Source organism: Electrona antarctica, assembly GCF_951216825.1.
Source record: "Electrona antarctica genome assembly, chromosome: 5".
Lineage (NCBI taxonomy): Eukaryota > Metazoa > Chordata > Actinopteri > Myctophiformes > Myctophidae > Electrona > Electrona antarctica.
Window position 1 is genome coordinate 6,176,341 of NC_136810.1, and position 126,121 is coordinate 6,302,461.

At 43.6% G+C, this 126,121-nt stretch overlaps 8 protein-coding genes across 12 annotated transcripts; 6 read left to right on the forward strand and 2 right to left on the reverse strand.

Moving 5' to 3' along the window:
• The first annotated feature begins 2,454 nt into the window (after positions 1-2,454).
• tmpob (thymopoietin b) lies at positions 2,455-10,055 on the forward strand. 2 transcript variants are annotated; one of them, XM_079500680.1, is made up of 6 exons: positions 2,455-3,131; positions 3,967-4,084; positions 4,200-4,355; positions 6,944-7,053; positions 7,493-7,569; positions 7,682-10,055. In XM_079500680.1, exons 1-6 carry the CDS (start codon positions 2,880-2,882, stop codon positions 8,109-8,111), a joined length of 1,143 nt encoding a protein of 380 aa, XP_079356806.1. In that variant the 5' UTR covers positions 2,455-2,879; the 3' UTR covers positions 8,112-10,055. The 2 variants fall into 2 exon arrangements, with proteins under 2 accessions (XP_079356806.1, XP_079356807.1); XM_079500681.1 differs by having other exon boundaries at positions 2,457-3,131; positions 7,724-10,055.
• Positions 10,056-10,575: 520 nt separating this feature from the next.
• On the forward strand, positions 10,576-19,596 carry slc25a3b (solute carrier family 25 member 3b). Of its 2 annotated transcripts, none has more exons than XM_079501081.1 (8): positions 10,576-10,786; positions 13,508-13,664; positions 15,414-15,541; positions 15,796-15,975; positions 16,484-16,665; positions 17,251-17,423; positions 18,555-18,665; positions 19,274-19,596. In XM_079501081.1, exons 2-8 carry the CDS (start codon positions 13,520-13,522, stop codon positions 19,432-19,434), a joined length of 1,080 nt encoding a protein of 359 aa, XP_079357207.1. In that variant the 5' UTR covers positions 10,576-10,786; positions 13,508-13,519; the 3' UTR covers positions 19,435-19,596. The 2 variants fall into 2 exon arrangements, with proteins under 2 accessions (XP_079357207.1, XP_079357206.1); XM_079501080.1 differs by having other exon boundaries at positions 10,576-10,778; positions 13,499-13,664.
• A 2,817-nt stretch (positions 19,597-22,413) lies between these two features.
• ldhbb (lactate dehydrogenase Bb) lies at positions 22,414-29,086 on the forward strand. Its single transcript, XM_079501360.1, has 7 exons — positions 22,414-22,545; positions 23,278-23,395; positions 23,782-23,955; positions 24,471-24,644; positions 25,198-25,315; positions 26,274-26,397; positions 28,483-29,086. Exons 1-7 carry the CDS (start codon positions 22,417-22,419, stop codon positions 28,648-28,650), a joined length of 1,005 nt encoding a protein of 334 aa, XP_079357486.1. The 5' UTR covers positions 22,414-22,416; the 3' UTR covers positions 28,651-29,086.
• A 1,487-nt stretch (positions 29,087-30,573) lies between these two features.
• Positions 30,574-33,618, reverse strand: golt1bb (golgi transport 1Bb). The gene is made up of 5 exons (XM_079501372.1): positions 33,423-33,618; positions 33,151-33,242; positions 32,432-32,610; positions 32,205-32,286; positions 30,574-31,226 (listed from the first exon to the last, which is right to left on the reverse strand). Exons 1-5 carry the CDS (start codon positions 33,445-33,447, stop codon positions 31,188-31,190), a joined length of 417 nt encoding a protein of 138 aa, XP_079357498.1. The 5' UTR covers positions 33,448-33,618; the 3' UTR covers positions 30,574-31,187.
• A 264-nt stretch (positions 33,619-33,882) lies between these two features.
• slc35b4 (solute carrier family 35 member B4) lies at positions 33,883-41,886 on the forward strand. Its single transcript, XM_079501435.1, has 10 exons — positions 33,883-34,157; positions 34,507-34,620; positions 34,721-34,823; positions 35,241-35,290; positions 36,137-36,218; positions 36,369-36,429; positions 36,552-36,661; positions 36,881-36,956; positions 39,346-39,421; positions 40,171-41,886. The coding sequence occupies exons 1-10, from the start codon at positions 34,081-34,083 to the stop codon at positions 40,418-40,420; spliced, it is 999 nt and encodes a 332-aa protein (XP_079357561.1). The 5' UTR covers positions 33,883-34,080; the 3' UTR covers positions 40,421-41,886.
• A 1,013-nt stretch (positions 41,887-42,899) lies between these two features.
• On the forward strand, positions 42,900-54,630 carry chchd3b (coiled-coil-helix-coiled-coil-helix domain containing 3b). Of its 3 annotated transcripts, none has more exons than XM_079501077.1 (9): positions 42,900-43,162; positions 45,792-49,218; positions 49,438-49,767; positions 50,718-50,811; positions 50,898-51,078; positions 52,611-52,694; positions 52,834-52,904; positions 53,239-53,374; positions 54,490-54,630. In XM_079501077.1, exons 1-9 carry the CDS (start codon positions 43,085-43,087, stop codon positions 54,508-54,510), a joined length of 4,422 nt encoding a protein of 1,473 aa, XP_079357203.1. In that variant the 5' UTR covers positions 42,900-43,084; the 3' UTR covers positions 54,511-54,630. The 3 variants fall into 3 exon arrangements, with proteins under 3 accessions (XP_079357203.1, XP_079357205.1, XP_079357204.1); XM_079501079.1 differs by having other exon boundaries at positions 45,792-47,715; XM_079501078.1 differs by having other exon boundaries at positions 54,493-54,629.
• Positions 54,631-73,804: 19,174 nt separating this feature from the next.
• Positions 73,805-91,787, forward strand: LOC306923576 (neuroepithelial cell-transforming gene 1 protein-like). Its single transcript, XM_079501758.1, has 12 exons — positions 73,805-74,157; positions 76,429-76,495; positions 77,141-77,200; positions 77,852-77,962; positions 78,799-78,966; positions 79,427-79,489; positions 79,590-79,686; positions 82,405-82,481; positions 84,759-85,016; positions 86,410-86,580; positions 88,920-89,106; positions 90,897-91,787. Exons 1-12 carry the CDS (start codon positions 73,991-73,993, stop codon positions 91,202-91,204), a joined length of 1,734 nt encoding a protein of 577 aa, XP_079357884.1. The 5' UTR covers positions 73,805-73,990; the 3' UTR covers positions 91,205-91,787.
• Positions 91,788-93,999: 2,212 nt separating this feature from the next.
• Positions 94,000-105,561, reverse strand: asb13b (ankyrin repeat and SOCS box containing 13b). The gene is made up of 6 exons (XM_079500612.1): positions 105,344-105,561; positions 99,892-100,091; positions 99,301-99,451; positions 98,530-98,664; positions 98,250-98,441; positions 94,000-95,710 (listed from the first exon to the last, which is right to left on the reverse strand). The coding sequence occupies exons 1-6, from the start codon at positions 105,399-105,401 to the stop codon at positions 95,505-95,507; spliced, it is 942 nt and encodes a 313-aa protein (XP_079356738.1). The 5' UTR covers positions 105,402-105,561; the 3' UTR covers positions 94,000-95,504.
• Positions 105,562-126,121: the final 20,560 nt, after the last annotated feature.

Sequence of the window (126,121 nt, forward strand, 5' to 3'; positions counted from 1 at the left end):
TCTCTTGTTATTTGTTACTCTGTTTGTCTCTCAATTTATATCTGAATGTGTTAAGCCTGACTCACACCTTCACAACAGATTGATGTATAGCTGATGCATGAGACTTATTGACTGATGCAAGCTCACAATGCATTTCCAATGGGAGTCACATGGTTTGACAACATTTGTGTTGTATGGGGGGGTGGGGGGCAGTCGAAACACAGCCGAAAGCCGTACAACACAAATGTTGTGTCAAACCATGTGACTTCCATTGGAAATGCATTGGGGCAAGATGTAAACAAACCCTTTCATACATCTAGCATGCATCAATGTTGTATGCTAGATGCGAAGGTGTGAGTCAGGCCCTAAAAACATTCAATAAACAGAATGTTCAATAAACACTGGCTGAAGGAAGTGAAGCAGACACGCCCCAGTACATTCCCGCCAAAACAGGTGGACAGGCAGGCAACAATAGCAGATACAAGACTACAAAGCATTGCATCATTATGACACGCTTTTAGATTGTCTATTTTCGCTATTCGTCGTACAACGAAGAGTATAGGGCTTAAGTGGTTAAATGAACTAATTCTGAAAATGTGAATGTTGACGATTAAAGAGTGAGCTTTGATCATTTTTCAGAGGGCATGACTGTTATGCTTAAAGAGGCACTTTCTATGATTCTTGGCCTGTGCCTTATTTTCTGTATAAATTACATACAAAGAAAGCTTAAGAGGTGTTTCTCAAGGGCTCAACATTTTTACGCTTACACTCCACTGGCAAGTCCAGTATGGAAAACCTGAACTATACTTTGAGTCCTGTAGCCTATTTAGTGTGGTTTGGACTTGAGGTGGGGATCAATTGCTTGGTTTCTGCAGCAGCATCGCAGAAACCCCAAGAGGGAGTTCTGAAGGACAGGTGGGGTGGCATGGCATGCACAGCCACCTCAATCCACTGTCCCCAAGGCATGGTCCCTCGCCATAGAGTGAAGCCTAATTTAAAAGGCTATAGTTCTGTATTTATTATACTTATAAATCAGCTGTTTTTGTCAAACTACGCAGATAGAACAATTTGATGAATTAGGCTTTAAATACATGTCCTAACTAAGGGCTGAGAACAACACAGGTAGACAGCCTATAGTATAGGGAGAGACTGGCATCTCTCTATCTGTCTTTGTCCTGCTTCGCTTAACTGTGGCTAGCTAGGCAATTTTGACCAGCTATGATCCTTCTCCCAGTTGTCAAAAGAGATGACTGCCAGTGCCAGACCTCTAATAAAACTACCTATGGTTTCACCACAAAGGTTGATAAGGTAGCTGATACTGCCCCCTTCTGCCGCAAAAGCATAATATTTACAGCCTACATTTTGATCTTTGATTGATTGACTGCTTGAATTATGTATTAACAGTTTGCCAGAAGTACATTTCAAGTACAACTCAATACAAAACTGTGAGTGGACGACACCTTAAAGCATTACTCTTGTTTACAATAGGGCCCACCGTTTTCAATTCATCAAAACATTTAGAGACGTACGAATATACACTTCTATATAGCCAAAAACAGGACATCATATAGAGGTAAAAAACATACATAGGCCTATAGTGAGGGAGAAAAGGGGTGGGTGGGTGATTCAGATCTTACGGGGCCAGTTTCGAATTGCAGCCGTCCGTAGGTGCCCTTTGAGAGCAGTTTTGAAGGAGTCAAGTGATTTGCATGTCTTAATGACTGTTGGTAGGGCGTTCCACATTTTGGTGGCATAGGAGCTAAATTAATTTAGTCCCTTGTTCGTGCCGAATCTGGATTGCACATGGTTTGTTGAACTCCCTCTGGTGTTGTGGGTGTTGACATTAAGGAAGTATTTAGACAGGTACTTAGGTATCTTGGTGGTGTATCGAATGTCGTCAACTCTAAGCCATTCCAGCCTGTCAAAGTGGGCAGGGGTGAGGTGGGTTTGGGGAGTGAGGCCAAGTAGTAGCCTGACCAGTTTGTTTTGGGAAGTCTGGAGCCTTCTGCACTTGACAGTGTTCCGTTCACCTCCACCATCTGTTCTCTACACTCCAGGTAGGATTGCATCCAGCTCTTCGACTTCAATATTAAATTATGCTATTAAATATATTATTATATAATGCAAAATACACAAGGATTTTCTTCTTTTTTTATTAGCCTTTTTTTCCAATTACAAAATAAAAATCCATGTAAGCCTATTTATCAAGTGAGACCAGTGCCTGGCTAGGGGCAGGAATGGATTAGTGTTAAGTCTGTGGTTACTGGTTTCTTTGTGGCTCGCTGGTTTCTGATGCCTAATTTATGCTTCGTCGTACGGCGGTGCGGCGCGCGAAAAACAGCCGATCTGCAAGCTCATCACGCGTCGCGGGCACGACCCGCGGTGAGCTTGTAGCTCGGCTGTTTCCGGCGCGCCCCACCATCGCACGACGGCGCATAGCTCTGGCTTGCGTACATTCATAGCAAACCAATCAGACCCGAGTTTATTGGCGTCGCGCGTCCAATAGAAATCCTGATTCTTGTTGTGGCCTGATGCGACCGCAGAAAGAGTAGCAAGTGGGCCGGTTTGTAGCTAAGCTAATTCAACCGTGATTTTTTTATATATCGATTTGGTTTTAAAACCGTACACATTTTCACTTGCAGCATACACGTGTGTCTTATTGATTTTCCCCGTTCACCCGGAGTCAAATTAGAACGCGAACTGGGCTTTATTTTATTTTTTAATTAAATGTTAGCTGTTTTTGCTAGCTACATCGCACGAGCGCGCGCCAGTTCCGTTTGACAACAGCGGTCACGTTCCTCTGTGTTGTTGTTTGTAAGGGAGAGAGTTGCAGCTCGTTTTCAGCGGAACCGTTAAAAACACACACAAAACAACCAGACAGACAGAAAGGAAACAACAACATGTCCGTGTTTCTCGAAGATCCGTCGGTCCTCACGAAAGAAAAGCTCAAGAACGAGCTCACGGCGAACAATGTGCCGCTTCCCACCGGTGAACACAAGAAGGAAGTGTACGTTCAGCTCTACCTGAAGAAGCTGACCGTGTTGAACATTGACAACAAGAAGAGCATCAGCCCTGCATTAGACACCTTCTCCAGTGATGATGACGAACTGCCCGCCCCTGTTGTCTCCAACAGAAGCCGTGCTTCAGGCAGAGTACGTTTCTGTTTTCATGTCTAAATATCTGCGTGGATCTATATGGGTTTATATGCGTTAATAACACAAGCACAACAAAGACACACGGGAAAACCATAGAGCCGGTGTGCTCACTGTGATCATGCAGTTAAGCTTGATTGCTCATCATCATTGACCTTGACCGATAGAATAGAAATCATATTTATTATGAATGAACCCAAGTTCGATTTATTGTCACGGATATACAGGTGTAAACGTGTGTACATTTTTATTTTGTGCAAGCTAGTAGAAGATACCCACAAATTGCAGTTACATAATAAGTACATAAGAAATGTCAAATACATTATATATCTAAACAAATAATAATAGCAGAGAGGTTATCTTCTGTCTTCTCTGGACAATAAAGTTGTATTCTACTCCACTCTATCCATGTTGTGATTTGATTGTGAGTAGAGTCATGATAGCAGACATTGACATGCATTACAGTAGTTTAGCAAAGGTTCAAGGTTCAAGGTTTTTATTAGTGTCCCAGAAGTGAAATTGTGTTTACAGTAACTGTGGTGGTTTCCGACCATTGTTTTGTGGCACACAACTATCAACTAATATATTAAAATGCTCTACTGCAAAAGCAAACAACATGGTGATTCATAATTGGCTATAGTTAGTTAACCATTTCAACGGTCCCTATTTTGGGCATGTCCTTAATATGTTGTCAAGATAGCCGATCCTGATTGTAGATCAGCTATTTTCGGTATTCGTCGCGGGGTGAAATGTATCTATAGGGCTTAATTATTTTTTTGTGATATAAATACTTAAGAAGCAGTCTCAATAACTAATAATAAAAATGACTCTACAGAAAGCTACTAGAAAGACAGACAAGCCACGCACAGAAGAAATAGAAGTGGCCGGGCTCACTGATGAAGGCTTAAAAGAACAGCTGGAAAAGCATGGTGTGGAGGCTGGACCCATCGTGGGTAAGATCATTGGAGCAGGCTCCCTGTGGTTGATAAAACCTTCAAAAATATTTGAAATGTGTTCTTTTTACCACTACTTGGCCACCATATGCGATCATATATGCCCTCCTTTCAGCCTCCACACGTAAGGTGTATGAGAAGAAGCTGCAGAAGCTTTTGGATCAACCTCCGTCAGAAGCCCCCAGTGCACCTGAGACCACCACAGAGCTCACCGCAGACAGCAACCAGAACGGCAACACCAATTCTGACCAGTACAGTGACAAGGAAGACGGTAAGCTCACATTCTGACCAGTACAGTGACGAGGAAGAAGGTGAGCTCACGTTCTGACCAGTACAGTGACAAGGAAGAAGGTGAGCTCACATTCTGACCAGTACAGTGACGAGGAAGAAGGTGAGCTCACGTTCTGACCAGTACAGTGACAAGGAAGAAGGTGAGCTCACATTCTGACCAGTACAGTGACAAGGAAGAAGGTAAGCTCACATTCTGACCAGTACAGTGACAAGGAAGAAGGTAAGCTCACATTCTGACCAGTACAGTGACAAGGAAGAAGGTAAGCTCACATTCTGACCAGTACAGTGACAAGGAAGAAGGTAAGCTCACATTCTGACCAGTACAGTGACAAGGAAGAAGGTAAACTCACATTCTGAACATTCATTCAGGCTGCTGGGTCCGAAATGGAAATTAAATACTGCATGGTGCACTTAAATAGTTAGGTAAAGTTACCTTAAGTTGTGGCAAATCTGGGAAAAAAATGCTTACCGCTAGCTTTCTTCACAGATGTGTTCATAAAGGTGTCTACCATCACAGAAAGAATTGTTCCAACCCAACTCCCTTGGGAAATTTTGTGACAGCTGCTGAAAGTTGGGGTACCATTATCAACCAATATAAGGCAAAACATTCCAAATGTCATTATACTTTAAGTAGCATGTGACATGTCAAACTAGGGGGGTTTCATGATGCTGAATCCATTGCAAGCATTAGTTTTGCACAAAAAACACTCACTCTTTGCCTAAAAATGCCCATAGCCGTCATCACAAATGTGATGAGGTCAGCACATTTGGCTATGGCCAAATTTAGCCCAAGGAGTATTTTCGTGCAAAACTAATGCTTGGAATGGATTCAGCATCATGAAAACCCCCTAGTTTGACATGTCACATGCTACTTAAAGTATAATGAAATTTGGAATTTTTTGCCTTATATTGGTTGATAATGGTACCCCAACTTTCAGCAGCTGTCACAAAGTTTCCCAAGGGAGTTGGGTTGGAACAAATCTTTCTGTGATAGTAGACACCTTTATGAACACATCTGTGAAGAAAGCTAGTGGTAAGCATTTTTTTCCCAAATTTGCCACAACTTAAGGTAACTTTACCTAACTAAAAGGGACACTTTAATTTAAAACCCATTGTTCTGATGTGAAGACATTTTGTGTGCCAATATATATGACTTATGTCTACGTGTATTTCTATGAAAAATGTTGACGCCACAAAACACTGATCATTATTGCCGTACGGATGACGTGAAACGATGCGTTTGACATTAGTATTTTTTGGCCACACTGAATTATTGATCTCCTCATCAGAACAGTCGGATTTGGTTTGAACAGAACTTTTCACACAAGGTAAACTAGAGAGGTTCTTGAGAACACCTCAGATTAAATCCCCTGTGAGCCAGAATGTCTGTCACTGACTAAGGTGGCTTTTAGATGAGGATGGTGTTCATAAGAAACGGGAAAATAAAGTATCGTTTGCTGGGGTCCTTTTAGACGAGAAGGGTGTTCTCAGGAGGTGAAAACGCATCAAAGTGAAACCACCTCCCAGAGTGGAAATCTTTGAGAACGCCGTTTTATCCCTTCTCCGTGTAAACAGGCAAAACGGTGAATCCGCAAAACTTATGACATCATGGCTCGTGTTGGCTCACAGCGCATATATTATTACATTGATGCAGAGCCATATAATTATGATATAATGGAGTTCCTGAACAAGCCTCCCTCCTCGCCTACAAAGCGCTGCTCATCAGCGATGGTGAATGTAAAACCATGATGTAAATAAAATGCCTTAATTGTGATAGGTGGCAGCCGCGGCAGCAGCGTTTATGTAGCCTAATGTATTATAAAATGTATAACCAATTCCCGTGGCGCACTCTGCCTGCATGCTCTGGGCTGTCTGTCACCACCATCACCCTCCCTGTGAATGAAAATAAAAATCCTCCCCAGGTGATTAAACAAAAAGGAATCACCCTCCCCTATTAACCTATTGTTTAACATTACATTTACCTCAGTATTATTTATTCCTAACTTTAAGCTGGTAGCGTTTTTAATATGTGAGAAAATAAAGTGACCGCAAAAATCGCGAAAAACTGTCCGCTCTGAGGCTTGAACTCACGGCTAATGCAGACAATGGTCTCGTAGTCTAACACCTAACACAGCAAGCTATGTAAGTCATTGAAAAGTGGGGGTTGGAGTGTGTACTTGTAGTGTGTGTTGTAGTGTGATTGACAGGGGGAACAATGAAACTGTTGCGTGAAGGTGGAGCTGGCTCTTCTTCTTGTGCATAACGTGGGTGACTGGTCTATTTGGCAGCCCGTTACCGCCACCTAGCGATATTATAGCGTTTTCATAAAGTGTGCGTTCTCGTGTAAAGGGTCAATAAAAACTGAGAACGCAACGGGACTTTGCCGTTTTATCTGGAGACCATCGTCGTCTGAAAGGGGCCTAAGTGTCAATGACACAAGGCTTAACTTTGACATTAGTGTACTGTAATGGGAGTCTATGGCTGGCACAGCTTGGTTGTGCTTATGCTACCACCTAGAGGGCAATAAAGGAGTTTATTTCTCACTTCTTGGTTTTCTTTTTTTTCCAGATGAGACTCCTGCACCTGAACCAGAGCATGTTCCTGTTGTGGAGAGGCCTGTACAAAGCAGAGGGAAAACTCCTGTCACCCTCAGGACCAGTAGTAGACGTCAAAATAAGGTTAGATACATTCTGACAATACTAAACGTAGCTTAAATCTTGTTTAAGGCCCATTTCGACTGCTTACTTAGTTTTTTTTATTAAAGAATGTTTTGCATCGCATCGTATAGCACCGAATCGCATCGCATCGCATCACATCACATCGGGAACAGCGGCGAATTGTATCGGGCAGTGATTCAATGTATCGTATCCCAGGCAATGAGTATCGAATCGGCCTCAGTGGTGGAGATTCACATGCTTAACTAGGAACTGAATATGGTCTTGCACGTTACACAAAGGAGCTTACTTCGTCTTCCCAATCAATGTGATTACGCCACATTTTATAAAACGTCTGCAACTGCGACGTCCGGCGATTCATGCAAAGAATAAATTAGCCTTTAGGTACATATGTTTTATTATAGGAAGGCACTCTCTTACATTTTTCCTAAAATATTGACAGGAGACCCCAAAGAAGGCTGGGGAGAGTGTTGTTGAAGATATCCTTGCCAACGAAATTAGCACACCAACAGGCATCAGGTAACTTTTGAAACGGGACTCAATGATGATAGTTATGATTATAGTAATTATTTTAATGTGACTAAAGTATGATTCAATTTTGTACTGCGTGATACTTCTTGCATTGATTTAGCTGTGACATCTTCCCATGTGTGTCATCTTCTTCCGTGAGCAGTGCCAGCTGCAGGAGGCCAATACGAGGGGCAGCCGGGCGACCACTGAAACCAAGCGAGTATTGGCTGGACGAGTCCCTCCTGAAGCGCAGCGTCTGCACAGAGAGAAGCTCCTTTTCGGAGTCTGTCTCCCGTGTCTACAGCAGTACAGCCCCTCCCAGCAAGGCACCAGTTCGACAGGGCGTTCTGTCTATGCTCCTCAGGCTGCTGCTCACGGTTGTAGTCGCAGGTTCACTCTTCTACGCCTACCAAAATGTGAGTGCTGAGCACGTTGATGCTCTCAAGAGCCTCCTGGAGAATGTGCTCACCCCCCTCCAGGGAGTGGTTGACAGTACAGCCACCTACCTTGGCATCAGTGGCAACGGTGTCGCACAGGGCACTGACAAGTAAGGACCCCCCGTCTACCCAGCCTGCGCCACACCCTGCCATCTGCCACAATAGACCTTAACCTAAACAGCAACGTGCGATCGCCTATTCTTTTTATACATTGGTTGAATCAAGGACACAATTTCAGTTGGGTCACATTGTAGACCCCCAACACCCACTTGCTCCACTTTTCTTCCCACAACAAGAGGGAGGTCTGTTCTAATAGCAGCTTCTGTCCTGTGGCAGTCCAAGACTAAGACTAAGTCATTTATCAATCTGTGTGAAGTCCTTTTTTGTGAATTTGTATTCTTCTATGTAGATGTCAGTGCAGAATGGAGAGGACAGTTATCCATGCATGGTTCTAGTTATTGGTGGATATAGTTTTTTAAAGGTGCCAGGCGTTTTCTGACAGTGAAGTGCCTGGACACTGTCAGCACTTAGTGCCCTCCCATTCCGAAGCACAATGAAATGCTACTACTAAACGACGTCTTTAAGTCTACACTGTAGTCGTATAGAGCTAGATAGTGTCTCATTTATTTTTTATGGTGCTCAGGTCAATTCCCCCTCTAAACTAATGTTATCCGTGCTGGGAGGAGACACCTGGCGAAATAAGGTTGCATCACTGTATGAGGAAAATCAGCCAAGCTTGTTGCCGAGGTAAAAATAATACATTAAAAAAGATTTTTGCTCAGTTGCTACAACTTGCTGTTGTGCTCAATAAAATAAATGAAGTAATTGCCTGCTGGGATAAGCATACGCTATAACGGCTGGCTTGCATCTAATAAACTGCTGCCCAATTTATATATTATTTTTTGCTGTGTTTAAGATTTGTGATCCTTCAGTCTCCTCTATAGGACTGGCTGTTAAAGAGCACCCACATAGCCCTGCACACTTACTGCGTTTATGTTGAATCATGATTTATAATGGAGACCCATGGAGGACATGGAGTGTAAAATCCTTGTGTTCATTTAATTCAGTGTACAAATGTAACCAAATGGACTATTTTTCAGGTCAATTTGGTTAAACTTTTGAGTTACAAATGGCTAAATTAACACATGATTTTACTGTGTGACTGAAACGCCACTGATCTATTCTAATGATTTTTTATTTTTAATTATTGATTAGTATTTCTGCCTGTGTAAATTACAGTGTTTAAATCCTAGGCTACTGTGAATGGGGCAGTGGCATTGAAATGTGATGGAACATTTTTGTTTCTGACCATTTGGTATTTTTCTAATGTGACCTTTGTTGAACTTTTTATAGCACATCTTAAAGCTGCAATCCATAATGTTATTTGTGACTACATTATTTTGGCCAAAATGCATGGCAGAGTATGCTAATACTCAAATCACACCTGTGTGAACTGAGTGGTGTAAGGTATTATATTGCCTGATCAGCTGTAGTCTGACGTAATGTCTGACGTAATGAAATAAGCATCAACCATGCTCATTTTTTGAGCACAGACAGACAGACAGACAGACACGTAAACTAACAAAGCCAGTTGTAGGAGTGGTTTACACCACTCAATAACTAGCACATGATCTGCAGTAGTTATAGTCGATCTACATGCTCTTTTATTGCCACAAGTTTATCCTGTGGTCAAGTAGGGCCACTACTGGTTGGTGAGATGTTCATTATTACATCTTATGGGTAGGCCTAGAGTAAAATATGTTTGTTACAGTTCCTCAGACAAGAGGTATAAAAAGTCAAATTGCAGTTTGTTTAACCTCTGCTCAAACGAGCTTGGTGGTCGCAGACCTCACCTGGGATTGAATCCCAGGGAGTTTATGACAGTTATCGATTGCAGCTTTATGTATAATGTAAAAGCAATACGTAAAGTGTATTGTAATTAAAAAAACGTTGTTTACTTAAGACAATTGGTTTTTATCAGGCAGCTCTCTAAATATGGACTGAAATGGTGGATTATGTGGGTAAGGATTTTGAATCTGTTTTTATTTATAATGTATATGTGATGTATCATGAAATAAATTTGTTTTTTTGCCAAATGTATTGCTACTGTGTCTTAAATCTAACATACTCTTGAAGCTTTGTAAAAAAATAAAAAAATAAACCCAAATAATAAAGTGAAGATTGCAATATCAGTTCACCGGATCCAGACTGGTAAAAGTTCGGTCCTGACTTAAATAATTTGAGAGCGATTTAAAGGAAATATTGGCTCCTACATTAAGATTATGTGATATGAAATATCAAATATGTAATGCATCTGACAATGACCAGCAGGACATGGAAATGTATACAGGAAGGAATAATGTTTACCCAGGGCATTGCTGAAAATATCCTGGCATTCATATTTTACTATATTTTATATACTTAATTGACACGTGCATTTTGAAGATTTCCCAAAAGAAAATTACTTTTAAGCTTGAAATTTGAAATCACGCCTTTCTCTATTTTTTGTGTGTGTGTGTGACGTATTTGATTAGTTTTCGACAGTGTTTTAGGCGTGTAACTCCGCGGTAGTTCTGACGGGCGGAGTTTAGGCACTGGAGGCGTGTTGGCGGAAAAGTGGAGAAAGGCAGCGTGCGAAGCAATAACGCGAAACGAGACAACTGTCGTAGGTTCGTCTAGACCTGATCCTTGCAGTCGGACGTCACTGAACTCACTCTTTTTTTAGCCAGGCGGAGGCCCACACTAGCGGCAGCGCCATATTGTTACAGCAAAGTCTTAAGAGTAAGTATGTATATCTACCAATCTAAGTACAGATAGTGGTATTATTTATGCTAGACCGAAATAAAAGCGTGGTTTCTGTTGAATAAGTTACTCGACTGATTTTAAACATTTGAGAATAGTGTAGCCTACTAGTATAGTGTTCGGGTTAGTAACTCTACGCAGGCTTCCAGAGAAACGTGCTTGGCCAGCAGTGCTGGCGGTTAAAGCTGCAATGCACAACTTTTGACTGCATGGCCTACTCGGGATTCGAACCCAAGTCTCTCCCGCATTACCGGGTCATGCAAGATGCATTATTACTATTAGCACTTAGGTAGCACTTCTTAACAACCAGTAGTTGTCCTACCCGACACGGCACAAATATTATGTACATACTACCGTATATATTGGACGCAATATTTTCTTGGTAGAAGTTTTGCAACTATTAGCTTAACTACATTTCCCAGTAGCTTGTGGGTAGACTCACGAATGAGTAAAAAAGCTCGAAATGTGGGTTATTTCTCACTCACTCGTACAGGTAGGCTACAATTAGCCTAACATTTAGACTCGTAGATGTATTTATCGATTCTGTCAGAATCGTTAAATACATCTACGAGAGTCAACATTTTAGGCTAGGCTAAAATGAGCAGCGAAATGTTGGTGGTACATATTGCTAACATAACTACCGGTAGCTATAAGTCAAAATTCTAGGCTAGGCTAAAATGAGCAGCGACAAGGATTCAAATTATGCAGGATGTGCTGTAATAAAATCCTGTAAGTATAAGAAAAGATGGAAGATAAAGTTAAAAGGCATAGCCTATGTATTGAAATAACATAGCTTTTTGTAGATTTGGGAGTAGTTTGACAAAATAAATCTGCTACATTTTCAGTGGCACATAGGCCTACAGTCCTACATATAAAACAGATGAGTTTGAGTGCATTTTGCTCATTGATTGTGAAGTATTTATTAACAGTTTGCAGAATTAGAGTAAATGTCAAGCACAACTCAATACAAAAACTGTTAACTGTGGACGATACCATAAAGCATTACACTTGTTTACAATAGGGTCCACCATTTTCAATTCATCAGAACATTTAATAGAGACGTACAAATATACACTATTATATAGTCAAAAACAGGAAATCATAAAAGGATGTAAAAAGGGAAAAACATGCATGCAGTGAGGGGAAAAAGGGGGGGGGGGGATTCAGATTTTGGCCAGTTTCGAATTGCAGCCGTCTGTAGGTGCCCTTTGAGAGCGGTTTTGAAGGAGTCAATGGGTTCACATGTCTTAATGACTGTTGGTAGGGCATTCCACATTTTGGTGGCATAGGAACGAAATTGATTTACCGGTAGTCCTTTTGTGCCGAGTCTGGGTTGCACAACATGGTTTGTTGAACTCCCTCTGTTGTTGTGGGTGTGGACTTCATTGACATTAAGGAAGTATTTAGACATGGGTAATATCTTGGTGGTGTAGCAAATCTTGTGGACCATTGCAAGATGCTGTACTCTGTCGTCAACCACAAGCCATTCCAGCCTGTCAAAGTTGGCAGGGATGAGGTGCATTTGGGGAGTGAGGCCAAGTAGTAGCCCGACCAGTTTGTTTTGGGAAGTCTGGGGCCTGTTTTTAAGGGCCTTTTGAGGTGTTGTAACTTGTGGTACCAAGAGGTGCATGCATAATCGAAGAAGGATCTTTCCTTCTAGGATGGAACCTAGGTAGGTCATTTCATCTTTTCGTGTGATAATATTATACTCTAACCAAGAAGCCACCTGACTTGCTGAGTGTACTATTTGATCCAAAAAGAATCAATGGATTCAGTTTTTCCTAGGTGTAAAGATATATATTTTTTTAAATCCGTGAGCCAGGTGCAGATTCTACCTGAAAACTCTGAAATTATGCACACCTTAATTGAAACTATTTCAGAGAAAACATGCTCCTTAGATCCACCTCTGGGGGGACATCCTGTGCTGCTGCTGTTGCAGCAGCAGCGCGGAGACCCCCAGCAGCTTTCTAGGCTGTACAGTTGGAGGTGCTTGAGTCATTGGCATGTGAGAACAGTCCACCTGCTCCTCAGACCACAGAGCTGCACTGGCCCTTCACTGGACCACAACCAGTGTAGACAGTCTGGGGAGCGGACAATCATCATTTAAACTTTATAACTGTCTATTTCAAGTGAAATTGTAATTTTTTAATTCAAATCATTCTGTTCAGTTTTATCCACTTGAACTCTAGTGTCGCTGGGATCTACTTTTCCCAGGTGTAAAGATAGTTTTTTTTTTTAAATCCGCGAGCCAGGTGCAGATTCTACCTAGTTCAGAGCTGAGGGCCTTTTCAACCTGCAGTTTGTTCCTGTTCGAGACCAGCAGTGCTGAGTCATCTGCAAGCGGGAACAAGTTGCAGTCACGCCAAAGGAGATGGAATCTTCCCTAAATTTCAGTTTTTACACATGTACATTTTATTCAATCACTCAATGTCCTCAGCTACACCAACACCACTAGGTACAAAATACCTAAGCTACAAGAGTAACTATGCTAGTAGCTTAGCTAGTTCCTTTTTTCTTTTTTAAATAAAGAGAATGGTGGCTTAGCAAGCCCATTGCCCAACACTAGGTAGGTTAGGTTATTATTAGCATTGCTTCAACAAGCCAGTCGATGTGCTGTTGTAGATGCTGGAGGGAACCTTTAGTCGAGGTCCGGTTGATCTTCTTAACACTTTCTCACAAAATCTCCTTTTGTACTACAGCTTATCCAGCCCCAGGACACCATGTATCCGACTGCGCTGTTGCACCGTGCCCGGGCCAACCCATTCAGTGCCCCACAGTTCACACTACAAAAAGTCCATGAGCCAGAAGAACCCAGCCACACTTCACCTGGCGGAGGACGGAGGCTGGCAGCTGCTGCAGTGGCCGGTAATAATTATCTCCTTATCCTGTCAAAAGTGGACGGCGTCAGCAGCAGAGTGGTGTCATGTGAAGCTGGTGTCGATGTTCTTTTAACCTTTGATTTAGCATTTCAGCAGGAAGAGATTGGTGTCCTGCAGCCTAATCTGACAGATTGATTCCCCCCATCCCACACTATTTTTCAGTTAGAAAGAGATGGTTGTGACTTTGTATCCGGTATGTGTGCCACAAACTGCAGTACCTGGGATTCAGGTGACAGGTCTGTGACCTACAGCCGAGGTGGCATGGATATCTTTGTTTTTGATTGCAATTTGACCTTTGCCATACTAGTGACTTGGATTACATTTAAAAGCTACTGATATTCTTAACCCATTACGTTGATACCGCTAACATCATGGGTGGATAATAAAACGTAATATGTGAGTTAACCTTATGTTTTTCTTTTGAGAGAGAGAGGTATGCCTAACACAACAACCCCATCCATTAGCCTCTATTCCATTCATTATAGGGATGCACCGAAAGGGAAATTCTTGGCCGAAACCGAATATAGGAAACTGTTGGGCGAAAACCGAATACCCGAATATGATTAATATTATATATCATTTTTCCTACCATTGCTATCATGGCCGTACCTTAAAGCTACCTGATTTATGGCAAAAGAAATGGTTATGGCAAAACCTAACTTAAATAATAATCACTATTATGGGTCCATAAAGCATTTATTCAGCTCTTTCGAATGCATTAATTGCATACACTATTCGGCGATATATTTTCTGCCTATTCGGGCCGAAACCGAATAGGCTGAAAATGCATTTTTAGCCATTTTCTGCCGAATATTTTCTCTTGGCCGAATATTCGGTGCATCACTAATTAATTACCATTAATTTCTACACCTGATCAGTGGTATACTTTGCATGAACTGGGTATTTAATCTGATAAAATTAAACTTCAGGTTTCATGCTTAACAACATTGTGATGAATAATGCAGGTTAACGGATTCAATATTGTATTTTTGGATGTTGGTTACATAATACATCCCAGGTATACATGTGTAAAGTCATTGATATAGTTTAACCTCTGCAAAATGGGGGTGATAAAAGTGGAAAACTCTGAAATTATGCACACCTTAATTGAAACTATTTCAGAGAAAACATGCTCCTTAGATCCACCTCTAGGGGAACATCCTGTGCTGCTGCAGCGCGGAGACCCCCAGCAGCTTTCTAGGCTGTACAGTTGGAGGTGCTTGAGTCATTGGCATGTGAGAACAGTCCACCTGCTCCTCAGACCACAGAGCTGCACTGGCCCTTCACTGGACCACAACCAGTGTAGACAGTCTGGGGAGCGGACATCATTTAAACTTTATTTTAAATTATGGTGATACCGCTAACATCATGGATGGAATAATAAAACGTAATATGCGAGTTAACCGTGTGTTTTTCTTTTGAGAGAGAGGTATGCCTAACACAACAACCCCATCAATTACCATTCCATATTCATTTCTACACCTGATCAGTGGTATACTTTACATGAACTGGGTATTTAATCTGATAAAAATTAAACTTCAGGTTTCATGCTTAACAACATTGTGATGAATAATGCAGGCTAGCGGATTCAATATCGTATTGTTGGTTACATAATACATCCCAGGTGTACAAGTGTATGTACATTTATAATCTGTACGTACATTTATCTGTACTGTATGTATAGTACATGTATCTGTACTGTAAAATGACAGCATGGTGTTTGTGTTCACTACAGACTCTGAAGTGAGCTGTGATTTTGGTTCTGCCAAATACTATGCCTTTTGCGGCTTCGGGGGCATTCTCAGCTGCGGAATCACACATACAGCAGTTGTACCCCTTGATCTGGTCAAGTGCCGACTGCAGGTCTGTATTTTAGCTCTCCGTTGCATGTTTTGTTTGAAGATGATATATTAAGTGTGTGTGTGTCTGTGTGTCTGTGTCTGTCTGTCTGTCTGTCTGTCTCTCGTGGTGTCTTGTTAGCCCACATATTACTGAAATGAACACCATCACTAATTTGCATGAAGTGCTGGATCAAATGGATGTATTTTGTCTTTGTGGAATTTTCACCTCGATCATAAGCACTCGTGTCACATCATCCTATATTTATTTTGTCTTAGGTTGACCCTGAGAAGTATCAGAACATCTTCAAAGGGTTCAGAATTACAGTGGCAGAGGATGGTGTTCGTGGGCTGGCAAAGGGCTGGGCTCCCACCTTCATTGGATACTCCATGCAGGGTCTCTGCAAGTTCGGCTTTTATGAGGTCTTTAAGCAAGTCTACAGTGACCTTCTGGGAGAGGTAAGCACTGCTCATTGTTGATTTGAACCTAAATAATAATCGTACAACGGTAATACTCACTGAAAATAGTGAGTGATGCTCGCGATCATACAACTGTCAAGTTATTTAGGCTTCAGGGCAGGATTTGTGTAGATGATTAACTCATTGAGTTGCTAAATATTTTGCTCCTATCTCTTGCTGAAGATATGGAATGTTGAAATATTTTAGACTGTAGGACAATATTGTGCTTATTTAGAGCCTTTTCCTTTCAAAAACATTTTTTATTGATTAAAGGACCTATCCAGTAGGATCTACTGAATGTGAAGGAGGCCTACTGGGGGGCTTCCATACTGTGGCATAGGCTCAATATGTCAGTTTGACACATTCAGTAGATCTCGTGATCTTTTGTGCCCAGATGTAATTTCTTGGGGTCTAGTAGGACTATTAGAAAAATAATAAAAAAATAAATCGCTGTAAAACTTTGTAAAAAAATACATATTTAACCCCAATGCCTCCTGTAACTAAACAGGAAAACTCCTACCTGTGGAGGACATCCGTCTACCTGGCTGCGTCTGCCAGTGCAGAGTTCTTTGCGGACATCGCCCTGGCCCCCATGGAGGCGTGTAAGGTGCGCATCCAGACCAAGCCTGGCTACGCCAACACCCTGCGAGAGTGTGCACCCAAGATGCATGCCGAGGAGGGGCTCTGGGCGTGAGTATTGTGTTGAATTTGCTTGCTGCGATTTCACGTCATTGATATAGTTTAACCTCTGCAAAATGGGGGTGATAAAAGCGGAAAACTCTGAAATTATGCACACCTTAATTGAAACGATTTCAGAGAAAACATGCTCCTTAGATCCACCTCTGGGGGGACATCCTGTGCTGCTGCTGTTGCAGCAGCGCGGAGACCCCCAGCAGCTTTCTAGGCTGTACAGTTGGAGGTGCTTGAGTCATTGGCATGTGAGAACAGTCCACCTGCTCCTCAGACCACAGAGCTGCACTGGCCCTTCACTGGACCACAACCAGTGTAGACAGTCTGGGGAGCGGACATCATTTAAACTTTAGAACTGTCGATTCAAGTGAAATTGTATTTTTTCATTCTGTTCAGTTTTATCCACTTGAACTAGTGTCGCTGGGCATGTCGTAATAGGTGAACATTCTGCATAAATGGCAGTAGCCGGGATCTACTATTTCCGGTGCAGATATTTTGTGTCGTGGGGGGAAAGGAGGGCCATGGGGAGAGACCCGGTCAACAAAGTATACAGGATTCAAGTGGCTACGTTTCATCTTGCTGCAGGTTCTACAAAGGTGTGGTCCCGTTGTGGTGTAGGCAGATTCCATACACAATGATGAAGTTTGCCTGCTTTGAGAGGACTGTGGAGGTGCTCTATAAATACGCTGTGCCCAAGCCTCGCAGCGAGTGCACCAAGTCGGAGCAGCTAGTGGTGACCTTCGTGGCTGGTTACATCGGTGAGTTAGATATCGACACGACAGTACCGCAGCTTGTTAAAGCTACAGTTCAGTCCATACGTCACCCTCTCGATGGAGAGGGGTAATTGCAACGATGTCCGAACTGCTATCAATTTGGCTCTAGTGTCCACTGTCCAATCAAGTGCGGTGATAAAAGTGTAAAACTCTGTGAAATTATGCACACCTTAATTGAAACTATTTCAGAGAAAACATGCTCCTTAGATCCACCTCTGAGGGGACAGCCTGTGCTGCTGCTGTTGCAGCAGCGCGGAGACCCCCAGCAGCTTTCTAGGCTGTACAGTTGGAGGTGCTTGAGTCATTGGCATGTGAGAACAGTCCACCTGCTCCTCAGACCACAGAGCTGCACTGGCCCTTCACTGGACCACAACCAGTGTAGACAGTCTGGGGAGCGGACATCATTGAAACTTTATTTTAAATTACGGTGATACCCCTAACATCATGGATGGATAATAAAACGTAATATGTGAGTTAACCTTATGTTTTTCTTTTGAGAGAGAGGTATGCCTAACAACAACCCCATCAATTACCCTCTATTCCATTAATTACCATTCCATATTCATTTCTACACCTGATCAGTGGTATACTTTACTTGAACTGGGTATTTAATCTGATCAAATGAAACTTCAGGTTTCATGCTTAACAACATTGTGATGAATAATGCAGGCTAACGGATTCAATATTGTATTGGTGCGCTATCTGCTTCAAATAACTATTGACATTGTCAACCAGTAAGTTTCCTGCTCGACACCAGGGTCTACAATTGTAAATGGAGGGAGACCACCTCCAACCACTGCAGATTTCTAGTTTTATTCAATTGTTTAAACATACTCGACCATACATATTAGATAAAATCATTTTGTATTCATTAAAATAAGTCCTGGGTTGTAGTATGGAAAATACAGCTGTAATGTGATCTCTTTTTATAGAACCAGAAATATGAAAGCATTGTTTATTTAGTCAGAAAAAAACTATCTCGCATTTTTTTTGGGCTAGCTGCTAGCATACCAGGTTCTGTTCAGAAACGTTCTATGTCATCCTGAAGCTTGATCAGGATTGTATGCTAGGCTTATTCCTGACTGACCCGTGTTTCCTCTCTCCACCACAACGCAGCCGGCGTGTTCTGTGCCATCGTGTCGCATCCCGCTGACTCTGTGGTGTCTGTGCTCAACAAGGAGAGTGGCAGCACAGCTGTCCAGGTGCTCAAGAAGCTGGGACCCATGGGTGAGTAAGAGTGGTCCTCTGTGAGCTTGACATCACACAAGCAAAAAAACACCAGAATGAAACACGTTCCTTAGATCCACCTCTGGGGGGCGCTCCTGGGCTGCTGCTGATCTCTGTCCAGAGTGTTGCAGCAGCGCGGAGACCCCCAGCAGCTTTCTAGGCTGTACAGTTGGAGGTGCTTGAGTCATTGGCGTGTGAGAACAGTCCACCTGCTCCTCAGACCACAGAGCTGCACTGGCCCTTCACTGGACCACAACCAGTGTAGACAGTCTGGGGAGCGGACAGATATTAGCAGCTCAGCCAAAAATCATTGCATGATGTTTGTGCATGTCTGGAAATCAATATAATATCATTCCTTAGTTATTAGAAGAACTTATGGATGGATGTATGGCTAAGTATGAAGAAATACAAATGTCAAAGTTTCAAATGTTATACAGTATGTGATATTAGTTGCATGAATGATCCTCATCTACAGTATATGACTTAGCTTGCAGTTTTACATGATTCATCATCTCAGACCCCATTCTCAATAGTGTCCTTTTCTGTTTTACTGTATTTGTATCACCTGGCTGAATGTAAACCCTTGTCCGTTATGTCCCCCGTCCCAGGTGTGTGGAAGGGTCTGGTGGCTCGTATCATAATGATCGGCACCCTGACCGCCCTGCAGTGGTTCATCTACGATTCTGTTAAAGTGTACTTCCGTCTGCCTCGCCCGCCTCCCCCGGAGATGCCAGAATCCCTGAAGAAGAAGCTGGGACTGACGGAATAACACGAGCACTCAGCCTTACAACCCCTGCACAAAATTAAGCCTTAATAACACCCCAGCCTTGTACCCAGCACTGCAGTTACACAAGTCTTCTGCCTGTTACAGCCTCAAGCTGTCCGGACGCCCACCTGCACTGGGCTTCTTGTCAGACTTGTGAAAACATTTGCGGTTTCCCCTCTTTGGAGGTATATAAAAGTGAACTGTAGACCAGCAGGTGTTGCCACCGGATTGTTTGTAGGTCAATGTTGAAATAAAAGAGAATTTAGAAACAATTGTGTGGTCTTTTGCAATGACATTAAAGTTTTCTCTTTCTCCACAAGGGAAGGAGTGAGCATTGTGCTACCTGAGGTGTCATGAGTGCCAGATTTGAGTCCTTGTAGGGGATGAAATGGCTTAGTCAATTAAATCCAGTCGTCAGTAGCAGCCAGACAAGCATAGCCGGCTAAGAGGACTTGATACGAACAGCACACCAAGGGTAAGATTCACCATACCGTTAGTGAAAGGGAAGGGACAATATTTAGAACAGAAATGTGACGGTGTTATATTTGTATTGGAAATTCTTAGACCCTCGCAAGAGAACTTCAGTGTGATGCGATCTATAGATATGTTATCGTTGTTGGGCAGAAACCTTCTATAGCCATATTTCAAAATCTTTTTTTTTCCAGTTATGCCTTACTAAGACATGTTGGGATGTTTTTTTTCTTTCTTTAATTTATCACCGTTCCGTATATACAAGAAATGATTCAATAGCACTGCGGTCTTGTCTATTGATAACAGTCCAAACGGGTGGATTGTCTACCCGTGCCATCTTTAGTCGCATTATCCATGCAGGGATAATCAGACCATAGCCTCTTATCTGCCATACTTCCTGTATGGTGTGAGTACCAAGTCTGCCACCAGCTGGTACTAAGAAGAAACTGATACAAAGGATAATTTATCCCCAGCTCTATTAGAGCACTAAACAAGTGGCTAGGGTTCCACCAGCTGTTCCTACTTGAGTTGAAGTGTAAAGTTTATACTGAGGGCTTGGTAACTGCTAGTTAATTTGTGAGTATATAGCTACTGCATTAGGTTTGACCATAATGTATGTTCTTACACAAGACTGAGTTACTACTAGGTAGCCTAAGATGTAGAAGGCAGAATGTCTGCCTTGATTGGTCCAATGAGGCATAAGCATCCTTTAAATTGTGTCTGCTATTCGTAGTAAAGTGTTTGCATTAATACATACATGGGGTCGACTCGTGTTTTAACCATGATATTTAGTAGGGATGCACGATTATGAAATTATGACCGATCTCCGATTTATTTGCAGGGTCATATCTGCCAATACCGATTCTGACTGATTCCGATATTATACAGAGGACCACAATTGAAACAAGCCTAGGGGCTTGGCCCAAAGCCTGTTAATAAAGTAATCAATCAATCAATAAATAGCAATAGCCTATACTCTCTTCAAAGTGTCTGTTTTCACAACTGAATGCCTACTGAATGAGATGAGTACACAAATTAAATTTATATATTTTTTTAATTTAATATTTTCTTTGCTGGTAAAAAATGATTAAATCTATTATTTTGAGACCATACCGATATGGCCAATTCCGATTATGCTACAGATTAATCGTGCATCATCATTAGTAGTGCACAAGTTGTAACTAAGTACCCACTACGTTACAATAGCCTAGGCTTAATTCTAATGTACCCTTGTGCACCAAACACTAGTCACTATTGTCTACTGCGCTGTCCCGTATTGAGTAACGCATGATATTGAATGGTTCTGTGTATTATGTGATATTGTTTATGTACTGTTTACTGTAAAGTTTGGCGCTGTGAAACTAACAGGCTTGATTGCAGGACAGACAGATTGCAGGATAACAGCCAAAGGTTTTCGGGCCAAAAGATCTATTTTATTTCCTGATGCGTCTACCGGCTGCCATGCCTTTGGTGTATAACACCCACAAGGAAATGTGTAAAACAAAACACTCTGTTTTGTTTTACGTCATCGCAGAGGCTGTCCTTGTCTGAATGCTTGTGTGGATGACTGATTTATCCTATGTGCATCGATTAATGCAGGTGTGTAGTCACACCGAGCTCTATTTAAGTTAGACTCAGACAAAGTGTGAGTCTAACAGCCAAGTCGGCCATGATCCTACTCCTTTGAGACATTTATCTTGTTTCATAAATCCCTTCACCTACATACTGTACATATACTGTAGTGTCACAAGATAGACTGATTAGAACTAGCAGATGGCGGCTGGGTTAAGGGATTACTGTTAACTCCCAACGTGCCCTCCATTTGGGCAGGAAGGGTAACGGAGAAGATGAGCGTAACCCTGTGTGCATCACGCAACACACACTCACTCTGGGCTGAGTCACATGCGCTCTGTCTGCACAGCAGCTGACGGACTGGATTGCACTGCTAACAGTGAGCCTGTGAGGCTTTGCGGATGCTGGGTTTACTGACCTCTGCCAACGCACCTTAGGTCTCCTTTTAGCTTACCATGCTGGTTATATTTTGGTATATATACCTTGCAGCTCGGAGCTTCACTGAACAAGCAAGCAAGTATACCATGTTTGTTGTTTGTTTTTTTGGGGTGAAGTCTGGGTGAAGTCTGCAGGAGGGTGATGTCTGAGACGAGCCTGTTTTCTTGTATAAATAATGGATTCCTGTGTCAGAAAGGAGTCACTCACAGCCTCCATTAGTGTTAAATGAATCAAATGTCAACTTTAATCTCTAATCCCTAGAAATGCGTCTGTCCTCCAAAGAGCTACAGGAGAACGCTATAGGCCTATGATGTCCTGAATGCAGTATTTATGAAGTTTTATAAAGTAGAGAGAGAGTAGCACATCTTGTCCCGGCTGTGTTTGTGTGACATCCAACACTTGTCTGAGGACATGTCTGGCACCGACATTTTGTCTTTTATCTCTCCCTCTGTGGCTGCCCCCCCCCCTTTGCTCACTCACTGTCCTCTCACTCTAGCACTGAAAATGGCCTCAATTCTGCAGCAGCTGCTCACCCCACTGTTCAGTGGTGAGGTTGAACCCCCCAGGAACAAGGTGACAGTGGTGGGGGTTGGCCAGGTGGGCATGGCCTGTGCTGTCAGCATCCTGCTCAGGGTAAGAGTCCCCCCTATTAGCCTCCCTAGTGTCACAGGAAGGGCACCAGGTAAAATCTGGTGTGTCTAACTCTCAAATTGTAGTCAGTTTTTATATGCCGGATTTCACTGTGTAATTTCCAGGCTGACAACAGATTACCTTGTCTGAGGGTCTGTCTGGGTATTATGCTGCCACTCTCTCCTTGTTGGTGTGGTTAGAATGGCAGGTAACACACTCACCTCGTTCTGTTGTAGTTCAACACAATTTAATTTAGATTAATGTGGTAGTATCAGTAGTAAGTTGTAATAGTACTGCTCTGTGAAATGTGCAGTAATAACCATGAATATAGAGGGTATGGGCGTGACATCATCATACCCAGATGTAATGCGGGAACGCCTACTGAGTGGCAAAAACGACTTTCTGGCCTTGACAGCCCATAAACAGGAAAGTCCTATCTAATTGCATTAAATGTTAGACAACATTAAACTCACTTTGCCACTCGGTTTTCCACTCACTTTATGCAAGCGCATACCCTCTATAGAGGTTAGGTCAGGTGCAGCTTTGTTCATTTATCCATTTACTGCAAAAAACAATAATGAGTTGTGTAGGTATTCTGGTATGAGGACATCAGTGAGCTGTGAAGTGGACTTTGTCTGTCCTTTTTACCTCTATAATTGTGTCCATAGGGAGATTATAATGTGATGTGATTGAGCCCAGTGTTTACATTTAAGACGTCCTGTGGTGTGTATGCAGGAACTGGCTGATGAGCTGGCCCTGGTAGACGTGATGGAAGACAAGCTGAAAGGAGAGATGATGGACCTGCAGCATGGAAGCCTCTTCTTGAAGACCCCCACGATCAGGGCAGACAAAGGCACGTTTATAACTGTTGAAGAAATGAAAAGATCCGCACACCAATTCATGCTCCCAAAATATCTTTACCATTCAGTAAAGACATTTTGGGAGCATTAATTGGTGTGCAACATCCACAAGATACTTCATCTTGTGGCCATTTCGCTTGGTCTTCTACTGAAAACTGAAACTTGTATTGGTGCTTGAATCCTGTCAGTAAAATAGCTGCATGGTTCAGCTAAATTCCTGCACAATAGACTTGAACAAAAGTCTGGCATTTAACCTACTGTATGATCAGTGGACAACTGTATACCCTCCTTGTGTATTCCTTCATCTCCATACATCTGTCACCTCCTCCTAGATAACCTTGCAGCACCAGTTCAACTCCACTTTCTCTCCTCTCTTCAGACTACTCTGTCACAGCTAACTCCCGCATCGTGGTGGTGACAGCTGGAGCCCGTCAGCAGGAGGGAGAGAGCCGACTCAACCTGGTCCAGAGGAACGTTAACATCTTTAAACACATCATCCCCCAAATAGTCAAACACAGCCCTAACTGCATCATCATTGTGGTGTCCAACCCAGGTACCGTTGATGTATCATGTAACCTTAGCTTTATTTAACCAGGGAAAAGCCATTTGAGCCCTTTCTCAAGGCAGACCTGGCCAAGAAAGGTAGCAAAACATAATTTAAAAGTTACATTGACACAAATTATGACAAAACTTTGTAATTAACCCATTCTGGAAGGGAACCCCTTTTGGTGTTTTAACTAAGCATTATGTAATACTTTAGCTATTTAAAAATATCAGATCTACAAGCTCATAGCGCGCCACCGAGTGGCACGCTACGAGCTTGTAGGTCTGATATTTTGTTTTAATTGTGAAAATGCGGCGCAAATCTTTGAATATATACTTTACTACTTTCTACTTTCAGAAGACTTTTTTATTTTATTTCGACGTCAGGCCTAAATGGGTTAATATTATAAAATATCTTAAAATGAAACAGCCTATTGGAAACATCTACACTCCCAATCAGGGTCTTGAAATCCTAAGGAATGCAGATAGACTATAATACAGCTCACGTTGCTTTCCCACCCGCAGTTGATATTCTCACCTATGTCGCCTGGAAGCTGAGTGGTCTGCCAAAGCACCGCATCATTGGCAGCGGCACCAACCTGGACTCAGCCCGCTTCCGCTTCCTGATGGCTGACAAACTGGGCCTCCACCCCAGTAGCTTCAACGGCTGGATCCTGGGAGAGCACGGAGACACCAGCGGTAAGACCTCACTAGACTAACATTATCCTAACAAAAGATTCAACTTGATGTTTTCTATCTGTGGACAGTGGACTGGAGAATGAACTACATTGAATGCCTCAACTCCTACGTTCCAAGTGCTTGTCAGGGTGGTCCTCAGTTCAAATATGATTATTTTGGGGGGTTGTGGCCTGAAAATGTTGAGAACCACTGGTTCTCAACTGGTGTTAGATAGATAGATAGATTACATACAGACGTACATACATTAAAAATCCACTAATAACTAGTGGTACCGAAAAGGTGAAGGCAGAAGCCGAGGCTTATTGCGCCTACCCTTTTTGAATAACTCAAGTTACACAAAGCAGAGAATATTGTCAGACATAGATTTCATTTTTTTTAAACTATAAAGTTCTGGCCATTGATTGTGAGAAATCTAAGAAATCTAAGCCGGGCTTAGATTTGGCCTATATTATGAAAAAGAAGAAAAAACCCAAAAAACAGACAAAAACAAACAAATGTTTTTAAAGAAGAAAAAATAAAGTGTTGATGAGGTAGAGGTTCCTGTGTGTTTCAGTGCCTGTGTGGAGCGGAACCAATGTAGCCGGAGTCAACCTGCAGACATTGAACCCTGACATCGGCACTGACCTCGACACTGAGAACTGGAAGGAGACACACAAAATGGTGGTGGACAGGTTGGGAAATATTCACTAAAGCATAATTTTATACTCACTATAATTCAATCGATTAATCAATAGTCAAGGGGGGGCGACGTTTTTTCTTTCTTAAAAATAACAAAAAAGCATTATTGTGGATTTAAAAAAAAATCTGTCATGTCGGATACAGCAAAATGTACACATATGTTTATTCATTGCTGCATCAATACAAAATAAAAAGAATCTGTCATCATCCACAGAAATCTTGCCTCAATCAGGCTAATGATAAGCGATACCATTACCATCAATACCAATAATGCAGGCACACGTTGGTAGGCCTGTAGCCCTCAGTAGGCCTGTAGCCCTCAGTAGGCCTGTAGCCCTCAGTAGGCCTGTAGCCCTGTACTCAACACTGCACCATAGCATTCAAGTCACCTGCACAAAATAAATGGTAGTTAATTATGTGCAGGGTTTGGATGACAATATAGCCTTTGCAACAGATTTTCTTTTTATTAAAAGAATATATACAAAGTTTTGAATCGATTTTGATCCTATTAATGAATAGGACCCACCCCTAATCACACGATAGATAGTGTCACTTGCCGAAAAGAACAGCTCTTCTAAGTTGAACACTCCGGCAAACGGCTGTATGCTGCTATATTCAGTACAAACTCTCAGGTTCCATCAGGTAGGTCCAATGCATAGATTTGGGGGGTTTCTCAGTGTAGGAACATTATTTGCTTTTTTTTCAGCCATTATTGAGGTAGTTCCAGTGGGTCTCCAAGTGATAGTTAGGATCCAAATGGACCCTTATAGCCTGGTCTGTAGGCGTAACTCTGACGATGTACAAATGGAACCAAGATTGGCTCAATTTTTACAGTTATGGTATGGGGTCCTTGGCACAATCAATGCATACCAAACTTGGAATCCATGAAGTTAAAATGATTGAGATGGTGTATACTAGTCAAGACTTAGGTTTGCAATGTGTTTACTTCAGTGCATATGAGGTCATCAAACTGAAAGGCTATACCAACTGGGCCATTGGACTGAGTGTGGCTGACCTGACAGAGAGCCTGATGAGGAACATGAACCGGATCCATCCAGTCTCCTGCATGGTCCAGGTGAACACACACACACACACACACACACACACACACACACAAACACAAACACACACACACACACACACACACACACACACACACACACACACACACACACACACACACACACACACACACACACACACACACAGGGTCTGTGAGACTGTGTGTTTCTGGAGTAACTTATGCAAACTATGTGTGACGCTGATCAGTCGCAAACCACCAGATGTCTTGCGCACACTGCCAGTAGGCCACATTATAATTGTTATATTGTAAGTCTATAGGGCTCTGTTTTGTCTGAAGCCTTACCCACATTTGGAGTCATATGTCATAGATACGTCATCATAGCTGACTGGTGTCATAGATGGCTCGTCATAGGCTGGACACATGAGAAACAAGCCTTTTGCACAGGGAGGACCAAACTATGGCCAAACGTGTAGCAGAAAAAACACTGTCTTAACCCATTTAGGCCTGACATCGAAATAAAAAAAAATGTATTCTAAATCCTGACAGTTTTCTGAAATACCTACAGTATGTTTCCATAGTGGTGCTCAATATTTCATGTCAAGGACCCCAAACATTGGCCACCGACCCCCATCTGAAAATATGTTGTTCCAGGGACCCCCCCACGGAAGCAAAGATTTGAGTTAAAAAACGTTCGCTCTGAAAGAATATATATTCAAAGATGTGCGCAACATTTTTACGATTTTTCAAAAATAGCAGACCTACAAGTTCATATATAGCGTGCGCTATGAACTTGTAGGTCTGCTATTTTTGAAAAATCGTAATCTGCTATTTTTCAATAGCTAAAGTATAACATAATGCTTAAAACACCAACAGGGGTTCCCGTCCAGAATGGATTAAAAATAATCACACTTGTGTGAAGTGAGGGGCGCATCACTTCTTTATACAAACATTGTAATATGTTTGTTTAGTGCTCTAAATACTAGTAATGGTCAAGAGGTACACGCGTCGCACATCCACACATTTCAACGGGTGCAGGATCCAAAAATGTAACTAAGAGGAGGTACGCACACCGTTTTGGGAGCTTTGAAAACGGTGTGCGGATCTCCTCTCTCCTTTCTCAGTGCCCTAAATAAACATTAAAAGTCCATAGACTTGGTTGTACTCTGTTTAAAGTGCTCTAAACAAACAACAATGTCCATAGACTTGGCTGCCAGATGTTGGAGGGGCTAGTAGCACCCTCAAAGATCTGAGATTCTTTATTGGGAATAGCCTGGACACATCATGACGTGTGAGATCTACATTGGAGCCATTCTGTGTTCCCATGTGGATCCCGCGATCCACATGATTCAATGTTTGGTAATCATCAGTAATGCCTCCATTACTGGGTAAAGGCAAATAATAGAACGGCTAGAACAGCGTAAGGTGAGTCAGAAAATGTCATCACTTTACTAAAAGGCAGCCTTTAAAACCTGGAAAAGACCACAGTCTCATGATGTTTAAAAAATCCCAAGTAATCTAATATTGAAATATTTGCCCAGCGTACGGGTAGCCATAGTCAGTGGGTCAAAAACGTCTGGGTTTCCGCGGCTAGTGGGTCTCAAGCAGTGTTGTTTTTGGCAGCAAATTTTGATTTTAGTTTTAGTCATAGTCTCTTGAATAGCTTTCATTTAGTTATAGTCACATTTTAGTCACCTGGAATGTTTTAGTGTTTAGTCTAGTTTTAGTCGACTAAATATCATAAGATTTTAGTCTATAATCTACAGTTAATTTAGTCGACTAAAATGTATTTTGGTGGGCCTTGATGCCGTCGTAATGACTGATTTTACACTTGCTGAAAATAGCCGATCTACAAGCTCACAACGCGTCGCAGCGCCACGCGTTGTGAGCTTGTAGATCGGCTATTTTCAGCATGCAACCAAGTGTAAAAGGACTTGTACTGTATCTCTCCCTTCCTAACATTTTAGTCTAGTTTTTATTTGTTGACGAAATTGTCACTATATTTAGTCATCATAGCTTAGTTTTCATTCGGTTTCCGTAGTTTTCGTCAGTGAAAAAAGTTAGTCGACGAACATTTTTCGTCTTAGTTTTAGTCGACGAAAACAACACTGGTCTCAAGCTGTTTATTTTCACCAACAGGGAATGCATGGGATTGAAGATGAGGTTTATCTGAGTCTGCCCTGCGTGCTGAACAGCAACGGTGTGGCCAGCGTTGTCAACATGACTCTGAACGAGGACGAGGTGTCCCAACTGCAGGAGAGCGCCGCCACATTGTGGGGCATCCAAAAGGAACTGAAGGATGTTTAACTGAACACTAGGGGGAAACATACCTACTAGGCCAGTCAATCTAGGATTTGACCCAAAATAAATTGCAATAGTAATCGTTCAAGGTTTTTTTAATGATCCTCAGGGTCATCCAAATAACATTAAAATGTGATTATTATATACATTTTGGATCATGGTAAATTCATGGCATGAATTATGCTTTAAGTAGCATCTGACATGTCAAACTAGGGGTTATTCATGATTCTGAATTAAACTAATTGCAAGCATTAGTTTTTCACGAAAAACACTCCTTGGGCTAAAAACGACCATAGCGGTCTTCACAAATGTGATGAGGTGGCTATAGCCTGACATTTTTGCCTTATATAGGTTTTCAATGGTACCCCAACATTCAACCCCTGAATTTACCATGATTACAATGTATATACGTAATAATCCAATTTTAATGTTATTTGGATGACCCTAAATCTTGAACAACTATATATACAAATATTGCAATTTCTTTTGGGTCACGTCCCTTTTTAGCTTCTATTGACTGGCCTAGCTATACTGTATACCTAACCCTACTTTGCAGAAGGCACTAAATAGCATACAGCTTGCACCGTGTCTGTCTGTCTATCCACCACCCTAGATTCCTATTTATGTGGGTTGTTAATCCAATAAATCTTGTAGGTTTCAAAATGTGAAATAAATGTATTTGATAAATAAATGTGTTAATAAACCAGTGTTGGCACTTGAATAGGTTACATGCTGTTTAATTGTTCATTGCTATTAAATGAATGTGAAGTCCAGCCATGTTTCGAATGAAAGGGTTTTGGTGCTCCACAGTTTGATTCTGAGGAAGACCTTTGTCGAAACATCAGTAACTTCTGCAATAAGTGAGTAAGTAGCAATAAACGTGCAAAACCAAGGGCTCTGGTGTCTTACTTTGGATAGTCTACCGGTATTATAAGTTGAAAGTTCCCAGTTAAGGTTTTTGATCACAACTTGTCTGTTTGTATCTTCAGTGGTTGAAGTGAACTTACATTACATTACATACATTATGATTCTGAACTTGGTATAGTCCTTCCTGGTGACCTTAGTTTGACTCGAATAAAGCTGGAGGCAGCCATTCCAAATTGAATTTTTTGTGCATGGATAGTATCTAGTATCTACTGTCACGGATCCCATTCACATGATTGATGGCTCATTGGACTCAGGAGACATCTTTGAAGAATACGGATATGATATGCTATGCCCTGCCCATGTATCAGATTTTTCTGATTGGTTGTCTGGTTTAGTGCAATCTCGGAACTCATTAGCGATGTGTGAGTCAACAGTCTGTCTCGAGAGTAGGTTTGTTATAATCTGTGCATGTTACATACCCAGGAATTAAAGCAGTTAAAAAATAAAAGACAAGTTTGCACTACTAAAGAAAGGAGCCCCACCACGCTAGTGTACCGGTATTGTATCATTCTAAACCAGGGGTGGACAACTTTCATGGAAAGGGCCACTATATTTCCAAACTTATTCCAGAGGGCCACACTAACCCTTATTCCAGAGGGCCACATTGCATATTGTTGCTGTCAGGCAGAAACTTGTCTCCATATTTGAATCTTTTTCGTAAATAATGCCCAACTTTGTCATTCTGTCACACAAAAGAAGCAATCTTGAATTATTTTTTAAATTGGAATTGTGAAAAGTAACATTTAATTTCAATGTAGTTATACTTAAGTTAACTTTATGAACTTAAATACAAATACATGGGACATATTTGATGGCCTTCCTTGCCATTTGGCCTTTGTGCCCTCTATACTACCAAACAAACGCTATGTGACCCTAAGAATTGCACTATTTTGTTTGAAATGACATGCCCAAAATAGGACCACCAAGGTCAATGCCCAAAATATAAGCACACCAGGGTTAATGTGGTTAAGAAAAGTATGAAATGCTCGACTGAGGCAGAAATTAAAAATCAAACTTTATTTCAAGTATGTATTTACAAAAGTTACATCCACTAAAAATGTCTCTCTGACAAAGTTCATGTTTAAATAGAAAGCGATTCATAAAGTAGAGTTGTAGCGAGACCAATCAGAGAGGTCTGCTGTGTATCTCCACAGCAGCTCATTTTGATCTTGATCACTTGGAGCAGAAACTGGTTCATGTAACAGCTGTACAACATTTCAGTAACACTCCATTTCCAGTTGAGGAAACAAAAACGGAAAACGTTTCTCAAAAAGAAACAACGTTCAGGCTCCCGGTTGCTTTCATCGAGTCGTCCAAGTATCCAGTGGTTGGTCCCAACATGTCCGTTTTTAAATCAGTGGATAAACGAGTAGGGGATGATGAAAGAAAATGGAAGCGGACTTTGGGCCTAAAAAAAAAATCGCAGTGATAATGATAAACAATTTCCTTTTAACAAAGGAAACTTCATGTCAGTCAAATGTCCAAAGGAATACTTTTCACCCATGATGTAAGAAAAGGGCCTGGATTCACAGTCTTGACCTATACTACTGGCTTTGGAGGGTAAGGGCCAAAGTCAGTTGTAGGCGAGTTGTGCCTCCTGCAGCTACAGCTCATTGTTATACCATGTTGTTGCTCTCGCCAACTTTGTCTACCAACTGAAAGGTAATAAGAATGAGACAAACACAATTAAACAAACTGCAATCTCCACAATATATACAGTAAGTATAGTGCTTCTGTCAACCACTTTGACTGTTCTTAAAAAGTGCTACACAAATAAAGAATATTATATTTTAGCATTAGCTTGTCACATGCACTGATGAGAACCATGATGGATGCCGTTTTAATGCAATACAATGATATGCATTCATCCTTATTTTGTTTGACTCTTCAAGAATCAAGAGGGGTGTACAGGTACAAGTAGCGACATGTTGGAGTAACAAGGTCTAAAAGCATAACAATGTCCAACTGAGATAATACTGGACCTGTAATGAAAATGTATAAAATAAAGAAACAATATTAAAATAATTAAAAAGTTTAAGAATAGGTTAAGTCACACCAACTCTTAAAATCCTCTTAACAGCAATGTGGATGTGCAATGGGGAATGCACAGAATTGGGGGAGTTATAATAGAATTGACAATGAAGATATGCACACACACACACACACACACACACACACACACACACACACACACACACACACACACACACACACACACACACACACACACACACACACACACACACACACACACACACACACACACACACACACACACACACACACATTGATGGACTTGGTATATGAATCGGCGGCAGTGTCTCAAGAGAGATACATATGTGAAATTCAGAACGGCATGCGTTTCCAGTTCAAATACATATGTGAAATTCAGAACGGCATGCGTTTCCAGTTCAAATACATATGTGAAATTCAGAACGGCATGCGTTTCCGGTTCAAATTCGCTGTCAAACCAATAAAACAGGGCTATGGGAAAATGAACAGGAAATGTTTATGCCCTCTAACCTTTGGGGAACCTTGGGACTACAGTTATGCAACATAATCAAGTCACCACAGGCACCACCTTTAAGCTTTTAGGATCGCAAGTACAGTGGATTCTAAATCATAATACTTACACTGCTGATCCCTGGTAAGTTGAGCAAGGACCCCAGTACAGGCACCCGCCTGATGAAACCGATAGCCACTGGGAAGAATCCCCTGTTGAGGGGAAAAAAGGTGAGGTCAAAATCTCAAATGTCACAGGATGTACTAGGCTAGCTCTGGTCCATAGCCTTCTACTGCTTCGGACCAGAGCTAGTACTAGGCTAATACTGAAACAGCACTCATTTGCAACTGAGCTGACCTAAATAAGAGGAAGAACCCATAGATTTCCAGGACCACTCCAACGATGGGCCAGCCGATGAGAACCACGATCACTCCTCCCAGGAAGAAGCCTGTGGCTTTAGCTTTGTGTCTCTGGAAGAAGAATCTAAAGGTCCGCTCCAGTCCAATGACAAACGACAGGCCTGCGACAAAGAGGATCTACATACATACGGTATACACAAAATAAGTTGTGTGAAACATCTAGCCCCCAATACGTTCCCCCAGTCCCTACGCTCATTCTGTAGCTCGGCCTCGGAGCTCCCACTCCTCCCACTGGGAGGAGACCCTGGGGCAGACCAAGGCGCAGTTGGAGGAAATACATCGACTCACTGGCCTTGGAACGTCTCGGAATCCCCCAGGAGGAAGTCACTAATGTTGCTTTGGAGAGGGAAGTCTGGAGCACTCTGGTGGAGCTATTGCCCCCGCGACCCGACTACGGATAAGCGGTTGAAGAGGGATGGATGGATGGCCTCGGAGCTACTGAATGTGCGTAGGGACTGAAGGAACGTATTGGGGGCTATGAAACATCATGATATGCGTTTCCAAATTGGCACTGGATACAACAAATACAAAATAGGAGATGGGCATACAGTACAGTGATCTGTTCAAAGAAATTGATACGAAGATAAGAAGATGCACACGAACAATCAGATAATCATATTTACGCGGTCGTAATAATCAGATCATGAACAGACTTACATTTCCAATGGCCAGGAGAGCTGTGTCAAAAAACAGCATCATCCCAAAGAAGAGGAAAAACACCCCGAAACCCGTCAATCCCATACCGATTTCTGTAGATTGAAATAAGTTTTAGAACCAACAAAGTCACAACACAAAGCTTAGCTACAACAAGTGCATTAACCCTACACAGTGACCCAGACCCACCACCAGAACACTGTACTAATTCATTCATTCATGCTAAAGTTAGCACGCCTAATAGCAAATCAGAACTTCCATAAAATGCGTCTTACTTTGTGAATCCGTAAGAGAAATCATCTTGACCGCGGGCAATTGGCAAATCACCAGAAGACTGTTTAAAATAAAAAATAAATATTTGTTGAACTAGCACACAACACAGTCTCTAAAAACTACTATCTGCCGATGATGTGATGATCGCAGCCAGAAACTGGGCTGGCGCCACGTCTTCCGGAACCACGCACGCACGTCGCATTCACGCATTTGAACATCTTCGTGAATCGCAACTGCGCAGATTTTTCGCAGATATAGTGTTTATCTCAGGTTTTGTAGCCTACTGGATATGTATTATTGTTGTTGTTGTTGTTCTTGCAAGTTTTCTCATCCAAAATGCAGCTCAATTAATGGTTTCGTGATGTGTTGAAAAATAACAAGCTATTTCAGATGTCAAAACAAACCGGAGTTGGGGTGATGTATGGACTACAACTCCCATGTTCCTCCAACGAGGAAGAAGAACTGACTGTCTGCCTCTCGTCGCCGCATAACAAGATCCATATACCATAACTCTATGAACAAGATAGGTACACACGAAAAGCAGAGTTTGTTGAGACTAGAGGAGCTTTTGTGGAAACGCTCGGGGTTCTGTTCGCCAGAATGTAATTGATCAGGGATCCACTTCAAGGCGTAAAACATATTCATTTAGAATTTCAAATCATGTCTCCTTTTTTTGCAATTATTCTGGTCTTTGTTGGATGTTGTAGCAACGTGGTGTTTCTGGAGCTACTTGTAAGGTCAGTGATGTTTTTTTTAACTATATTTGACCACTTAAGCTAAATATTTGTGTCTGTTGCATTTGCTGAATACGAAATCTGATGACAACGTTTTTTGACGAGGCAAGAATTTGTCATTAACTTGCTCACTTGCTTACTTTTTAACCCACACCTTTTTTCTTTCCTAGTATACATTTTGTTATAACATTAACAACTACACTAGCTTCTACATTTGACAAATTTTAATATTATTTTGTGCATAATTTATTTTGAATTTTTGACTTAAAAATAATTTTATATATACACACACACACACACACACACACACACACACCCACCCCGTATTCATTTACATGACATTCTCCTGCAGAGAACATCCAGGATGTGGGAACATTGTGACATTCGCTCAGTTTGCATTCATCGCATTGGAGGGGTTCATCTTTGAGACAAACTTTGGGAGGAAGAAACCATTTATCCCTATAAGGTATGACTGTGACATCTCACCGATTCCGTTTGAGAATCCTGTCATCATGGAGAAGATTGAACATGGACACTAAATGCTTCTTGAATCTCTTATTTTCCAGGAACTATGTGATTATGGTGACCATGTTCTTCACGGTCAGCGTGGTCAATAACTATGCGCTCAATTTCAACATATCTATGCCACTGCACATGATCTTCAGATCTGTAAGTACTGTTCTTGTGATTTCAAATCATCTGTTGTCATTCTGACAGCTCTCCGCTACTAGACAGAAATAGACAGACCTTTATTGTGCCAACTTGGAGAACACGATGACATGTGAGTGATGAGATAGGTAGTAGAGTAGGTGAGATAGGATATATAAAACATGATGTGGTACAAACTCTGCCTAGGCATAGCATACCGTTTCCAGTCCTGATAAGTAGAAGAGCACGACAAAAACACATCAATTTGATGACACCGTTTAGTGAGTAAGAACAATGTATTTACTGATACTGGTCTGGGATGTGTTTCAAGCCTCATGCATTTTCCAACTGTATATTTGATTTTCATCTCAAATATCTACCACCAATAGGTGGGCCTAATCTCTCTTCGACTAATGTCTTGTGTTCCTGTCTTCATAGGGGTCATTAATAGCTAACATGGTCATGAGTATAATCATTCTGAAGAAAAGGTACCCCTCTACATATAACTTAACTTGTCAAGCTGGTCATAACTTGCCTTAAAGCTACAATCCTGAAGTTGCATGTCACTCCCGACGTAGTGAGGTATTTTGCTACTACAGTATGTCCAAAGTACAATAAAGTTAGTGTTGCATCTAGTGTCCAATCCAGTGTGCCATCTACTACTGCTTCAAATACCTTTTTTGACATTGTCAAACCAGCAGGTATCATACTTAACCCATTCAGGCCTGACGTCGAAATTTAAAAAAAAAAAGTTTTCTAAATCATGACAATTTTCGGAAAGATTTGAGGCACATTTTAACGATTTTAAAAAAATAGCAGACCTACAAGTTCATAGCGCGCCACTCGGTGGCGCGCTATGAGCTTGTAGATCTGCTATTTTTCAATAGCTAAATTATAACAATGTTTAAAACACCAAAAGGGGTTCCCGCCCAAAATGGGTTAATGGTTAATGTGGTTAAACGCTAACGTGACATGGATGCGTTCCAGGTCTCAATGGATTAACACCAGAGTCCAAATGTCTACCCCCCAGTCTGTCTGTCTCAAACAGGTGCTTAATGCTATTAAGATGCAAGGCTGCAATAAACTTGTTACAGAATTCCTGAAGAGAACAATGTCCTGAATTTCAATGTTCATGAAAGGGTGACTAAAGTGCAATATCGGCACCATATAGGTGAAAATAACATTTTAGTTATAAAGACAAAACTTCAGGATTGTAGCTTCATATTTACTTACTTACTGCATTTGTTTTCCTGTAGTAGTAACACTATCATAGTGCCAGACTGCCAGTAGATCCTATTTCCTAAGCTCATCATTGCTCTTTTTTTATCTTGCAGTTATTCAGCGAGTAAATACTTGTCCATAGTTCTCATTTCTATTGGAATCTTCATATGCACCATTATGTCTGCTAAACAAGTGGTAAGTCACTCACTGATTGTGTGCCATTTTCATGTAATGCAAATTATGCAATAACACAACATACATTGTAACATACACCATACATACAACAAAAGTGATATGCTGATGCTCTATTCCATGTTTTAGTGATTTGTCATTTTGTTTCTGTAGAATGTGGCAAATGAAGCTTCAGAGGAGGAAGGTGTCTATGTGTTCATGCACTGGCTGTTAGGTAAGTTATGGGCTCAATAAGTCTATGAGCAGACGACGTTTCACGTGGATACACTGCTTAGGATGTACTTTAACATCACTTTATAATTCATATTACTCAATGTATTCCATATTCCCCCCTAGGTATAGCCATGCTGACCTTTGCTCTGCTCATGTCTGCAAGAATGGGAATTTTCCAGGAGACATTATACAAGCAATATGGCAAATACCCCAAGGAGGCCCTCTTCTACAATGTGAGTCACCTTTTCAAACATGCAGTTTGACGCTAATTCAGCCTCAATCAGGGCTATTTTTATGTGATAAGGTTTCCCCCCCCCAATCTACTAAGTATCTTGTTGCTTAACCAAGTATGTAGAGATTTCTTAGTGAACAAAGTAATGTGAAAGGTTATGTATCACGTAGTTTTCATACTGAGTTGAGCTATCCTATTCCTATTCCACTTCTCTTCACAGCACTTCATGCCACTGCCTGGGTTCCTGCTTTTGGCCACAGACATTTACAACCACGGCGTGTACTTCAGCCAGAGCAGTAAGATATAAGAGTCAATGTATTGTGTGTGTGTGTGTGTGTGTGTGTGTGTGTGTGTGTGTGTGTGTGTGTGTGTGTGTGTGTGTGTGTGTGTGTGTGTGTGTGTGTGTGTGTGTGTGTGTGTGTGTGTGTGTGTGTGTGTGTGTGTGTGTGTGTGTGTGTGTGTGTGTGTGACAGCTCCTGACTCTGCATGCAGAAGTGGGTGGCAACCTAAACTAACTTGTTTTAGATGTATTAACATCTAAAACACACACGCGTGGTAACGTGCCATCATTAATCTAGAGGATGAGGGCAATGCTTGGAAAGCTGCTCCTAATAATGTGTTATTGCCAGTGTTTACTTATTTATTTATTTGACAGGGACAAAGCTCATTAATCAACATGTCAGTTTTCACCTCAATGTAAATGGGCCGGAGTTAGCCAAAGCTAAATTTCATCTGTAGTCCCTGGGCAGGCTCTTAAAAAATTAATGATAAAAAGAAAGACAGACTGTATAGTGTGCCAGCACACAACACCATGCGTTGATGCCATGTGTGCATATGTGCCAGCAGCACCCAACCCTATGTCCATACAAAAACACAATACAATACAGATAAAAGAAAGACAGAGTGTGTAGTGTGCCAGCACACAACACCATGCATTGATGCCATGTGTGCATATGTGCCAGCAGCACCCAACCCTATGTCCATACAAAAACACAATACAATACAGATAAAAGAAAGACAGAGTGTATAGTGTGCCAGCACACAACACCATGCGTTGATGCCATGTGTGCACATGTGCCAGCAGCACCCAACACTATGTCCATACAAAAACACAATACAATACAGTACAATACAGGAACAGATCAACATGGTACAGGGGACAGAACAACTGCAAAGTGGAGTGAGAAATGACACTGGTTGATGTTTATAATGTACATATATACAGTACAGTGCACAAACGGGAAAGACAGGGGAGAGCTAGGGAGGATGATATACAAAGCAGTGATGCACAGTTTACCATGGTTGTTTGGGATGACTATAAAAGGCTCATCAATATACAGATTATCTGAGGTGTCATAATCTTCCTATGGGGATTTAAGCAGTCATGAGTACATGAAATGACCTTCATCCCCGATTCATAGAGCCCAGTGAGTAAATCCTGTTGGCACCTCGTTAAATTGGTAGTTTTTTACAAAATGTCGAAAAATAAAGAATAACTGTATCACCTTGGAAAATGGTCCGAAATATGATTTTAACATCCACAGTACATCATTATCAATGTTATAAATATACTCTCCAACTTATTGTTTATCTCCAAATGACTCGCCATCACTGGTTTTGTAGCATTTGTAGAAATATTGTGCCTTCACTGTAATTTAAGTTGTAAAAAAGGTCCATATAGCCCAGGCGGTGGCGTAACCGTCTGGGCACCCGACTGGTAATCCAGTCGCAGTGTGCCGCGGGTTCGACTCCCGAGCCCGACACGGCCTTTACTGCATGTCTTCCCCCATCTCTCTCCCGTTTCCTGTCAGCCTACTGTCTGTCCCTTAAAAAACCAATAAAAGGCGTAAGCCGCAAAAAATATCTTTAAAAAAAAAAGTCCATATATGGGCATTCCCAGACCTGTTGTTTCAGCGCGAGGTCTACTACTGGTAGTACCAGTATTTCTGGTAGAGTATGAAGGTTACATTTTTTTACTCTGTCTCTAGCCAGAGATGCTTGGTTTGCTGAGTCAGTATTCATACTTGTAAATGCATGTTTTCTCTCACAGCTCACAGCTCCTGTGCAGGTTCCTGTGATAGGCCTGACCATGTTTTCTCTCACAGCTCCTGTGCAGGTTCCTGTGATAGGCCTGACCATGTTTTCTCTCACAGCTCCTGTGCAGGTTCCTGTGATAGGCCTGACCATGTTTTCTCTCACAGCTCCTGTGCAGGTTCCTGTGATAGGCCTGACCATGTTTTCTCTCACAGCTCCTGTGCAGGTTCCTGTGATAGGCCTGACCATGTTTTCTCTCACAGCTCCTGTGCAGGTTCCTGTGATAGGCCTGACCATGTTTTCTCTCACAGCTCCCGTGCAGGTTCCTGTGATAGGCCTGACCATGTTTTCTCTCACAGCTCCCGTGCAGGTTCCTGTGATAGGCCTGACCATGTTTTCTCTCACAGCTCCCGTGCAGGTTCCTGTGATAGGCCTGACCATGTTTTCTCTCACAGCTCCTGTGCAGGTTCCTGTGATAGGCCTGACCATGCATGTTTTCTCTCACAGCTCCTGTGCAGGTTCCTGTGATAGGCCTGACCATGTTTTCTCTCACAGCTCCCGTGCAGGTTCCTGTGATAGGCCTGACCATGTTTTCTCTCACAGCTCCTGTGCAGGTTCCTGTGATAGGCCTGACCATGTTTTCTCTCACAGCTCCTGTGCAGGTTCCTGTGATAGGCCTGACCATGCCGGTACTGTGGCTGTACCTACTGATGAACATCATTACACAGTATCCTTAAACAAACAAAAACAGTTTTTCCCCTGGCTGTAGTTTCATCTTTAACACTTAATCTTTACTCACTCTACTATATAGTATATGGTTTGTTTTTCATTCTTTTTTTTCCATTTCAATTTTTGTTTTACTTCTATCTAGGTGCTGTCTTTGTCAAATTGTTAGCTAAATGCCTGGTATAGAGCAGTAGTAGTCTGTATTTTCGGTGGTTAGGTGACCACCGAACTACAACATGATGTCACGAGCCGCGGTGAAGAGCAAACCACCGCCACCGCTCCAGCCCTTCTCTCTGTATTTACTCGCCACCGCTCAACGTTATTTCAGCTCCGGTGGTCAGCTCACCACCGGAGCGGTGGTCACCTCACCACCGAAAATCCAGACTATGTATAGGCCTTAAGTGTTTGAAAACAAAAAGAACGTCCTTGGCTGCAGATCGGGCATATTGGTGTGGGACAGCTAGCAGTAACACTCCAGCTTAGACTAAAGTGATATTGGTATCGGTAAATTCCAAATATTATCAAAGTATTTCACAGCACCCCTGGACTTTGACAAACCCTGGCCCTAGAGTGTTATATGTAATATAAAAGCAACACTCTAATTGTCATCGTGTGTGTGTGTGTGTGTGTGTGTGTGCGTGTGTGCGTGCGTGCGTGCGTGCGTGCACGCACTTGGAAGTATTTCTCAAGATGTACTTTTTTTTAAATTCCAGTTGTCTTACTGTAGCAGACCTTAACCCATGTCCTCAGGTATGTGTGCATTCGTAGCGTGTTCGTCCTGACAACAGAGTGTACCTCACTAACGGTAACCCTGGTGGTGACCCTAAGGAAGTTCCTCAGCCTCATCATCTCCATCCTGTACTTCCAAAACGCCTTCACTACCTGGCACTGGGTGGGCACAGCTGTGGTCTTCCTGGGCACGTTGGTCTACACAGAGGTCTGGACCAATGTCCAAAAGGCCCTGCGTGGACCAGACATAAAAGAGAAAAAGGGACAGTGACCTGCAGAATGTGCATTGCATCGTGGATAGTGCCTCTGCACCGACGTGTTCGCCATGGACTGTGATGTTGCGCACAGTAAAACCCCAAGGATCTTACACTTTGTATTACCGGTACTCTATAATTACATTACGCACAGTTTTATTTGGGGTATTGATGTTGTTTTGTATGAGTGATGTTTACGGTGTTGCTCCCATGCATTATGAAGTGTGTGCCATAGTAATGGATGTAAGAAAAACCTACTGTTTAATATTCAGTAGAGATGTCCCGATACTGTATCGGGATCGGCCCTTATTTGTCATATCGGGTCATATCGGTATCGGCGAATATGCCAGTCTAACCACCGATCCGACACAGGGGTAAGGGGTTGATACTATGGCAGGTAAATAAAATGTTGGGACGTGTGGAGTTTGCTTTGGAGTTGCCCAAACTGCAAGTGCACATTTGAGTGATGAGTCTGCTATAAACACAACACGATATATAGCTATAAACACAACATGAGATCACGACACTGGTATCGGTATCGGCTAACACAGAAATTGAGGTATCGGGATCGGATCGGAAGCGAAAAAAGTGTATCGGGACATCCCTAATATTCAGTAATTTCTGTTATTAGCTTACCTCATCAGAACCTCCAACTGCACACTGTGAGAAAGCTGTTGTCTTGTCAGTTTTATGTTTGGTTGGTTATTTATTTAAATCTTTTTTTTTTCTTTCTAATGTGAAAGGAGATTGTGACATGTTCGATGTAATACAAGTTTGGGAATAGGCTTGACACAGTATACTATATGGCAGGGGTGCCCACGCTTTTTGGACTTGAGAGCAACTTTAAAAAATTAATGACCAGCTCAACAAGATCTACCCACTGAATACCATTGCTGAAAATAGTCTATGTCATGGAATAGGTAGTGTTTTTTGTATTTAATTTGTAATGCTACTGATGTTTGTGCACAGCAACACTCTTGAAACTATAAGATTGCATTGTGGGTTTGAGCTGAAAGGCCCTTTTTTTCAATCAATCAAGTAATTTTAATTCAAGTGGCAGATGCAAAAAATATATATTTTTATATTTAAATTAAATATTCTTTAGGGGCATGTCATGCGATCTACCTGCACAGCCTTTGTGATCTACTGGTACATCGCGATCTACCTTTTGGGCACCCCTGCTATATGGGGTTATTGACAAGGCCATGCATATTGTAAACACTTAGCATTTAATATCAGTGTTATATTATCATTGATATTATTACAGACTGGCTTGACATACAGAGGGATAATTATTTAGATTGAAGTCTTGATTTGCTTGTATTAGTTTAGTGTACTGGTAGTTATGTTTAGTTGCTTATAAATTATCGTTGTACTGTCTCAGGATTTTGGACCAATTTGTATCATCAGGAGGAGCCTAGTAAATACTGTAAATGACTAAACAATTTCAATCAACCCTGAATAAAATGAATTAGTAGGCCTACTGTAGTGTAAATTACATGTGCATGCTGAACCAGCAGGAATATAAGGTGTTCAAAAGGCAATAAACTAAATAATAATATAGCTGCACACACATAAAAACTCTAGGATTACAGCCAGGTCATGCCCAGTCTCTTTCTCCCACTGACTAAAACGTGTTCAATAGATTCATCAATTAAGGAGAAAGGTTTCTATTGCGTATCCATTCTGCCTATAGCTTTCTTTTTGTTTATCCACACTGGTCCACATAAACTAGTATCTCTACTCTGCCCTTTTAGGTTTTAGCTTATTTCACATACACACTTAACTAATCTACTGTTAACCCAAATAATGATAAGAAACACGAGCAAAGCAAATGCTTTTTGACTTAGAACCTTCGCTTTAGAATAATGGCAATGGAAATTCAACAGCAGCTTAAAACATACTTTATGCAAAATGTATTTTTTTCTATTTTCACCATTAGCCTTTACTACTTGATTTATCTCTTTTAGCTATTTTCAAATTTGACCAAGGGCTGTCTGAGCCTAATCATGGTGGTCTTTTGAAGATGCTCTAACGTCTGTTAAAAAATAATTATCAAAAAATAGGAATTTAAAAATTCCAAAAAGGTAGCACATCCAAAAATGTAAGTACTCACATTTCCATTTCTTTATTGGCACACGCCAAAAAGGAACGTACAAAATAATTATATTTTACTTATAACTTAAGAAATACTGACAAAATACAGTAGCGCCACCTATGGGCTAAATTGCACCATGTGTCCGCGAACAGAAGTGCTTCCTTACAGTTACAAAAGACACACACCGACTTTTAATGGCCCAAATACGACCGAAAAAGAATGATAACAATAGGAATGTATTTGATTTTGAGCAATAACAATGGAACTACTGAACATTATTACACCACTATTACCTAAAGGAACACAATGTTCATTACGTCACGACTTTCTTAATGCGACCAATTAAGAGAGGTCTTGTTCAGTCCCTTCTTTCTCTCACCCAATGAAGGTGATTCTTATTGGTTTCTGGAGTGGGAAGGGCACTTGGCACTTTCTGCATGCAGGCAGCAGCAGGCAGGCATTTGGGACTGGCTGGCGTGTTACTTTGCCTGGCTGTGGACGTTAGTGTGTAAAACGAATCAAATCGACATAAGGACAACAATATATATTTGCTTACATACAGTTGTGACATTTGGGGTTTGAAATGGGGGGTAACAGCCCAAGCCACATGTCTTACCCAGACGATGGTGAAGGCGGAGTTACTTTTGTGAAGGGCATTAAGGTGAGTGCACTGAGAAACTTGGATCTATAAAATATTATAATTCATACACATCCTAATGGCTGCAAAATAGGCTAATCGATTCGTTTATTATTATACAAATATTACTGTATATTTTGATATAATTGTGTCTTTGCTGAACAGTACAAGCAATTGTAGCCTATTCAGCCTCGTTTCAGATAAATAAGGCAAATCTTAATTAAGTCCAGGGTGATCTGCCCAATTTCTTCTTGAATGTGGCAGTTTCTGCCAACGGCATAACGTGAAGAACTGTATGAGATTGAGTACTGCACATGGGAGGCTCTCTTTATAGCTAAATATAGAGACCAAAGTGCATGTGGGCAGGGGGTGGTCTTGTGTTGACACAAGAATGAAAACTTCTATTACATGTTACACCTAATTTTAAAGGTGCAGTAATTTATATAGGCTATATAAAATAATTCTTAATGCAGCTCTATTCCATAGAGCCATTTATGACTTATTTCTCTTGGATGGAGTTGGTATCCTGATAACTGACTGACCTGAAAATGTATTTTCTCGTTTCTCTGTTTACTAAAGAGCTGGGAAAATGTGGAGGCCACAAGGGGGCGTGGTCTCCACATCTCTCCAGCTCTTTAGTAAACAGAAAATCCACTTCCAGGTTGGGATACCAATTTAACTGCAATGAGGAGAGATACCTCATTAGAGAATACAGGGATAAACACATGAAAATGGATGCCAAGGGATGAAAAAACGGAACTGGAAGCTGATAAATGATCTTTGACATTATTTAACATCTGAAAATGTATTTTCTGTTTGCTAAAGAGCTGGAGAGATTGGGGAGACCATAGCCCAGTCTGTGACCTCTGCTGCTAGCTCCGGGACTTGGTCACCTATCGTTAAGTTCTGGTTGAGGCGAAACCGTCAAACCTGGAGGCACGTTCCTGATTGGAAACGCAACTCTATATTAAAGGAGCATGCACTTTCCCAATCAGGAACGTGCCAACATTACTAATTAACCTCAAGTTGGCAAAAAGAAAAGAATAAGTAAGACATTAAAAGGAAAAAGGTTGTTTTAACCATGGATTCCTTTTTTCAGACCATCGGAACTACAGACATCTGTACGATGATGCTGGTGAAAGTTGCAATCTTTACATTTTTGATAAGATACTTGCCAGCAAGGTGCTACCTAGGTGATACTTCCCATAGACAGCCCATTCATCCAAACAGAAAAGTCCTATCTAATTATATTAAACAACGTCCACTCACAGTTAACAGTCTTTGTATTGAGTTGTGCTTGAAATGTACTGTAATTCTGCAAAGTTGTGCAAACTGTTAATAAATATTTCAATCAATCAGTCAAAATCACCAACATTGCAGCTGTAGGGAAAGCTTGAATTATCCTCTTTCAATCTGTAAAGTGTTTGTTTCATAAAAATCCACCGTAGACATTTTATGAGCTACTTCCTGTCAAGAAATTCTTTGCATGTGATTTGTGAAGTGTTGGAGTTTAGAAGCGCTCGTTGAATATCACTCAACGGCCCATGCGTACCACCTGTTTTGAATGTGCACATAGTGCAGCAGGCAGCAGGAGGTTGCTTTACTGATAACGAGCGCTTCCATACTCTGATACTTAGAAAATAATCATCTGCAAGGAATTTCTTGACAGGAAGTAGCTCATAACATGTCTACGGTGGATTTTTATTTAACAAAGATAATTCAAGCTTTCCCTACAGCTGCAATGTTGGTGATTTTGATGTTGTTTAATATAATTAGAGAGGACTTTTCTGTTTGGATGAATGGGCTGTCTTTGGGAAGGTGGAGAGCAGAGGTGGAGGTCACAGATGAGGCAAGAGAGACCCCTCAATGCTTCAACTGTTTAATAATACACTTTTTTGAGGGGTGCATGGCTTTTGAAGATTACATAATGGCAGCCACGTCTATGGTATTTTTGAGGGGCGCTAGACGCTAGTCCCTCCTATATCCAGCTTTTGGTGTCTGTTCACAAACTTTGTCCTACACAAACATTAAATTCCAATGAATGGAGAATTTTACGTCATGGTGTCTGAGCAAATAGACATAGTGTCTATTTTACGCCATGATTAGAGATGTCCCGATACTGTATCGGTATCGGAAAAGTATCTATATCGACCCTTTTTGGTCATATCGGGTCATATCGGTATCGGCACAGGGGTAAGGGGTTGACACTATGGCAGGTAAATAAAATGTTGGGGCATGTGGAGTTTGCTTTCGAGTTGCCCAAACAGCAAGTGCACCTTTTGAGTGAGGAGTCTGCTATTAACAACAACAGATAAAATAAGTAATTTTCTTTTTTTTATTATTATAAATATTATTCTCTGGTATCGGCTAACACAGAAATTGTGGTATCTGGATCGGATCGGGAACTAAAAAAGTGTATCAGGACATCCCTAGTCATGATGATGTACGATGATAAGAGCGCCCCTCACTTCACACGGGTATGAAAGCCTTTGTGAGCATCGTTTGCCAGGGCACTAAATGATGACGTAAGACGTCATATTGTTTTTTTACCAGAAAAGATCATTTACTCAGCGGCTTTTAATGCTTTGAATAAATATGCCCTGTTTGAATAAATATGCCCTGATACTGATCTAAAGACCTTTCATTTCCACAGCTGTCGGATAGAGTCGTCAACCGCATGAAACAGCCTTCAACTGTTGGGAAACCTCAACCATCTGCAACTTGTCCTGCTCCTGAACCAGAACCACTCATCATTACTCCCCCCGATGCCCCCAATGTTGAACACTCACTGCCACTTCTGGAACACCCTCCTGCTTTCTTCACCCCACCTTCCTCTACACCTGTACCTTCTCAACCTCTAAAACTTGCTCCCCCTGTTAAGTTTCATTCCCTTCCACCTTCTTCGGTGGAATCCACAGTTCTCCCTTCACCCGTAGAGCCATGTTCACCACCTCTCACAGAACCAGTTGTCACAGCCACACCCCCTCCTCCATCTGTTGAGCCTGAAGCTCCATCCAAACCTCCTGAAGTTGAAACGATTGTCCCACTTCTGGACTCTGTCTATATGGCTCCACCTGTGCCTGTTGAAAGAAAGGAGGAGCCCACAGCTCCTCCTGCCCCTGTAGAGGAGCCCATTGTCTGCCTGCCTTCTCTGACTCAGCAACCCACACCTGTTCAACCAATACTACAACCGCATGTAGAGCCAGAAGTCCTGCTGGCTGTTCCCCCAATGGCAGAACCTGAAGCTCTCCCCCTCGCTGCTGAGCCAGTAGCCCTGCCTTCTTCTCCATCATCAGAGCCTGAAGTTGTACCCACTGTGGTTGGGCCTGCGGTCCTCTCTCCAGCCAATGAGCCAGCTATTAAACCAATTATCTTTAGTAGTCTCTCAACAGTGGAGCCTGTAGTTACTTCATGCCCTGTTGAACCCATTGTGTTGCCCCCACCTGCTGAGTCAATAGTCATGGCTCCACCTTCAGAGCCTGAAGTTGTACCCCCTGTGATCGAGCCTGTTGTTCTCTCCCCAGCCACTGAGCCAGCTATTAAACCAATTACCATTGATTTAACCTCAACCGGGGAGTCCGAAGTTAAATCGGCACCAGTTGAACCCATTGTGTTTCCCTGGCTGGCTCCACTACATTCAGAGCCTGAAGTTGTACCCACAGTGGTTGATCCTGTGGTCATCTCTCCAGCCACTGAGTCAGCTATTGAACCAATTATCTTTGGTAGTCTCTCAACAGTGGCGCCTGTAGTTACGTCATGCCCTGTTGAACCCATTGTGTTGCCCCCACCTGCTGAGTCAATAGTCATGGCTCCACCTTCAGAGCCTGAAGTTGTACACACAGTGGTTGATCCTGTTGTTCTCTCCCCAGCCACTGAGCCACCTATTGAACCAATTACCATTGGTTTAACCTCAACCGGGGAGTCTGAAGTTAAATCAGCACCAGTTGAACCCATTGTGTTGCCCCCACCGGCTGAGTCAATAGTCCTGGTTCCTCCTCCACCTTCAGAGCCTGAAGTTGTACCCACAGTGGATGAGCCTATGGTTCTCTCCCCAGCCACTGAGTCTGCTATTGAAGCAATTATCTATGGTAGTCCCTCAACAAAGGAGCCTGTAGTTACATTAGCACCTGTTGAACCCATTGTGTTGCCCCCACCGGCTGAGTCAATAGTCATGGCTCCACCTTCAGAGCCTGAAGTTGTACACACAGTGGTTTATCCTGTTCTCTCCCCAGCCACTGAGCCAGCTATTGAACCAATTACCATTGGTTTAACCTCAATCGGGGAGTCTGAAGTTAAATCAGCACCAGTTGAACCCATTGTGTTGCCCCCACCGGCTGAGTCAATAGTCCTGGCTCCACCTTCAGAGCCTGAATTGTTGCCCACATCTCCAGAGCCTGTCGTTTCAGCTACACCTGTAGATCCTATAGTTCTAGCCGTTCCTGTTGAAATTGATCAAACTGCTTCCACTGCACCTGCTGTCACAGCTCCCTCCGTTGAATGTGCTGAAATGGTTGCACCAGTTGAAGCTAAAATCCTTCCAACCCGTTCACCTGTGCAAACGGTTCTATCTACCCCTGGTGAGTCTGTTACACTTCCCACCACATCACCTGAGCTTAGAAGCGAAATACCTCAAATTACTCCAGTTGAGTTAGCTACCATTGAGCCTGTAGCTCTACCTACACCAGTCGTCGAGACTGTTTCTGCTAAGCCTGTAGCTCTACCTACACCAGTCGTTGAGACTGTTTCTGCTAAGCCTGTAGCTCTACCTACACCAGTCCTCGATACTGTTTCTGCTAAGCCTGTAGCTCTACCTACACCAGTCCTCGATACTGTTTCTGCTAAGCCTGTAGCTCTACCTACACCAGTCGATGAGACTGTTTCTGCTAAGCCTGTAGCTCTATCTACACCAGTCGATGAGACTGTTTCTGCTAAGCCTGTAGCTCTACCTACACCAGTCGTTGAGACTGTTTCTGCTAAGCCTGTAGCTCTACCTACACCAGTCCTCGATACTGTTTCTGCTAAGCCTGTAGCTCTACCTACACCAGTCGATGAGACTGTTTCTGCTAAGCCTGTAGCTCTATCTACACCAGTCGATGAGACTGTTTCTGCTAAGCCTGTAGCTCTACCTACACCAGTCGATGAGACTGTTTCTGCTAAGCCTGTAGCTCTACCTACACCAGTCCTAGATACTGTTTCTGCTAAGCCTGTAGCTCTACCTACACCAGTCGTTGAAACTGTTTCTGCTAAGCCTGTAGCTCTACCTACACCAGTCCTAGATACTGTTTCTGCTAAGCCAGTCGCTCTACCTACACCAGTCCTAGATACTGTTTCTGCTAAGCCTGTAGCTCTACCTACACCTGTCCTAGATACTGTTTCTGCTAAGCCAATCGCTCTACCTACACCAGTCGTTGAGACTGTTTCTGCTAAGCCTGTAGCTCTACCTACACCAGTCCTAGAGACTGTCTCTGCTAAGCCAGTCGCTCTACCCACACCAGTCCTAGAGACTGTCTCTGCTAAGCCAGTCGCTCTACCTACACCAGTCCTAGAGACTGTCTCTGCTAAGCCAGTCGCTCTACCTACACCAGTCCTAGAGACTGTCTCTGCTAAGCCAGTCGCTCTACCCACACCAGTCCTAGAGACTGTCTCTGCTAAGCCAGTCGCTCTACCCACACCAGTCGTTGAAACTGTCTCTGCTAAGCCAGTCGCTCTACCCACACCAGTCCTAGAGACTGTCTCTGCTAAACCAATCGCTCTACCTACACCTGTCGTTGAGACTGTTTCTGCTAAGCCAGTCGCTCTACCCACACCAGTCCTAGAGACTGTCTCTGCTAAGCCAGTCGCTCTACCCACACCAGTCGTTGAAACTGTCTCTGCTAAGCCAGTCGTTCTACCCACACCAGTCGTTGAAACTGTTTCTGCTAAACCAGTCGCTCTACCTACACCAGTCGTTGAGACTGTTTCTGCTAAGCCAGTCGCTCTACCCACACCAGTCGTTGAAACTGTTTCTGCTAAACCAGTCGCTCTACCTACACCAGTCGTTGAGACTGTTTCTGCTAAACCAGTCGCTCTACGTTCTCCAGGTGAGACTATTTATGCTGAGCTATTAGCTTTACTTTCTGCAGTTAAGACTATGTCTGTTGAGCCTGTAGCACCTACACCAGTTGAGACTATTTCTATTGAGCCTGTAGCTGTCCCTATATCAGTTGAGAGTACTCCAGTTGAGCGTACTACTCCATTTCACACCATAGATCCATTTTGTCCTGCTGAATCATTGTCCTGCCCCTCTCCTCCACTCACAGAGCCCGTGTCTGTCGTACCTTCATCTCCACCCGATGCTCTTCCTGTTCTTCCACCTCCTGTAGAGCATGCATCACCACCATCACCTCCCCTTGCTTCCACACCTGCACGAGAGCACATTACCGAAGAGCCCATGGAGCTGCTGCCTCCGCCCTGTCACTCCATGGAAGTGGCCATTCTATCCACGTATCCACCTTTTACGGAGCCCTCTGAGGAGCCAATATTCACCCCTCCAAGTCCGCCAGCTTTGGAGCCTATTGTGATGCTCCCTCCCCCTGTCTTTGACGAGGAAGTTCCTGTCATGATGAGCCCACCACCCCCACCTGCACCAGGTAAGAACACATTTATTCTTCTTTTCAAAATCTTTTTAATGAAACATTTTCAATGACGGAAATCTCAGAGGCAGGTAAATAATTAAAATACCATGTTGTTGAGCAACCCATACCCTCCCAGACAAAAACAACCAAAACATTTTCTCCCCTTCCCAATTTGATAAGTAAGGCAATCCCTTCTTACTTTCCCCAGCCTCTCTACGAGTAGGCCTACTCAATCTCTGCTAACCCCCACAATAAGTCATTGGGAGGGTGAAGATAGCCTCGAGTCTCCTCCGATACCCAGGCCGTCAAGCCACCATCTTCTTTTCACGTGACAGTGAAGGGTCTCACTAGGGGGCGTTAACGCATGTGGAGGTACCCGCTATCGCTACCCAGTCCCAGTCCCAGTCCCCCACCCCCCCCCACCCCCCGAACAGGTGGCCTAAGAACACATTTCTTTCATTTCCAAGATCTGCATGCCAGGTAACGATAAGTTGAATATTCAGACATGCAGAATAGATGAACCACTTAGTTGACTGTTTTATTTTTGGTCCCCTCTTTTTTTCCCCTGCACCAAATCTCGTCTTCGAAAATAGATCTATAGCTCACACCGCGTTGTGGGCCATGTATTGAGCTATAGATCTATAGCTCACAGCGCGTTGTGGCATGTATTGAGCTCACACTGCGTTGTGGCAGATATTGAGCTTGTAAAACAGATATTCTTAGTGAATGTTGGCCTATTATGACATGCCTAAAATAGGGAAGCTAGAGTTCATGTGAACACCTTGAGGGCCCGGACCTATTTAATCCATTAATAAAATGTATAATCTCCGTCCCGTTTATCAATCTCCGTCTCGGGCAACTGACCGTGAACTTGAACTTGACGGTGATCTTAAGAGGCTATGAGAAGATTGTTTACACAAAAAGATCTTTATTGACATGATGTGTGGTACCATTTTCTGCTGCAGTGGATGAAGCCACGCTGAGGAGGAATATCGAAGAGGAGCTGCAGAATGCTCTGGGGCTGGAGATCAGCCAAAAGAAGCAGGAGCTTATGAAAGAGTAAGCAATCTTATTATTCTAATTAGAAGGACGCAACATGTCATATCTGTGTCTTTATGTGTGATGTGTTTGCATTTTGTGTGCAGGTTAGAGGAGATGAAGGCCCTGGCCATAGCTCATGCGAAAGCAGAAGCCAAGGCCATGGTTGAGAAGCAGGTAAAGAAGATGGTGGCTGAGGAGAAGGCAGTATACATGGAGAACCTGAAAGAATCCCTCATGACAGAGCGCATGAAAACAGAGGACGAGAGACTCATGGCCCAGCTATATGTAAGAACAACAACAAGCATGGCAATGATGGTGGTTAGGAGGACATGTTATTTATCAATTCACTACTATTACTATACTCTAGTCTATAGTATTGTTACTATAGTATTATGCTGTTACTGTTATTACCCTGTAATAGTGAAAATAATTTAATTTATAATTAAAATCATGCGTATGGCTGTATTTTATATTATTTGGTTTTACTTTAGACTGGTAGGTCCAAAGGCTATCTCATTGTAGAGTGGAATGGTTCATGTAGGCTGCTAGCTCTGGTCCATAGCTCTAATGCGTTGCATTTAGAGCTATGTTACTCTCAACTTCCGCCGCTTGCATGAATGCAGACCAGCCTCTCCTCTTTAGCGTAAATAAAAAGAACGTTTTTGCTACTCACCAAAACAAAAGCGGGTTGTGTCATTAGAAAGCTTACTTTCCTTAGTGGAAGCACTCTGAGCCCCCCACCACACGTATAAACTGTACTTTTTGTCCAGAAAGGGATTTTTTCCACCGGAGGAAAAATATTGTCTATGAGGCAATTCTCTGGGCAATATCGGTAGAAGGCGCAGTGGAGTAACTAAAAGTATTTTTTTTCCCGGTGGAAACAAAATCCCGTTTTGGCCAAAAAGTACAGTTTATACGTAAACGTAAACGTTCTTTTTATTTACGCTAAAGAGGAGAGGCTGGTCTGCATTCATGCGAGCGGCGGAAGTTGAGAGTAACATAGCTCTAAATGAAACGCATTAGAGCTATGGACCAGAGCTAGTAGGCTGCATAGCTATAATTACCAGAGTGGCAAAAGACTGTTGCTGATGTATTTTATGTTTCTGATGTTGTTTCTTGCATGTTAAATCGGCTTGAGTTTCTTCTTTGAGTTTGGCTCTGTATGTTTGACTGTTACTTCTAATCAGCTTGGCTTCTCTACGCAGCTTATACTGAACTGACCGGATATTGGTCAGTTAAGGGCTGCTTTCTGACCTCGGCACACAAGTGCCCCAGTGCTTGCACGTTTTCTGACAGAATTGTATGTGTTTGGTGGTTTAGAATGTCTCATAATCCAACTGTAAACACAGAATTCTCTCCATTTCTTACTGCACCTCCCCTGTCTTGTCTTCTGGCCATGTTTCAGTGGTTGGAGCTGAAGGTAAGATACGAGATAACTCCTAGATGCATGGCTTTAGTTTTCACTTTGTTTCATCTTTCCTGGCAATTACACGGTACACTAAAAAAAGAACGCAGTAAAGGTCTCCACACACCGGGCGCGAATCGGATGCGAATTCGGATTTTTAGCAGCGTTTCTCCATCGGTTTTCCGAAAAACGCGGCCGGTGTGCAACCACCTTTACCCACCTGTTTTTTCTTGCCGCATGTTATCTCATCTTGGCAGTCATTACTATGTATTGGTTGTTAGAGCTACATTGTGCAGATGTCATCATCAGCATGGCTGTCATTGTCCTGAATTTCCCCATGGGGATCAATAAAGGTGTCTCATTGACATTTACAGATGTAGGTAACAGTGTGGTGTTGTATTTCCTCCTTCAGGAACATAAGCTGGATGAGAAAGAGAAAGAATTGGCAAAACAGACTGCCTTCTTTAAGGAACACGTGGCTAAACTTGAAGCAAAGGTATCCCAATTGCATCATGGTGTATATATTGACACGTCACTTTCCTGTACAGTATATTCCTTGAATCACTCGAACCGTCAGACTTCACTATTCTATTTGTTTTGTTGTTGATATTCCGATATGCTTTTGTTTGACACAGAGTTCTCAGTTTTACAAAGTTACAGCTGAGAGCTTCCAGAAGGGCAAAGAGGACGCACATGGCCGTTTTGCGTGAGTTTGAACCCCATTTTGGGCGGGAACCCCTTTTGGTGTTAGCATTATGTTATGCTTTAGCTATTGAAAAATAGCAGATCTACAAGCTCATAGCGCGCCACCGAGTGGCACGCTACGAGCTTGTAGGTCTGCTATTTTTGAAAAATCGAAGAACGACTGACAAACAGCTTTTTCAGAAAACTGTCAGGATGTAGAAGACATTTTTAGAATCTGATATCAGGTCAAAATGGGTTAATGCCATTCCCAACGTACACTCTTCAGAATAGTCTGATTGCAGCATGGTATGTTCCAGCATTAACACCACCATTATGTGTAATGTTTCTCCTCCCAGGCGGTTCAATAGAACTCCAGTATGTGGTGACCTGCAGAGTCAGATCTTGAAATGCTTTAAGGAGAATGCAGGCAACACCCTGTCCTGCTCCGGGATCGCCGCTGCCTACATGAAGTGTGTGGACAACGCCAAAAAAGTAGGACTAAATCCCATTATGCCTAATCTAGTGGCTGTGTCACTGTCCACAGAAAGTGTCTTATGGGTGGAGAAGTGCTTGCATCTATCTATTGTGTTTGTCAATCAGTGGACCATGACACAGTTTAAACACAACTCTCCTTTACTTTCAAACTCAGAGTAAAACATAACAACAGCAAAGCAGCAACATCACACACCATGTTGTGTATCAAGACTGAAGTAGTCGATCCCTGATAATCCCCCCAATCATCACACAGGCAACACAGGAATATGCAACGAGTGCAGCACAATCAAACAGCTGTCAGTGAGACATAACACTATCATTTATTGACGCTGACAACATTCAAATTTGTCAACCGTTGTCTGTCAATGTCTCATCATCTGCGTTATTTGCACAGATAACCTTACTATAGCTGAAACGACGGGAAACATGGACTTAGTTGTCATAGTTGTGTTAACTATTCAATGTAATGTCCCAAATAACCGGGTTGTCAGACACCTCCAGAAGTATCCAGCGTGACATTGTTGATGAGTGGTACTCCCAGAGCTCTGAAACACGATGCTGTGCACTGGGAAGAGGAGCGCTCCGGAACGTCTTTACCTAGTCATTTCTTCTACTACGGCATTTCCGGGTTTTGCCTGCGCCGATCTGGTTGGATTCATTTTATTTAATGATTAAAATAGTGCATTTTAGAGAGAAGCTGGGGACCTGAGACGCTTCCCAGCTACGAGAATAGACTTTTACCAAGGTCTAGCAGGCTTTGTTTCGGTGAGTAGTTATAGCGTTTTGTTTATTTGCTGGGATTTGAAAACCCGCACACGGGAGTGAGAATATCACTAGAGGGCTGCGGAAGGGACTTCCACAGGGCGTCAGAGAGAGACTCGCTGTAAGCACTGGACCAGGGCTAGTCTTTACTATTGAAAATGCATGACAGAAAGGCGCTAGCAGGTAGCAGCTCCAATAACACTTTCTGTGGACAGAGCCCCTTATACTCTGCACACCGAAAATAACAGATCTTTTATGAATCAGGCATGCCACATTATGCTTTCTGTACTATTTACTACAATACATCTACTGTTTTAACATCTTTTAATCCTGCCCTTTCCTCCTCCCAGAAGACGAGCACTGGAGGCTAATATGATCATCTGTGGACACCTGCCTTAATACCTCGCTGATGCCATTACTGCAGTCCAACACCAAAGGAACGGAGACGGGCGGCATTCACCAAACACACTTAAAGATTAACTAACAGTCCAAACCAGAGACTAAAGCCCACAGGTACCAGAGAGGGAATTGCAACAGCATCTACCTCGTAATTTTACAGACATCTGGACGACCGGCATTAGAAGTGAGCCTGATTTATGCTTCAGGGTCGTGCCGTCACTCGCCAAATTACATTTTGTCAACAAACCATATCCATATAGCATAATTTATACTCCATCACATGACCGTGTCGCTTGCCAGAAATAACTGAATCTTCAGTGGTAATTATACCACGTCTTTTCGGCAAGCGACAATGTTATACAAAATAGGCTTAACTTGGGCTTTAGACTGGCGTGTTTGATATAGTGACCATGTTTTGTTCTTGGGACTGGTTCATAATAGACACATTGACACTATGCTACAGCTATAATGAAAGATGGATCATTCCTTTTTGCTCACGTACATCTGTTTTCCAACAATGCAAAACAAGACATTTACAGAAGTATTTCATTTCCATGTTCAACTGTAGGGTTTCAGCTGGGGTAGTAGTGTGACATTTGTATGTACTGAGATGTGGTGTAATAGATTGATATCCACCATTGCCTTAATGCTATTGACATATCTTGACAAATCAGAAAATAAGAAAAGAAATCCACTGCATAAAGAATTGTGGCTTTAAACCCATTTAAGCCTGACGTCGAAATAAAAAAAACGTTTGCTCTGAAAGAATATATATATTCAAAGATTTGTGCCGCATTTTTACGATTTAAAAAAAATAGCAGACCTACAAGCTCGTAGCACGCCACTCGGTGGCGTGCTATGAGCTTGTAGATCTGCTATTTTTCAATAGCTAAAGTATAACATAATGCTTAGTTAAAACACCAAAAGGGGTTCCCGTCCAGAATGGGTTAAAGCTTGTGCATAATGCTGGTGTATTCTGAATAAGTAAAGTGAGGCACTTTAATGTAACTTTTTAAAGTAAAAAATGATGATGTTCTCAATAAATGTTGCAAAAACATGACATTTCACTGCTTTGTGGATACTGCCCTCTTGTGGATTTTGAGCAAATGATGATTTATAAGAAATATTGTTTGTGTGACTTGTGTCATCAAACAATTATGCTGCTAGGAAATAAAGAGCAATGACTGCAAAGAACGCATTATGTAGCCAGCCAGCTTAGCAAAATTGGTAATTTATTAGTTGGTTCTGGTTCCTAGGACAAAGAGTAGCCTATGGCCCCGTTGTTGAAATTCTACCAAGACCGTATTTTACCAGGCATTCACTATTTGGACGTAAATGGACTTTCCAATGTTTCCATGGAGGTCGACACCATGTAAGTAGACTTGTAGTGTTGTAGATGGATGGTAGACAAGTTTCACATTCTGCTACCATGTAAGTAGACTTGTAGTGTTGTAGATGGATGGTAGACAAGTTTCACATTCTGCTACCATGTAAGTAGACTTGTAGTGTTGTAGATGGATGGTAGACAAGTTTCATGTAAGTTTCATGTAAGTAGACTTGTAGTGTTGTAGATGGATGGTAGACAAGTTTCATGTAAGTTTCATGTAAGTAGACTTGTAGTGTTGTAAATGGATGGTAGACAAGTTTCCGAACCCCCCCCAAAAACGGGCATCTCAATGTGCTACTGTACTGATGGATCTGGTGAATATTCACTGTCATTGTGAAGCGCGACACCTGTGGAGCTTTGCTCGTAAATGGCACGTTTATTTTTTCCCCACATATGTGTCGGTCATAAAGATTTCAATCAAACGGCAGGTCGGCAACTGATGCCGATATATTCAGAATGGTAACCGGAAAGTCACCCCTTTTCCGACTTGCCGCAACATTTGCGGACATCTCGCCGGACATGTCGCTGTGAAGGTCCCTGAAAGTCCGGACATGTCGCCCACCAAATAAACGGTGTGTGACAGAGGCAGCTTAGGCAGGGCGGGAAAGCAAAACAAAGTAAAGTTGCTGTTTGAAGACCATGGTACGTGACATCTAGTCTGCAGACTTGATGTCACGTTCCTGCGTTAGCCATAAAGGAAACTGGCCAACATACCAATGGTGTTCTGTTACGTATTGTAGGCTACTGTTTATGCATAAGTGTACTTATTTGGTATGTTTTTTTACTTAACTGTGTTGGAATCCACCATTACTCTTTGAAAATAGCACTAGCCTATTTCTTATTGTAATGTGGTATTGAGATATTGTCTGTGATGATTTTCATTTCTTATGGGATCTAAACGTCCCCCAAACAACTGGCAGACACGAAGAACGGGAGAAGTACTCAACGAGTTCATGGGAAAAAAATATAATATTGTGTTGTGGATATAAAACAGCAAGGGAACGGAACAAAATTGATCTTTCAAACTCTGCACCATCACTTGCACCATAAGGAGCTTTTCTTTGAAGCACAGTGTATACTCTACTCAGAGGCCTTGGCCTTCCCCACAGGGCATCCATTTTAACGCTGGAGCTAGCGATTATTAGCTCCGCCAGGCTGTACGACCAATGCCCGGAGACGATGTTTTTGCTCCTGTCCATCCATCTGTGCATGTCTTTGAGCGGCTAATCTCCAGCACAGCTGGACCGATCGGCATACAACTTTGTATGCACACTCGCAGTAGGTCAAGGAAGGATCTTTTCACCAAATGCATTCTCACCTTCATAACAGGTCACAGACAGGATCGCATCATGATTAACTTATAGGTCATAGTCGGTCTCTTCTGTCAGGTGTTCCCTCAGTGGAGGTGACCCAAGAAGCTGCTTCCCCTCAAACTCTGAGGTTGAAATGGTTTTATGATTTGAGCAAGGCATGAACTAACAGGGTGAATGGTGAAGTTAATGTAATGTAAAGACAATTAGTTTTTAGTACACCTACTGTAGTTGACATGGCTATACTGGCCTGAAGGGGAGATATTGTACTTATGAGCTTCAGGCTTTGGATGAGTGGTAAAAATGTGGTCTCTCATGCAGGAGCCCCATGCTTCAAATCCTGCATCAGACATAAAAGTTATGGATTGTAGGATACCAGATAAACATCAAAGCTAGCATCTACATACACTAGTATGTATGGCCATAGACATCATGACAAATGTGATGAGGTCAGCACATTTTGGGCACATTTGGGCAAGTGGCTATGGCTGCTTTTAGCCCAAGGAGTGTATTTTGTGCAAAATGAATGCTTGGAATGGATTCAGAATCATGAATGTCACATGCTACTTAAAGCAAAAGGAAAATTTGACAGTTTTACCTGCCATAGGATGTTAATGGTAGGGTCACAAGAAACCCCTATAAAAAGAATGCCCAATACTAACAGCCGGTCAGCAAGTATGAGAACTTTAAGATCGGCACTGTCTGTTACTGGCTTTTAATCACTGACTCCTGCATGGACTCTGGTTCACTTGTAATCTTAGAATGTTGAAAGATTGTCTGTATTCATCCAGATAGTGTTGAAGGTCTGTTGACAGACCATATATGGTATATATGAATTTCACTGTTGAGTGACACACAGATACACATATCCATTCTTAAATTCATTGTTGATGGATGAATAATATTAACTTTGGATGTATACATTTAATGATAGACTGTTACTGTACATATGTTCAAAAGTAGTGCCGATATCTAGGCCATATTTTGGCCATATTTTATTTTTTGCACACTCCCTAGAGGCCAAGAACAAACCTTTGATCTGCATTTTTCACATCTGCCTTTTATAGTGCCACCAGGAGACCGACTTTTGTAAAACAATTTTTTTTTACATTACTCCTCCAGATTCTGTCAAGACGGATCTGTCCGATATTTCATATTCCATCCTAATTGGCTAAGAGGACAGATCAAGTACGTATGTTGTTTCCCAAGGAATTATCAACCATGTGAACTTCTTTGTAGACATTCTAGTGGAGAGTGTTAGGTCTGTCTGTGTTCTTTTCACCAACCGCTGAGACCAGCACCTCTAGGCCTTCTAGATTAGAATCTCTGTTTCACTCATGGTTTTATGCTGAATGCTGTAAATTATTGATTAAAACAGTTGCTAATTGAAACTGTCGAGCAGGCAGGGTCATGTCAGTGAGACAACTCTGTCATGAAACACATGACTGTCTAGGCAACCAATGGGGGGGAGGGGGGGGGGGGGGGTAGAGAGAGAGAGAGAGAGAGAGAGAGAGAGAGAGAGAGCGAGAGATGGAAGGAGAATGAAGAGGGAAAGAGAAGGGAAAGTATTCTCCCTGTCTGATGCCAGATAGAGCAGCTGGTGTGGATTATGGGATGGCAGAGTGGTAAGGATGTGGGCTGGCGGGCAGGGGCAAGCTGTGGAACTGAGGGTGTCCAGAGAGGCATTCCATGCAATGCTGTGGCTGCAGACAGCTGGACATGGAGGTTGAGGGAAGGGACAGAGGCAGCGAGGAGAAGGGAGAGAGAACCTGTATGGATGCTGTGTGTGGATGGATGCTGCGTTGTCTCGCTGGATAACTGTTGTGGGCTCCTCTTACTGTAGGTACTGTGAAGAACGTGAATAAAGCGTGGCTGGCACGTTGGTGTGGGGGCAAGGCACTGATCTGGGTAAAGGGTTATGAGGTGAGGGGTTGATGTGACTCAGCCCACGGAGCCAAAAGTGACGGACAGATGAAAGAAGGGGAAGGAGGGACTCATCATGTGGTCAGCTGACTCATCATGTAGGAACGGAGTTACTCGGACTGAAGCACGTGCTGAGCTGCGGGGGCGCCGGGGGCTAGGATTAATTTGTGTATATTTGTGTGCATGTGCATGTTTTACTGGTGAACATCCCTTGGTGTTTGACAGAGGCAACAATTATTCCATTTCCTGTCACACAAATGGAATGCAGGAGTGGAATTCCTGTTTTGTGAGTCGTGCCCTCTCACCTGCTGTTGACACACAGTCACACACTGATCCTATTTCATCCTTTCACTCCTACCAGGGAATTTCCCAGTTCCTGTGGTCCGAAATGATGGTGGAACTCACCATGCGAGTGTGACTGTGGATAATTAGCCTACTGTTTGACAATTCTCTCAGTTCCTGGCTAGCTCAGAAGGAACTTGAATCACTTGTTGTTTAGTTTAGTTATGGAAACTCAAAGAAGGGAAACCATGGAATCATCCTATCCACTGATAATGAATGGAGCATTTGAGAGTCAGTCAAGTACAAGAATGGTGGAACTAATTCTAAAAGATTGAGTGGAAAAGTTGTGTTTGAAATTTTTGCCAGGGTGGGGTGTGTACTTGCACTGTGCATATTTGTAAATTGTGAGAGACAGAAAAAGAAAGGTTAAGCACTGAGTGTACAGTACAGTACATTTAGATGCTTTTCTGTGTGAGTGAGTGAGTGAGTGCGTGCGTGCGTGCGTGCGTGCGTGCGTGCGTGCGTGCGTGCGTGCGTGTGTGTGTGTGTGTGTAATAATGACTGGAAAGTGGCAGACAGTGGACAAACGACTCACACTTACGGAGAGAGTGAGAGTGCGCGTGACACACACACACACACACACACACACACACACACACAGTCACACACACATAGAGAGAGAGGGAGGCAGCAGGCGGTGCTCTCATTGGCCAGCTCCATCTCATAACTCCTGTGTGTTTCTCATGCACAGAGATGGACTGAGGAGTGAGGAGTGAGGACCACACACTGACATACAGTAGAGAGATGGACTGAGGACCACACACTGACATACAGTAGAGAGATGGACACATGGGCAGAGCACCTTGCTACTGAATCAGTAATCATGCAGACATCTTGGTTGGAGAAGGTGGAAGGTGAGTGAAAAGAGAGATACGGGCGTGTGTATGTTTGTTACTTACTGTGTATGTGTGTGTGTCAGTGTGTGTGTGTGTGTGTGTGTGTGTGTGTGTGTGTGTGTTATATGCATATATAATTAATTATTGTTGTATACCTGACACCAACGTAGCATTGCATTTCCTCATTTCATCCAAACAGCTATCATTGTTCTGCTCATTGTGTCAACATGAAGACCATGTCATCTGTAGCCATGCTGAATCTCTCTTGTTTCATCACACGGTCATTGAAATAAACCTGACCAAGAAAAGAGCATCAACAAGCTCCTATTACTCTTGGTTCTGTGGGAATAGGAGGCAGTACTCTGCTCTCAGCACACAGGTTGGTTCTGTGGGGATAGGAGGCAGTACTCTGCTCTCAGCACACAGGTTGGTTCTGTGGGGATAGGAGGCAGTACTCTGCTCTCAGCACACAGGTTGGTTCTGTGGGGATAGGAGGCAGTACTCTGCTCTCAGCACACAGGTTGGTTCTGTGGGGATAGGAGGCAGTACTCTGCTCTCAGCACACAGGTTGGTTCTGTGGGGGTAGGAGGCAGTACTCTGCTCTCAGCACACAGGTTGGTTCTGTGGGGATAGGAGGCAGTACTCTGCTCTCAGCACACAGGTTGGTTCTGTGGGGATAGGAGGCAGTACTCTGCTCTCAGCACACAGGTTGGTTCTGTGGGGATAGGAGGCAGTACTCTGCTCTCAGCACACAGGTTGGTTCTGTGGGGGTAGGAGGCAGTACTCTGCTCTCAGCACACAGGTTGGTTCTGTGGGGATAGGAGGCAGTACTCTGCTCTCAGCACACAGGTTGGTTCTGTGGGGATAGGAGGCAGTGCTCTGCTGCTCTCAGCACACAGGTTGGTTCTGTGGGGATAGGAGGCAGTACTCTGCTCTCAGCCCACAGGTTGGTTCTGTGGGGATAGGAGGCAGTACTCTGCTCTCAGCACACAGGTTGGTTCTGTGGGGATAGGAGGCAGTACTCTGCTCTCAGCACACAGGTTGGTTCTGTGGGGATAGGAGGCAGTACTCTGCTCTCAGCACACAGGTTGGTTCTGTGGGGATAGGAGGCAGTACTCTGCTCTCAGCACACAGGTTGGTTCTGTGGGGATAGGAGGCAGTACTCTGCTCTCAGCAACACAGGTTGGTTCTGTGGGGATAGGAGGCAGTACTCTGCTCTCAGCACACAGGTTCCCCGTCATCAGGACCTCATTAGCGGGTTGCGAGCATGCTTTCTCCTGCTCCGCCTTGGAGAGAAAAATACTTTCTCTATTACACACAGTTTACTGTTGGTAAATAGTAGACAGATTTCCTCTCCTCATGTCATCCACTCCAGATGCACTCGAGCCTCCCATTGTATTAGTTTCAGAATGGACATACTGTACTACAGTGGTTCTCAAACATTTTCATGTCAAATACCCCAAATTGTATTTGGCCACAGAACAACTTCTGAAAAGATTTTTTTTTTCAAGATTTTATTTACAAATGTTTTGAAAATAGCAGATCTACAGGGTATTTGTTTCACATAGCTGAAGTATAAAATAGAGTTAAAGGGTTTAAACTGGGGGCCCTGGGACTGGGAGTCACCAGATTCTACTTTGAGAACCACTGCTCTACTGCATGTACATTTGCTTGAATTGGCTTCATTTCAGTTTCCCTTCCCTCATCCAGGCTTTTTGATTATGTGATGGTATAGCGTACTCACTATGTGAGTGTCAGGTGACCACTGGTTGTCATCCTGCATCAGCATGTGTGGGATATATAGCATCAGCCATGGAACGAGAAAACCTCATTCTGTCATTTAAATCCTGTGTGCGATGATTTGTCAGTACAGTCCCTGATCAAAAGGAGGGTGGTAAAGTGGCATACTACTAATTAATGTCATATGGACTTTGCTCCCTAAAAGTGCATTTACATCTGTGGCTGATAGTCATTGTGTGTTCCAAAAGTTACAGACTGTAGAAAAGAATACCAGCTGGTATGAGGAACTGGATGGAACAGAGGCTATGTTTCAATGTCCTACTTTAAGAGGACTGCATGGGGATGAGTTTCTCTCGTCTGGCCCAGTGCCCAGAGCCTTACTGTGTTTCTGAAATCCACAGGATCCTTTAGAATGTGTCCTAAGAACACAGAGCACACCCTCTTAAGCATCTGACCTCACTGACGGAGCCCAAACATCCTTAACAAGCGTTCTGACAACATGCACCACCTCCATGTCACACAAGGGGGTAAAGGTTGGGTCTTTAATATGTAAATTGTCGAGACAACTTGTGATTTGGCACTGGAATAGAATAGAATAGAATTCAGTAGAACTGAATTGAATTAAAAATACCTTCCTTTTGTTTCATTAGATTGTAATTCCTGTGTGAGAGATGGCCCCACCCCCATCAAGTGGGGGCGGGGCTTGGTGCACGTGTCCCCCCACTGTAGAGCATGTGCATGTGCACATCTTGTCGTTTTCCAAATCACCCAAATCACTGAATGCTCCTTTAATGCAGGTTTTGAGTCTGGGTGGGTAGCCTAAATGTCACAATAAGTATTACTGACTGAATATTGATACTGAATAAATAACCTTCTAGCGAAACATGTGAAGGAGCCAGCGTGCAGGAGTTCTGTTTCTTCATCATCATCAGCAATATAGTCATTTCACTCTCAACCCTATGGAAAATCACATCAAGTCTTTATTTAGGGCCATTATTTTGTTTAAATAGGAACATGATACAGTGCTACATAATGTATCTCTGTTTGTGTACTATAGTTTGTGTTTCTGTTTATGTGCGTGTTGAGAGGAGGGTGTCATAATTTAACCTGCTGAAGACACGATTAAAGGACCACTTCACCACTTTTCAACCCATCATCATATAATAGGTCCTCTCACTAATAATCATGAAAAAAATGGCGCAATTCTTTTCTACTCTGTCTGTGTCTCATAGGAGGGCTGTTCAGAAACCGTCCTCCAGTGACATCATCGATGGGGAATCCAAGCTAATAGAAACTGCAGGCTTTCTAGTCCTGAAAAGTTGCAATGCGAAAATGGAAGCCATCGTTCTCACGATAATGAAAATCTAAAAAAATTTGTAAAAAAAAAAGAAATCTGCTTAATGATGATGTCACTGGAGGACGGTTTCTAAACTGCCCACAGCCCTCCTATGAGACACAGACTGAGTAGGAACAAATCGTGCCATTTTATCATGATTATTAGTGAGGACCTATTATATGAAGATCATAGGTTGAAAAGTGGTCCTTTAATGCCACTCCACTCTTCTAGAATGCGCCTCCATCAGCACATTCACCCTCTGTCTCCCGTCCCATACATTGCCCACATGCATCTTTCTCCATCTGTCATCCGTCTGAACTTACTGCAGCATACTATAGGAGCATTAACTCGACGATGAACCTGGAGAGTCATATTAACGTCCAAATGAGATATGGTAAAACATACCCAGACGGTGCACTATCCTCTGAAGCTCAAGGGAACAACAAGAGATTGCTGTCATCATATCACCATCCATAGCATGGATGGAGAGACTGCTATTCTTCATGGCCTGATGATGAACTGTGTTGACTGACTGACTCACTCCCGGCATTGATCAGAATAAACTCTGAGCTTCCTTGAAGCCAGAGGACAAAGAGTCACTAGAATGATGAGACAAATTGATGACTACGCTTTGCGTAACACATCACAGTTTCTCTGGATACTCTCTTCATTTGGCAGCTGCCATGCCCCAGTCATCATCATGATGACTGTTTCTTTCAGACCGGCAGGCATGAGGACAGAATTAAGGGGGCCTTCTAGCTCTTTGAATCAATGAAAATCAATGAGTCAATCATTTACAGCATAGCAAAGAACAACTGCCCATCATGGTATCATTCAAATGTAATCCATAACATTTGAATGATCATGACGTTTCCTCTAGCACCACCCTGAGGCAGAAATGTGAACTTTGCACAAAAAACATCTTGTAATCTAGTAGGAACTAAGATTGCAGGACTTTAATAATTCCAGTTTCAATTCCAGTTTCAAGATGAATAATTCAATTGTAGGGCAGATTTGGCACATGAACCTGGTCACCAGTGGGATGATGAACTGAACATGAACCTGGTCACCAGTGGGATGATGAACTGTGTGCAACTTGATCAACCGACCTCTCCACAGATCCTGTGCCAAACAAGCCAAGGATGAAGAACCATGTGAAGCCAGCACAACAAACAAACAAACAAACAAACAGTATTACTACTACTAAGTATTCATATCGAAAGTACCAAAAGTGGAAACTACTAGCAGGGGTGCCCTCACATTTTTGACTCGAGATCGACCAGCTAAACAAGATCTACCCACCCCAAAAATGATTGTCGAACTGCTGAGCTGCACGGTGCTGTTGTTACATATAAGACAAACATACTTGGAATAGGAAATAGATGGGGGAAATTTGAATTGTATTTTCAGATAAATTATAACTTTGTAATGCTAATGATGTTTGTGTGCAACACTTAGGGTTCGAGCTGTTGTCAATCAATCAAGTCACCTTAATTCAAGTGGCATTTTATCTATCTGCACAGCCTTTGTGATCTACTGGTAATAATAATCAAAATCTACAAAGTAACTAATAACTAAAGTTTTCAAATAATTATAGTGGAGTAAACAAGTACAATATTTGCCTTTGAGGTGTAGTAGGGTAGAAGTAAAAGTACTGAAAATTGGAAATACTCTAGTAAAGTAAAACAATTACCTCAAAATTGTACTTAAGTACAGTACAGTACAGTACAGTACACCACTGAGAAATATTAGTAATTGTAAGTAATAGCAAGTGATATTAGCATCTAATTTGTTAGAAGTGTTTTTACATTCATACTTTGTGTTTTCTGTCTGTTTTCTATTAAGCTGTTTATTTTCTAGTGAGTAATAATGTCACCCCCCCCCCCCCCTCTCTCTCTCTCTCTCTCTAGGTCTGTCCTTTTAAGATAGTGTGTAATGCTGCCCTGTCATTGGTGGAGCCTTCAGTTGGCCTTGTTCTGCCTATACCCTACTACAGTAACTTTCCTTTCCTCCCAAACACACTTGCCAGCACATCACACCCTAACATAACTGTTAATCCCATATTCTTCCAGAATTTTGTCATACTTGATATGGTGCTTGGTTAGCTTTGGATCAAGACTACCGGTATGAGGTATCATAAATGCATTTTTATCATAGATATGAGACTCGATAGTCTTGATCCAAGGCCAGTGCTTGGTTAAAAATAATTTTGGCCCGTACGAGGGTGGGATGGCTGACGTCCTTGCAGATACCCAGGTTTCCTGCAAGCCTTTAACTGTAGAATTCTTCCACATCTGGATCATGTTTTGTGTCTGATTTGTAATGTAACCATGCCCCCTGCTGTTCAATGTTAGCTCTTTTTTCCATTTAAAATCATGGTATCCTTTGACCTGTCTCTTTCCTCTAGTCTACAGATGGGAAAGTGCGGAACGCCTACTGACTGGCAAAAAACAGAAAAGTAACTGTACTTTACTGTAGTCTGTACTCTACTGTACTGTACTCTGGAAGGTACTGTACTCTGTACTGTACTACTCTGTACTGTACTGTACTGTACTGTACTGTACTGTACTGTACTGTACTGTACTGTACTCTGGAAGGTACTGTACTCTGTAGTCTGTACTGTACTACTCTGTACTGTACACTGGACTGGACTGTACTCTGTGCTGTAACACTCTCTACTGTACTGTACTGTACTGTACTGTACTGTACTGTACTCTGGAAGGTACTGTACTCTGTAGTCTGTACTGTACTACTCTGTACTGTACACTGGACTGGACTGTACTCTGTGCTGTAACACTCTGTAATCTGTACTGTACTGTACTGTACTCTGGAAGGCACTGTACTCTGTAGTCTGTACTGTACTACTCTGTACTGTACACTGGACTGGACTGTACTCTGTGCTGTAACACTCTGTAATGTACTGTACTGTACTGTACTGTACTGTACTGTACTGTACTGTACTGTACTGTACTGTACTGTACTGTACTGTACTGTACTGTACTGTGGAAGGTACTGTACTACTCTGTACTGTACTCTGGACTGAGGTGCAGCCACTAAATGCTGTTATTGGGCATGGGGAAGATGGGCATGGGGCACATGAACTCTTCAGCCGCACTGATATGAAATTACACCTGTGGGAGAGTTTGTGAGGACAGCCATCTCTTGAAATAGTAGTTAGTTAGATATTTAACATCAAAAACCTGTAATTTATTGCATTGTCAAGTCAAGGCAGGAAGGCCTGACCATAAAGACACTCAACTTGTAGAGCAAATGACCGCTCTCAGAAACTGATTGAATCTGGTGGAATAGATGTGTGTATCCATTGTCTAGCACCATATGAAATCAGAGTTTTGGGAGATGGAATATCTGCATACAGATGCTGTAAAAAAAAACATGTTTAGTACACAGAACATGTGTGTATTCATGAGACTTGTAGTATATTCTGGTTATTCTAAAATGTCGACTGTGTTTGGATAAATTACTGTGCTACTGCTGTCTTTTTTTGTGCCTCATTTACTACAATTTACAATTTAGGCATTTAGTTGACTCTTATCCAGAGAGTAAATATATTATCAGAGTAAATTGCATGAACCCTAGTCAACAAATGACAGGAGAAATACATAATTTTATATTGCAAAGAAAACAAATTGAAATTGTAAAACAACAAAGTGCTACTTAAGAAACTATGATGATACGTGGGTAAACATCAAATATGTCTAAACAACATTCTATCTAAATGGTATTCTTTGCGTTTGTGGTCAAGCAAACAGTAGGCCTATATTATATTATTATATCACTTAGAACTATGTCCAACCTTCTGTACATCAGTATAATATAACTTGCCTCTACCAAAAATAGGCAGTAAGAAGTGATATAAGGAATGAGGGTGCTGTGGGTGATGTAGAGCCGGCAGGGGTGAGTTTTTCAGACTCCAGCAGAAAATGGAGAGTCAGTTTGCAGTCCTGACAGGGTGGGTGGGGGCATCTTGAAAAGGTGGCTAAAAACAATTCAAATCTGTAATCATGAGTAACTATCAGCACTATTTAGTATTTATCACCGGTGTCATTTCTCACTTCACTTTGCAGTTGTTCTGTCCCCTGTACCATGTTGATCTGTTCCTGTATTGTACAGTATTGTATTGTGTTTTTGTATGGATAGTGTTGGGTGCAGGCACATTTGCACACATGGCATCAACGCATGGTGTTGTGTGCTGGCACACTACACACTCTGTCTTTCTTTTATCTGTATTGTATTGTGTTTTTGTATGGACATAGTGTTGTGTGCTGGCACATTTGCACACATGGCATCAACGCATGGTGTTGTGTGCTGGCACACTATACACTCTGTCTTTCTTTTATCTGTATTGTATTGTGTTTTTGTATGGACATAGTGTTGGGTGCTGGCACATATGCACACATGGCATCAACGCATGGTGTTGTGTGCTGGCACACTATACACTCTGTCTTTCTTTTATCATTCATTTTTTAAGAGCCTGCCCAGGGACTACAGGTGCAATTTAGCTTTGGCTAACTCTGGCCCATTTACATTGAGGTGAAAACTGACATGTTGATTAATGAGCTTTGTCCCTGTCAAATAAATAAACAAATAAATCAATCAATCAATCTTATTCCACAGCTTGGGAGACAGTGTCTAGGACACAGGATAAGAGCATCCCCTAGCTCCCTAGGACACAGGATAAGAGCATCCCCTAGCTCCCTAGGACACAGGATAAGAGCATCCCCTAGCTCCCTACAACACAACGTGAAGGGAGACAGTGTCTAGGACACAGGATAAGAGCATCCCCTAGCTCCCTACAACACAACGTGAAGGGAGACAGTGTCTAGTACACAGGATAAGAACATCCCCTAGCTCCCTACAACACGGCGTGAAGGGAGACAGTGTCTAGGACACAGGATAAGAGCATCCCCTAGCTCCCTACAACACGACGTGAAGGGAGACAGTGTCTAGGACACAGGATAAGAGCATCCCCTAGCTCCCTACAACACGACGTGAAGGAGACAGTGTCTAGGACACAGGATAAGAGCATCCCCTAGCTCCCTACAACACGACGTGAAGGGAGGGACACGACAAACTGGACTAAACTTGCCACTGTTTTCTGCTTAGTGCTTACTGGAGCATTACAGTTTTTCTGATTTTCTCTGTATTCTATTTCAAAAGCAAAATGCCTGATCCAGCAGCACTACAAAAGTTTGCCCTGTTATAGCCTACAGTCTATGGTTATAGCACTATTTACCAGATGTGTTAACATACAGATTTATTGTCTCCACCAGGCCGAAGGCATGGGGAGAGAGTATGTTTTGCACTCCGTCCGTGTGTGTGTGTGTGTCCGTGTGTGTGTCCGTCCTTCCGTCCGTCTGTTACCAGCTAATCTCCGGCACCGTTAACCCGGTCGATGCCAAACTTTGCACACACACTCCCTGGATGCCAACGATGAACCTCTGCCCCACATTTTCCAGAACGGCCTGTTATAGCGCCACCATGAGGCAGCTTTTCACATTTTTTACCTAAAACTGCACCGATCTGCGTGAAACGTTGCATGCACACTCCCTAGAGGCCAAGGACAAACCTTTGACCTGCATTTTCCGCATCTGCCTTTTATAGCGCCACCAGGAGGCCGACAAATCGTTACACACTATCTCTATGGTCATGTGCTCAAGTCGGATCTGTCCGATATTTCATATTCCATCCTAATTGCCCCCGTTTTGAACAAAAGCCTCAAATCATGAACGCAGCATGCAATTTACGTGAAATCTTTCACACATTTTCTTACTAGGCTGAGGAATATATCCCACCCTTTCCACATTGGCCTGTTATAGCGCCACCAACAGGTTGATTTTTGCAAAACACATTTTTGGAACAAAATGCCTAAAAAACTTGTTTATATTAATCCTAAACATTTTGCCAAACATCTCACACAGTCCTCTCCTCCTGGTGGAGACCTGTGCCCAGAAGGGCACTTTTTCTAGTTGGATTTGTTTTGTGCATAGGCTATGTTTCATTCTGAAATGTATGTATCGATTGAATTAGCCCTTCACTAAATCCCACCCCAAAAAGTGATTGTCCAATGCCAATCCAAATAGTTTAGCAACGGTTGCTATGCAGGTCAAGCTTTCTTCGCTGCTAACGTGCCTATTGGACAAGGATGGGTTGGGGAGGGACTTAGTGAAGGGCTAATTGCCTTAATCTATAGTCACTTTTTGAGTGGTGTAAACCACTCCTACAACTGGCTTTGTTAGTTTACGTGTCTGTCTGTCTGTCCGTACGTCTGTCTGTTCGTACCAAAAAATGAGCATGGTTGCTATGGTCACCCAGTTCACACGGGTGTGATTTCATTACGTCAGACATTACGTCAGACCACAGTTGATCAGTCTATATAAGACCTTACACCACTCAGTTCACACGGGTGTGATTTTTATTATTATGTGCTAACTAAATATATGGATTTAACCTGCATTTTGAGGTTGTACACTGGAGGACAAGAGATTTGTATTTTGACCTGTGAGTTTTAATTAGACAAACCTTGTATTCCAACTACAAGTTTGAACGTTTACATTTAAAATTTTGATGATCACATTAATTAAGTCTAAGTCTTAGAAATCACAGATGTTTCCTGACACGGAGCAGGAACTAAATTCAACAAATCAAAAGGATGAATCCATTTAATGTTCTACTACCAACGGCAGATAAGTTTGGCCTTGGGCCAATTCTTTTCAAAGCTATTCAATGGTAGATGGAATACTTTATGGCAACCGTGATTAAAAGCACATATCACCAATTAAAATGGCCAAAATGGATAAAACATTTAAAACAAAGCTGAAGCTTGTTTCCATTGTGGTCCACAACATAATCAAGGGTTAATTTATGAACTGGAACATACAGTATGACCTTATAAAGTATACAATAATGGCTAGATTGCTACAACAGTAAATAAATAAAATATGTATGGTATAACTACTGACAAAAATATATGTGTAATCAAATGTTCCAGTTGCAGCTAGAAACACTTTTGTGCAGGCCCGGATAACGTCCTTGAATGTGGCACTTTGAAGATTGTATCTGGAGACAGTCAGTCCTTTTCGAACAAGAGCTATTTCATGCTTCAAGGTCTCTCAGAATAGGAAAAAAAAGTTATTGTTTAAGGCATGAGAAATACAGTTCTGGACAGTTTTTCATCCAAAAATCGAAAGATTTGTTTTTGGCTTTTGTGCCTTTGTGAAGACGGACAGGAAAGAGGGAGGGAGATTGATTGATTGATTGATTGATTGAAGTATTTATTAACAGTATGCAGAATTACAGTACATTTCAAGCACAACTCAATACAAAAACTGTTAACTGAGTGGACGACACCATGCATTACACTTGTTTACAAGAGGGTCCACCGTTTTCAATTCATCATAACATTTAGAGATGTACAAATATACACTTCTATATGTGAATAGAGAGAGGGGAGAGACATGCAGCAAAGGTCGTCATGAACGGGACTCGAACATGCAATGCGCTGTCAGGCCAGAGCCTATATGTGGCATGCACCTGGACCACTAGGCCAGCAGGCTTCAAGTTTAAGTTTAAGTTAATGGTATAAAAGTGGAATTCTCATGCCTGGACTACATAGTAAAACAGTGCGTGTGCGTGCGTGCGTGCGTGCGTGCGACCCGTGCGTGTGTGCGACCCGTGCGTGCGTGCGACCTGTGCGTGCGTGCGTGCGACCCGTGCGTGCGTGCGACCTGTGCGTGCGTGCGTGCGACCTGTGCGTGCGTGCGTGCGTGCGTGCGTGCGACCTGTGCGTGCGTGCGTGTCTTAATGAAGACAAACTTGTGATATCAGGTGTCATTCATATTTCATGTGTCACTGACAGTTCTCTTGATTAAAAGAGGAATGGTTGGCCTCACTGAGGTGATGGTCTGCTCATGAAGGGCAGAAGGTCAAAGGAACTCATGATGTCCTCCTTGATTTACGGAAATCTATGCTCACAGTGTTGTGGAAGACTCGCTACGCAGGTTCCCTTCAGAAACTCAGCCAATGACTGTTTGCCTCTCTTATTTAATTCAGTCAGGTCCAGGAGTTCGTGTTTCATTCTGGCCTCCTTGCACTGGCTCCCAGTCATTTTAAGATTCTTGTTATCACACACAGCCGCCCTCCATGGCCAGGCACCTCCATATCTATTAAGACTATCAATCTATTAAGCCAGTGGCTTATTTTGCCTATCCTATTTACACCAACAGAAATATATTATTATTTCTGTTGGTGTAAATAGGATAGGCAAAATAAGCCACTGGCTTCAGCCTATACCTTTTTGGTCTAAATACTAATTCATAATGAAATGTAATCAATGCATTCAATGTTCAATTCTTTGACCAAAATAAACTAAACTGAACTGAACTTAATAATTAAGTGACCTGCCCACAGCACTATACTAAAGGTGATCAAGCCTTTGTGAGTTTCGCCCCTCATGTGCCCTCAGGCTATGGAATGATCTCCCATTCCACCTAATAACAGGCTTAGCCCTTTATGATTACAGAGTTTGTGTTGTCACATTTCACTGGCTGATTGGTTAAATACTGATTGTTTTATTTTTGTCTTCTTATTTTATTATTCACATGTTTTACTTGTATTGTTGAGAATCACTTTGTGACTGAAAGGTGCTCTACAAATACATTACTTACTTACTTACTATGGCAGTATACTAAATACACAGAAATTACTCAGAGGTTTACTTTTACACACTCTGGGTTCAGTTTTTAAACACTGAGTTCCATTTTCCTGTGGAACTCAGTGCCTGTCCTTTCAAACTCTTAATAAAGTATTCAAGCAAGCCTACTATATATTGTGCATTTGTTCTATGGAAACAGACATTCTGGGTTGCAAGTTGCAATGTGGCCCATAGATCAGGAGCTATATCTCCTATACATTAAAGAACATGAAGCTAGTAGTATGACTCGGCCAGTGATTAGGGGCGGCGGTGGCTCAGGGGTAGAGTGCCTGGATGGTAACCGTAAGGTTGCCAGTTCGAACCCGGGCTCCCGCAGAGTTACTGTCGAAGTGTCCTTGAGCAAGACACTGAACCCCTAATTGCTCCCGATGTGCTAATTGGTGCCTTGCATGGTTTCCGCTGCCATCGGTGTGTGTGTGAATGGGTGAATGTAATGCACAATCTCTGTAAAGTGCCTTGGATAAAGGCGCTATATAAATGCACCATTTACCATTGACCCTAACCTCCCAATCTCCAGGCCACTAAAGCTGCTATGATCTGGGCTTATGTTATGAGAAAGGAGATTACATTTTAAAAGAAAATGTAATCTCAGCAATTAGGTTATTTAATTTTATTCAGGAAAATACAAAAACAACAGCCTTTGGGATATGTAGGCCTACTAATAAATGGCAAAGACCTTTCCATGACCATGATGACCCTACATCACTCTGCATCAGTCAAACATGGGATGGGGAGAAGACGACAGGCGACAAAACTATGGAATGCACTTCCCATTGCAATCAGAACTGCAGATTCACTCCCAATCTTCTGCCGCAGTCGCATCTCTTCAGACTCCATCTTAGCCCATAGCTGGCATAGCACTTGCCGTAGGCTAGTACTTTCTCTAGCCTCGACCTCCTACAGGCGTATGCATAGGCTCGCCTTATGTAACTTAAATAGCACTTTATGTAGACATAACACACAACAGATAGTTTCCTTAGATAGATATTCGACTGTTCTTAAGCTTACGTATGATTCATGACGACTATTTGTATGCATTTACATTAACATTTACCATGTTTTTGTTCTTGCTTACTGTAAATCGCTCTGGATTAAGATGCTAAATGCCTAAATTATAAATTGTGAATTGTGCAAGACCAACTTGTGAAACTAATGTCGCCAACCAAAGCCGAGCCAGACATGGGATCATTTCATATTTGCACAAAAATATAAAAGAATATTAAAGTACAGCTTTCAACAGATTTGTGCTGCATGGTCTACAGTGTGGTGAAAACATGTCATTTATTAACAAAGTAGCCGCCCTAAAACATTCACAAGTTTTATCTCGGTTTACAAGTTACAACCCCACCCACCAGTGACCAGAATGTGACCTTTTTAGAGTATGCTGTGACCCACATCTATGGTGACCCAGGCCAGAGCTGCTTGATCGGCTGGGGGGAGAGAAGAAGTAGAAAGAAGTAGAAAGAAGTAGAAAAAAAACAAAAACAAAAAAAACCAAACAAAAAAAACAGATCTACAATCTAATAAGGCGTCGCATCGGGCGACTTGTTATCTTGTAGATCTGTTGTTTTTGGACCAGCTCCATCCTCGCTCCTCCCACCGTATGGTATCCAAGCAACGCGTGCCCAGAGCCTCGTCCTGATTGGCCCCTTTTCAAGAATCCGCCATATTCAAACTTCCGCCGTCACCGTCATTGTGTGTATCTGTTGCTGTTGTTGTCATCGGTTCTCTCACACCGTAGTATTCGCCATAAATCAAATATCCGACCGGTTTCATGTACGTTTCTACTACTTTTACTTCGCTACTATCGCTGCTTGTCATCACGTCTAGTAGGAAGCGTCGTTAAGATGGACGGGACGGAGGAGGACGGTGCACAACACACTGCTAGTAACAACAAAAGGCAGAGCCTCCGCAGAATGTCCTCGAGGACGGCGTCCATTAGCAGTGTTATCAGTGCGGCGGTGCAGCCTCCGTCATCACCCCCACAGACAACAAGACGAAAGAGCTCCAAAAAGTAAATTATCATCACACTGAATTCCGAAGTTGCTCCTTGTTTTTGATGGTCCGTCGTAAAGTTGTATTGCGTTGTTACTTTGTTGCTTCCGCGGTATTGAAATAAATACAATAAATACTTCCATGCAGCCAGGCCAGCGCTAGCTAGGCTATGATGCCCCCTGCTAGCAATGATGCTACATTACATTAGCTGTCCAGCCAGTTGTTAGACTAGATGGATATTAATTGTTATAAATTCGGGTATGTTATAAGTCGGGTACAGGGCATGGCTGGGTTTCATGCTTATTCTGCGTACTCTTCAATTTCAACCTTGGACCTTTTAAATGCCCTGTGTGCTTTTTAACCTTTTAGCTTAGGTGAATGTATTAATTGTTTTTATTCTTAATCTTTTATTTTTATTTTCTGCTTTGTAGCACTTTGTAGAGCTTTGTTTCATATGTAAAGTGCGTTATAAATTCTTTAAACATTTTTTTTTATTATTCAACTTTGTTGTCATATCACAAGTTGTCAGGTGCTCCCAATACATGTTTTGCACTGATAAGAAGAATAGAGGGAGAAGCAAAGGAAACTGGTCAGATGACAGGAGTCACAGGACTACAATTGTTCCATTGTTACACAATGGCAAATATTCATAAGCTGCATGGCAAAATAAGAATAAGAAATTGGAAGAATATGATATTTCTTTACTTTACTTTATTCGTTTATTTAGTTGGGACAATGTATATTAATTAACATTACATTAAAAATGCAGTGTAATTATACCAGATTTAGCAAAACATGCTAATTTCCATCTGCAGTCCCCAGACATCAAACAATACAAACAGGGCTGACATACAGGACATAGCATACAAATATTACCTAGTACATTTCAAACGTATTAAGACTAGTAAGAATACAAAATAAGAAGATTAAACTATTATTAGGGTAGGTTTACTCTAATAAGCTCTCTAATACAGCATAAAAAAGAGATACACCTAAAATAATCATGAATGGTTGCAGCTTTGATTTTCAAGCAACCATTTTTTCACAGTCTTGAGTACATATTGGACAGTGAGTGAACACAATGATGTACCTTGTGCTGGAGTCGCCCAAGACAAACAAACCACTAAGGTTTGTCGTGTTGCTCACCTAATGGGAAACTTTCAACATAAACCATTTTATTGAAATGCATTTTAAAAACATACTGTGGGAAAGTGAATATTTTGAAAATGTTTGCAATTGCAATTTAATAATGATTTACGTTGAAGACATGGAGGCTGCAGAGGATTGGAGCTACTTTTGCAAGTTTTTGCACAGTGGGAGTACAGTGTAACGCCCTGACCAGGCAGGTCGAGACAGTTTTTTTAGTTGTTTGTTGTTTTTTTTGTGGCTTTCGCCTTTATTTTATATATTTTATGGAGGGACAGACAGTAGGCTGACAGGAAATGGGGAGAGAGATGGGGGGAAGACATGCAGTAAAGGCCGTCGGGATCGGGAGTCGAACCTGCGGCACACTGCCAGACTGGATTACCAGCCAAGGTGCCTGGACCACTGAGCCATGGCCCAGGCCAGGTCGAGACAGTTTTAGCGTTGTCCCTGCGCCTGCGGTGTGATATCATATGTCCTGTTGCACGATGACGCGCGTCGTCCCTAGTGATTCAACGCATGGAATTCAATGACCCAAACCACACCAAAGGTTCGAGACGGTTTTGCGTTAACTCCTTGCAACCGTTTGGACCCAAGGAGTTGCATGGTGACCCTTTGGTGTGGTTATAGGGCTTAAAAGTGCCTGACTTAGTTGAGCACTGGTGTCTGTTGCACACCGAAAAGAGCAGATCTACAAGCTGCATGCGACGTGACCTGCTGAGACACAGTGGGCAACCAAGTATAATTAGCCTTTAGTGGAAGTGTCCATAGCTGATAATATCAGCCTGCCCTCCATGAACTGACTTTCCTAAACAGACTACCCTGTTACTATGTGCAACCGCTTTGTTTTGCCACTGTAACGTTTTGTTTACCCATTCTACATGCATGCATCACTCAGATCATACGTTCATCAGCCATAACAACCTCTTTCCGTTTCTCTCATTTTAAATGTTATGATCTGAAGGTTAATAATTACGTCATCGTCATTACAACCACACCCTTTAGGGTGGAAATGTTTCCTTGCTTCTGTGTTCCCTGCTATTAAAAATGAGGGAAAAGGGAGGCTGTTTGATGTATGAAAACACAGAATTCATAATCTGCAACAATTGATTGATTATTTTTCCTCGACTTCCGTCCTTTCCTGTAGGCCCCCACTGCAGAGAGGAAGCTCCTTCACCTTCCTGACTCCAGGAACACCATGGGACTTCAGTCTAGTGAGTTAACCCATTTAGGCCTCTGAAATACCTACGTTTCTAGGCCTATATCACTCAATATTTCATGTCAAGGACCCCAAAAATGATCTGTAATTGGCCTCCGACCCCCATCTGAAAATATGTTGTTCCAGGGACCCTCCAGAAGCAAAGATTTGAGTTAAAAACGTTCGTTCTGAAAAAATATATTCCAAATTTGAGGGACATTTTCACGATTTTTCAAAAATAGCAGACCTACAAGCTCGTAGCGCGCCACTCGGTGGCGCGCTATGAGCTTGTAGATCTGCTATTTTTCAATAGCTAAATTATAACAATGTTTAAAAAAAACAAAAGGGGTTCCCGCCCAAAATGGGTTAACATTAATTGCCACTGTGTAAGACTTATATGATCCACTTCTTGACTTTCATACTAACCAATTTCTGTATTGCTTGACAATTAGATTGTGGTTGTGATAATAAGGCTGAACGGGCCATGATTCATGTCTCACTGACTAGAAATATTTAATTTAATTCTTTTATTTGCATTTCATTATTATCGCTTTGGGTCTTTGAGACATAATGATATTGATAGCGATCATTAATTTTAGACAACATCTGTTGTCGACTTATTGGACTTGTGAAAGTAATGTGCATCTTCACTTCTCTGCAGAAAAGAAAACGGAAGGAGAAGGATGACGACACAGTCAGTCTGTCCAGCTTTGACCTCAAGGTGAGTGTCAATCCAACTGTCTCAGGGACAGATTCATTTGAAGTGTTCAAATGAGAGAGAGAGAGAGACTGCGACTCGCCTACTATTTTGTCTAAATAAGAGACTAAAAGTAATGGGGGGGAATGAAAACTAGGCATGTAACGATTCACTCAACTCATGATACGATTCGTATCACGATATGAGGTTCACGATACGATTTAAAAAAAAATATATATTTTAAAGAAATTACCGTTTTTTAAATTTTATATAATTTATCTTCCCCCCTGAGATTTTTTATTTAACTACATTGCAAAAAAAGTCGCATTACTTTTGACAGTGCAGAAACATAATTGCCTTCCTTGATGAGTATCAACGACCATCATCACCTGGGCACAGACACACACAGCTCCCCTCTACAGTGCTCTACTACTGAAAGTGACTATCATTTCTCTCCAAAAACACTTGAATATGATGGAATATGACTAAAGCTCACATTTCACAAGTTTTTTCTTTTTGAAAATCGATTTTCTAATTTCAATGAATCGATTCATATCGTCAGGATTAATATCGATATATATCGATATACGATATATCGTTACATGCCTAATGAATGGGTCTGAACTAAGTCTGTGTCCTCAGTACAATGAGTGGGTTTGTTTTCTGTACTTCCAGGAACCGAACCATAAGCGTGGACGACCTGCTCTGTCCAGAGTGTCTTCATTGGCCAACCTGATCTCCCCCTCAAAGAATGGGGCAGTTCGGCGCTTTGGACAGACCATTCAGGTACATGGCTTTTCACCCAAAATGGACTCTATAGTGTCTTGTTAGGCCAGTGTTTTGCAGGATGCGCTGTGGTGCCCTGCCATTTTTTTGTGCACACGTCCCAAACTCTTCTCCCTTCTGGCTCCAAAACTATGGAATGCACTTCCCATCACAGTCAGAACTGCAGCCTCACTCCCAATCTTCCGCCGTAGTCTGAAAACCCACCTCTTCAGACTCCACCATGGCCCGTAGCACTTGCCCTAGCCTAGCCCCTTAGATAGCACATTATGTAGACTTAGATAGTATTTTAAACAGACTTATAGCTTGTTATGTAGACAGCTCTAGAATTGCACTTTATGTAGTCATAGCACTTTATAGTACACATGTATAATATATTATATAGTATAGTATGTATAGTTTACATAGATACTCCACTGTTACGTTCTTAGTTTACGCATGATTCATGATAACTACTTTTTATATATGTGATGTATGCCATGCTTTTGTTATTGCTTAATGTAAGTCGCTCTGAAATAAGAGCGTCTGCTAAATGCCTAAATTGTAAATTGTACAAAACATAACAGCTTGCAGCACCTATTTCGCTTTGAGTTTTAATTTCTTTTAACTTCGTTTTAGGACGGTAATTTTGTTCTCTAGGCTTGCCGTAGGCATAGACAGAATGCCTGTTCCAACCCTTAAATGGACATTGGTGTGAACAGAAAGAGGACTGTGAAAACAAAACGCATCCTGTCTGATCCGACCCTTAATAATGCCCATAATGCCGGCATAAACTAATGCAATATCTTCCCTTTGTGTGATCATAATGGCACCTTTTAATTATGTCCCGACTCCCTTAGTCAATGGCGCAGCGCGGTGATAACAAGTCACCAGGACTGTGTCTCAAAGCAAGCAGCAAGGCAGCGGGCCCCACCCCCACCAAACGAAGAAATAGCACGCTGTGGTCTGAGTCGATGGACATCCATCAGAAGAACACGTTCTCCCTAAAAGAGATCAAGAGACAAGAGGTAATGAGCACTCACTGGGTTTAAAAATACAGAGCGCATTCAGGGCTTAAAGTTCTCAGTCCTGGGGACTGATTTTAGTCCTGAGGATTTCATAGGGGTCATTTAATGAGATCAGATCAGTGCAGATTTGCAAAAAAATATTTTCAGTCTTGGGATGTTTTGGGGCTTTAACCCATTTTGGGTGGGAACCCCTTTTGGTGTTAGCATTATGTTATGCTTTAGCTATTGAAAAATAGCAGATCTACAAGCTCATAGCGCGCCACCAAGTGGCGCGCTACGAGCTTGTAGGTCTGCTATTTTTGAAAAATCAAAGAACCACTGACAGAAACATAGCTTTTTCAGAAAACTGTCAGGATGTAGAAGACATTTTTAGAATCTGATCTCAGGTCAAAATGGGTTAATAATACAGAGCACATTCCTGGTTCATGCTGTGATTGACGCTTTGGTGCATTCTCTCCAGGCCATTCATGAGCTTTACAGAGGAGAGCAGGATCTCATTGAAGACCTCCAGCTCGCACGAAAGGTGCTTAATATTATTTTAATGATCATACAGAATTTATTTTTTTTACTTGTCTTGGTGCTTTAATAACTAACTCTCTCACTGGTGTTTTGTGTGAATTTAGGCATATCATGATCCCATGTTGAAGCTTTCTATTTTGACTGAGGAGGAACTGACTCATATCTTCGGGGACCTGGATGCGTACATCCCTTTGCACGAGGGTAAGCCATTACCACTCACACTTGGGAGTCACTGTTAAACCAGTTTGCTGTTCGTTTAATTTCTAGGTCTTATGTAGGGAGGGCATCCAGTCATTTAACCAATTTAAACTGGCTAAAGGTCCTTTTCAAATGGGGAGCGAGTGACGCAGGTGTTGTCGCCTCGATCAGCATCAGGTCTGCTCCAGTTCTGCTCATGAGGGGAGCGGAAAATAAAAAAAACTATCCAGGTCTAGTCACGGTCCCAAAGTTCATGGGACCATGCCCGTGAAAATACGCTTGTGTAGTAGAGGCAAAATAGCATTCTGTATCTACAAGGTCACAACCCGTTGCATCATGTCATTCACGGCGTAGAGGCAAAATAGCATTCTGTATCTACAAGGTCACAACCCGTTGCATCATGTCATTCACGGCGTAGAGGCAAAATAGCATTCTGTATCTACAAGGTCACAACCCGTTGCATCATGTCATTCACGGTTTGCCGTATGACAAAGTCTATAGGACTTAAGTGGTTAAATGTTGATGGTACGATCCCTAGCATAAACAGGAGGGTGCATTCCAGCTGTTGATTTGTCACTGGTGGGTGGCTGGTTGCGAACGAAGTGAGCACTAACTATAGAAGCTGGCCAAAACTGTCTGTGTGTGTCATGCTGTAACACCACCCGCCCGCCACCAGAGGGCAACCTCTGTGATGAAGTAAATATAGAATAGAGACACGAAAGCCTTTATTGTCAAAATTAGAAACACTGCTCAAACCAACCACTAAAAACAAAACAAAAACCAACTAGAAAAAGTGCCCCTCGGGGCACAGGTCTCCACCAGGGCAGGTCAGGTTGTGGCCTCCTGGTGGCCAATGTGAAAAGGGTGACATTTCTTCTTATGCCTTGGATGACAATTGGATGATTTGAGGCATTTTGTTCCAAAAAAGTGTTTTGCAAAAATCCACCTGTTGGTGGCGCTATAACCGGCCAATGTGAAAAGAGTGGGATATATTCCTCAGCCTAGTAGGAAAGTCTGTGAAAGATTTACAGAATTGCACGCTCCGTTCATGATTTGAGCCTTTTTGTGGGGGCAGAGGTTCATCGTTGGCATCCAGGGAGTGTGTGTGTGTGCAAAATTTGGCATCGACTGGGTTAACGGTGCCGGAGATTAGCTGGTAACAGACGAATGGACGGACACGCGCATGGACGGACGGAGTGCAAAACATACTCTCTCCCCATGCCTTCGGCCTGGTGGAGACAATGAAAGTTACTTGAGTACGTTTGTTCTTGACAGCAGATACGGTATTTTTAAGCAGAGAATTCAAGAGTGCTATTCACCTAAAAATGTGTTATTGGAGCTGAGGATACTGACCAGAGGAGGCTCTTCTAGTCAATGTCTGTGCACTAGGAGCTGAGGATACTGACCAGAGGAGGCTCTTCTAGTCAATGTCTGTGCACTAGGAGCTGAGGATACTGACCAGAGGAGGCTCTTCTAGTCAATGTCTGTGCACTAGGAGCTGAGGATACTGACCAGAGGAGGCTCTTCTAGTCAATGTCTGTGCACTAGGAGCTGAGGATACTGACCAGAGGAGGCTCTTCTAGTCAATGTCTGTGCACTAGGAGCTGAGGATACTGACCAGAGGAGGCTCTTCTAGTCAATGTCTGTGCACTAGGAGCTGAGGATACTGACCAGAGGAGGCTCTTCTAGTCAATGTCTGTGCACTAGGAGCTGAGGATACTGACCAGAGGAGGCTCTTCTAGTCAATGTCTGTGCACTAGAATCTTCTCAGCCATGCCAGGTGTTCATGCATATATCAGGTTCAGGTTTATTTGTCATATGTATAGATACAAAGTATAAATACAATGAAAATGATTTTTCTCAGAGCACTCTCAGTCTTAAATACACAGGACATAAACAAACATCTATAGTGCAAAGAAAAAGACAAAAACACAAAAGTGAAGTGACAATACAGTGCAATACAGTTCAAGGTCAGCTGTTCAGCCTGACTGCCTGGGGGAAGAAACTGTTACTGAGACGGGTGGTGCGAGATTTGATGCTCTGGTAACGTTTTTTGGAAGGGAGTGGTTTGAACATAATAAATCTAAGGACAAATATAATTTTGGACCAGTATAAAAGTTATGTATTGCACTGGAATACATGTGTATCTGACTGTGTATGATGGAGGTACAGCCAGCACCTTTCCAAAAAATATGAATATCATGGAAAAGTTTTCTGATTGCCTCAATGCCACGGCGTATCGAGGCAGTGATGAAGGCAAAGGGATTCCCAACCAAGTATTGAAGATTGACATTTCTGTTAAGTATCATATTTTGATTGATTTGATGTGATCCTAATTTCTTAACCAATTTTGGGCGGGAACCCCTTTTGGTGTTAGCATTATGTTATGCTTTAGCTATTGAAAAATAGCAGATCTACAAGCTCATAGCGCGCCACCGAGTGGCGCGCTACGAGCTTGTAGGTCTGCTATTTTTGAAAAATCGAAGAACGACTGACATAGAAACATAGCTTTTTGTCAGGATGTAGAAGACATTTTTAGAATCTGATCTCAGGTCAAAATGTGGCAATCTGATTTAATGTGGCATTCAGATTAAAACATTCATGCTCTGCAAAAACTGAGGAGTAAATGGTGATTTCTTCACAGTATTCCATTTTTTTAAACCTGTGTTCAGTGACAAATACAATGTCTGTTCTTCTAATGAGATGGTTTTGTCTCTGCAGAACTATTGATGAAGCTCACCAAAGGCACTGGCCTGGATGGAACAGTAGGTCTGGTCGGACAGATTGTTATAGACTGGGTAAGTAGGACAACAGCACACAAACGCATGCTTTACTGTTTATGATAGAATGTCTTTATTGGGATGACAAAACTATTAGAACTGATGCTACACAGTGCAGTTTACTGGACCCATCGCACCATATGAAATGTCATGGTTGTAATTGGTACTTGGGCTATGATCAGACTGGCAGCCCAAATCACACTTTTGGCCCATCCAGATTGGAATCAGATTGTTTTTTATCAAGTCTGACCCCCCCCCCCCCCCTTTAAAGCCCTTAACGGCCTGGCACCTGAATATATATATATATATATATATATATATATATATATATATATATATATATATATCTATATCAGATCTCCTGGAACCACATGTGCCGGTCCGCTGCTTGAGGTCCTCCAACTTAGCCCTTCTAGTGGTCCCTAAAACTAATCTGGTGACCAAGGGCGAACAGGGCCTTTGCAGCCAGGGCCCCTAGACTCTGGAACAGGGCCTTTGCAGCCAGGGCCCCTAGACTCTGGAACAGGGCCTTTGCAGCCAGGGCCCCTAGACTCTGGAACAGGGCCTTTGCAGCCAGGGCCCCTAGACTCTGGAACAGGGCCTTTGCAGCCAGGGCCCCTAGACTCTGGAACAGGGCCTTTGCAGCCAGGGCCCCTAGACTCTGGAACAGGGCCTTTGCAGCCAGGGCCCCTAGACTCTGGAACAGGGCCTTTGCAGCCAGGGCCCCTAGACTCTGGAACAGGGCCTTTGCAGCCAGGGCCCCTAGACTCTGGAACAGGGCCTTTGCAGCCAGGGCCCCTAGACTCTGGAACAGGGCCTTTGCAGCCAGGGCCCCTAGACTCTGGAACAGGGCCTTTGCAGCCAGGGCCCCTAGACTCTGGAACAGGGCCTTTGCAGCCAGGGCCCCTAGACTCTGGAACAGGGCCTTTGCAGCCAGGGCCCCTAGACTCTGGAACAGGGCCTTTGCAGCCAGGGCCCCTAGACTCTGGAACAGGGCCTTTGCAGCCAGGGCCCCTAGACTCTGGAACAGGGCCTTTGCAGCCAGGGCCCCTAGACTCTTGAACAGGGCCTTTGCAGCCAGGGCCCCTAGACTCTGGAACAGGGCCTTTGCAGCCAGGGCCCCTAGACTCTGGAACAGGGCCTTTGCAGCCAGGGCCCCTAGACTCTGGAACAGGGCCTTTGCAGCCAGGGCCCCTAGACTCTGGAACAGGGCCTTTGCAGCCAGGGCCCCTAGACTCTGGAACAGGGCCTTTGCAGCCAGGGCCCCTAGACTCTGGAACAGGGCCTTTGCAGCCAGGGCCCCTAGACTCTGGAACAGGGCCTTTGCAGCCAGGGCCCCTAGACTCTGGAACAGGGCCTTTGCAGCCAGGGCCCCTAGACTCTGGAACAGACTCCCACTTGACCACAGGGTTGCCAGTTCCCTCACAATTTTTAAAACAAAATTAAAGACATTTATACAGAGGCCTTTTTAACCTAGCCTGGTGCAACCACTCCCCCTGCTGGACAACATTTGCATTCTGCCAGAGGGCGAGTCTGGGCTCTCTCAGGCAGAGACGATGTACTCCGGTCGAATTCTGTCCGGAGCGATATGCGGCCGCTAGAGGCGGGATCAACGCGAGACTTATGACATATTGAAGCTGTGCCACAGCGCAAATGTATACACAACCTAACAAGACTACAACTCGAAATTATTATGGAGATTTTTGTCCTGCTGCTTCCGGGTTCATCGTTTCTGCCTGAGAGATCCCAGATGCAGGCAGGAGGAGGGAATTTGATCCCAGATGCAGGAGGAGGGAACTGGTGAACTCGGTACTGCCGCAATCTGGCGGAGTCAGGTTATTTTGAACCCCCAGCACTTGATACCTTTTTTCCCCTCTGATAATGTTGTTTATTTTTGGCTGTGATCATGTTTGTGATTGATTGATTGTTTTATTTTCTGTTGTTAAGCACTTTGGAACATTGTTTAAAAAAAGTGCTATATAAATAAAGTTTATTATAACACAGCAACAAATGCAGATAGGTCGACAAAGACTGAATACAAATCTGATTTGATCAAGTTGCATTTAACTCAATTTGGGGCGGGAACCCCTTTTGGTGTTTTAAACATTGTTATAATTTAGCTTTTGAAAAATGGCAGATCTACAAGCTCATAGTGCGCCACCGAGTGGCGCGCTACGAGCTTGTAGGTCTGCTATTTTTGAAAAATCGTGAAAATATTTATTTCAGAAAACTGGAGGATTGATAATCAAATGAGGGTTTTCCTGCTGTCTGAACAAAACATTGTGTCTTTTTCAGTTGCCTGGCTTGAATGCTTACAAAGGCTACTGCAGCAATCAGCTGGCCGCCAAGGCCCTGTTGGACCAGAAGAAGCAGGACAGACGGGTCCAGGACTTCCTGCAGCGTTGTCTGGAGTCGCCCTTCAGCAGGAAGCTGGACCTCTGGAGCTTCCTGGACATCCCCCGCTCACGTCTGGTCAAATACCCGCTGCTACTCCGAGAGATCCTCAGACACACGCCGCCCGACCACCCGGATGTACCCCATCTGGAAAGAGCTGTATGTTAACTTATTGCATATTATTGTGATGTTCAATGGCAATGGATAACAGAATGAATACTGCTTTGTTTTTGTAATGTACAGTATAGTGTCATTATATAGATATGTTCTAGTTACGTTCTTAGTAAGGCTGTCAAAGTTAACGCGTTAATCGTGCGTTAACTCAACGTCCTTTTAACGGCGTTAATTTAATTAACGCGCGATTAACGCACGGTGAAGTTTGACAGAACGGTTGAGAGACGCATGCATCTGAATGCAGGCAGGCAGATTCCAATAGCCCCGCCTCTCTCTCATCCCCCCCCCCCCCCCCCCACTCTCTCTCTACCATTCCCACACTCAGTCCGGACTCCGGACCGTCAGTACTATAGGGCTGCGCACAGTTGAGCTGTGAGCAGAGGCTGAATGCCTCCGTTCGGCTCGTTATTAATTAATTTGCTTCACAATGTGTTAGATCAGAAGCTCTTTGAAGTGGGCATTGGGCAAAAGCAAAACTCTGGCAGTTTTGGTTGACAAACATAGTTAGTTAGTTGTGGAAGCTTGATGCTAATCATGCTACACAGACCATGCTAATGAGTGCTAAAGCTAATGTTGACTTGCAGGAGAGAGGGTCAGGGGCTCTCGTGTGTGTGTGTGTGTGTGTGTGTGTGTGTGTGTGTGTGTGTGTGTGTTGAGTTTATGATTTTGTTTCCCCCTTCCATGGCATTTGCAATAAAGCAAGCATTCTCCCATGTTGAGTATTTAAAACTTGAAAAGACCACCAGTGGTCCCTGAGGGGATTCCAGGTGGCCCACAGCTAAATGATGGAGGGTTGGTAACCAAATGAACCCTTATAGATCTTTAACTCTCAAGAGTTGAATAATTGTTAAACAAATGCATTACTTAAAGTTAATTTACAAGAAGTCTACACAATTAGAGAACTTAGAAAAAATGTTATTTTGATCAACATACAGCCTGTTATCTCTCTCATCAATACAGTTCTTTAGTTTGGGTCTGGAAGGCTAAATGTCATCAAATGGTGGTCCGTGGCTCAAATGCAGAATAAATAATGGACCTTGATATGAAAAATCTTAAAAACCACTGATTTAAGGTATATTTAGAACGGATAAAAAATATGCGATTAATTTGCGATTAATCGGCGATTAACTATGGGCAATCATGCGATTAATCGCGATTAAATATTTTAATCGACTGACAGGCCTAGTTCTTAGCTTACGCATGTTCTTGATAAATGCATTTTATATATGTGATGTATTCCCATGCTTTTTGTTCTTGCTTAATGTAAATCGCTCTGGATTAAGAGCGTCTGCTAAATGCCTAAATTGTAAATTGTAATTGTGATACATTCTTTTGTCATTTTTTTTATAAAATAACCAAATATAATGTGGCCATGCAGATTACCATAATCCAGGGCATTCTGAGTGACATCAACTTGAGGAAAGGGGAGTCGGAGTGCCAGTACTATATCGACAAGTTGGAGTACCTAGACGATAAGCAGAGAGACCCACTCATAGACGACTGCAAGAGTCTTCTATGTCACGGAGAGCTGCGGAACAAGAGTGGCTCAGTAAGAATCTCACTCTTAAGCCCTTTTGGTGTTAGCATTATGTTATGCTTTAGCTATTAAAAAATAGCAGATCTACAAGCTCATAGCGCGCCACCGAGTGGCGCGCTACGAGCTTGTAGGTCTGCTATTTTTGAAAAATCGAAGAATGACTGACATAGAAACATAGCTTTTCAGAAAACTGTCAGGATGTAGAAGACAACACCGCCCCAGCTAGAAGCAGCTTCTTCCTTCTAGCTTCCATGTTATCTCTATGCATACTAGTGTCTTCATTTTGAAGCTAGCTTTTTTTCTAGTTTGCTTTTTTTTCTACCAGCTTCTAAAAGCTGGGTTCTAGGTTCCTGCTTTTAGAAGCTGCTTCTAGCCAATCGAAGCACAGCGTGGTCTGAGGCGCTGGCCGTGGACGGTGCCGGTGGACTGAACACACACCCACTAGGCATGTAACGATATATCGTATATCGATATATATCGATATTATATCCCGACGATATGTATCGATTTATTAAAAATTAATATCGAGGGGGGCTAGTGTGTCATATGAAATGTGAGCTGTAATCATATTCCATCATATTCACATGCTTTTGGAGAGAAATGAGACGGACTCCATGCAGTCACTTTCAGCTCCCCTCTGTAGAGGCCTGCAGAGGGGAGCTGTATGTGTCTGACACAGGTGATGGTCGTTATTGATGCTCATTAATACATCAAGGAAGGCAATTATGTTTCTGCACTGTCAAATAGGTCTACATCTATCCTAACGGCCGGGCTCCACCAGGCGCGTCAGCGTCGCGTCTCCGTCACCGTCAGGGAATGTTCCCTTTTTAATCAATGAAGGGTGGCTACACAGCCCGCGTTGACGGAGACGCGACGCGTGCATTAAAATTGAACCGGTGCGTTTTTTGACGCGACGCGACGGAGACGCAACGCGTCCGGTGGAGCCCTGGCGTTAGATGCCATCAAAGAAAAGAAGAAATGTTAACTCGAGCTAGGTTTAAACATGAAAGCATGTTTACAGTTGTTGCACAGAAATTAAGTAATTTTACATGAAAAGTAATACTACTTTTGCAATGTAGTTAAATAAAAAATGTGAAAAAAGCTTGGGGGGGGGAAGATAAATCATTAAAAAATATAAAATGCCTGTGGGGTCGTGGGCGGTAGCTGCAGTGTTACGGCCGGGCTCCACCGGGCGCGTCAGCGTCGCGTCTCCGTCACCGTCGGGGAATGTTCCCTTTTTAATCAATGAAGGGTGGCTCCACTGCCCGCGTTGCGTTGACGGAGACGCGACGCGTGCATTAAAATTGAACCGGTGCGTTTTTTGACTCACGCGACGGAGACGCAACGCGTCCGGTGGAGCCCTGGCGTTAGCCTTCGTGGCAGTATGTATGCTGCAGCTGGCCTGGACGGACCTAGACTATAACAGAGGCGGCTCACAGAGGCCTGCAGTCTGGCAGTTACAGGTGTGAGCATGCATCCAGCTGATTGACGCTCATGTATAATACTGCGCACACACAAAAATACCAGTGTTACTTTTGCAATGTAGTTAAATAAAAATTGTGAAAAATGCTTGGGGGGAAGATAAATCATATTTTTTTAATTTGTCTGGAAAATAATTGTGTTGAAAATATCGTGAAAAATCGTATCGTGAACCTAATATCGTGATACGTATCGTATCGTGAGTTGAGTGTATCGTTACATGCCTAACACCCACCCATAAAAACGAATATTAAGGCTTTTAAATTAGCAGATGTAGATTGACAGACGTGAAAAAAACGATGTACTTTCATTAACATTTCGTTTAATTAATAACCTTTTATCACCAAACCCGACACCACACAGGTTTCTGAGACTGCAGAGAGGCTCTCTCTGCTCTGAGCCATCGAACTGTGTGTGTGAGTGAGAGAGAGCCGTTTACAATCATCGGGCAACAACATACTTTTATAAATGAAATAACCTTTAAATGGGTTGCAATGCACATTGTGTGACCAAGTTGACCAACCCACCTCTCGCTCTCCCACCCCGAGCACAGCGGTAGAACAGGCGCGCACTTTAAAATGCTGACTATTTTCTGTCTCGTACAAATTAAAAGCACTACAGCTGCAAGTTGTGTGACAGATACCTTGGGCTTGCCCACTTTCTGAAAGAAAAGCTGCTTCAAAATCATTGTAGCGTGCTTTATTTTTCCAGCTTCTGCCAGTGTGAACGAAGCTTTGTCTTATTTATGCTTGGTACATGCAGCATTACTTAAACGCACACAATAAAACTTAGCTGAAAAGCGTGTTCTACAAGTAAACATTTTCCTCTCTGTTAATGTGAAATTCACGCTTGGTTTTCATGTTGTATTTTAGAAACTGCACGTGTTCCTGTTCTCCGAACTTTTGGTTCTGTCACGACCAGTGACTCGCAATGAGAGGAGTTGTTTCCAGGTCTATCGGCAACCCATTCCAATTCGGGACTTGGCACTGGAAGAACTTCAGGACGGGGAAGTACGCATGGGTGGTTCCTTCAGAGGAGCGTTCACCAATGGGGAGAAAGGTATGTTGAATCTATGTACCTTAGAGCCGTGATTCGTTACAACAGAAATTTGCATGCATAGTGTGAGGGCTGCCAAGTGTTGCTTTGTTTTGTTTTTCGCCCACGTCTTTGAGAAGCTTGACTGGGCAAGAACTCAATTGACTGGGCCTGTGCCCGAGTGGCACAATGCATGCTACGCTTCTGCCGGTGACTACACACCTACTGTCTATGTATGCACACAGGATAAATCGGTTATCCCCACACACATTCAGGGAGAGACAGCCTCTGTCATGTCATGCTCGTGGGCGGCTGTGGCTCAGGAGGTAGAGCAGGTCGTCCAATGATCCGTGGGTCGGCGGTTCGAATCCCGGCTCCTCCTGTCCACATGTCGAAGTGTCCTTGGGCAAGACACTGAACCCTACATTGCCTCCAATGAGTCGGTCGGTGTGAGCTCGCCACCATTGGTGTGGGAAGTGAGGACGCTGGTGTCGACTGTTTGCCGCTTCACCTCCCAATGTATGAATGAATGAACCATTGTAAAGCGCTTTGAGCACTTGAGGAAAAGCGCTATAAAAATGCAATTCATTATGCTTTTATCTGACTTTGATATTTGTTTCCTTGTGGCTGTAGTGTCAAACTGTCAACCACAACATTACAACTAAGGCATGGCAAACAGAGTGGTCATGGAAAATAAAGAGAACTTTGCATTAGAACATTTGGCTGTATAATCAGTCCTCAAGTGTCTTGCTCAGGGACCAGGCGACACAAAGCTAGAAGGACAGGATGTCCAAATTAGTCCATAATGTTGGTCTGGTCAGGTTTTCAGTTGCAGAGTCGGATGGTCAGCTCTGATTATCGTGTAATTTAAATGGACATCAGACTCAAAACAAGACGTTTTAGTTGATAAATGAAGCACAGCGTTAGTTTATACACGTGAGTCGCATGCCTAAGCTGTAATCAACTGTCAGTCAGTTCCTATTCTCATTCTCATCTCAGCTGATCATTACGTCACACATTCATACTCCAATCAGAGCTCACGCTCTTAACAGAGCATTCCTTTAAATATGGCTCTCTGCTTCACTACTACAGCTGCTTCATCCATCACAGCTGCTACTGCGGCGGCTGTTGACAAAGCTTGCCTCCGGAGTCCACAACAGCCGCCACCTTTTGATCACAGTCTGGCATAGGCTCAAATACTTGGGGAAATATGTCTGCTGATTCAAGCTAAATATTAATGTCAATGATGTATTGCTTACGTATTGCTCAAACGTGTAACTGAATGTTGCACTGGAATTCGTGTGTGCATGGCTCTAAGTAAACTAGAATTCAATGTTGATATAGCTTTAATCCGATTCATGGCTTTAACGTTAAAATGCATTCAAGTTCATCTCATTAACCCATTAGGCCTGAAAAAACGTTCGCTCTGAAAGAATATATATTCAAAGATTTGTGCTGCATTTTTACGATTTTTCAAAAATAGCAGACCTACAAGCTCTGAGCTTTTTCAATAGCTAAAGTATAACATAATGCTTAGTTAAAACACAAAGGGGTTCCCGCCCAAAATGGGTTAACCGTCTTGATACGTGCTGTTCTTGTATACCCACGGGGGGTTTTGATAATGCTCTCTGATTCTGCTTAGCATGCTGCTTCAACAAAACTCAGAATATCTCCCAGAGGGCGGTGGCTTTAACACTAAGTTTAACTGTATACCATTTGTTGTAATAAATGGTCAATCTACTTTGACGTGAGCGTGTCTTGATATTATGACCAGTCTGGGCTTTTCAACATTCACCATGTCCCTCTTCTTGCAGCTAAGAACATATTCCGTGTGAGCTCTGTGGATCCGTCCCACGGCCAGTCCCACACCCTGCAGGTCAACGATGTCTATCACAGACAGCAGTGGCTCAACTGCCTGCGCAGCGCCATGGCCCAGCACCAGGGAGTCATCAGAGATCAACGCCGCTCCTCCACAGCCTCAGACATCAGCGTCTGTGATGAAGAAACCGACGAGAACTGCCCTCATGTCTCCAGCTCGAAACTAGGCCCCCGGACGCACTCCGGCACTGGGCTGGAGAAGAAGTTCTGCAGCTCGCTAGAGAGGAAGGAAACTGGGGTCTAGACCTCTAGAAGATCCTCTTGAGCAGAGTCTGGATCTTTAGCATATGGACTGTGTATTAAAAAAAAATCTCTTGGAATCCTTCATGTGAATGAATGAATGGTCATGCCACCTCTGTTTTAGCTATACCGTAGAAATAAAACATAGAATGGGCATTTACATTTATAGCAATGTTGAAGACATAATATTTCAGCTCTGTGAAACGTTTGTTTGATGCAGAATTGTTTTGCATTTCATGCAGTTCCGCAGCAAAGTAGATGGTTGTGAACACACAGTAGGGTGTTTATGACCTATCTATACACACTATATTGTTTCCTTGCTTGCTTAGTAAAAAGCTCTTGTGGTAGTAACTGTTTAGCAGCTATGAAAGAAATCCGTCCAATATTCTTGAGTGTTCATTTAAAAAAAAAGTGTATTGGTTTACAAATGAATCATGTGCCAGTGTGACTGAAATGTATTTAGTTTACAGCTATGAAATCTGTAATTGTTTTGCATTGTTTTGTATGTTAAAAAAAAAGAAACCATTGTTATATACCACTACTATAGCTCTTAAGAAGGATTCTTTACTAAATTTGGCGAACATGTATCCTATTGGTCTCACTTGTTAAACTGAAGGGTAAACTTTTTGTCTTTTTTTGGAGAAGGCTGTTTGGTAAGGTGACCTATATGGGCAGACTGAAGTTACAGCATTGGTTGACAAGTTGGCCTAACAACTTGTCAACCAAACAGCTTGTCTGGAAACAATCTGTTTAGTCCAGCTGTACAGTCCCAACTGAAACTTTCTGATTATTGTAGGTGAGGAATAGCCCACGTGGTTGCTCAGTCTTGATAAATTTCACTTTTACAATATTATGGAAATTATACTCAATCTTGCATCTCTGCATCAATTTCATGCCTAGTTTACAGGTTTATAAGTGTTTGTTTACAAACAGCTGCAGCTACTTCACTAGTGCAGAGCAAGATTGAAGAATGACAGCCAAGATCTACAATAAAATGGAGAGATGTTAGTACATCTTGTTACTTAAATTAGCCACAGCCCACAGGCATAGCTCTGTGACAAGTGTGTATGTGTAGGATCCAGCAGGGAAGCGCGCACATCTCAAAACATTCTACAGGTGTGAAACCAAAATACTTACAGGTGAGAGGAGATGAAGTTCGCACACCAGGTCTTGAGCTCCAAACTTTATTTCATATAGATATTACATAATTATATATGAAATAAAGTTTGGAGCTCAAGACCTGGTGTGCGAACTTCATCTCTCACGAGCTGTGTAAACATGATGGTCAACATTTCTTAACTGGACTGACAAACTACATGTACAGTATGTGGTGAAATAAAGATGTATTTGTACACTATCATGGTTGATTTCCTGAGTATGAGGCTATGACAATAACCAACAATCTACAAGACTCATGCAACCAAACATCCCCTCTAAACCTGATTGTTCAAATATCACTGTCTAGACATAACTTAAAACAATTGGCTCAGTTTACACCTTTTCCACATTATGATCTGGACTAGTTTTACCAGTTAATGTATTCCAGATAACAGAAACCCAATATCAACAGATCCAGTAGGCCTATTTGATAATTCCTTTAAGTTTGAAGCATCATTGAAACCTATGTAATTGCAATCTAAATTTCCCCATCACTTTATTTAGAATGTAATAATTCTAGCAAATCCCTTAAGTTGTATAGCCTATAACATACAATAAATGCACAGAATCTCTACATGCATGCACGTGACTAGTTCACATGTATGAAATTCCCCACACCAGCCATTTGATTACTTAGTCCACTGTTGGACTAAGTAACTCAGTTTGCAGACGTTTACCATGGTTTGCCACTGCACAAGGACTTTCCAGAACCACCGATATGCCCATAATAAATGGCCATACATAGTCTGATAATTTAACTCATAAACCAACTAAATGGGGGGGAAAAGCGGCAAAATGCAAGACTGGCTCAGCTGCAATTTCTCGTTTATTTGAGATCGCTGACGTGTTTCGGCAGTAACCTTCAGAGCAGACTTTTTGATGAATTGAACATGGTGGACCCTCTTGTAAACAAGTGTAATGCTTAATTGGGTCGTCCACTTACAGTTAACAGTCTTTGTATTGAGTTTGTGCTTGAAATGTACTGTAATTCTGCAAACTGTTAATACATATTTCAATCAATCAATCAATCAAAAAAGACTAAAAAGTGTTCTGAAGGAGGCTACTGCTGAAACACGTCAGCGTTCTTAAATAAACATAGATCATACACCTCATTTGATTATTGTAATCCCAGGAGGCATGCTTTTATTCAACTCATATTTAAATGGCACCTCCACAAATTAGAAACATATGCCTACAACTAACAATAGTGATAAGATTGGCCTGAGGTCATTTCAAACACTGTAATGTCACCTCTAGAACTGCCAATATACAGTAGCTGGGACATGGCACCAATCTCAATTAGAGGACCACTTATGCAGTTGAAATGTTGGTCAATACAGAGGACAAACAGCAATGTCCGTGTTAACCTATGTTTGTGTAACCTGGCCATGTTTGTGTGTGACTCATGTGTGACTATGAGTACCACCAGTAGGGGCGCTGTTGTGCCAGAAACAAAGAGAGAGAGAGTTAGTGCTGCACTGTTGCCTGCTAATGAGAGAGAGAGAGAGGGGGGGGGGGGGGGGGGGGGGGATGGGGGAGGGGAGTTTGCTAATGAGAGAGAGAGGGGGGGGGGGGGGGGGGGAGTTGCACCACTCAGTTCACACGGGTGTGATTTTTATGTTTACAAGTTAACATCTCAAATGTTACATATGTAATGCATTATTGTAAAGAGTGTTTTACACACTATTTTAATAAAGTACAAGTGTGGAATCACTGTTCTATTCAGGTCTATTCTTACCATGAAACAAAAAACAAGTCTTTCAACAGTACACAACTACACATACAGTACATTATTACAAATAATACTGCATTTTATTAGATTCACCTTTCATTGTTAAAAAGAAAGAAACAATCTTAAAGTGCTATATGACTAGAACACAGAACAGGTATGTTTTTTAAAAGAAATGTACTAGTCTACATATTTACACTTTAAATTTAGACAAAAGTGTGTCTATGTGTTATTTACATATAAACATTCAAATAAGTGTTCATCAAATATTTACAAATTACAATTTTTAATTACAATTAACAAATATATACATATATATATATATAATAAAGTACTGGTATATATTTTGCAAACTGTTAATAAAGTATTCAACCAATAAATATGACAGTAACAGCATTAATATCACCGCTTAATGATATAGATATAGTCAAGTCTACAATACATTGCTCAAGCTTGCTTGCTATTTACTTATGAGCTCAAACCTAATTGAGCAACAATAGTTCATATAATAACCTCCACATGAACAAAACATCTCTGCACGTCGGTCTTCATGATTCATTCTGTTGCATCAACCGCTATGTCGAAAACATGGGTTCCCAAAGTGGGGTCCGGGGACCCCTAGGGGTACTTGAGGGAGTTCCAGGGGGGACCCAGCTAAATGATAATTTGGAACCAAATGGACTCTTATGGGTCTGTAACTCAGAGAGTACAACTCTCAGAGTTAAATTAGCATTGATTTTACAATATAAATTGGGGTTCCCAGAGATAGAAATTCTATTAAATGGGGGTCTGTAGAATAATGCATGTCAAACTGGGGGTCCTTGAAATTAAACGGGTTGAAAATCACTGCTAGAGCCATACAAATCTTCTCTTATGGGGGTCCCTGGCATATCTTTTCAAATGGGGGTCTGCAGGCTATTTAGTGTCAATTTGGGGGTCCTTGACATTAAAAAGTTTGGGAACCCCATGGTCTAAAACACATGATAAAAGCAGTACATATTGGGTGAAAATAACAAATACATGGGCCGGTGCATAACCCTTGAATGTAAGAGACCATGAACTGAACCCCCTGTAAGCACGCTCTTCAAGTTCTTTGCCACAATTCAACGGCAGCAACATGTGAGAATGAATCAACCACTTCCTTAGTTACAAACGTTACGTTTCAGGAAGTTTCAACTTTCACATCCTGTTCTATTACTTCCTGGCCAGTTAATAGCAGAAGCTAGAGCAATGAAAACATGATGTGCCCACTGCAGTGACAATTCATTTTTGTTAACATTACTCTTCAGTAGTGAGTAATGTTACTTCTGATTAAGCCTTAATTATGTTGTTGCTCCCTGCCTCCCTTCTCCAAAAGGACCACAATGGAAACAAGCCTTCAGGCATTCTTGTGTTTTTATCCTTTTCAATAAAGTGCTCAATCACTCAGATCACTCTCACTATGGGATGTGAGATATGAGTTGTCAGAGAGGTCATAAAGGTCAATAACTGGAGGTGGAATGTAAGAGAGAAAGTTTACGATGCGATTGGGCAAACCCAGTTTGGAAATGACTTCACGTGTTCTTGCTCCATGAGCCCTTCTCAGGCTCAGTCTGCTCAGCTGCTGCAGAGTGAGGGGTGTATCTGAGAAAGAAAAGAAGATTGGACATGAGATCTTAACCCATTTAGGCCTGACCTCGAAATTTAAAAGAATTCTACTAAATCCTCCAGTTTTCTGAAATAAATATTTTCACAATTTTTCAAAAAATAGCAGACCTACAAGCTCGTAGCGCGCCACTCGGTGGCGCGCTATGAGCTTGTAGATCTGCTATTTTTCAATAGCTAAATTATAACATAATGTTTAAAACACCAAAAGGGGTTAAGTGGTTAATTCATAATGTACTAGAAAAGCTAGAAAAGCACATTATTTGTCTTGGAGTGGAGTGCATAAGTATCCAAAAATACAAATACTCAAGTACTACAGATACTACAAAAATGTACTATAAGGCACTGTTTCCCAAACAATGGACCCATTTGTGGGTCACGGAACCATTTTTATGGGTCACGAGTAAATATCACTTTTTTCCGTTTCCTACAAATTTCTAATTATATTTAAGATGGAAAAAAAACGATGCCCAGACAAAATAAATGTAAAAAAAAGGAAATTCATAAAATCAATGAAATTGCATATTTTCTTTGACTACTAGAAAAAATTGCAGATCTACAAGCTCACAACATGCCACGATGCGACACGTTGCGAGCTTGTAGATCTGCTTTTTCACTTGTTTGGGTCCTGAGAAGAAATGTAATTTCTCTTTTGCGTCTCAAGCTAAAACAGATTGAGAACCACTGCTATTGGCCATATTCAGACCGCAGCCATCTTGCCAGCAAGGTGATACCTAGGTGCTACTTCCCATAGACATGATACCTATGTGCTACTTCCCATAGACAGCCCATTCAAGGTGATACCTAGGTGCTACTTCCCATAGACAGCCCATTCAAGGTGATACCTAGGTGCTACTTCCCATAGACAGCACATTCATCCAAGGTGATACCTAGGTGCTACTTCCCATAGACAGACCATTCATCCAAGGTGATACCTAGGTGCTGCTTCCCATAGACAGCCCATTCATCCAAGGTGATACCTAGGTGCTACTTCCCATAGACAGCCCATTCATCCAAGGTGATACCTAGGTGCTGCTTCCCATAGACAGCCCATTCATCCAAGGTGATACCTAGGTGCTACTTCCCATAGACAGCCCATTCATCCAAGGTGATACCTAGGTGCTGCTTCCCATAGACAGCCCATTCATCCAAGGTGATACCTAGGTGCTACTTCCCATAGACAGCCCATTCAAGGTGATACCTAGGTGCTACTTCCCATAGACAGCCCATTCAAGGTGATACCTAGGTGCTGCTTCCCATAGACAGCACATTCATCCAACAAGGTGATACCTAGGTGCTACTTCCCATAGACAGCACATTCATCCAACAAGGTGATACCTAGGTGCTACTTCCCATAGACAGCCCATTCATCCAAGGTGATACCTAGGTGCTGCTTCCCATAGACAGCCCATTCATCCAAGGTGATACCTAGGTGCTGCTTCCCATAGACAGCCCATTCAAGGTGATACCTAGGTGCTACTTCCCATAGACAGCCCATTCATCCAAGGTGATACCTAGGTGCTGCTTCCCATAGACAGCCCATTCATCCAACAGAAAAGTCCTCTCTAATTATATTAAACCACGTCAAAATCACCAACATTGCAGCTTTAGGGAAAGCTTGAATTATCCTCTTTCTATACACTGACACCAAGCTAGACAGGAACGCCCAAAAACGTCACATCCGGTTTTAGCCTGGGGTAAGAATTTTCTATGGCTGCCAATGCAACTTGGTCCAATCCTTAATCACATACGGACAAACATCTATGCCGATGCTATCTAACTTGCGGAGGTAGCGTGCCTTGTCCACGGGCAACAGATCTTTCAACGTATGGCATTGCAAATACGTTTGATAATCGCTACTCTGCTCAATATTGTTTTGAAAATGCCGCAAATTGCATTGCAGTGAACGAGCGCAAATCACAACTTCCCCAGGGGGTGGGCGGAGTCACAGTTTGAGGCACTGATTACGCGCCGTGGTGTCAGTGTATCTGCAAAGTGTTAGTTTCATAAAAATCCACCGTAGACATTTTATGAGCTAATTCCTTGCATGTGATTGGAGTTTGGAAGCGCTCGTTGAATTTCACTCAACGGCCCATGCGTACCACCTGTTTTGAATGTGCACATAGTGCAGCAGGCAGCAGGAGGTTGCTTTACTGATAACGAGCACTTCCATACTCTGATACTTAGAAAATAATCATCTGCAAGGAATTTCTTGACAGGAAGTAGCTCATATCAGTGGATTTTTATGAAACAAACACTTTACAGATTGAAAGAGGATAATTCAAGCTTTCCCTACAGCTGCAATGTTGGTGAGTTTGACGGTGTTTAATATAATTAGAGAGGACTTTTCTGTTTGGATGAATGGACTGTCTATTGGAAGTAGCACCTAGGTATCACCTTGCTGGCAAGATGGCTGCGGTCTGAATATGGCCAATAAAGTACAGTACTTAGTAGAGTAATAATGTGCTTAGTTATTTTCCACCACTGCTGAAACCATACTGTAGAAGAAACAACTCACTCTCATAGAAGTCAAAGCAGAGATAACAGGGAGACCCATGCCTGGTGTAGTTGACAGGCTTTCTTCCAAGGTTATCCCTTGCATACACATCACCCCCAAACTCTACAAGTAGGTCTATCAAGCTGAGGTTCTGTACTTTAGCTGCATGATGAAGGGCTGTCTCGTGTAGTTTGGCAGCATTCACATTTGCACCTTGAGGGGGGAAAAAGCGATTATTGTTTTTCCACCATTCTTGTTGTTTATAAAATATGAACGTATAAATGATACTGTTGAGTTTCACCTGAGTTAAGGAGCACTTTAACACAGTCATTATGTTGCCTGGCACAGGCTACATGAAGTGGGGTACCAAAATGGCAGTCATGGGCCTCCATGTAAGCCCCTTCATCAATCAAAAGTTGAACGCAATCTGAGTTACCTATTGCAAACACATTAAAAGTTGGACAATATATTACAGTTTAGGACAATAATAATAATAAGGGGCCCGGACAGGAGTCAACCCACAGAGCCTAGTCCTTCCACGTGCCAGATTGATGCGATCCTCCCGCATACCCAGTCCCAGAGTAGTTCCAGAGGAACGGATTGTGTGGCCCTGGTTTTTCCCTAATGGGACTGATCGAGGGTAGCTACTGGGACGTAAGTCGGGACTTGATCACCCCGGCTGGGTCACCTGAGTGAGGGGTATGATGTTGCCAGACCCGAAACCCAGATGACCTTGGGATACAGTACATCACTGAGGATACGTCCCAGGTGCATCCATTCGATGTATTTTTTTTATTTTTATAATAACAATAATAATAATAAAAAACAATAAAAAATAAAAATATATTATCTCATATATACACACACACACACACACACACACACACACACACACACACACACACACACACACACACACACACACACACACACACACACACACACACACACACACACACACACACACACACACACACACACACACACACACACACACACACACACACACACACAGAGCAGCATTGAGCATAGCACATATCTGAGTACATGAGCCATAACTAGATTTGTGTACCTCCCATGCAAGCTTCGTGCAGGGGTGAGAAGGTGAATAATGGAGGGTTGACTGTTGCACCATATTCCAACAGCAGCTTGACACACTCCAGGCTCCCGGCGGAGCAGGCGTCACAGAGTGGCGTGCTGCCATCGATATTACGTGCATCCACCTGTGTGACATGAGAATAGACATTCTGGAGATGGTTGCAGAGGAGAGGATGAAGGAAAAGCTGGATTCTATACTGATTAAATTTATATTGATTCATTCTTGATAGACAGAGACGTACTCATATATTCACTCATATCTTAATTGTTGATGGATTATACAGTACATAATGTTAACCCATTCTGAATGGGAACCCCTTTTGGTGTTTTAACTAAGCATTATGTTATACTTTAGCTATTGAAAAATAGCAGATCTACAAGCTCATAGCGCGAAAATGCGGCACAAATCTTTGAATATATATTCTTTCAGAAGACTTTTTTTTTATTTCGACCTCAGGCCTAAATGGATTCCCTCAGTCAGAAGAACCAGTGCAGATGTCTGGCGGTATACTGAAAATATAAACAGTATAAAACTTCTTGTAAAATTGTTAGATGAGGACCTCACCTGTGCGCCAGCGGCCAGCAGCAGCCTGACACACTGGGCCTGTCCCTGTATACATGCTTCATGTAGAGGGGTGATGGAGTCAGCAGCCACGATGTTAACTGCTGCCCCTCCCTGGATGAGCTGCTGCAGTTGTTGGGACCTGCCCTGTGCAGCAGCCTCGTGAACAGCAGACCGGTCTGACCAGAATCCTAGGCCATGAGCTGGAAACACAATACACAAAACAAGTAGGGCATGATGATTATGTCATTTTACTTTTATGTTTTTTGCATACTACAGGAAGTATAGTGGGACATTTTTGAGTGGTGCAACCACTCCCTTACGGAGTTATGTGTGTGGGTAGCTGGCTGGGTATGTATGAGCACGAAACACTGTGTGTGGGTAGCTGGCTGGCTGGCTGGCTGGGTATACATGAGTACGAAAACAGCATGGTTGTTTAACTCTATCATTTCTCAACCGTTTCGGACGCGGGGCGGCACGCCGGAACCGGCCCGGCCCCCTGGGCGCGTTCCTGGGGGTCTGGACCCCCCCCACACACACACACACACACCCAAGGGACCCCCACATGGTAACAAAACAAATCACAAAAACAAATCACAACTTTTCAACAATTAAAAACAATTTCAATATTTAATAAAATGTAATATGTAATAATAATAATAAAGTTTTAGTAGTGAAAATAGCAGCTCTACAATATCGCAACCCGGTGCAAAGCATTGTGAGCTTGTAGATCTGCTATTTTCACTAGTTTGGGTCCCTGGCAAACGTAATTTCTCTCTTTTGGGTTTTGAGCTAAAAGGTCTGGGAACCACTGTTCTAGAGTAGCTAGAATTCAATTCACATACAGCATTATTATAGAGCTAAAATAGAGCCATAATGCTGTCCACCAGGCCAGAGACTTTGTTTTCACCTGTTTTGTGTGTTTGTTTGTCCACGGCTATTAATCTATCAAACTAATAGTTAATAACAGTCAATAACAAAAAAGAAAGAAAATCAAATCAAAATGTTGTCCAATGGGGTTCATGTGTTTGGTCCGACGGAGCATTGGTCCGAACGACATAAATCTAAATATAAGATTGAGAAACTTTTGGTAGTTCTAGTAAGACTAAACCTTAATTGCCCAGACTCTTCTTCAACAAAGATGGCGAAAGCAAACATTCTTTGTTCTGTATACTCATACAATAGTATGGTACAAAACACTGAAGTCCTTAAACCAGAAACCTAACCCTAACCTCCCCCGGGGCAGCACACCTAAACCTAACCCTAACCTCCCCCGGGGCAGCACACCTAAACCTAACCCCAACCCTCTCCCGACCCCCAGCGCACCTCGGACCAATGCTCCTTCGGACCAATGCTCCTTCCAACCACACCTAAACCTAACCCCAACCCTCTCCCGACCCCCAGCGCACCTCGGACCAATGCTCCTTCCAACCACACCTAAACCTAACCCCAACCCTCTCCCGCCCCCCAGCTCACCTCGGACGGACCAATGCTCCTTCCAACCAATGCTCCGTCGGATCATAGTATGCCTCCCGTCCAGAGTCTACGTTTAGATCACGTTGCAGTGTTGTAAAAAAATATGAAACTTGTAAACCTTGACCCAAGCCGTTACTGGACTCATACGTGTACTAAACTAGTCCAAAGGGCGTGTATCTCTCCAGCAGCACATGGTCAGTTGAGTTCCATGCATGCACATACTGCATGCATACTTACAACACTTTGAAACACACCATACCTTAGGTAAAATCCTCCATATAATTATACCAGGTAAACAATGATGACTACAAGATACTACCTAAATAACAATCTGTAGATTGAAACAATTTGATGCCAATCATGCCAGGTAAACAATGATGAACTTATCTGTAAACAAGATACTACCTAAATAACAATCTGTACATTGAAACAATTTGATGCCAATCATGCCAGGTAAACAATGATGAACTTATCTGTAAACAAGATACTACCTAAATAACAATCTGTACATTGAAACAATTTGATGCCAATCATCATGCCAGGTAAACAACAATGAACCTGGCATCAGTCTATAAATAGTATGCTATTACATTCATTACACACATACCGGTACATCAATCAGCAGAACCATGAGTACAAAAACATCAAGACATGTACACATACTGTACTTGTCACACCAGTCATTTATGACTTCTGCTAACAGAAACTACTGAGTATACAAAATGTATGGTTCCATTTTGGAGTCTCACAGTTATGGTTCCTCACTATGGCCAAGGACTGTCTAAAGTGGACGAGAAAGAAACATGCGCAGTTGAGACCAGGGAGTTGTACATGCCCAAATTTGTGCATGTCCAACTTCCTGGTCTCAACTGCACATGTTTCTTTCCTTCCATGGAGCACCATGGAGCAACATGGCGTCGCCCGTACGGTCTTCGCGTCTCGTCCTCTTTAGACAGTCCTTGACTATGGCAAGTGCTGTATCCACTGATGATCGGATTGATTGATTGATTGATTAATTGATGGAAAGTTTTATTCACAGTATGCAGAATGGGTACATTTAAAACAAAAGCACAACTCAATACAAAAACTGTTACCGTGGACAACACCATGATAAAGCATTACACTTGTTTACAACACGGTCCACCATTTTCACTTCACCACTTTTCAACCTATCTTCATATAATAGGTCCTCACTAATAATCATGATCAAATGGCACAATTTTTTTCTACTCAGTCTGTGTCTCATAGTTGGGCTGTGGGCAGTTCAGAAACCGTCCTCCAGTGACATCCTTAGGCAGAATGTTTTTTAAACAAGATTTTTTTTACAAAAATGTTTAGATTTTCATTATCGTGAGAACGATTTTGCATTGCAACTTTTCAGGACTAGAAAGCCTGCAGTTTCTATTAGCTTGTATTCCCCATTGATGATGTCACTGGAGGATGGTTTCTGAACTGCCCACAGCCCTCCTATGAGAGTAGAAAAAAATTGCGCCATTTTATTGATTGATTATTGATTGATTATTAGTGAGGACCTATTATATGAAGATAGGTTGAAAAGTGGTGAAGTGGTCCTATAATCATTTCCATTATTACCACTTTTAACTTGTCTAACAACCAACCTGAGCAGGCGTGGAACCAAGATAATGTAGCCTTGGATCAAGATATCATACTACCGTATATTTTATCGATTTTGATAGGCTATTTTTAGAATACCGGACATCTCACCCCGGTGAGTTGTCTTCACTTTTTGACATGTCGGGGTGAGTTGTCTGTACTTTCCGCTGGGGCGAGTTGGGCGAGAAAGTACGGACAGCTCACCCCGGAAAGTGAAGACATCTCACCCCGGTGAGATGTCTTCACTTTCCGGGGTGAGCTGTCTTCACTTTCTGACATTGCGGGGTGAGTTGTCTGTACTTTCCGTGGCACCCATTACAGTAGGCATAATTCAATTTCGGATCTAACTATCGGTTCCTACAGACGTGCGCAGTCACGGCTAATTATTTATTTATTTAACAGTAAAATCCGGTGAAACACTTGTAAGGAGTAGAGCGTCTCTCTCTCTCTCTCTCTCTCTCTATGCAGCATTGAAGGGGGGGGGGGTCGTTTGTGGATAATGTTTGCGCTTCAAAGGCAGAGTCTCACGGCTGTACAAAGTTGCTAATTAGACGCACAATGGACACATGATCAATCAATCACAGTTCTAATAGGCCTATACTGACTGAATTACATCTGAATAGCAAAGCAATATCGATGATGATCTGGCTACTGCTAGTTACATTAGCATGTGAGAAAAGTGACCTTACATTCAGCCATCTGGAGTAACCAAATTGAGAGGGGTTCAGTTCACATTTCTTCAGAAGTTTGCACACACACACACACACACACACACACACACACACACACACACACACACACACACACACACACACACAAGCCTTGAATTCATGGTGATCTTTTGTTTAAAGACATTTTCAACAATTTAAGATCTGCCAAAGATCTCCATTTTGGCAGGAATATGCTTGGAAGATGGAAACAATGTTGCACATTCATCTAATCATATGGGTAGGCTACTGGGTAGCCTACATACAAACAATAATGTTTGTATTTGTAAGGTTTATTATGCATTTGACCTTGACATACTTATTTGCTCATTGATTTGCTGCACAAGGAAGCTACCTTGATCGACTTCCAGCTGCGTATGGTTTCAGAGAACAAGCTACGCCGCTACCAGCGAAAGCAGACCAAGGCTACACAGGGCAATCTGGCCCAGTTTTGGAAGGACTTGGAAAGGAACGATCTGACCATCATGGACATGCTAACAATTGCTTCTGAAGTGAATGCCCCAGTGTGGAGATGAGCACACTGCACTGCACACAGCACAATGGGACAGCACACTGCACTGCACAACTTTTTTCTTCTATCACTGAAACAGTGTTTTTGTAGATATGACAACTTTTTAGTGTTTTTGTAGCAAACTGATGTTTTTAGATATGACAACTTTTTACTATATTTTTTAGTTTACATTTTTTCTATACTTAACTTTTTTCTATATCTTTTTGTACAAACTGATGTTTTTCTAAACTTTTGATGTTTACCTTTTTTCTATATTTTTTGTACAAACTGCTGTTTGAACTTTGTTTACAATGTTTCTATATTTAAATAAACTACATTACATTTGACCGTACATTTGACTCTTGTGTTATATTCTTGTGAAATATTCAGTAAAGTATAGCTCAAAGGCTACATATTCAGTCAGACTTTTGGTGAGTTGTCCTGACAACTCACCCCTAAACGTGAAGACATCTCACCCCGAAAGTGGCCAAAAGTGAAGACATCTCACCCCGGAAAGTGAAGACATCTCACCCCTGGAAAAGCAGGGGTGAGATGTCTTCACGTTTAGGGGTGAGTTGTCAGGACAACTCACCAAAAGTGGCAAAAGGGGTGAGTTGTCTTGTTACCTATTTTTATGGGTGTGCGTGTGCGTGTATTTCCTGTCAGCTGATAATAATCAAACACTGCAGTCGGTGCGACAGGAAATACACTTTGGACCCATTTAGAATATTTACATAAAGGTTAGCCCTGGTCCAGTGCTTACAGCGAGAGCACTGGACCAGGGCTACATAAAGGTCTGAAAAGTTGACTGTTTTTTCGCATTAGTCAGCAAGCGAATGATACCACCATGACAGCCAGCCACCAGACCATCTGACAGGGCACTGCCACTAACAAGCTTAGCAGCCTTGCTCAAATAATGCCAGCCAATTTAGGAAAGCCAGTTATATGTTAGCTGCTAACCACAAATATAACAGCTGACTGACCTCCGTGCAGCTACAGAATGGCATGATTGGAAATATGCTATTGCTGCTAGTAATTATGATTATTCTCTTTACATTTGAGGTCGATGCACAGTTGCAGACAGTACAGTACAGTACAGTAGCACAGACGCAAGTCACCTTCCAGATATGTTAATCGAATTATTTACCTATATCTCCAAACAACGACGGTCTGGGCCGAGAAATCTCCATTTCATCATTTGTCATGATATCCCTTTATGTCTTCTAGACGTCAAACTATTTTTCGATTCATTTTCAAGTAACAAAATAAAGCTGCGAAGGGAAACATTGCCGTTAACCCAGATCCCAAAGTGGCTTGCACTGTTGGACTAATCCTGTTGGACTGTGGGAAATGTAGTTTACCGTCAATATTGTTGCTGCAAGCCTGCAGCTTGTTGGCGTGGCTTAGGCCAGGGTTTATATTACAGTTACAGTAGCTTTGAGGACGTAAGAGCTTCTAAGGAATCTACGTGGTCTAAATTAAACCTGTTTAAATCTAATTTCACATTTACAGCTGCAGCAGCTGAAGTAGCCTATGTTGCAATATTAGCACCTTCTCTGTAAACAAATTTAAGTGTATTTCAATATTAAAATAAAAAAAAATTGTGATAACATTTGAGAGTGAGACATGAAAAGGCCAAATGGACAAAATCAAATATCACAATATTTTGGTCCAAATACACCAAACCAACATCAATATTGTAATATTGTAGTGTGACAATAATGTAGGCCTATACTATACTTAAACAAAAAAAGAAGAATCATGCATTTTCAAAACAGCATAAATATAGCCACTAAACAAGCTCACAATGGGTTTCTATTTAGAACTATGATCTTATCATCTTGCATACATAAACATTTCATGTATTTACAATCGGTTTTACAAGTAGGCTAACTACCGGTAAGTACATTTACTTAAGTACTGTACTTACTACAATTTTGAGGTACTTTTACACTTTTACTTCTACATAGAGGCAAATATTGTACTTTTACTCCACTACATTTATTTGAAAACATTTGTTACTACTTTCATTATTATTACAAAACATAAATTAAACACTTTAGACCTATAAACATTTCCATATTATTTGAAAATAGCTAGATCTGCTATTTTCCAAAATATTTTAATACATTTGAAAACTTGACATTCTGCATAATGAGTAGGCCTACTTGGGATTATGATCCGGTCGCGAGCGGATGGTAATTCACGTCATGTTGTAGTCACTGGTTTGTACTTCACAAACCGGAATCAGAAGTACCCAAAATTCCCGTGATCAAGGTCATCACAATTTTAGGGCCTATCCAATAAAAGCCTTGATGCGGCATATGAATCCGACACATTTCTTCAGACCACTTCTTGGAATAGTTTGTTTGGTACATCCATCTTTTATTCCAACTCGTAGCGACTGGTGAGACAAATGGGGGGGGGGGGGGGGGGGGGGGGGGCTAGTTACTAGTGTGTGTACTCTCCCAACAATTAATTCCTGCAACTTGGAGTTTCATATCCATTTGAAAGTTCTGGCGGAAAACATGTGATTAGTAAAATATCTCCACTTTTCCATGAGCTGCACACAGACAATATTCTCTGTCAGCGACTAGGCCGGACCTGAAATGAGTGTTGTGTTTAGTTTGTAAATACATCAAAGATGCGATTATAATCCATTTCTACTGGATGAAGCCTTAGCCTGGAAGAGGCTGGTGGAAGAGGCTGGTGGTCTCCAACCTTCCTCTTAGGCCTCACTCAGACCTTTACTGCATTGCTGTATGCTTGTTGGATGAATGTTGTGTAGTGTCATGGCCGCCCAAATGCATTTCCAATGGAAGTCACATGGTTTGTAGTCCACATTTTGGACTACAAGCTGTTGTATGGTTTTCGACTGCGCCCCTCTGCGTCTCTGCATGGTCACGACCTTCCTCGGTTTCGTTGTGATTGGTGTAGGGTAATTAATCACACCACCTGTCTTCCTTCACTCGTCACTATGCATTACTGATGTAAGCAATGGAGATAACGGCGCAAGGTGATTTACTGATAAACCTCAAATTTCAATCACATATTGAAGGTCCTCTAAAGTTTAGAGCAGCATAGAGGGTTCCACAAATGTGAAACGCAAAAACGTTGCACTGTATGTCGTACAAATGCTGTTTCAACCCCGCAGCTTCCCTGGGTCCTGGCGGCTGAAACCCACGACTTACACAGAGCTGCTCCGGAGCAGCACTTTCTAGTCAGTGAAATATGCTGATATTACTTCAATTTGATCTTTTCCTGGTCTTAAAGGACCATCAACGGATGGTCGGGCATGTTTAGCCCATGAAAATTGATGTGTTTTGGAGCCCCATTCCTTTTTCCTCAGACATCTTGCCTGGATGAAAGATGTACATGTACAATGTACAATGATGTACATGTACAATGTACAATGTACAATGTACAATGCCAACTAAACAGCCAATGCAAACCATGCATATGAATTTGCTTTATTTATTAATTTGCAGGTGCGCCAACAGAAGCCGGGCACACCCGAGTCCCGACCAAGGTGAGAACCGACTTCAAGCAAGGGGTGGCAACTCACTGTAGTCCCAATTGCATACCAATAGGGTGAAAAAGTCATCTGTTTTGAAAGTGCACATTGTAATTGAAAATGTGTCTAGAAATGTTGACAAGAAATTTATTTTTGCTTCAGAAACATGAAGCTGTGGTTTTACATAATGGTAAGACTACTGCAATGTAAAATTATTTGGAAAATGTGATGCTCAAGGGTGTGTTGGTGCGTGGGTTTAGTATGCTAAACCCACGCACCAACATATCTTTAAGAGGTATGAGAGGTATGAGAGGCATGAGACCCATCCCATCCAGTATTATGGCCATGCACACATTGAGGACACAGAGATCATATCTTCATGACTTCCTAACTGTCACCTTGAATGACATTTCAATGTTTGCTCTACGGCGAGATATAGTGCAACAGCATTGATTTGAACAGTTATTTGGCTTTTCATTACTCATTAGTTCTTTATTCCTACCTGCGTAGATATGTGAAGTTGCATCATGATACAAGGAATGATTGTGACCTACAGTTCAACAGATTTAGGTCAAAACGTCTTCTTTGGTCTATACTGGCATTGTGTACGAAAAGTTAATTTTATTTGAGCTGCACGCACTCACTCACTCACTCACTCACACACACACACACACACACACACACACACACACACACACACACACACACACACACACACACACACACACACACACACACACACACACACACACACACACACACACACTCACTCACTCTCTCTCTCACAGGGTTCGATTAGAAGAAAATCTAATTTGGGACATTTTCTTAACCACTTAATACAGATAGTATACTGCATCAGAACCTTTCAGAGCTAATGGTGGAACATAGATTGGCAGCTAGTCTCACACTGTTCTTAGGAATAGAGGGTATGCGCGTGACATCATCATCAGACCCGGAAGTTATGCAGGAATGCCTACTGAGTGACAAAAAACTACTTTCTGGCCTTGACAGCCCATACATCCAAACAGAAAGTCCTATCTGATTGTATTAAACAACATTAAACAATGTTAAACTCACTTTGCATGTTGCTTTGCCACTCGATGTGCCATTCACTTTAAGCATGCGCATACCCTCTATACAATTTGAAGAAAACAATACAAACTGCTTACATAAAACTATAGTTGTATAGTTTTGTACATCACACCAGCAACAAACATAGTGAAGTCATTTTAGAACACTTTACGTTTATAGAGATAACAAAAATGTAAGTAAAATGTACTTAATAATTGTACAAACCTTATGAATAATTGAAAACTATTTTGTTGTAAACACATTTTGTTAAACAAAGAAAATGTATCTAATTATAACCCCCCCCCCCCCCCCCCCCCCCACCTCTTCCCCTGTGTACTGTGAAGAGAAAGTCCTTTGAGCATAATAGATGCTACATTATGTATCTATCCTATCCTGGTGACACCCTTGGCCAATCAGGAACCACCCTTTTTACATAAACACATAGTTACGTCATCAGCGGCTCAGCCAATCCCTGAAAAAATACACAATATGTATACATATGTGGATGACGTAACCGATTTCAGTTTCAAACTTATATAGACTATAGGACACTTAAAACATTTAGAACCAGTTGTAGTGGATATCTGGAACAGGATTTATATAGACATATAACTCGGATGTTTCAATAACTTGGTTGAGGTAAATTGCGCGCTCTGCTCACGCACAAGTAGGCCATTCATGGCTAACTTGTGTGTGAAGCGCAAGTTGGTAGCTCGTTGGCAGCTTTTATTCTTTTATGATTTTTGAGGGGCACTAGCCCCTCCTATAGACAGGTTTAATGTTTGTCTTTACTTACGCAAGCAAGGTAATGTGCAGGTAATGTTGTTTGTCCAGTGCTCCGATGCGTATGTCCCGTGGCAGCATATGACGTAATGATTAATTTGTGCTTGATATGCCATTGGTTTCAGATTACATACATGTATACATAGGGGCATTACCTTTAATCCACCCGACACTGAAACATATCATTATTACGTCACCATCGAGAGCCAGTTGTACCCTGGCATTGGTACAAATCTTCATCACGTCATATGCAGCTATGGGACATACGCATCAAACGACCCAAGTAACCACAGTATACTGCTAATCAACTTACAAATTACATATACATATACATAGAGGCATTTCCTTTAATCCACCCGACACTGAAACATATCTTTATTACGTCACCATTGAGAGCCAGTTATACCCTGGCATTGGTACATATCTTCATTACGTCATACGCACCCACGGCATACGCATACAACGACCCAAGTAACCACAGTATACTACTTTTCAATTTACAAATTACATATACATATATACAACTTACGTATGCATACATGTATATATGTAATCTGAAACCTATCTTTATTACGTCACCATTGCGAGCCAGTTATACCTGGCAATGGTACATATCTTCATGTAATGATTAATTTGTGCTTGCTATGGCATTGGTTTCAGATTACATACATGTATACATATAGGCATTACCTTTAATCCACCCGACACTGAAACATATCATTACGTCACCATCGAGAGCCAGTTATACCCTGGCATTGGTACATATCTTCATTACGTCATACGCAGCTACGGACATACGCATCAAACGACCTAAGTAACCACAGTATACTGCTAATCAATTTACAGATTACATTACATTACATATAGAGGCATTTCCTTTAATCCACCCGACACTGAAACATATCTTTATTATGTCACCATTGAGAGCCAGTTATACCCTGGCATTGGTACATATCTTCATGTAATGATTAATTTGTGCTTGATATGGCATTGGTTTCAGATTACATATATACATGTATGTATATGTAAGTTGTATATGTAATTTGTAAGTTGGAAAGTAGTATACTGTGGTTACTTGGATCGTTTTATGCGTATGCCGTGGCTGCGTATGGCGGAGAATGCGGGCACGACGCTGAAACTCACGCATTATGGAGCATAGCAGAGCCATCGCAGCCCTCCTACACAACCAGGCAGAGCTACAAGCGCACATGATAGAGCTAGCGAGACATGGTGCCAGGAACAACTGGTATGTAGAGATCTACCTATTGATGAAGCAGAAGATTATCAAGCATTGAAACATGCCATACTCGCCAGTCAGGGAGACAGCCTGCCTGGCCGTGCACAGAAATTCCATGATTGGGCGTATGCCGCCGCACTGCCCCCCCCCGAGCCCAAGTGTCGGCGCTGTCGCGCATCTCCAACAGATGGATGGGAAACCACGGTGAGCTCTCTGCCCCCGACAGAGACGATGGCATCAGAGACCCCCCGCCCCTGCCTACACACTAGCCACCAACGAGGCCTACAATTCAGCCTGCCAGTGAAGATCAATGGACAAGACTGGACTCGGGAAGTGCTGTGACGCTGGTACGAGCGGACCTGGCGGGGCCCCTCTCTGAAGAAACCATACCTGTGATCTGCGTGCACGGAGAGCACCACTACCCAGTCTCCACGCTGAGGATCCAGACCCCCCGGGGTGACGCCATGGTAACCGCAGGGGGGATACCCAGGCTCCCCGTGCCCCTCCTCATCGGATACGACTGCAGCCTCTTCGATCGATATTGGCAACCTGGCATGAGAAGCGGCCCGCCACGCAGACGACGCCGACCGCGCATCCGACGCCCGCCGACCGCCCCACGGGCCGCCTTCCCTACCTTTGGCGAAGTGGAACCCCTGCAGAAACAGACAGTAACGCAGCCAGTGAAGAGACGAGCGGCTCTGACGCACCGCACCCCGGCGAGGGGGAGGCCACACCTGAGGAGTTGGTGGTCCTGCTCCCCCCGGACACCGAGGACACGTTCGCCGAGTTCCCAGAGGCCAACGACAGCCCCACCCCAGGCCGTGGAGAATTCGCTACTCTCCAATGGGAAGACCCCAACCTGAAAGGCGCTCGTGAGCAAGTGAAGGCCATAGAGGGCAAACTCTGCGACGGGGTGAGTGAACTACTACCGCCTTACTTCTGTGTCCACAAAGGTCTATTATAAAGTTTTAAAGGTTGTAAAGATAGGAGCGGAGCTATTATTGAGCAATTATTAGTCTCTAAGTCTAACATATATAAATTATATAGAGTATTATATCTGGCACACTCGCACCAATTGGGAGCCCACCTAGGAGTACAAAAAACGATGATCGAATTCTAGAGAGGTTTTATTGGCCAGGCACAAAACACGCCATTGAGGAGTTCTGTAGAAGCTGTCCAGAATGCCAACTCACTGCCCCGCGCCCGGCCCAGCGCAGCCCACTAATCCCGCTCCCTATAATTGAAATACCATTCTCTCGTATAGCAATGGATATAGTGGGACCCCTGCCCAAGTCCACACGTGGGCACAAATATATATTGGTGATTGTAGACTATGCTACCCGGTACCCCGAAGCCATCCCACCACCGCGAAAGCCGCAGTACACGAACTGTTTATGCTGTTTAGCCGGGTCGGGATACCGGACTGACCAGGGCACCTGTTTCATGTCACAAGTAGTCACCCCATTATATAAATGGCTCAAAATCAAACGTATCAAAACCTCAGTATACCACCCACAGACAGACGGTCTGGTAGAGCGGTTCAATCAAACACTGAAAAAAATGTTGAAAAAACTGCCAGACCTAGATGGGAAGGATTGGGACCGATTGATACCGTTTGTCATGTTCTCTATCCGTGAAGTACCCCAAGTGTCCACAGGGTTCTCACCATTCGAGCTGCTGTATGGCCGAAACCCCCGCGGTCTACTGGACTTGGCCCGGGAGAGCTGGGAGAGCCAGCCCTATATGCAGGCGAGGGCGAAGAAAGTCTGGCCCATGGTGAGAGAGCACATGGAGCGCGCACAGCAGGAACAGTGCCGCGTCTATAACAAGGGCGCCACCCCGCGGGAGTTCAAGGTTGGCGACCCAGTCCTCATATTAATACCAACCAGCGAATGTAAATTCCTAGCTAAATGGCAGGGCCCCTATGAGATTGTAGAAAAAACGGGCCCTGTCAATTATAAAGTCCGACGGCCGGGATGAAGAAAAAAATCCGATGCCGCGGGCCGATGAACTGATTGAGCGGTTCGGCCCGGCGCGTTTCATCTCAACCCTGGACCTGACGAAAGGGTATTGGCAGGTCCCCTTGACTGATCGGGCCAAACCCAAGACCGCCTTCACCACCCCAGATGGCCTCTTCCAGTACGCGGTGCTCCCCTTCGGCGTATTCGCCGCCCCGGCGACGTTCCAGCCGCTGATGGACCAGGTTCTGTGGCCCCACCGAGCCTACGCTGCCTACCTAGACGACATCATCATCCACTCGGAGACCTGGGAATCACACCTACAGCACCTCGAGGCCATCCTGGGAGCACTGTGGAAGGCGTGAAAATGCCAACTCGGCCTGACGGAGACCGACTACCTGGGGCACACCATAGGAAGGGGCTGCATCAAACCCCAGACGAGGAAAGTCGAGCACATCCGCAACTGGCCACAGCCCATGACCAAGAAGCAAGTGAGGTCATTTCTGAGGTCATTTCTGGTACTACCAGAAATTCATAAAGGGCTTCTCGACGATCGCAGCCCCCCTGTATGAACTGACACGGCAGAAACGGCCAAACCATGTGAAATGGACCCCCGAGGCAGAAGAGGCATTCCAGCGCCTGAAGGCGGCGCTATGCGCGGAGCCGGTGTTGAGGGCACCCGACTTCGCGCGGCCATTTGTTCTGTACACCGACGCCTCCGGCACGGGCCTAGGCGCGGTGTTAGCCCAGGAGATGGAAGGAGAAGAGCACCCCGTCACCTTCATCAGCAGAAAACTCCTGGACCATGAGAGGAACTATGCCAGTGGAAAAAGAATGCCTGGCGGTGAAATGGGCGATCCATCACCTCTGGTACTACCTATGGAGACCAGTTCACGGTCGTTACCAACCACGCCCACCCGAGATGGATGGCCAGCAACAAGGACACGAATGCCCAAGTGACGAGATGGTTCCTGGAACTGCAGAACTACAAGTTCAGGGTGGAACATAGGCCAGGCCGTAATATTCCCCATGCTGACGCACTGTCTAGACAGTATGAAGAACCCGGGGAAAGCCCCGGCCCCAAGCAGAATCTAAGTGGAGGGGTATGTGGTGTCTCAGTGGTTAATTACCGCCCAACATGCAAGCGCCGCTCTGGAGATAGAGGGAGACAGAGAGCACCGATAAGCCACCGCCCCTTAGGTCGTGTGATTGACAGCAGGTACATCCCTCATCATCAGCTCAGACAACTAGGTGCACCTGCATTCATCAGCGCACCTGAGCGCAGAAGTATAAAGGGGCGAGCTCTCTGTCTCTCTAACAGATCCACTCTCCAGAGACGAGGCGAGGCTGAGGGCAACAGCATCGGGCGGTAAGCGAGTCACCGCTATTTCAAATACCATTCTATGATATATGATGAAATCCTTATACTGACGAGTGCATTCTCTCTGTATCTCACTCGCAGGCAACATACCGGGCACGCGCTACGTGGCCGAAAGGCGTGTGCAGGAAACCGGCTATTATCAAGTGACAATCGGCTTATGGAAATGGAAGGAAAGAAACCAGAATACAGGATTCAGATATCAGAAATTAACTTGTCTTTCTTTCTTTCAGGGGAATGCAGTCAAAGGTAAGGTTTCAACACAAAGTTCATGTTCAGGTCATAAGGAGGATCTTCGTCGCTGGACTTTGTCGCCGGACGTCACAGGTGAGTTTGGATTACTTTCCCAGAGGATTCTGGTAAGTATTCCTGCAAGGGATTCCACAGGTGAGTATAGGAGGTAGCTTAGGCCTAGCGTAGCTCTTAGCTTAGTTCTTCCTCCTCACAGGAGGGGCATCAACAGGTCATCTCAAACATGTGGATAAAGGCCAATAAATGCCCTCAGAACGGGGTTTCAGAGTGATAAGTATTTCTACTCAGCCTGTACTTGAGTAGATGTACTCCTTCGGTGTACGCTGTGTACTGGGGCCGTATTTCTACCCTTTTTCCATGTTCCTGTACTCTGGTTCCTTTCATTCCATTTCCATAAGCCGATAGTCACTTCATAATAGCCGGTCTAATGCACGCGCCTGTTGGCCAAGGAGCGCGTGCCCGGTATATTGCCTGCGAGATACAGAGAGGATGCGCTCGTCAGTATAAGGATTTCATCATATAACATAGAATGGTATTTGAAATAGTGGTGAATCGCTTACCGCCCAATGCTGTTGCCCTCAGCCTCGCCTTGTCTCTGGAGAGTGGATCTGTTAGTGAGACAGAGAGTCCTTCCTTTTATACTGCTGTGCTCAGGTGCACTGATGAACGCAGGTGCACCTAGTTGTCTGAGTTGATGATGTGGGAGATATCTGCCGTCAATCACCCGGCCCAAAGGGCGGTGGCTTATAGTTGCTCTCTGCCTCCCTCTCTCTCCAGAGCGGCGCTTGCATGTTGGGCGGTAATTAACCATTGAGACACCACATACCCCACCACTTGGATTTTGCCTCTGGTCCCTCGTATTGTCTAGACATCGCGTCAGCGTGGGGGATGTTACGACCTGGCCTATGTTCCACCTTGAACTTGTAGTTGCGAACGCAGTGATTGCGAACGCAGTGATTGCAAACGCAGTGAGCACTAACTATGAGACCTAGCAGAACGTGTGTGTGTGTGTGTCACGCTGTAACACCACCCGCCCGCCACCAGAGGGTGCAGCTGTATCACACACAAAAACACACACACACACACACACACACACACACACACACACACACACACACACACACACACACACACACACACACACACAACGTAACAAAAAACGTAACTTAAAAAAAAACTTAAAAAGAAAAAACTAAAAAAAAATACAACTTTAAAAAAACACACACACGCACGCACACATACACACACTAAATAAATAACGTAACTAAAAAAAACTTAACTAAAAAAACAATCTAAAAATACACAAAACAAACAGAGAGAACTTAAAAAAAACCTTTAAAAAGTTCGTCATTTATTCTAATTGTTGTTATTGCAATTTGCGAGCTGCGTTTGCTTCCCGCGTTCACGCGTCTTACTTGTTCTAGGAACCATCTCGTCACTCGGGCATTCGTATCCTTGTTGCTGGCCATCCATCTCAGGGGGGCGTGGTCGGTGACGACCGTGAACTGGTGTCCCCACAGATAATAGCACAGGTGATGGACAGCCCATTTCACTGCCAGGCATTCCTTCTCTACCGTGGCATAGTTTTTCTCATGGTCTAGGAGCTTCCTACTGATGAAGGTGATGGGGAGCTCTTCCCCATCCATCTCCTGGGATAACACCGCGCCTAGGCTCGTGCCGGAGGCGTCAGTGTATAGAATAAACCGCTGCGCAAAGTCGAGTGCCCTCAATACCGGCTCCGCGCACAGCGCCGCCTTCAGGCGCTGGAATGCCGTCTCTGCTTCGGAGGTCCACTTAATATGGTGTTGCATTTTATGCCGCGTGAGCTCGTACAGGGGGGCTGCAATGGTAGCAAAACCGTTAATAAACGTTTTGATAGTATGCCATGAGTCCCAAGAATGATTTCACCTGTTTTTGCGTCGCTGGCTGTGGCCAGTTGTGGATGCTCTCCACTTTCTTTGCCTGGAGTTTGATGCAGCCTCGCCCTATTGTGTGCCCCAGGTAGTCGGTCTCCGTCAGACCGAGCTGGCACTTCTTGGCGTTGGCTGTCAGTCCGGCTTTCCGTAATGCCCCCAGAACGGCCTCGAGGTGCTGTAAGTGCGATTCCCACGTCTCTGAATGGATGATGATGTCATCTAAGTAGGCGGCGCTGTAGGCCCGGTGGGGTCTCAGAACCCGATCCATCAGACGCTGGAAGGTGGCCGGGGCGCTGAACACGCCGAATGGGAGCACGGTGTACTGGAACAGGCCGTCTGGGGTGGTGAAGGCAGTCTTGGGCTTGGCCCGGTCCGTTAAGGGGACCTGCCAGTAGCCCTTGGTCAGGTCCAGGGTGGAGTTTTTTTCCCGGTTCAGTCTGTATGTCATGGCGGATAACGTGGGTCCGACCCGGGAGTTCGGAGAAATGGTCCTGGTACCGTCGTAATATTTCTCTCATATCCTGCAGTTGGTGGGGGCCCAGGTCGTCCCCAATCGGAACCTCCAGTGTGTTCTGGGAAGAGAGCGTGGTTAATAGGGCGGGCAACGGCACCTCTTCGGGCTGGTGCCAACTTTTCAGCAGGTTAATGTGATATATATTTTCTCCTTTTCTTCGTCCCGGCCGTCAGACTTTATAATTGACAGGGCCCGTTTTCGCTACGACCTCGTAGGGCCCCTGCCATCTCGCTGCTGGGTACTAATATGAGGACCTGGTCACCCACCTTGAACTCCCGCGGGGTGGCGCTCTTATTGTACACCCGGCTCTGCTCCTGCTGGGCACGTTGCATATGCTCTCTCACCATGGGCCAGACTCTCTTGCATATGCTCGACGTGGTCAATAACGCTGCGGTGGGGCGAGGGCTGGCTCTCCCAGCTCTCTTTAGCCAGGTCCAGTAAGCCGCGGGGGTTCCGGCCGTACAGCAGCTCAAACGGCGAGAACCCCGTGGATGCTTCACGGATGGCGAATAACACAAACGGGATGAGGCGGTCCCAGTCTTTGCCATCTAAGTCGGGCAGTTTTTTCAACATCTTTTTTAGGGTCTGATTGAAACGCTCCACCAGACCGTCCGTCTGTGGGTGGTACACTGAGGTTTTGATGCGCTTGATTTTTAGCCATTTGTAGAGTAGTGTGACAACTTGTGCCATGAAAGAAGTGCCCTGGTCACTAAGGATGGCGTCCGGTATCCCAACTCGACTCATCATCATAAATAACTTGTGTACGACGGCTTTGGCCGAGACGGCCCTCAGCGGGATGGCCTCGGGGTACCGGGTGGCATAATCAACAATCACCAGAATGTATTTGTGCCCTCGGGCTGACTTGGGCAATGGGCCCACTATGTCCATTGCTATGCGTGAGAACGGTATTTCTATTATAGGGAGCGGAATCAATGGTTTGCACTGGGCCGGGCGTGGGGCGGTGAGCTGGCATTCAGGACAGTGTGTCACGGTGCCGGGCAGAGAAGGTGTAAGACCCAAGTGCAGACAGTAGCAGCGGAGGCAGAATTCAGGTGCAAGATCCAGGTTTTATTAACAATGCAGGGAAACACAAGAAACTAATACTTGGAACATGCAAGCTCAAAAAACAGGACCAGGGGCAAGAAAAAGGACTGGGCACAGGACTAAACACTGACTGGCAGGGACTGGACAGGGCAAAAAAACTGTCAAAAACACAGGGAAATCACACAGGAAGGCAGGCCGACAAACACACAGACAAGCACACAGACAAAAGGTGGGACAAACCAAGGGACAGACAGATCAACTGACAGACAATCAGGCAGGCAGACAGAAATTATGTTTGACACAATAGGCGGGTAAAGGGGTCAGAAGGGCGACAGGAGGACTGGGGGGTCGAAAGACGGACAAACAGACTGGCATTCACACTAGCAGGTGTTCAGGTGGGACGTCGGTGGGGAACACCGACGAGGGCTTGGTCAAGGCAGAGGACTTAGGAAGCGACGCCAGGGACGCTGCAGACGGAGGCGACGCCACCGTCGGAGGGGATGCCAGGGTAGCTGCAGACACTGGAGATGAGGCTGCAGACGGGGCTGCAGACTCCGGATAAGTGGCTGCAGTCTCTGGAGACGGGGCTGCAGACAGGACTGCAGACGGACGAGACAGGGCTGCAGGCGGGACTGCAGACGGACGAGACAGGGCTGCAGGCGGGACTGCAGATGGACGTGGTGGGGCTGCAGGTGGGGCTGCAGATGGACGAGACAGGGCTGCAGGCGGGACTGCAGATGGACGTGACGGGGCTGCAGGCGGGACTGCAGATGGACAGGTGGGGAGCTGGGACTCCTGGATGCCGGACGGAGGCTCCTGGATGCAGGGCGAAGGCTCCCGGATGCAGGGCTGAGGCTCCTGGATACCGGGTTGAGGCTCCTGGATGCTACACAAAGTTCACCTTGGTTGTCAGCAGGGAAAACTGACATGGGTACTGGAAGGGCATCGGCGGGATCAGCCAACAGGGTTCAGGTGGGACGTCGGTGGGGAACACCGACGAGGGCTTGGGCAAGGCAGAGGACTTAGGAAGCGACGCCAGGGACGCTGCAGACGGAGGGGATGCCAGGGTAGCTGCAGACACTGGAGATGAGGCTGCAGACGGGGCTGCAGACTCCGGATAAGTGGCTGCAGTCTCTGGAGACGGGGCTGCAGGCAGGACTGCAGACGGACGAGACAGGGCTGCAGGCGGGACTGCAGACGGACAAGACAGGGCTGCAGGCGGGACTGCAGATGGACGTGGTGGGGCTGCAGGTGGGGCTGCAGATGGACGAGACAGGGCTGCAGGCGGGACTGCAGATGGACGTGACGGGGCTGCAGGCGGGACTGCAGATGGACGTGGTGGGGCTGCAGGTGGGGCTGCAGATGGACGAGACAGGGCTGCAGGCGGGACTGCAGATGGACGTGGTGGGGCTGCAGGCAGGACTGCAGGTGGACGTGACAGGGCTGCAGGCAGGACTGCAGGTGGACGTGACGTAGCTGCAGGTGGGGCTGCAGATGGACGAGACAGGGCTGCAGGCGGGACTGCAGATGGACGTGATGGGGCTGCAGGTGGGGCTGCAGATGGACGAGACAGGGCTGCAGGCGGGACTGCAGGTGGGACTGCAGGCGGACAAGACGGGGCTGCAGGTGGGACTGCAGACGGACAAGACGGGGCTGCAGGTGGGACTGCAGGCGGACAAGTGCTGGGGAGCTGGGACTCCTGGATACCGGGTTGAGGCTCCTGAATGCCGGGCGGCGGAGGCTCCTGGATGCCGGGCTGAGGCTCCTGAATGCCGTGCGGCGGAGGCTCCTGAATGCCAGGCGGCGGAGGCTCCTGAATGCCGGGCGGCGGAGGCTCCTGGATGCCGGGCGGCGGAGGCTCCTGGATGCCGGGCGGTGGAGGCTCCTGGATGCCGGGTGGTGGAGGCTCCTGGATGCCGGGCGGTGGGGGCTCCTGAATGCCGAGCGGCGGAGGCTCCTGGATGCCGGGTGGTGGAGGCTCCTGGATGCCGGGCGGTGGCTCCTGGATGCCGGGCGGTGGAGGCTCCTGGATGCCGGGCGGTGGAGGCTCCTGGATGCCGGGCGGTGGGGGCTCCTGAATACCGAGCGGCGGAGGCTCCTGGATGCCGGGCGGTGGAGGCTCCTGGATGCCGGGCGGTGGCTCCTGGATGCCGGGCAGCGGAGGCTCCTGGATGCCGGGCGGTGGGGGCTCCTGAATGCCGAGCGGCGGAGGCTCCTGGATGCCGGGCGGTGGAGGCTCCTGGATGCCGGGCGGTGGAGGCTCCTGAATGCCGGGCGGTGGAGGCTCCTGGATGCCGGGCGGTGGGCCCGGAGCGTCGGGAGACATGGTATCACGCAACTGGGCAAGACTGGGGCGTGGACCAGGTTCAGGTGACACAGGAAGAGAACAGACAGGAAGTGTAGAAGAGGTTGGAGAAATCAGACCCGGAGGTGCCAACTGTGGATGAGGGGCACCACGACAGGTGGACGTGACAGGGCTGCAGGCAGGACTGCAGGTGGACGTGACGTAGCTGCAGGTGGGGCTGCAGATGGACGAGACAGGGCTGCAGGCGGGACTGCAGATGGACGTGATGGGGCTGCAGGTGGGGCTGCAGATGGACGAGACAGGGCTGCAGGCGGGACTGCAGGTGGGACTGCAGGCGGACAAGACGGGGCTGCAGGTGGGACTGCAGACGGACAAGACGGGGCTGCAGGTGGGACTGCAGGCGGACAAGTGCTGGGGAGCTGGGACTCCTGGATACCGGGTTGAGGCTCCTGAATGCCGGGCGGCGGAGGCTCCTGGATGCCGGGCTGAGGCTCCTGAATGCCGTGCGGCGGAGGCTCCTGAATGCCAGGCGGTGGGGGCTCCTGGATGCCGGGCGGTGGAGACTCCTGGATGCCGGGCGGTGGCTCCTGGATGCCGGGCGGCGGAGGCTCCTGGATGCCGGGCGGTGGGGGCTCCTGAATGCCGAGCGGCGGAGGCTCCTGGATGCCGGGCGGTGGAGGCTCCTGGATGCCGGGCGGTGGAGGCTCCTGAATGCCGGGCGGTGGAGGCTCCTGGATGCCGGGCGGTGGGCCCGGAGCGTCGGGAGACATGGTATCACGCAACTGGGCAAGACTGGGGCGTGGACCAGGTTCAGGTGACACAGGAAGAGAACAGACAGGAAGTGTAGAAGAGGTTGGAGAAATCAGACCCGGAGGTGCCAACTGTGGATGAGGGGCACCACGACTCTCCCACCTGAAAAACGCCACATACTGGGCGAATTCAGGGTCCTTCCTCCAATACTGAGCAAGTTGTTCAAGGAATGCATAATCTTCAAAAAACACCCCCCTGGTCACCCCAAAGTTCTTCCATGTAAAGGGCAAGCTGGGCTGGCGTGCAGGCTGGGAATCTGGCTGAGGGCTAGCAGGACAATGGCTAGTAGACTGGAGAACAGGTGGAGAGGCAGGCTGAAAGCTAGCAGCCCGTAGGCTAGCAGGCGCAGTTGATAAAGCAGCCCATAAAGCCTTAATTGTCCCCCCAAGCTTGTCTACTAGCTCGGGCCTGGAGTATGCCACTCGGAGGGCCTGCTTCAAACCCTCAATCTTACATTCTGCATCGGTGGAGGTACTCTGGCAATTATCCATAATTTCAATCATGGCGCGAAGCACCTTACCAAATTCATCCGCTGGGTCGTCCGCTGGGTCCATAGTGGTTGATTCGTTCTGTCACGGTGCCGGGCAGAGAAGGTGTAGGACCCAAGTGCAGACAGTAGCAGCGGAGGCAGAATTCAGGTGCAAGATCCAGGTTTTATTAACAATGCAGGGAAACAGGGAACTGGCAGGAGGAAACACAAGAAACGAATACTTGGAACATGCAAGCTCAAAAAACAGGACTGAACACAGCGACTACAAACAACGAATCAACAGAGAACTGAACACACAAGGGCATATAAATAGACAAGGGATAACTAGACACAGGTGAACACCACTGACAATCAACACTGGAATAGGCTGGGGAACTTAGGGGACACAGGTGGAAACACTGGCAATCATAGGACTAGTGAGACAAGACAGGAACAGAACTACAGGGGCAGACAGGAAGGCACAAAACAAGACTACAAAATAAAGGTTCACAGTGTAAAGCAGAACTGCAACTACGAAACAAGGAAAATACAGACTACAAAATCACAGTAACACAAAGAAGTAAAACACTAACTAACTAAAAACCAAGGAACACATGAAAATCCAAAACATGTCACGGAACGTGACACAGTGTTTACAGAATTATTCTATAGCGCTCTTGGCGCCCGGCCAATAAAACCTCTCCATAATTCTATCATAGGTTTTCTGTACCCCCAGGTGAGCCCCCAGCTGGTGCGAGTGCGCCAGATATAACACTCTATTTATATATGACTTTGGGACTAGTAGTTGTTCGATAATAGGTACGGTACAGCACGGCACGGCAAGGCACGGCATGGTACGGTACGGTACAGTATGGTACAGAACAGCACGGTACGGTACGGTACAGTAGGTACGGTACGGTACGGTACGGTACGGTACAGTACAGTACATTATGGTACAGTACAGTAATGTACAGCACAGTACGGTACGGTACGGTATGGTACAGTACAGTAATGTACAGTACAGCACAGTACGGTGCGGTACAGCACGGCACGGCACGGTACGGTACAGTATGGTACAGTACAGTAATGTACAGCACAGTACGGTACGGTACGGTACAGCACGGCACGGTACGGTGCGGTACGGTACGGTACGGTACGGTACAGTACAGTACAGTACAGTAATGTACAGCACAGTACGGTACGGTACAGCACGGCACGGCACGGCACGGCACGGCACGGCACGGTACGGTACGGTACGGTACGGTACGGTACGGTACAGTAATGTACAGCACAGCATGGTACGGTACGGTATGGTACGGTATGGTACGGTACAGAACAGCACGGCACGGTACGGTACAGTATGGTACAGAACAGCACGGTACGGTACGGCACGGTGCGGTACGGTACAGTATGGTACAGAACAGCACGGTACGGTACGGTACAGTATGGTACAGAACAGCACGGTACGGTACGGCACGGTACGGTACGGTACAGTACAGTATGGTACAGAACAGCACGGTACGGTACGGTACGGTACAGTATGGTACAGAACAGCACGGCACGGTATGGTACAGTATGGTACAGTACAGTAATGTACAGCACAGTACGGTACGGTACAGCACGGTACGGTACGGTACCGTATGGTACAGAACAGCACGGTACGGTACGGTACATTATGGTACATTACGGTACAGTACGGCACAGTAAAGTACAGTACAGTATTGTACAGTATAGTATTGTACAGTACAGCACAGTACAGTCTGGTACAGTACAGTACAGTACAGTACAGTACAGTACAGTACAGTACAGTACAGTACAGTACAGTACAGTACAGTACAGTACAGTACAGTACAGTACAATACATTATGGTACAGTACAGCACATTATTGTACAGTACAGCACAGTACAGTTTGGTACAGTACAGTACAGTACAGTACAGTACAGTACAGTACAGTACAGTACAGTACAGTACAGTACAGTACAGTACAGTTACAGTGTGGTATGTTACAGTACAGCCTGGTACAGTACAGCCTGCTACAGTACAACATGGTACAGTACAATATGGTACAGTACACTGGCCACCTGGATGGCGTGGTGTGGTGCTAGAGTGAGACCAGCCGAAGGTCGGTCGAATTCTAGTCACTCTCATTGAGTTCCTCAAAGTGTTCCTTACACTGCCTGACAACTTCCTCAATCGAAGTCAGCAGAGATCCATCCTTGCTGTATACAGCTTGAGGTGTCGGATGGTTTTCCAGAAGCACTTTGGTGCCGTCTCCATAGATTCTCTGAACTCCTCCCTATCACGGCTGCTGCCTTTGCTGATTCATCTGTTTGCCAAACAAACACTCTGAATTCAGAGGCAGAGGCAAAGAAACAACCAGGTGCTCACCGGAGACGTACAGGTAGACAAAAAAATTCAAATAAAAACCTACGGAGAGAGAGAGATATCAGCATACAGTTTTGGCACATATGTGGGGGGTGCGAGGCAGTGTGGATCTGACTTACCACCCGATGTAGTTAGCGAGGCGCGCCTCCGTTGGGCAGCCGGATCCTGGGGGATCCGGCTGCCACTGATTGCTGATTAGGGCGTGGCGCCGGCATCATTTCACACTGCTGGAGGAGGTTCGGTATGTATACGTGATCGATCAGCACGCCGAGGGCGGGTCTCTTGTTCAAGGCCTGCGTGTCAGCCTGGGCACACTTGAACTTCCATGAGCGGCCAAAGGAAGCTGTCTTTTGCGTCATTTCCGGGTTTTTATACAGCTGGTGGATGGAAATCTGGATGAAAGCTCCACCCACGCGGCAGAATGTGCTGGAGCAAGCTTTTAAACCCACTACATTTCAAAGACAAATATTGTAGTTTTGACTCCACTGCATTTCTATGAAGGGAAACGTATAAGTACATTAGGAACTACCGTACTCAGATCTTTGAATTTACTTGTGAAAAATGTCTACATTTTAATAAAGCAATGCATTTAAGAAAATATACCTTGTAATTTGTACTATTGAATATTCAAGTATTTGAAAACAAACAAACAAACAAAAAACAAAAACAAAAAAACATACGTATGTACGTACGTACATACATACATACATACATACATACATACATACATACATACATACATACATACATACATACATACATACATACATACATACATACATACATGTACATTTTAATACTTGAGTATTTTTAAAAGGAAATAATCCAGTACTTCCAGTACAAATGTCACATACATACAGACATACATACATACATACATACTTATAAGGTATGCCATCTGGTGGCTAATGAACCAAACACACATTCTCAGAAGTTGAAGCAGTTTTAGAGGACCCACTTTTAGGCCAGTGCAACAGAGCATGCTTTTGCCTTTTTTAAAACCTTACCAATTTTAACCAAATACATACATACATACATACATACATACATACATACATACATACATACATACATACATACATACATACATACATACATACATACATACATACATACATACATGTACATTTTAATACTTGAGTATTTTTAAAAGGAAATAATCCAGTACTTCCAGTACAAATGTCACAGAGCAACCTTCACTTGTAGTTGAGTAGCCTAATATTTGACCAGGAGTATCTATAGGGGCCTACTTTGACTTAAGTAGGCTACTGGGGTTTTATCTGCCATACTAGTAAATATCACACCTGTGTGAAGTGAGTGGTGCAACTCAGTGTGGGGTTGGGGGGGGGGGGGGGGTCAGGAACGCACCCAGGGTGCCGGCGTGATTCCGGCAAGCCGCCCCACGTCCGAAACGGTTGAGAAATGACAGAGTTACCGTGTGGGGGTCCCTCTACTGTACCATCTACTGTACTGTACTGTACTGTACTGTTACTGTACTGTTCTGGCACACCCGAAATCACCATATATACAGTTAATGTGTGTGTGTGTGTGTGTGTGTGTGTGTGTGTGTGTGTGTGTGTGTGTGTGTGTGTGTGTGTGTGTGTGTGTGTGTGTGTTAGGTTGCGCACAGGTGGTGAAAAACAACCATGCTGTTTTCGTGCTCAGACACACCCAGCCAGACAGGCAGGCGCCCAGCCACCCACACACATAGCTGCACCACTCAAAAATCAGGGAGGGAGGGGAGGGAGGGGAAAAGGGGGAAAAGACCTGGGAAATACACCAATGACTTTTTTTTATGTTTAAGAAATGTATTTTATTGTATACTGGTCTGTACTGCCTTTTTAAAAAAACAGCAACATTTTAAATATCTCTTCAAGTCTTTTTGCCTGTTAGCTGTAAAGGTGAAAGTTGTGGAACTGGTGGAACAACTCTCACTGCAAAAAATAAAATACATTGTTAAAGGTTTCTACTAAAACATGAACATTAATTCTTCCACTAGTAGTCCATCAAATAGTGTTACAGATTATTGTTGCTATTCGTTATTTTTAAGGAATAAAAAGGTAAATCGAGGCAGCACTATTTAGCCTATGTAAAAAATTTATCTAGCAGGCTAAACTACAGTAGAACTTCTACTGCGTGTGACTTTCAAAATGGATCCGCTCGTGTTGAGCAACTTGAGCTGTGTCAAGAACGTTTCAACGAACCACAAGCAGCGTCACGTCAAACGATCGTAAGCTTTTGACTTCCGGCCCAAATATTTCAGAATAAAAGTAAACCTATAGGCGTGC

What these genes read in the sequence shown, in the direction of transcription:
- tmpob (XM_079500680.1), top strand. Translation starts at nt 2,880, where the DNA reads ATGTCCGTGTTTCTCGAAGATCCGTCGGTCCTCACGAAAGAAAAGCTC. An exon ending in GGAGGCTGGACCCATCGTGG is followed by an intron (nt 4,085 to 4,199) that starts GTAAGATCATTG and finishes CCCTCCTTTCAG; the next exon opens with CCTCCACACGTAAGGTGTAT. An exon ending in GTAGTAGACGTCAAAATAAG is followed by an intron (nt 7,054 to 7,492) that starts GTTAGATACATT and finishes AAATATTGACAG; the next exon opens with GAGACCCCAAAGAAGGCTGG.
- slc25a3b (XM_079501081.1), top strand. Translation starts at nt 13,520, where the DNA reads ATGTATCCGACTGCGCTGTTGCACCGTGCCCGGGCCAACCCATTCAGT. An exon ending in GGCAGCTGCTGCAGTGGCCG is followed by an intron (nt 13,665 to 15,413) that starts GTAATAATTATC and finishes TGTTCACTACAG; the next exon opens with ACTCTGAAGTGAGCTGTGAT. An exon ending in GCCGAGGAGGGGCTCTGGGC is followed by an intron (nt 16,666 to 17,250) that starts GTGAGTATTGTG and finishes ATCTTGCTGCAG; the next exon opens with GTTCTACAAAGGTGTGGTCC.
- ldhbb (XM_079501360.1), top strand. Translation starts at nt 22,417, where the DNA reads ATGGCCTCAATTCTGCAGCAGCTGCTCACCCCACTGTTCAGTGGTGAG. An exon ending in CACAAAATGGTGGTGGACAG is followed by an intron (nt 25,316 to 26,273) that starts GTTGGGAAATAT and finishes TGTTTACTTCAG; the next exon opens with TGCATATGAGGTCATCAAAC. An exon ending in CAGTCTCCTGCATGGTCCAG is followed by an intron (nt 26,398 to 28,482) that starts GTGAACACACAC and finishes TTTCACCAACAG; the next exon opens with GGAATGCATGGGATTGAAGA.
- golt1bb (XM_079501372.1), bottom strand. Translation starts at nt 33,447, where the DNA reads ATGATTTCTCTTACGGATTCACAAA. An exon ending in GGGTTCTTCCTCTTATTTAG is followed by an intron (nt 32,287 to 32,431) that starts GTCAGCTCAGTT and finishes TCCCCTCAACAG; the next exon opens with GGGATTCTTCCCAGTGGCTA. An exon ending in ACTTACCAGGGATCAGCAGT is followed by an intron (nt 31,227 to 32,204) that starts GTAAGTATTATG and finishes ATTACCTTTCAG; the next exon opens with TTGGTAGACAAAGTTGGCGA.
- slc35b4 (XM_079501435.1), top strand. Translation starts at nt 34,081, where the DNA reads ATGTCTCCTTTTTTTGCAATTATTCTGGTCTTTGTTGGATGTTGTAGC. An exon ending in AAACCATTTATCCCTATAAG is followed by an intron (nt 34,621 to 34,720) that starts GTATGACTGTGA and finishes CTTATTTTCCAG; the next exon opens with GAACTATGTGATTATGGTGA. An exon ending in CTGATGAACATCATTACACA is followed by an intron (nt 39,422 to 40,170) that starts GTATCCTTAAAC and finishes CCATGTCCTCAG; the next exon opens with GTATGTGTGCATTCGTAGCG.
- chchd3b (XM_079501077.1), top strand. Translation starts at nt 43,085, where the DNA reads ATGGGGGGTAACAGCCCAAGCCACATGTCTTACCCAGACGATGGTGAA. An exon ending in AAGCAGGAGCTTATGAAAGA is followed by an intron (nt 50,812 to 50,897) that starts GTAAGCAATCTT and finishes TTTTGTGTGCAG; the next exon opens with GTTAGAGGAGATGAAGGCCC. An exon ending in TGGCTAAACTTGAAGCAAAG is followed by an intron (nt 52,695 to 52,833) that starts GTATCCCAATTG and finishes TGTTTGACACAG; the next exon opens with AGTTCTCAGTTTTACAAAGT.
- LOC306923576 (XM_079501758.1), top strand. Translation starts at nt 73,991, where the DNA reads ATGGACGGGACGGAGGAGGACGGTGCACAACACACTGCTAGTAACAAC. An exon ending in GCTTTGGACAGACCATTCAG is followed by an intron (nt 77,963 to 78,798) that starts GTACATGGCTTT and finishes CGACTCCCTTAG; the next exon opens with TCAATGGCGCAGCGCGGTGA. An exon ending in AAGAGATCAAGAGACAAGAG is followed by an intron (nt 78,967 to 79,426) that starts GTAATGAGCACT and finishes CATTCTCTCCAG; the next exon opens with GCCATTCATGAGCTTTACAG.
- asb13b (XM_079500612.1), bottom strand. Translation starts at nt 105,401, where the DNA reads ATGACAAATGATGAAATGGAGATTTCTCGGCCCAGACCGTCGTTGTTT. An exon ending in TAAAGTGCTCCTTAACTCAG is followed by an intron (nt 98,442 to 98,529) that starts GTGAAACTCAAC and finishes TCCCCCCTCAAG; the next exon opens with GTGCAAATGTGAATGCTGCC. An exon ending in CTGCTTTGACTTCTATGAGA is followed by an intron (nt 95,711 to 98,249) that starts GTGAGTTGTTTC and finishes TTTCTTTCTCAG; the next exon opens with ATACACCCCTCACTCTGCAG.